Below are 135706 nucleotides of genomic sequence, written 5' to 3'. Positions count from 1 at the left end.
TCACCAAAGGAAAAACGGCCTCCACCAGCACGTCTGTCTGGGAAAAAGCTGCCTCTCCAGCCCTCACCCCAATGCCAAACAACTCAGTTCTTTCCCGTATGTCTCTGGTGCCTTTCAAGCCGCCTCCCCCATGCTGGAGCCTGGAGGAAGCAGGTGTGAGTAAGTCTGTGTGTGGGCCCTTTAAGAAAAACTGCCTGGGACTCTAGAAGCCTCAGCCTCCCTCAGCCTCATTTCCCACTGGTTTTTACAGTCAGAAGTGATGGGGACTTCTCTTCCTGGCACTGGAACCCTGAGCAGGGGGCCTGGTGTGGGATGAAGACCCCTTGCTCCTCAGAGATGATCTTCACAGCCAAGGTAGCCTACTGATTTTAATCTGCCACACACGGGTGTGGGACCAGCCCATCCGCCCCTCTCCCCTCCTACCAATCTCGATGTGGCCTTTTCTTTAATTTCATAGTTGTAGGACTTCCATTCAGCTCCATTTCAGGCGGTTCTGAATGATGGTGGTTCTGTAGTTTCGTTGTAATTTTGATGTGGTTGTGGGAGGACGTGAGACCACATTTACCTGCGCCGCCATCTTGACCGGAAGTCCTGGTTCAATGAGTTTTGATAAATGCATAAGCAGCATAGCCACTACCAAACTCAAGATAGCAAACATTTCCATCACACCAAGAAGTTCCCTCATACTCCTTTATAGGCAACCCCTTCCTCAACCCCTGGCAGCCACTGAGCTGTTTTCTGTGCCTATACACTTGCTTTTTCTGGGGAGTTCATATAAATGAATTAATATGCATGCAGCCTTTTGTATCTGGCTGCTGTCACTCAATATAAAGCATTTGAGACTCATCCACATTGTTGTGTGTGTTGGTTTGTTCCTTTCCATTGCTGAGTGGTATTTTATTATATGGATGTACCACAATTTATTTTCCATTCCATAGTTGAGGGACATTTGGGTTGTTTACAATTTTTTGCTATCATGAATAATGCTGCTATGAACATTTGCATGGCCGTATGCTTTTATCTTTTGGGTGAATATCTAGGAATTGAATTTCAAGGTCGTATGATTAGTATATGGTTAACTTTATATAAGAAGTTGTCAAATGTTTTCCAAAATGGTTGTTTGGTTTTCATTCCCTCCAGCGATGAGAGTTCCAGTTGCTCCATGTCCATGCCAACATTTGGTGTGGTCAATCTTTTTATTTTTTTCTCTAATTTTAGCCATATGAATGGGTGTATCCCATCATTTTGCATTTCCCTGGTGACTGAGGGTGTTGAGAATCTTCTCATGCAATTATTAGCCATTCTTCTTTGGTTAAATGTCTGCCATTGTTTTTTGTTTTTTTTATCCTCACCCGAGGACATTTTTTCATTTTTTTGTTCAGATAGAGTGGGAGGAAGAGAGAGAGAGACAGAAACATCAATGTGAAAGGGACACATCGAGTGGCTGCCACCCACACGACCCAACCAGGGCTGGGGACAAACTGCAACCGAGGTACATGCCCTTAGCGGGAACTGAACCCGGGTCTCTCTGGACCACAGGCCGACGCTCTAACCGCTGAGCCAAACCGGCCGGGGCTCTGCCATTGTTTTTAAGGAGCTCTGAACAAATGCTTTCTATACTTACATCATCATTTCAAGGAGCAAGTCTCCCTGTGCAGAGTGGCAGCATTCGCTGCTCTTCATGGGCTCTCTGTATGAGCTAAAGAAACTGACCTCACTGTGCTAGTCTCTTTTTCCTCATCTGTAAAATGGGCAGAACAATACTTACCTTCTAGAGTAGTGTGAGCATTGCATAAAGTGAGACTTGGAAAGAATTGACGCTAATCCCTGGTACATTGTAAGCACTTAATGAATGTCCAGTAGGAGAATGATGATGATGATTACTAACCCTACATAACTGTTCTCGTCAATCCCATTTCCCTCTCCAGAGCCCTGTGTTTTCATCTGTAAATTGTTGGGGACCATCTCTAAGTCCTTTCCACAGTAACACCCACTGATGTCCTACATGCTCTCTGTTTACTGACACACTCCATACAAGTCTCTTCCTCCACCCTGGGGCACCCCCGACAGACACTAGAAGGGCTGGGGGAGACGGAGGAGATGGAGGAAGGGTTGGGAAGAGCAGGTGACACCGGGCAGAGCCAGGGAGGCTGTGAAAAGTAGTCTGGTCTTGCAGGGACAACACCCCCTGCCCCCCAGAGGCTCAGTACGTTCTACCCCCACCCCAGCTCAGCTCCACAGCTCAGGCCCTCCATCAGCGCCACCCTCACCCCACCTGACCTCTGAAGGAAAGCTGGATCCCCAGGGGAGGCCCTCCCGAGGGGGAGTGAGGCGGGAGGAGGGCAGCAGTGTTGGGAAATCAGTCCACACAGATCTGGGGCCAATGCCAGGGTGCCACAGGGAGTGAGGAGGAGGTGGTGAGAGAAGGGCAGGCCAGCAGGGCCCAGGCCACTGGCAGGACAGGCCAGGGGCGTGGCCAGGGAGCCGAGGGCCGGGGGGCCGGGAGAGCTGAGGGAGTACGGGGGCTGGAAGCCTGGGGGTGCTAGGGGTCCAGGGCAGGGACAGTAGGAAGCACTGATGGGCTGGAATGCAGGGGGAATAGGGAGATCGGAGTAAGGAGCATGGCTGGGTCAGGGGGTGAGGGGATACGGGAGATGAAGCTCTGGCCTCCCCCCTCCCAGCCCTTCACTCCCACTAAGCATGTACTTCACGCTCATTGTCGCCTCCTCAGTGGTGGGCAGCCCTGCCCAGCCTGCCCGGCCATCTGCCCCCGCCAAGGCTCCCTTGGCACCCTGGCTGCCCATGCTCTCTTCTCCGCAGGGGCAGCCACCACCGCAGTGCCACCCTCACCAGCCACCTGCTGCCAGGCCCCAGTCACAGAGCCCCCGGGTCAGTTCCTCTGCTCCTGTGCTCCAGCTAAAGACCACCTGGCCCCAAGGATAGACCCACCGGGAGCCACGTACCTGCTGCCCACCAGCTCCACCGGCCGCGTGCCCCAGACACCGGGGACATTTGCAGGGTCAGTGGAAGCTGAGCAAGGGGACCAACGCCCAGCCAGCAGGGCTGAGGCCAGCGGTGCACCCAGGACTGAGTGGCAGGAGGCAATAGACCCAGAGCCACAGAGGTCCCCTTCCTCACTCCCACTAAGGACGGACTAGCCAAGGAAACTGAGGCATCTGTCCCTTGTAGCAAACACATATGGAGCCTATGATAACTGGAGTTACAATAATGAGCCAAAACAGACAAGGCACTGTCCCCTGTAACTCACAATCAAGTTCAGGAAACAGGTATTAACCTCGAATCCACAAAAAAAAGCTGTTCAGTTACAGAACTGCAGGGGATGGGGTACAAAACGCATTGGGTGAGAACACCCAGGCGATGGGTCAGGGAAGACCTTACCGAAAACAGCGTGTTTGTTGACCTGAGTGGCATTTCCAGGCAAAGGGAAGGCAGGTGGAAGGGTCCTGAGGTGGAAGGGCTGTGGCCCAGCCCACGAGGGGGAACGGCCCACGTGGCTGGACCCAGCCCGGGGAGGCCCAGAAAGCGACCCCGAGGCGCTGCGGAGCTGTTGGAGGGTTTATTGCTGTAGGTCCTTGTTAGTATGTGGACGAGGGGCATGGCTTCTAACTGGGTTTGTGCTTTAGAAAGCTCACACCTCCTGCTCAGAGGGGAGGGTTTGTGGGGACAAGAACGAAGAAGGGGAAACAGGTTGTTGCAGGGACAGACGACGGTGGCTTGGACCAGGACAGGGACGGTGGAGAGTAAGCAAGTCAGGAGCTATGTAGAATACTAACCCGGGAGCCGGGGGCTCCTCTGGTCTCTGGCTAGGACGGTAGGGAAAGAGGCCCCTTCAGGTCACCTTTCCGCTGGCCCTCGGACCTCCTACACCTGCCTCCATGAGCAAGCGGGGTGGACGGTTCAACGGGGCTCCTTCTGTCCCAGAACTAACTGCAGGTCCCACCTCCCCCAATCCTGCCTCCTGCGTCTGCCATGAGCAAGAGGCAGCAGGTCCCCAGGACCTCGCTGGCGATGGGGACGCCGGCCTCTCGTCCTGAGCGTGTAGCTGTAGGAACTGTCCCTGAGCGCAGACCACTCCAAGGCGGTCTCGGCTCACTTTGAACTGTTTCTATCCTCCAGTCAAGACCTTACATGATATAGCCAGCACCTCCCTTGAGGGAGCTTCACCTTCTGCTTGAATTGTTTAAAAAATAAAATAGGGCCCCGCCGGTGGGGCTCAGTGGTTGAGTGCAGACCCATGCACCAAGAGGTTGCTGGTTCCATTCCTGGTCAGGGCACATGCCCAGGTTGTGGGCCAGATCCCCAGTGGGGCAGGTGTGCAGGAGGCAGCCAGTCGATGTTTTCTCTCATCGATGTTTCTAGCTCTCTCCCTCTCCCTTCCTCTCTCTCTAAAATCAATAAAGGAAAAAATATTTTAAAAATACAAACAAGATAGGGGTTGGGGTCAGGGGTCTGAACAGCACTGCTGAGCCACTGCTGAGGACACTGCGGCACCTCGCAGGGCCCAGCACCAGCCACCGGGAAACAGGACCGTTCCTCAAAGTCAAGGGGAGCCCCTGGGGCCCCCGCGCTGCCGCGACTCCAGGTGGCGGTTCCGTGGAGCAAGAGCCGCAGCCCCAGCGGGAGCTGAGCGTCAGCTCGGCCGTCCCCAGAGCGCCCAGCGGGAGCCTCGCTCCATGCTCAGGCCAGCCCGACCCCGGGAAAACACGGCGGCCCCTGCAGTGATCCTCGGTCACCACCAGACTCCTGTTTCTCTCAAGGTAATTTTATTTTAGAAGGCCCTGGCCAAGGCCTTGCTGTGGCCACCCACTCCGCCCCGGTGGTCTCCTTCACTGCACATCTTGTACAAATACGTCTTCTTCCCTCCCAGGCTCTGTTTCTTCTGTAAATGGGTGCACTTCCCCAGAGACCAGCTTCGCTAACAGGGATCTCGGGGAGGGGAAGCCTTGGACCCAGTCTCCGAACAGTTAACTAGCCCCAAGGGGGGGGGGGCTACTCACTCATCCTGTATCTGCTCAACTACGAAAGCATTCAAGTGGCTTCCACTGGGCCCCAGTCATTTCCTTTTAAACTGTACCCGGGCCTGTACCGGTGGACATGGCAGGTGGCTGCCCTGGGCATGTAACACCCCCGCTGGTCCCCAGAGCTGTCAGGAGGCTGATTCGGAGAGCACACCCCCAACGGCACCCTCCCCACCGCAGCGCCGGCTCTGGCCGCAGTGCTTTGCGTGCAGGAAAAGGGACGCTTCCAGGTGGAAATCTTCCAAACGTGTCTTCCCCAATCACCTTGTCACCAGATTGTTCTAAGCAAAAACTTTCTCGTAAATTATCTCTGCCTTTGGCTGTTCACACACAAAGGTCACATAGCTGTCTGCCTCTGATATCGCACACGGAGCTGGGAAATGGTTTCCGAGGCTCCCCCAGCTGGGATCTGCAGAGGAATTCCGACCGCCAAAGAGGAGGTGAGGTCACGAGGAAGGGGGAACGGAAGGGACCGGAGGCCAGGGAAGACAGGGCAATCTCTGGTCCTCTCGCTCTTTTCCCCCCTCCATCTCTACTCGGCAGGGTCTTCGGGGCTCCCCCCCACCACGTCCAAGTAAACATAATAAGAGTGGCCAACGAGAAGCAATAATACACCCATATCAATGAGCACACGCACACCCAAATCGTGGTTTCTAAACACCATCCCATGAAAAGGTGCAAGGACTCCTTGCTGAAATGGCTGATTCATTGCCAAGCAAATTCAAGGTGAGCCCGGGACATCCTGAGCCAGACCACCGGTGAGACGGGGTTCCAAGACTGGTGGAGACACCCCGAGAGGCGCGAGCCGGTTCGAAGGAGCCTGTGAGTAAGTTTAGAAGGAAGGAGGGAGCAGAAAATCACCGACGGATGGAAACTAGCAGGTAGAACTTTAAGGAGGAACATAGCCTCCCCCCCACCCCCCCGCCCCCCGCTACTTCTGAATGACAAAGAGAGAACAGCAGCCTGGAGGCACTGGCACACACCACCCAAACCACGCAGCGGAAGACAACCTCACAAACGGGAGGCGTGCCCCCGATGGGGTACCCCGAGAAACACTTGGCGTCGCCTCCGTAGTCATCTTGCCCGAAATGCGTAACCTGAAAGTAGGTCGAGGAAACAGCACACAGAATTTGGGGGACATCACTGCACAAAGCAGCTGGCCTGGCGCTTCCAGGATGTGACGCTCGAGACACACAGAAAAGCTGGGGAGCTCTTCCAGATTAGGGGAGGCGACGGGGCGTGACCGCCAGGTGCAGAGGGTCACCCGGAACAGGAGGACACAGACTGAAGGACGCGGGAGTGAGGCGACGTGAAATTGGAATGTGGGATTAGGTAACAGTGTTGTATCAATGTTAACTCTCCTGACTCCGGTAATGAGCTACGGTTTTGTAAGAGAATATCCTTGCCCTTACTAATACACACATACGTGTGTTCTGTGAGTACGGACCGTGTGCAGTTCGTATATAACATAGGGTCCAGATATTATACACACAGAGAGAGAATTAGAAAGTATAAATAACTGGTGAATCTGCACAGAGGACATATGGAAACTGCTTCAACTTTTCTATACATTTGAAGTTACATTAAAATAAAATCTACGAAAATAATAATGGCCAAAATGTATGTGGATCTCCCTCTGCGCCGGGCACTGATCAAAAAACTTGACGAGTGTTACGTCTCACAAGGTACGTGGTACTAGCACCCAGGCTGCCGTGCTCACTCTCGGGGGGCGGGGGGGGGGGACACCGGCACAGAGCAGTGAAGAACCTGCCCGCACCCAGCCGGTGAGACGCGGGGCTGGGACTGCTCCCCCCGGCTCCCAGGCCGGCGCCGAGTCCGTGCTCTTAGCCAGCGCTTGGGGCCTCGGGAGCTGTGCCGAGGCTGAGGATGGACCCACAGGTGGGGACACGCACAGAATGAGCACATGCGTTGACCCAAACACACGGATGGACTGCCTGGCACAGAATGGTTGCAGCCTGAGAAGCAAAGCAATCCTGAGACCTGGACGTGGGAGACACCCTCTGAGGAAGCCGAAGGACCTTCCGTTCAGGCCCTTCGGGCTGGGGGCCTGGACAGAGCCCCGTCCTCCCGAGCAGGTTTCCTGCGACTGCGGCCCAGTCCTGTTCGCCCCTCCCCTCCCCTGAGCTCCAAGCCCTGTTGCCTTCCTCTCGCCCTTCTCTGCTTCCCACCCTTTGCCCACAAACTGAAAAATAAGGAGTTTGTGGCCTTGGCCTTCTGGCCAACTGTGGCTCGGGCCTTAGAGAAGAGAGGGGGGCCCAGATGGAGCAGTGGCCCCAAAGCGGGAGTCAAGGGAGCAGGAATGAAAGCTGACAGCCACCAGGACAGGAGGAGAGGAGCCGGGACCAGCTTCGAGGTACACCTAGCCCCAGCACCAGGCAGGGACCAGCCTCAAGGTGCGCCCAGCCCCAGCACCAGGCGGGGACCAGCTTCGAGGTGCGCCCAGCCCCAGCACCAGGCAGGGACCAGCCTCAAGGTGCGCCCAGCCCCAGCACCAGGCGGGGACCAGCCTCGGGGTGCGCCCAGCCCCAGCACCAGGCGGGGACCAGCCTCGGGGTGCGCCCAGCCCCAGCCCCAGGCCGGGACCAGCCTCCGGGTGCGCCCAGCCCCAGCACCAGGCCGGGACCAGCCTCAAGGTGCGCCCAGCCCCAGCACCAGGCGGGGACCAGCCTCGGGGTGCGCCCAGCCCCAGCACCAGGCCGGGACCAGCCTCGGGGTGCGCCCAGCCCCAGCACCAGGCGGGGACCAGCCTCGGGGTGCGCCCAGCCCCAGCACCAGGCGGGGACCAGCCTCAAGGTGCGCCCAGCCCCAGCCCCAGGCGGGGACCAGCCTCGGGGTGCGCCCAGCCCCAGCACCAGGCCGGGACCAGCCTCGGGGTGCGCCCAGCCCCAGCACCAGGCGGGGACCAGCCTCGGGGTGCGCCCAGCCTCAGCACCAGGCCACAAGAGCGACCTTGGCGGGGTGGCCACGCTCCCTGTCTGTTCCCTACGACCCCGGGAGGCAGGAGGGCAGGTGGGATCCTGCCTGGCTGGGCCTGTCCAGTCTGGCAGGGAGAGCGGGGTGGGAGGAAGACGCTGGCGTCTGAATCAGAAGTGGAGTGGACCCCCACCGTCCCCTCCCTGCTGAAGGGCTGTCACAAGGCAGCTGTGTCTCACACCCGCTTATCAGGGCTGGGGTGTGGAGAGGGTGTCGCAGACGGGAGATAGGGCTGGGACAGGGCTGTCTACACGGGCCAGCTCTGCCTCCCTCACTCACACCTTCTCAGAGGCCCCTCAGCCCACTTATCCCCGCGGCCTCCAGCTCCCAGCAGGCTCCCTGCGGCTGCCCTTCTTGAAGACATTCTCCGCCCTGCACACCGCACAGGGAGGGGCCTGGACAGTCCAGCCGACCCTCACTTTTCAGAGAGGGACGCTGCGGGGAAGGAGGGGCCGCTCACCTGAATTCATGTTGCAAGTCACACAGGAGCGGAGTGGGCTCGGACCGGAGCCCAGAGCGTGTAAGGGTCCGAGCCTCAGCCCGGGGCCCCTGAGGCAGGGTCCCAGGGCCACAGTGAAGGGGGAGCGAGGGGCACATTTATCCCTGAGGAGCAGCCTCCTTGGAGAGAGGCACAGAGCCCACCGACCCTGGCGAAGGACCGAGCTCCCCACCCGTCCGAATGGCAGCGGGTGGCAGAGGCTCCTGGGTGGAGGGGGGCAGGGGCGCAGAAAAGTGAGAGGGGCACAAACCACATGAACTGGGAGGCCAGAGCGGCCGTCAGGGGCCCATGCTGGGGTGGCAGGGAACCAACACACTTGTCATGTCTGGTGACAAGGAGCCCATTGGTTCCCAGCCGTACCCACACCTCAGAGATGCTGGGAGGCTTGGCAAACCCAAAGCCCCCGCCTGCCATTGTCCCCAGGCCTGCAGCCTCAGAGGACATGCTGGTGGGAAGGAGCCCACCAGAGGCCGGACAGTTCCTCTCGTGCCTGTGGGTGCTGGGGCGGAGGGAGGGCGGGCATTTGAGTCAGTCCCAGATCCTGGTTGGGGTTGGTGAGGGTGGGGCCGCACCTGCACGCAGCGGACCTAACTCTAGCTCTGCTTCCCCTGGGCCAAGTACACAAGGGCCCCTGCTCAGCTCACCTGACACCCCTCTCGCTCCCATCCCCCCAGGGCGCTGCTCAGACAGGAAGCTTGCACCCCAGGTGTTATCCAAGACACAGGCCCCGCTCCCCTCTGCTGACACCCACCTGCACACAGCCAGTCCCAGCGGGAGACTTCCTGACCACCGTGCGCCTTGGCCTCCCGAGATGCCTCCCCCACCACCCTGCTCACTGTCCTCGCTGGTGTCCACTGGTCCCTGCAGGGTGGCGGACCCACAGCTGAACCAGTCCCTAGCCTTTCCTAATGAGCACAGGGGGACTCAGCCGGATAGGCTCGATGTTTCTGACTTGTTGCTAATTCCAAAACATTTTTTGAGCATGTACTGTTTACAGAACCTTCTGGAGGCCCAGGAAGGAGTCAGCTCCACTATCTGCCTGCAGGGCCTTGTAGGGCTGACGAGTGAAGACATGGATGGCTGAATTGAGAAGCAAATTAACAGTCAAGAACTTACGGCGTGGAGGGCAAACATTAGAGGGACCAGAAAACCTTCCTAAGTCATCCGCTCCTGGAGTTTGTTTCCTCATTTATGAAATGGGAGGAATAACAGCTCTGTGAATGGTGGACTGAAGAAACGGGGTGGAAACATTTTGCAACACATTACACAGACCTAGGACCAGGAAACAGACTTGCTTCCAGCCGGCCCAGGGCTTTCTGCCATGAAAGTCAGGCTCCATCCCCTACTCAGGACACCATGACCTTCATCGGTCCCTCTAGTCCACTCGAGCCGCTATGACGAAACACTATAGACTGGAGCTTGGGAAGTTCAAAATCAAGGTGCGGGCAGGTTTGGTCTCTGGTGAGGACCTGCTTTCTGGCTGGGCTGTCTCCTCACAGGAGGGCAGGGACAAAGGAGCTCTTGGGGCGGGGTCCTCTTATAAAAGCACTAATCCCATTTATGAGGGCAGGGCTAATCACTTCCCAAAGGCCCACCTCCTAATACCATCCCTTTGGGGATTAGGTTTCAACTTGTGAATTTCCGGGGGACACATTGTCTATAGTAGTGACTGATCATTATTCCCAAGAATTCACAATAGCCCTGGCCGGTTTGGCTCAGCGGTTAGAGCTCGGCCTGCGGTCCAGAAAGACCCGGGTTCCATTCCTGCTAAGGGCACGTACCTCGGTTGCCGTTTGTCCCCGGCCCTGGTTGGGTCGTGTGGGTGGCAACCATTCGATGTGTCCCTTTCATGTCGATGTTTCTCTCTCTCTCTCTCTCTCTCTCTCTCTCTCTCTCTCTCTCTTCCCCTCCTCCCTCCCTCCCACTCTATCTGAACAAAATATCAAAAAATGTCCTCAGGTGAGGATAAAAAATAAAAAAAAGAATTCACAATAACTGGCTGCCATTTATCAGAGGGTTCGACAAACTACCATCGTAATGCTCAGCCTGTCCTCAGATAAGGAACTTGATTCAGAAGGATGAAGTCAGTTGCCAAGAGCTGCCCAGCTGGGATGGGGACCCACATGCGCCTCCCTGGGCTCTGAAGGTGACAGGGACCCACGTGCGCCTCCCTGTGCTCTGAAGGTGACAGGGACCCACGTGCGCCTCCCTGGGCTCTGAAGGTGATGGGGACCCACGTGCGCCTCCCTGTGCTCTGAAGGTGACGGGGACCATGGGGACCCACATGCGCCTCCCTGTGCTCTGAAGGTGACGGGGACCCACATGCGCCTCCCTGGGCTCTGAAGGTGATGGGGACCCACGTGCGCCTCCCTGTGCTCTGAAGGTGACGGGGACCCACATGCGCCTCCCTGGGCTCTGAAGGTGATGGGGACCCACGTGCGCCTCCCTGTGCTCTGAAGGTGACGGGGACCATGGGGACCCACATGCGCCTCCCTATGCTCTGAAGGTGACGGGGACCCACGTGCGCCTCCCTGGGCTCTGAAGGTGACGGGGACCCACATGCGCCTCCCTGGGCTCTGAAGGTGATGGGGACCCACGGCACCTCCTTGTGCTCTGAAGGTGACGGGGACCCACGTGCGCCTCCCTGTGCTCTGAAGGTGATGGGGACCCACGGCACCTCCTTGTGCTCTGAAGGTGACGGGGACCCACGTGCGCCTCCCTGTGCTCTGAAGGTGACAGGGACCATGGGGACCCACATGCGCCTCCCTGTGCTCTGAAGGTGACGGGGACCCACATGCGCCTCCCTGGGCTCTGAAGGTGATGGGGACCCACGGCACCTCCTTGTGCTCTGAAGGTGACGGGGACCCACATGCGCCTCCCTGGGCTCTGAAGGTGATGGGGACCCACGTGCGCCTCCCTGTGCTCTGAAGGTGACGGGGACCCACGTGCGCCTCCCTGTGCTCTGAAGTGTCCAAAGCGCTGCCCCAGCCGTGCTGGGTGCACCCCAGGATGGGGCAGGAACTCTCCCTGCCCCAGAGTGACTCTCAGGTAAATTGTGATGGAGACCTAGTTCTACATTGTACAATCAATGGAGTGTTTTTCTTTTTAAAGAAATAAAAGAGAAGTAAACTTAAAGAAAATGTCAGAGCACCTTATCACAAGAAAGTTGCTGGGTGTGGGGAGTGGGCTGCCTTGTAAAGTGAAGTCCTACCGAAGGGGTCTTCCTCGGCTCTTCTCGTCGATGTTTTCGGGGGATACACTGAAGGCTGGTTTGTCCCCTCTGCAGTCTCAAAGCTGGAGGCACAGCTAACACATCAGATGGCCAGCCTGGGATCACGAATGGGAACGTGCTTGACGACGGGTAGAAACCATGATAAAATGGAATCTTAACCGCTGGGCGTACACACAATCCCACATTTGTGATCCAGAGCCTGCATGCGGAGGTGCATGACAGGAAGCGATGTCACCGCAGATCACGTGGAAACCACCGGAGGCCGTCAGTAGGAGCACGTTCTGCACGGACCACGGTTAGTGAGAAGAGTGGCGCGTCCTTCACAAGGGAGGTCGACCCCACTCCGCTCGGCGCTGTCGCCTAGCCTGAATGCTTTGCCCAGCCGTGACGGCCACACCACAGGGGCATGTGAAATCAGGATGGTGGAGGGTCTGAACTCCAGGAGCGCCCGAGCGTGGAGAGAAGGCCTGGTGCCCTGGGAGCCTCCGGTCGCTAAAGGACTGTCAGGGGAAAGCAGGTGCCCTGTGAGCCTGGGACGGCCATGAGGCAGGTCACTGATGGGGAGGAGTTAGGGGGAGGCTTCAGCTTGATGTTAGGAAGCTCTACCCCGGGGGCCAGAAGGGACGGGAGAAAGTTCTTTCTTGGTCCGCACAAACTCAGACGCCCTGCTTGCCACAGGATCCTGTCCAGGGAACGTGTGGGAAAAGGGGGGCAAAGCAGGGCATGGTCTGGTTCCAGATCCTGGCTGGTTGTCAGAACGTCAGGATGACCACTGCTGCCTGGCTAACAATACGGTTCCAGCCTCACATCCTACTCTTCGAGGGTGGGACTGGAGAATCTGTCTTTTTTGAAGCTCACCAGGTAACTGCGAGGTTGAGACTCATAATGACAAAATACAATGTATGAACCTTGATTGATGCCTAGATTGTTTTAAAGTATAAAAATATTTTGGGAACACTGAGGCCAATTTTGAGAGGTTTTTTATTGGATGACGATGAATTCTTGGTAATGCCTTGAATGTGCTCGTGATGGTATTTTGGAAATACAGGGGAATGCCTTTATCTTGAGCGATACCGGCCGAAGTGTGAAAGGGGAAGTGCCGCGTCTGTGTTATAAACTAGGAATTACTTTCAAATGGTTCAAGAAAAAAGATCAAGCAAATGAGACAAAATATTGAGACAGAGAACATTCATTGTACTCTTCCTTCAACTTTTTGCAGGCTTGCAGATTTTCAAAATAAAATTGGGGGCGGAATTAGGCTACCCGGGCCCTGATGCGAGTCTGGCGGGAGGCTGGCTTTGTGCTTAGCGCTGGAGGCTCAGGTGGGGTGGAGTGTGCAGCGGAGGCCGTGGTCTGGAGATCTCTGGTGTGGCCTTAGGCCACGGTGCCCGGTACAGGTACTGTGCACTCAGGGGCCATATTGGCATGTTCAGGAACTCAAGGGAAGCCCATGACCACATCGCTCCCGCCCATTAGGCCCTGTGGCCTAATGCCACAGCAAGACTCCAGACCAGTCTCAGCTGCAGACACCACCCCGACCGAGCCTCCGGCTCTAAGCCACAAAACTAGTCTCACATCAGAGCCCAGGTAGCTTAATTCCATCCCCAGCTCTACTTTGTCAAAACGCACTTCCTCCTGCTGGGCCCTCTCTGATGACCACAGGTGGGTCCCTGGAGATGGGGCTGGAAAAAACAGTGCTGGACCCCATGATCACCTCTATGACGAGGCTGGGCACGGGGCAGGGAGGAGCAGGAGGGCCCTGCTTGTGGGAGGCCTCCCCTGACCAGCTCCCAGAAACAAATTAGAGTGAGCACAGGGAGGACGGCGGAGGGCGCCACAGGGACAGGGGCAGAGGAGTGAGTGTGAGGACAGCAGCAGACCCTGGTGCACGACGGGCGCAGGGACGGCTGCTGGTGGGAAGTCTGGGATTCATGAGGGCGGCGTCCATGAGTTCATGAGTTCATGAGCTCACAGGCTGAGCCTGGGGACGCGGGCGACAGGGCAGCAGGCAGGGTGGTGCCAAGAGGAGGGCTGCAGGTGAGCCCTGAGGGAAGCCCTGCCCCGTTCCTCCTGCTGGGTCTATTTAAAGTCCTAGCGGGGGGACCGAGGCTTTCAGTAGTCTGAAGGTCAAAGCACAGGTGGGAAGTATAAGCAGGTATTTAAGGGGCTAGCACACCCACTCTACTTTTGCCACTTGTGTAAAGTCCACCTGTCACAAATAATATTGGTGTCACAAGAGCAAAGGAAACCATCAAAGAACAACAACAGAGAGACAATCTACTAAATGGGAGAATGTACTCGTCACTAATCCATCTGGTAAGGGGTTAATATCCAAAATTTAAGAAATGCAAATTAAAACAAGGCCTGGCTGGTGTGGCTCAGAGGTTGAGGGTCGACCAGTGCACCAAGAGTTTGCCAGTTTGATCCTGGTCAGGGCACATGCCCGGGTTGAGGACTCAATCACCAGTAAAAGGCGTGCAGGAGGCGGCCAATCAATGTTCCTCCCTCATTGATGTTTCTCCCTCATCAATGTTTCTCTTTCCTTCTCCCTTCCTCCCTCTCTAAACATAAATACTAACATATTTTTAAGAAACAATGAGGTATCACCTCACGCCTGTCAGAATGGTTGTCAGTAAATCCACAAATGACAAGTGCTGGCCAGGCTGTGGGGAAAAGGGACCCTAGTGCACTGCTGGTGGGGATGAGACTGGTGCAGCCACTGTGGGAAACAGGGTGGATGTTCCTCAAAAAATTAAAAATGGACCTGCCTTATGACCTAGTAATTCCACTTTTGGGGATTTACCTGAAGAATCCCAAAGCATTAAGTCCAAAGAACATATGCACCCCTGTGTTCACTGCAGCTTTATTTACAGTAACCAAAATTTGGAAGCAATCCAAGTGCCCATCAACAGATGAGTGGATAAAAAAGCTGTGGCAGCCCTGGCCGGTTTGGCTCAGCGGTTGGAGCGTCAGCCTGCGGTACAGAGAGACCCGGGTTCGGTTCCCGCTAAGGGCATGTACCTCGGTTGCAGTTTGTCCCCGGCCCTGGTTGGTCGTGCGGGTGGCAACCACTCGATGTGTCCCTTCACATCGATGTTTCTCTCTCTCTCTCTCTCCCCCTCCCACTCTGTCTGAACAAAAAAATGCAAAAATGTCCTCGGGTGAGGATAAAAAAAAAAAAAAAGCTGTGGCACATATATACAATGGAATTATTACTCGGCCATAAAAAAAAAGAATGAAATCTTACCATTTGCAACAGCACTGATGGACCTAGAGGGCATTATGCTCAGTGACATGTCAGTCAAAGAAAGACAAGTACCATATGATCTCACTTATATGTGGAATCTAAAGAACAAAACAAACAAAATTGAAACAGACTCATAGACACAGGGAACAGACTGATGGTTGCTAAAGGAGAGTAGGGTTGGGGCACTGGGTGAAATAAGTGAAGGAACTAAAAAGCACAAATTGATAGTTACAAAACAATCATGGGGAAGTTGGTGAAGCATAGGAAGTATGGTCAATAACACTGTGATCACTATGCATGGTGCTGCTGGGGTACTGCAAATACCGAAGGGAACACTATGTAAGTATATGACTGTTAACTACTAAGCTGTACACCTGAAACCAATACATAAAAAATAAATAAATAAAAATAAGATTAAAAAAATGTTAAAAGGGGCCTGTGGGGGAATAAATGATATGCAAACATCTGAAGGTTAGACATGTTGAAAAGGCAATTGTCTGGCTCTAGGTTGTCACAGAGAATTGTGCTAACTGACAGAAAATAAATTATATGCAAATGAATTTTAAACAAATATTTCCATTGAAAGTAGAGGTCATTCCTTTTCTTATATTATCTACCTCCTTTATATAGTAGCTATGGATTATCACTTCACTTCTATGGTCGAAACGGTATTAGTAAAAGGTAAAAATCATACCAATAGTTACATAGGAGTAGCTCATTTCCTTCATACCCCTGTAATGACATTACTTGTATTAATAAACGACTTTTTGTTTTCTGGAAGAAAATGTATATGCTGGTGTCATTCTCAGCCCGGAGACTGAAATGAAGATGTCCCGGGAGCAGACAGTGATTGGGGGTGAGCCCCTCCCCCACAGAGGCCTTCCGGCAGCGGAGCGCGCCTGGCCCGTCCCCCCGCAGACTCCCTGAGCGCCCGCAGAGCAGCCGCAGGTCCCAGGCTCAGCCTGAGAACTGGCAGGACCAGGGAGGGACAGCTGGGTGGTGACTGCTCGGGCTCATGGCGAGGTGCTCCGGATCAGGGGGCACACGTGATGCCACGGAGCCCACCAGTCCCACTGGGGGAGGCTGAAGGGATCTGATCCAGAGAAAATTTCTAAGCTCTGCCCAGTGTTTACTTTTTCAAGTTTGTTTTGATGGACTCTTAATCGAAATGCTGAGACAATTCAAGCATCACTATTGTATACCAACAAAATTCTACATATAAAAATGATAGGGAGACTGCAGTTTTTAAAACTGGTTAGGTTTTTCACAATGATCAGGTAGCATTTCTCAAAGTAACTAAAAACTTAAGATACTATAATTTATTTATTTAAAAATCAAGATTCTCTGCCATCCAGGTGGGGAGAGAAGAGCATGGGAAGAAGTTCCAAGGCTGCTGGAAACTCAGGTCAGAACCGCACAGTGACAGGCTGGGGAGAGATGAGCTCCGCCTCTGCAGACCGGCGGTGGGTGCCCAGGGCTTCTCCCAGGGCCGCCCCCTCAAGCTCCTGGAGAAACTCCAGGACCCCACCATCACCTTGCCAACAAGGAGAGAAAGTAACAGATTTTTTGGTCACAGTGACATTCTGGCTCTTTATCCCCAAGAGAGGCTGCACAGCTCCTGAGGAACGTGATAAAAGAGGATGGCATTAATCAGGCTACTGTGTTCTGACCCCCCAGCTTCTTTCTTTTTTACCTAAATAAGGCAGAACAGGGTTAATCATCATCATCTTACCTTTATCTTAAATCCTTGGCATCCGTTAGAGACAAACACAAAACACCACAAGAATTGTCCTAGTAACGCCACTTAGAAAGACTGCAGTGATGTGACGCGTTTAGCAAGTTCCTAGGTCCTATTTTAAAATACTGCACTGCCTGTACTGAGGACAGCCCACGAAAAGGTTCCATGTAAACCCAAGTCCAGAGATCCAGCCCAGGAAACACCAGCTTCCCCGAGATAACAGTCTTAGGGTCACTGGCTCAGACACCATTGCCTGGTGCTACCCAGGCAGACAAGCAGGCACAAAAGTGAGCAACTCAGGAGCAGGTGAATCGGTGGGCACAGACCCTTCTACGGCTCCTTAATTTTTGGAACAAAAGGCTCACCTAGAAATCAAGGACCGCATCAATTTGGCACCACGGAATCACTTAAAAGAACTGCCTTTCTGCCCTGGCCAGTTTGGCTCAGCGGTTAGAGTGTCGGCCTGCGGTCCGGAGAGACCCGGGTTCGGTTCCCGCTAAGGGCATGTACTTCAGTTGCAGTTTGTCCCCGGCCCTGGTTGGTCGTGCGGGTGGCAGCCACTCGATGTGTCCCTTCACATCGATGTTTCTCTCTCTCTCTCCCTTCCTCTCTCTCCCTCCCATTCTATCTGTACAAAAAATAGAAAAATACCCTCAGGTGAGGATTAAAAAAAAAAAAAAAAGAACTGCCTTTCTGACCCTGCTGGTTTGGCTCAGCAGTTACAACATAGGTCGCAGATCGATGAGTCTGGGTTCAATTCCCAGCCCAGGGTTCAGCAGAAGGCAATCGATCCTGATACATCTCTCTCACATCGATGTTTCTCTCTCCCTCCCACTCTACCTAACAATCAATGAAAAAAATATATATCCTCAGGTGAGGGTTAAAAAAAAAAAAGAACTGCATTTCTGGAGGCAAGTGGGGACTCTGACAATCCCCACACAGCAATGTCCTCTGACTTTCAAATACTGGCAACTGTTTCTTCCCCAAAAGTGTAGTTGTTGAGTGCTTCTCTAGGACCTAAATAGCAGGTCCCATGAGAGGAGGAACAAGAAACAAATACACAGGGTGGGCAAAGGCAGGTTTACAGCTGTGTACACAAAAGTTTATTAATTATCGCAGTGTTTTCCACGCGAACAACTGTACACCTACGCTGCCCCACCCTGTATAACACACGTTGACAGGATAACACAGAGGACATCTAAGAGCTATGTCCGAGACCAACTCAGGCCCCAGGGAAAGACGCACAGTATCAGGCTCTAAGGATACCGAGGGACACGTCCAACACTGCACGACCTGGAGAAGAGAATACGATGCCTCACACACGACGCACTCCGAGGGACCCACAGCGTCATCTCATGCACACAGTCCTCCTGCCAACCTGCACAGGTGTTACAGTTTCCTGAACAGTTAGTTCCCACGTCAAATAAAATACCAACCGAAAAATTTTAGATCTTTCATCTTTTAGGGAGAAGTTTGGTCTTAAATTTAGGATTCCATGATTGTTTTAACAAGCAAAGCTACTACAATGCATGTGCCTGAAGAGGGCACGTCTGCCGCGTCACAGGTGACAGCACACTTCTGGATAAAAGCTAGGATGGCTTTCGCTCCAGGAGTCCTGCTTGCTCCTTCGCTGTGAGTTCTTCTAGCTTCTTCTCATAGCGACTCAGGAAATACTCATCGGGTTCAATCCCTGCGTTCTTCAAGTTCTCCATGACCTTCTGCAGTCTGGGGACCGATCGAGCTCCCTCAATCTTTCTTGTGCTCAGGTACAGAGTGAACTCCCTGAAATCCAGGAGCTTACAGGTGTCCACAGAACAGATATTCCTGATGTCATTATTAGTTCTATCCAAATGAGGAAAAAACACCAGTCCTGACAACTTCTCCAGGTCCTGAAGGCTCACTTGGAATTCACTTAATTGGGGTTGGAAGCCAATAGCTTCATTGGGCACCACGAAGGCCCCTAGTGCCAGCGGTTCAGTAGACACTGGACTTCTGCGAGCCAGGATCACCTTATAAAGGTGCGAGGGGACCGCCACATTGTCCTCACCAATCACCTAAAAACAAAGCACATGTTAGTGATGCTAATCTATGCTAACAGTTCCCTAAGTTTTCCTGTGAAGACTTTAGATACATTTCTAAAACTGCACTTATAAAATGCCCACCCAATGAATTTAAATTCAACTGCCAAAGGTAATAATAAACCAAAATACAGATTCACAAAGAAGATGAGCATTTAACAGGTAGGTTCTGATCATGTCCTTTAAAATAATGCCACCCCCAAGAGCAGGGGTCAATGTCAGCTCTGTCTGCAGGACAAAGGAATGCCGTGAGAGAGTCCTGAATTTTTCATGGACAAGAAAAGCTGTCAATTTTGCTTTGTCTCATAATCGTACCAGGGTACAATTCCTGGTACGTAAACATTTAAAGGTCAAAACTGCCAGCTTGGGAACTCCCAGCTCTAGAAATAAAAATATGGCCTTAGTTTATCAAATTCACTAGGGAGCTAAACAAACAGCCTTTAGAGAAGCAGCCAGGCACACCAAGTGATGTTCCTATCCTGTCTTGCCCAGACTGGGGTTCGCTTTTTAAATTAAGAAAACGTAAATGCTGCGTGCTCAGAGGACTGCTTGCTCTTGGGCCTGCTACCAGACACGGACTCCTGCGTGGGCCATCAAACCAAACCCTTTGCAAAGGTGTCCACACAACAAAGCAGCCAGAGCCAGGGTCAGGCCTGGAAACAACTTGGCTGCCTGTGTACGTAGGCTGTAATAACAAAATAACATCGTTACGAAACCTTTTCAAATTTCCTTCCAGTTGGCTTAAAAGCCTTATCTGTTTTCTGAAAGAAAAAAAAGAAACGGAACCACCATTTCCTTAATGGTCCTCTGTGAAGCGACGCAGTCCAGCAGCACTGTGCCGTGCGCTGCTTCCCCCAGCCCTTCCTCGGTGCGGCGCTCCTGCGCAACCCGCTGCCCGGGAGGCCCCCGAGCCAGACACGGCAGAGGGATGAGAGCACAGGGCTCTGCCCTGCTTCTCCCAAGCTTCTACCTGCATGGCATACAGCCTAAGAACTCCGTGGCCATCTGCTGTCTGGCCCGCGTGGAGGTCCCACTGCCGAGACCAACTGCAGAGCGGCAGGGAAGACCCATCTCAGGAAAGATTTCTATAACTAACTGTCTCTGAAGTTAGTGAAAATGGCTAGCCAGGGAACAATTTAAAGGTTGTGAAATTATACAATCTACAGACACAAAGTCCCCACCCCCTCCAACAAGTCATTTATGCAGCTGGGAGAAAAACATATTCTTCAAGGCAAAAATACACTGAAGGGGAACTCTATGGAGGTCTACGATTAGCCCAGGTCACCGACAGATGTTAATTCAACAGAGCAATTCAGAGGTCCTGTGCCTGGCACTGCTGGAAACATGGAAAGGAATAAGCTTTAAACGAAATACCTGCTCTCAAGGAACTTCCCATCTAGAGGAGTCAACACCCACAGCTTTCACTGCAGGTAGGATGTGGTGAGATGCCTCTCCAGAGCTCAAGCAACAGCACTAAGAGGTTGGGTTCAGAGGAAGTCAAAGGACCAGAACCGAGGGCACAGCTGCAGCTGAACCATAATTCACAGGGGGCAGTTCAAACGGGCTTCAAGTGTTCCAGGTGCTAGCTGGGGAGCCTACAGTTAAGCAAATCCTTGGCGCCACCTGGTGGACATCCTCCATCACTACAGCACAGTTCTCAGACTCCAACTGTAAGGAGCCTTGGAGACCATTTATTTGATTATTTTCTCTCCTTATGGGCTCTTTGTCTACAAACAAATGGCAATTTTCAAAGACAAGTAATTGGTCATGTCCATTCACTGTTCACTGCCAAACAGGGCTTCTAATCCAGTTCATTAAATTCCAGCCAAAAGTAAGTTTGACATTTTAAGATTCACTGTTTTGCGTCAAGGAAATGTACCATTTCTATTAGATTTTCAAAAACTCTCACAATAGCTAGAGTATCTCTATTACTACTTTTGAGAAGCCTCAGAGACCAAGAAATTCCTACTAATCACAAGGTGTGATTCTTCCACACATGACATTCTAACAATATTTCAACAAAGAGGGATAAAATACTATCCCTAGAAACAGAGGAAAATGAACACTTAGCCATTCACTATCCTTTTTGATTCCGTCTGCTTTGTTCTCAGGAAGTAAACATCTTTAAACTGTCTAATATAGGAACCAGTCTTATTTGAAAATTGGGAAAGCCCACTGTTTCTTCCTTGAATTTAAGACCTTAAAAAAAATCCTAAAGTATTTTAGAGCGATCATCTTCTTCCTTTCTTAAAAAAATAAGTTTTTTTATTGATTTTTTAGAGACAGCAGAAGGGAGAGATAGAAAATCAATGTGAGAAATAAACATTGATCGCTGCCTCCTGCACGCCCCCTACTGGGGATCAAGGCCACAACCAGGCATGTGCCCTGACCTAGAATCAGGACCTCTCAGTCCATGGGATGACGCTCAATCCACAAAGCCACACCAGCCAGGCATATCATCGTCTTTGTTGACAACTCAACCTACATAATAAATTTTTTCCACTTTTGGGAAAACTGGAAGATTTCAGAAAATGTTTCTAGAAAATTCTGGGGTACTGAAGCAGAATGGGTTCAGTGGACTCAAATCCCAAAGACCTGGTCAAGTCCTGGCTTTGCCACTAAGCTGTAAGACACATCCACCATTATCTTCTTTATTGACCCATAAAATAGGTAATAACAATCCCAATGCTGCCTATTTCATAGAATAGTTATGAAGATACGAAGATATGTTCATTAAAAAGAAGATTTTAAAATCTGCAAGATTTTCATATAAAAATCTATTATTGTAGTGGATGTCATTCAAAAGGCAGGAATGCAATTGCATTAGGTACAAAAGGTGGTTCTGCCAAGGGCTCGAGGGAAAACATGGGGTCAAGCAGGATTAGACCAGATAAGGGGAGATACTAAGGTTTCAGGAGAAAACAGATTGGATGCAAATGGTACCCTAAACAGAGGACTCGAAGATTTAACATGAACAAGTCTTTAGTACCAGCAAGTCAGCAAAACCCTTTCCATAGAAGATTTAGGTATAAAATACAAAAGAAACTCTTGCGGCTGTTCAAATACCAAAAAGCACTGAACTCTGGTGAAGATGGTAACAAAAACTGGAAATCAACTGGGAGTGACGAGAAAATACAACATAGATAAAGTCATCAGGTTGGCACTCATTCGTGACTTGAAGTTAGTTTCGTACATGCTGGCCTGAGCATGTTTCTTTCCATGCAAGAGACAGAAATGACAATTTGCTGTCCCCAACCCCACACACAAGATCTGGGCCTTCATGCTGACTCAGTGACAAAAGACACTGGCAGCAAACAATCCCCAGTCTAAGCCTGCCGTTCTTCATGTCAACTATGCCTCAAGTGAAATTCTAAGCGGCATCATGAGAAAAGTATATGTACCTGCTAGAACCAGACAGTTATAAGATACTTGGTTTCATTCCCCTGGTAAGACAAAAGAAGAAATTCCAAAAATAAAACTGTTGGACACATCAAGAGACCAAGCTCTTAAAAAGTCATGCCAATCAAGGGACAGAAAGAAACCATGACAGTGTGATAGATCGGGAATCCATACTGAGGACAGAGGAACAAGAAAAGTGGGGGAGTCACAAGGTGTGGGAAGTCACCAGGAAAGTGGGCAGCCCCGGTGCCATCGGCAAAGCCTTAGCAGGTGCCTATGCAGCCGCACAAACCCCAGGAACCGGCTCGGGCAAGGAGCGGGACCTACCGAATCACAGTAAAACAAGCCCATCTTCCCAGATGTCAATTCTACTTAGAAATTTAGGATGGGGGTAAGGAGATACTTACCCAGTAAAATAATTTATTTTTCAATTAAAACAAACAGTTACAGAAATGAAAAGATCTGTCTAAAGATAAAAAAAAAAAGGAAATTTCAAAGAAAATTACTTCCTGATCCCTCCAAGTGATGCCTCAAGATCCCTGGAGGCGTTTTCAATTTCCTCCCCCTCTAGGAGCTGGTGACAGTTCGGTAAGTGATGCTGTGGGAGGAAAACAGACTGCTGAGCACTTCTAATGTTACCACCACCACCGAGATGTACTCTGAGGCTTACTTTCTTGTCAGGTCAATTACAATGTTCAGGCCAGAATCTTCAGGTATGTTTCACTGGTCTGGAATCAATCTCTTCTGGAAACACGCACATCAGAGAAAGCACATGGATGACCTCAGCTATAATAAAGGGGGTGATTCTGATTAGAGCTGTCAGATGACTCACTTCTGATAAAATCACTGCTACTAATATTCCCTTAGGCTCACATTCACTCAAGTCCTATGACGCTGTGATCCTTTCCTACATATTCTAACAGACATTTCTGCCTGGCTATAAGGAATCCTCCTCTTGGCCCATTTTCTGTTCTTATTTTTGCACGCCAGCAAATATCACTCATAACTACTCTCCATCCACACTACCTTCTACCTCCTGGCCTTCAGCTTCCACATATGAAGAGCATAGCAATCCCTTTGTAGACTTTTGAGAGCTTCTAAGAACAACGAATAACTGGCAATTCTCCCACAAGTAGACGGACCCATGCTTGCATCTCCCTTTGACAATTATTAGCTATGTGACTTGGACTTGACCCCTCAAAACCTCAAGTTCCTTGCCTAAAAAAGAAGATAACTACTACGTGTGTGTAAGGGCTGTTTGTGAGGAATGAATGAGATAGCATGTATGAAGCTACTTACACACTGTGTATATATGACCCTCAGTAAATATCAGTTCATTTGCTTCATTTCCTCCAAAGCATACACATGTAAGCTTCATGGCCTACATAGAACCTTAAATAAATACCCTTACTTTTGTTAGCTACATTCTCCTAACATAAGGTTCAGAGTATATTTGTAAATAAGCAGTAAATATTAAACAGCTGGACCTGAGAAAACAAAATGCTTCCCAGGCATTCAGAATTGCCATATATAATTGCAAGACATTTCCTTGGAATTAGGAATTCACAATTCAAATAATTATTCCTTGAGAGGAACAGACCAATGTCTAGGGCTGGGCAATGCTGTGTCCCCTTTATCAGCATCACTAAAAGATATGGTTTTGTCCACAACTGTTTCAGTATGAATTACTAGAAAACAGCTGAACTTTTTATCTGGACATCCAAGGTTTTTACCACCTGGCCCAACCACCTTTCCTTCTATTTTTGTCTCCTTCCTTATACAAACGTTCCAAACCAAATGTCAGAAGCTTACTATGTCTTAGCACAAATCCTATTTTTTCTTCATTCTCCTGTTTTCTTCCCATGTATGTTTCCTTTAACCAAATTCTCCCAAGTTTATATGTGCATGTATGTATCTGCAAACAATCAAAATTTGGGGCCCAACTAAATTCTTAAAATGGCAAGCTCTGAGACAATGAGACAATTTTTCCTATTTCATTTACTTAGTGGTCATATTTTGCTTTATACACATAGATATATTCTAATAGATATGCTAAAGATTCTAAGTTTAAAATTTCACCTGAAATCAAGTTCAATCTGAAAAATAATGCCAAATCTAACAAAAGCTATATTACAGAGAATTGTTAGTGAAAAATAAAATATACAAAAGTAGATTTCACTTTGATATGATTCTAAGAATGAATGAAAAACTATATGCCTCTCCAGAAATATAGATTCCTATTAATATTCAACTTTATATACACATACGTAATACACTCACACGCAGTAATTTGCTTTCTTTATGACCAGGGTCTATAAATCTCATTCTCAAAAATCACAGAAACATTGAAAATGGAGAAACAAGGCTCTCCCAACAGCAAGCCACTAAAGGCAATAGAATTCACATACTTTTTTCTTAGGGCTCTCTCCACCCATTATAAAAGGCTAAAAATAAACGTGGTGAACACACATGACAAGCCAAACAGCAGACCGAGCACTCAAGAATCAACTTGTCATCCAGATCTTGGTTTCCAAATACCAATCTCCATTAAAAGGAATGACGGCCCCTTGGAGAAACGGATAATCCCAGAGTTTGGCCAAAATGAGCCTGGAAAAACGACGTTACGCCAGAAAGTAGGAAGTACTAAAACAATGACGAAGATATGTCAAAAGGACACTGGAGACAGCCTGAAGGGGCTCCCACTGGCTGAATATGGGAACATGTGAGCATCAAAGCGAATACATAGTAAACTGATTAAAACTCAATGAATAAAATAACAATCCATGAGTTCACACTGGTAATAAACATGAAGGAAAAGCTCTTGCTCAGTAGAATGTCAACTAACAAATGGAGAAGGGCCTAGCTGGGTGGCTCAGTTGGTTGGAGCATCATCCTGTGCACCAAACAGGTTGTGGGTTCAATCCCCAGTTAGGGTGCATATGGGAGGCAACCAATCAATGTTTGTCTCACATCAATGTTTCTCTCTCCCTTCCGTCTCTCTAAAATCAATTAAACATATCCTTGGCCCTGGCTGGCTTGGTTCAGTGGTTACAGTGCCAGCCCTCAGACCAAATGGTCATGGGTTTGATTCCCAGTCAAGGGTACGTACCTGGGTTACAGGTTCAATCCTGGGCCCTGATTGGGGTCGTGTGGGAGGTAGCCAATCAATGTGTCTCTCACACAGATGTTTCTATTTCTTTCTTTCTTTCTCTCTCTCTCTCTCCCCCTCCTCCCTCCCTCCATCTAAAAATCAATGGAAAAATATCCTCAGGTGAGGATTAACAACAAAACAACGACGACATATCCTTGGGTGAGGATAAAAAAAATGTAGAAGAAATAAGAATTAGAAAATTGTCATTTGGCAACAGGTGCAGCAGGTAAAGAGAAGAATATTTACATGGTCTCAAAGTATTTCTAGAGATTACTAATTCATTTCAAAGGGGTAAATGGTAACCTAGCAGTGAGTGAATCTGGAGGAGACCACCTGAACCACATGACCAAGCTAACACCATCAGTGGAAGGACAGACTACATCATGTGTGTCCAGACCCGCGCACTGGGGCACACACTCGAGCACCGCTGTGGTGTTCCGCCAGAGACATGACTGAACCTAATCATAAGGCAGCAAGAGACAGACCCAATTTGAGAACATACTACAAAACCGGCCTGCATTCTTCAAAAATGTCAATGTCACTAAAAACAAAAAGGCTGCAGAACTGTTTCAGATTAAAGGAAACTAAAGAGTCATGACAACGAAATGCAAAGTATGATCCTGGACTGCATCCTGAATCAGCTCTCAGCTGTTTTTCTTCACTTCCTTCTGGGATGCCACTCTGCTGATTTTTCTCCTCCCTCAAAGGGTGCTCCTTCTGTCTCCTTTGCTGGATGATCCTCCACCTCTTGACCTCTAAATGTCTGAGTTCTCCATGGTTCTCTCCTATCTATACTCTTTTACACAATCTCATCAGAGCTTTAAATACCATCTGCGTGCTGACCACTCCCAACAGCCTCTCCTCTGAAACCCAAACACATAGCCTGACTACTCAACATCTGCATTTGCACATCAACAATCTCACATTTACACAGCCAACACACAATCCTTGACTTCTTGCCTCTAAATCTACTCCTCTCTGGTCTTCATAATCTCAGACCGAAAACCTAGGTGTTATCCTTGACTCTCCCTCTTATTCTACTACTAATCCATTAGGAAGTCCCATCAGTTCTACCTGCAAGGAACATCAGACATCAGACCATTTCTCACCATTTCTCCCCACCACCCTATTTAAGTCATTCTTATTTCTCATTTAGAATACTCCATTAGCCTCCTAACTGGTCCCCTATTTCCACCTAGTCTTCTGTTCTTCACATAGAGCAGCCAGATTGGGCTTAAACAACCTAAGCGAAATTATGCCACTCTCCAGACCAAAACTTACGAGTGTCCCATTTTATTTAATACAATCCAGACTTCTTCCCATTGCCTCCCTCTGTGATGTGCCCCCTTCTCGGTACACTCTCTGCTCTAGTCACACTGCATTCTTGCAGTTCCTAAACACACTAAATCTCACCTGTCTTTGCACTTGCTTGAAAACTCTTCATATGGACTGCTCCGTCATTTCCCTTAGGTTTCTACTCAGTCTCACTTCCCCTGAGTGGTCTAGCCTTTCTTTCTTTCCCACCCCCACTATAACTCTTTACTATGTCTTATCTTGCTATGTGGCATTTGGTTGACTGTGTATCTTCTCCACTATAATGTAACCTCTATGTAACATACAGCCTTGTTTATTGCTGTACAAGAAGCACACAGAACAGCAGCAGGTATGTCTTGGAAGCTTAATAAATATTTGTTGAATAAAAGAAGGAAGAGAGAGAGGGAGGGAGCCAACAAGTAGTCCAAATTAGAAGTCAGAGGGTTCCAAGAATAATGTCTCAGGAAACCGATTTGCCTTTTTAAAAAACAGTGATAAATTTAATGCTCTGAGTTAAAAAAATAAAAGCATATTATCACATTTTTAAAAACAGTAATTATAATACACTACCACCTTTACTTTCCACTTCTCAGTTTTTTGTTTGTGGCAATACTTATCTCAAGTGGCACAGCCTTAATGATATAGGATTATATCTACTTCTTGACAAGTCCAAACATACTACTTATACATTCATAATACTATAAAGGCTGGTTTTATATTTTCAATAGACCCAGGACAATAGACACAATAACCAGCAAGGGCTAAATGGGAAATGTAAATGGGCGAAATGGGCCGGGAGGACCATAGTGAAGTGAAGAACATGGGCTCAGCCTATGGAGAAGGCTGCTCTCATCTAGTGATGGTGCCTATGGGAATCTATGCCAAGTGTGAGTGAGTCAGCTGATGTGTTTAAGAGAATCTAAAATCTGGATTTATGTGACATCTCCCAATTATTAAACATTACCAACTAGTTCAAAAACAATATACTGTGTGAACCAAATAAAGCCTCAGTTTACAGCCTCTGAAACAGGCAAAGCTTAGACTAAACTATAGCTAGCACCCTTAAATGTAAATGCTACAAGTGATAGATCAATAAGTAATGTGTATTACGTAAAGAAATGGTGTAAAGTTTACTAATAGAATAACTAAAACTAACATGACTGGCAGAGACTGAAGAACTGTGTGAAGTAAAATAAACAAATTTCATATATTTCATAGGAAAAGCATCAACAGAGACTTAAAAACTGATAAATCAAAACTGAGAAAAACAGCTTAGCTCCCATTAGTCTGAGATATAGAAATAACCACTAAAAGAACTAGAAAACTGGACAGTGGGCTTAGGACCAGAAGCAAGAGACTAACTTTTCATCTTATATTCTCTGGTACCATTTGAATTTGATTATGCCATGAACACCTGTTCTAAGGTTTAACATTTTCATTATTATGCACATATAGTTCCATAACAATAAATCTGTAAAGTTTAAATTCAAGGCTCATTAAAACATTGTTTAGCAATTATACCTTTAATGCCATGAGGGAAAAAATGGCATTAAACTTATGTTTAATATAAGTATCTAATTTCACAACTTCTTGCATATTTTTCATGAAAAATACATTCAAAAGTTTTAAAATTAATAGAAAGGCACTTGATCCCTGAGGTTCTATGGATGAGAAAGGAGAAAAAAAAGAGCCTTAGAAATCACAGGTTTGTGGGTACATGTACCAAAAAGCATACAAACCCTGATCTGTATTTCTCACAATCCACATTAGCAAGTCCACGATCAACGCCATGGGCTCAGAACAGAGATAGAAAGATTGGTGTTTGGGCCAACATCTAGTAACACCCAGAAGTTATGAATCAAAGAATGGCTCTGGTTTTTGCAAAACCTGCTGAGTCAGTAGCCAGGTCTGTGACAAGTCTGTCACTATAAATATTCATTCAATAAATGCCTTTTCATGATAATAACAGCAGCTCCAGAAACATGTGGACTTCTTTAGCAAAGAGTTCAATCAGAAGAATTTCCTAACTAGTAGGATTATGATTAGGAAGTCTTTACTTCTCTCAAGATTTTAAAGAAACTGTTGATGAAAAAATAAATATTTTTTTTAAAATAAGATTTTAAAGACACACAGTAAGTGCTTGGGGAGTGAGAAATGAAGTGGTAAATGCATATGAGAGGTATAAAAATACCAAAACCTAACAGAAATCAATGATAATAATGTACCATAAACTGAGTGTGATAGCAACCCTTTGCACCTGAGGTCCATGAAAAAAAATTCCCAAGTTGTCTCATCATCCATGGAATGGTGACAGGTAATGTAACAGGCTGGACCACAGTCCACAGAGCATAAGCGGCATGTTACACTAATATACAGCGAAACTCAGACACAGGTATTACTGTGTACTTAGCACCAGGCTACCTAAGTAGGATCCAAATTCACTAAGTTAATTCAAAGATAGGCTTCTTGCCTATCCTTTTCACCTTATATTCTATGTTAAAGCCTTAGCTCTGGCTACAAACGTCTGTTCTCCAGCCAGGACTATACATTATATGCCAACCTCTCGGTGAATGGGGCCACCAAGAACAGTGTAACTTGGAGGCCCTGGCTCTAGCCACAGACAGCAATACAACAGTATTTCATAAACTATCAGCAAAAGAGCCAAAACCAAGTGGAATATTTTAAACCTGCAAGGGTGCCCTGGCCGGTTTGGCTCAGCGGTTAGAGCCGTCGGCCTGCGGTCCAGAGACACTCAGGTTCGGTTCCCGCTAAGGGCACGTACCTCGGTTGCAGTTTGTCCCCGGCCCTGGTTGAGTTGTGCGGGTGGCAGCCACTCGATGTGTACCTTTCACATCTATGTTTCTCGCTCTCTCTCCCCCCCCCCCACCTCCCTCCCGCTCTATCTGAGCAAAAAGTGAAAAAATGTACTTGGGTGAGGATAAAAAAAAATAAAAAATAAACCTGCAAGGGTAACTTGACATTAAGACTCAATTTGGTGGTTGTGGGAATGTTAAATGGTGCAGCCTCGATGGAAAACAGTATGTCAGTTCCTCAAAGAATTAAAACACAGAACTACCATATGACCCAGGATGTGAAAAAAGGGAGAAAAGTATTCAAGAATGTAGTCTGAGGCATGTCATTTCCATTTCCATAGGCATTTCTCCCACATGAGAGAATAGCCAAATTAGCCCTGGCTGGTTTGGCTCAGCGGTTAGAGCGTCGGCCTGTGGTCCGGAGAGACCCAGGTTCGGTTCCCGCTAAGGGCACGTACTTCGGTTGCAGTTTGTCCCCGGCCCTGGTTGGTCGTGCGGGTGGCAGCCACTTGATGTGTCCCTTCACGTCGATGTTTCTCTCTCTCTCCCTTCCTCTCTCTCCCTCCCACTCTATCTGTACAAAAAATGGAAAAATATCCTCGGGTGAGGATAAAAAAAAAGAATAGCCAAATTAAAGATGTATAAAATTTGGACATAGAAAACTAATAAGGTCAGAGGTCTAGAATCTGGAAGAAAAGATCTAAAACCAATTAGACTTAAAAAAATAAATAAATAAAAACAAGCCTGCTACTCAAAGTATACTCTCCAGGAAGTTAATTCTGACTACTGCCCTGCATGTTTCATCACTACTTAGGGCGAGGAGAGCCAACAGGTCTCTTTTGAAACACTCTTCAAGGCTACTTGAACATGCTTGTCTATTACTCACTGAAACTATTTAGGAGAAGCTAGTTAAGACTTTTTAGTGGTTAGTTTGATATATTCCAGTATAATAAAAATTCTGGTATAGAAAAGATATATTAAAATATATATGGTATACTATGTTTCATTCTGAATTGCAAATTTAGAATTTGTAAGAATAGCACAAAGCTGATTCACCAACTGTTAACAGTTTGCCCAATTTGCTTTATCACTTTCTCTCTCTCGCTCTCTTTTCCCTAAAACTTTTGAAAATAAGTCATAGACACATCCTTCAGGATATATTTCCTAAGAGCAAAGACACTCACATAATTACAGTATAATTATCAAAATCAGGAAATTTAACACTGATAAAATACAATTTTCCAACCTACATATCTCAAATGTTACCAACTGTCCCAATAAAATGTTTTCTAGCAACTTTGTTTTTCTGGTCTAGGAGCTCATCTAAGATCACACAATGGATTTAGTTTCCAAGACTTTTTTAGTCTCCATCAACCCAGAACAATTAGTTTCTCAGCTTTTGTCTTTTATGACACCAAAATTTTTGAAGAGTACAAGTCAGCTGTTGCACAGAACATCCCTCAATTGGGGTTTGACTGAAAGTTCTGCATGATGAGATTCAATGCTATGCTTTTGTTGGCAGAAGTGATACTGTATCCTTCTTAGTGCATCACACCAGGAAATACAATTTTATCAGTATGTCTCATTATGGCGATATTAACCTTGTCACTTGGTCAAGGTTTTCTACTGTAAAGGTATAATTTCTTGCTTTGTTATTATTAATTTGTGGGGAGACAGTTTTAGATATATATCATAGTCATTATATTTATATATAATAGACATATAAATATATAGATATAGATATATATCTCCTATTTACATTGTCCTATTCCTCATAAAATTTTCACTTATTAGGTTTAGCATCCATGATGATTCTTACATGAAACACATTACTATAATGGTTGCAAATGATTTTTCTAACTCTTTCATTCTTACAATTTTTTTTTTTATCATCCTCACCCGAGGACATTTTTCCATTTTTTGTTCAGGTAGAGTGGGAGGGAGAGAGAGGAACAGAGAGAGAGAAACATCGACGTGAAAGGGACACATCGAGTGGTCGCCACCCGCACAACCAACCAGGGCTGGGGACGAGGTACATGCCCTTAGCGGGAACTGAACCCGGGTCTCTCCGGACCGCAGGCCGATGCTCTGACCGCTAAGCCAAACCGGCCAGGGCCATTCTTACAAATTTATTAGTTAACATTCTATGGTAAGCTTTTCCTGATACCCGTGTATTTACTTATTTATTAAAAGTATGGATTTTTATTTAATTCAATAGAATTATAATCCACTTTAATTTTCTATTATATAGTTCCAGACACAGTAAGTTGGAACTCCTTCAAGCTGATTTCTATGTCCTTTCTGACATGTTCTCACCAGTTGTTTGCGTACTTCCTTGATTTCTGGCGGATGTTCCACTTTGTACTTTCCTTGTGCCAGCCCTAGAATCAGCCACTTTTCCAAGTGCTAGGTTCTTTCAGCAGATTTTTTTTTTTCAAACCATGATCTGATCTCAAGGTACATTCATTACTAATAATGTACCACCTGTTTCTAGGCCCTTTTGGCAGATACATAATATGTAATATGTTTTATGTTATTCTTAAAGTTATAGAAAACAATTATTTTCCACTGCAGCATTTGGCCAACACATATTTAGAAACATACACACAGTTTAGTGAAATGTTCTTAAATACTGGTTAGTTTTTCCTTTTAAACTTTGTATAAAATTTTCTTCTACTACACAGTAAATTAGTCATATAAATCTTTTAATTTTATGAAAACAAAGCATATAATATATAAAACTGTGACTTGAACACTTAAGGTTTAGAAGTCAAAAAGGTAAGAGAACCTATTTTCTAATGGTAAGAGTAAAGAAGATTTAGCAAAGAATTGTTAATAATTGAAAAATAGGAGAATACAGGGAACTTTAAGACATTTTTTTCTTCTATTATTACCAAAAATACTAAAATTAAATTAATAAGTTAATCAGGGAGAGAGATTAATCTGTTTAAAATACTAATCCCTTGCCCTGGCCAGTTTGGCTCAGCGGTTAGAGCATCATCCTGCGGACCAGAGTGTTCCAGGTTCAGTTCCCCCAAGGGGCATGTGGCCTGGTTGCAGTTTGTCCCTGGCCCTGGTTGGGGTCCTGTGAGTGGCAGCCACTTGATGAATCTCTCTCACATAGATGTTTCTCTCTCTCCCTCCCACTCTATCTGAAGATAAATGCAAAACAAATAAAATACTAACCCCTTTACCACTCCTTCACTCCCATAAGAACTACTGGAATCTGCCCCGCCAGTGTGGCTCAGTGGACTGCATCATCCCATAGACTGAGAGGTCCTGGTTCAATTCCCAGTCAGGGTATATCCCCAGGTTGTGGGCTCAATCCCCAGTAGGGAGCACACAGGAAGCAGCTGATTGATGTTTTTATCTTACATCAATGTTTTCTATCTCTCACTCTAAAAAATCAATAGAAACATATTTAAAAAAAAAAAAAGAACTACTGGAATCCTCTGAGGGTATGAGCACCTATGTGAACACCCTAGATAATTTCACATCACTGCACACCTGATCCAGACGAATAATAAGCAACTCAATGGGACAGAATATACCCTAAAATTGGTTTTGTTTTCCTAAATCTGTTTCTCAGGTCATTCAATTTTATTACAGACTTCCTAAAGTAATCATTTAACCTAACAGCATTTATTAAATATCTACCTTATTCCCTTTGGACTTTACCCTCCTCCTCAGTCCACCTGGTTCCCTACCTGTGTAGACCTCAGTGTATCAATTCAGCCACCCTCTTGGCAGAACCCTCAATCTTGGACATCAACATTAGATGTCTAAACTCACACACTAATTATACTCTTCTATATCTTTAATCTCTCTTTCCTTCAGTCTGTCAAGTTCTCAAATAGCTTGCATGTAAAAAAGAAACACTTCATCTTTAAAAAAAACTCCAATTGTCTAAAAGAAAAGCTTTTCCTCCCATTTACTGGTCTCACTTCACTCACTGCAATCTGGATGTCATCTGACCTTTTCCTTCTTCCTCAACCCAAAAGTTAATTCATGGGTACCCTATCCCATATTCCCTATTCATCCTCACTCCCAACTGCTTGGGTTCAGTCCGCATCTGTTCTCAAACAGACGACTGCAGTAATGTCCATTTCACCTCCTTGCCTCTATAACCTCTCCTTCAAACACCCCCTTCCTCACCTACTTCTCTACAATGGCGCTAGAATTCTCCTCATAAAACCCAAAAACAGGTCTGGCCAGTGTGGCTCAGTTGGTTGAGTGTTGTCCTATGCACCAAAAGGTCACCAGTTCAATACCCAGGTTGTGGGTCTGATCCCCAGTCAGGGTGCATGTAAGTAAGAGGCAACTGATAGATATTTCTCTCCCTCTCTCCCTCTCCCTTCCTCTCTCTCTAAAAAATCAATTAAAAATATTTTTAAAAAACCCAAAAACACAACTAAAAAAAAAAATAGTATCTCTCATGTTTAAAATAAACATATGACTTCTCAGTGTCTAAAAATTAGAAACTGCCCAGCCAGTGTGAATCAGGGGTTGGGCATCGATCTATGCACCAGGAGGTACCCAGATAGATTCCCAGTCAAGGCACATGCCCAGGTTGCAGGCTCCATCCCCAGTAGGGGACATGTAGGAGGCAGCCAATTGATGTTTCCCTCATTATCGATGTTTCTCTCTCTCTGAAATCAATTTAAAAAATTTCTTTAATTAAAATTCACGTCTTCATGGAATACAAAGCACTCTATACAAAGCCCCTGTTCTACCTATTGTTGCAGAAATCCTCACCCTCCTTGAGCCACCCACACATTTTTGTTCCATAAGCTCCAGTCTTTCCTTCTCAATGATACCTAAACCCCAGAACCATGCTGCTGACCACAAATGCCCTGTGCTCATACTGCTCCATCTTCTGGCATTCCCATGTTCCCCTGACTCAGTTTACACTTACTCATCTGTCTAGATCAAGTTCAAAAATATCTTCCTCTGTTAAGTCTACCTGACCCACAGAAATAGGGTCAGTCAGTCCATTATGACACTATTTCATCTGTGTATTTATCTCTATTACAGCATATGACATTTTAACATAATTGATAACATGTCTGTCTCCCCTTCTAATCTGTGAGCTCCTTGAAGTCAATGGTTGCTTTTAATCCATCATTAAATCCTCTATGCCTATCATTCTAACAGGTTTTCCAATAAATACTGTTGAATAAATGAAATAAGAAACAGAAGACAGGAGATCACCCTGGCTGGTTTGGCTCACCAGTTAGAGCGTTAAACCACGGACCAAAGAGATGCGGGTACGATTTCCAGTCAAGGGCACAAACCTTGGTTGCAGGTTTGATCTATGTGGGAGGCAACCAATCGATGTGCCTCTGTCACATCAATGTCTGTCTGTCTGTCTCTCTCTCTCCCTCCCCCCCTCCCACTCACTCTATCTAAATTTTCGATGAAAAAATATCCTTGGGAGAGGATTTAAAAAACCCAGAAGACAGGAGATTATAATCTCTAACAAATAACCTAAGCCTGAATGTTAAAACATGTCCCTACCTGGTAACTAACTATTTTCTTTCCATCACTTCCAGTCTGAGGTAAGGTCAACGGTCCAGACACGATCCAAACATCTTCAAATCTCTCTGTCAGTTCTCGACAGTACATTTCTATTCTAAAAAACAAAGCAAAAAAAATGTATGATATTCTCACAGGCTTAAATGTAGAAAAGAAGCAAACCATATCAATTCCCTAGGAAAGATGCCAAGGATACTTAACTAGATACATTAATATAAACAAGAGAATATGGCACAAAACATCATAAGGATATAAGCAATGCATTTTCCAGTTTGTTTACTGCACACAAAAAACTTAAAAAGCACACACATTAATACAACTATCTACATTTTACTGTGTGTACATTCCACGCACATTTTAGAACTGAAATTCTGTGTTGTTTCCTCCCTTCTTTTTCTATGCTATAATTTTCAAATTTTTTACAAGAATTAAATATCATTCCAACACAATGGTACCTTTTTATTTAACCACTCCTATTATGGGACAACTGGGTTTATCCTAACATTTCTTATATAATGCAACTTTGTATTAATTTCTTAGGATAAATTTCAAGAGCCATATTAACTTTACTGAATATTTTAATGACACTTGATTATATGTAACACTAGTATTTTTAATGGGATTGTCCAAATTTACTCTATAAATTGCAAAATGACAAGTTTCACAACAATTTTTACCACACTGGGATCTGTCATTTAAAAACTGATTTTTGCCCTGGCCAGTTTGGCTCAGCGGTTAGAGCGTCGGCCTGCGGTCCGGAGAGACCCGGGTTCGGTTCCCGCTAAGGGCACGTGCCTCGGTTGCAGTTTGTCCCCGGCCCTGGTTGGGTTGTGCGGGTGGCAGCCACTCGATGTGTTCCTTTCACGTCGATGTTTCTCTCTCTCTTTCTCTCTCTCTCCCTCCCTCCCTCCCACTCTATCTGAACAAAATATGGAAAAATGTCCTCCGGTGAGGATAAAAAAAATAAAATAAAAACTGATTTTGCGCCCTGGTCGGTTTGGCTCAGCGGTTAGAGTGTCGGCCCGCGGACCGGAGAGCCCCGGGTTCGGTTCCCACTAAGGGCACGTACCTCAGTTACAGTTTGTCCCCAGCCCTGGTTGGAGTTGTGTAGGTGGCAACTAGTTGATGTGTCTCTCTCACATCGATGTTTCTCTCTCTCTTTTCCTCCCTCTCTCCCTCCTCCTTTATCTGAAGATAAATGCAAAAATGTCCTCAGGTGAGAATAAAAAATAAAATTAAAAAAAACTGATTTTGCTCATTTACTGGATAAAACGTTTTAATATACACTTTCTTCTACTGCATTTGAGATTTATGAGAAAAGAATGCATGTCACAATTCCTGTTTCCTTATCTAAAAAGTAAAGTCAGTATCATATCTTATACCACATATGCCCAATAACAAAGCAGAGCTTTCTTCCCCAAAATATACCCCTTAGGAAAGAAAAATGACAGGTATACAGTCAGACAGAATATGAAAAGGAAACTATAAGACAAATATCCTAGATTATTAACAAATAATTTTCAAGGGAAACCTACAGATTAAAAGGGACTCAAGAGCCCGGCCAATGTGGCTCAGTGGATTGAGAATCATCCCATGGACTGAGAGGTCCTGGTTTGATTCCCAGTCAGGGCACATGCCCGGGTTGTGGGTTTGAGCCCCAGTGAGAAGGGTGCAGGAGGCAGTCGATCAATGTTTCTCTCTCACATTGATGTTTCTATCTCTCTCTCCCTTCCTCTCTAAAAAAAAAAAAATCAATAAAAACATATTTAAAAAAATAAAAGGGCTCAGCCAGTGTGGCTCAGTGGTTTAGCAGCAACCCATGCATAAGAGGTCACTGGTTCAGCTCTGGCCAGTTTGGCTCAGCGGTTAGAGCGTTGGCCTGCGGTCGAGAGAGACCCAGGTTCAGTTCCCGCTAATGGCGCGTACCTTGGTTGTGGTTTGTCCCTGGCCCTGGTTGGTCATGCGGGTGACAGCCACTCGATGTGTCTCTTTCACATTGATGTTTCTCTCTCTCTCTCTCTTACTCTCTCTCCCTCCCACTCTATCTGAACAAAAAATGGAAAAATGTCCTTGGGTGAGGATAAAAAAAAAAAAAAGGTCACCAGTTCGATTCCCGGTCAGGGCACATGCTCAGGTAGTGGGCCAAATCCCCAGTGGGGGGCATGCAGGAGGTGGCCAATCGATGTTCTCTCTCATCGATGTTTCTATCTCCCTCTCCCTTCTTCTCTCTCTCAAATCAATAAAGGAAAAATAAAATAAAAGGGACTGAGGAGAAATATCGCCATTATCACCCATATCTACATGTAGACCTTGTTTAAATCCTGATTCAAACCAATCAACAACAACAAAAAATTAAAGACAATCAGGAAAATTTGAACACTGATTGTAAAACTGGTAATAAGGAATTACTATTAAATTTATGAGGGACAATAGTAGTACCATAGTTTTATTTAAAAAGAATCCTTATCTTCTAAAAATACATACTTAAGTAGTATAAGCACATCTGTGACCTGCTCACAACCATCCGAGTTGGGTAGGGAGGGTGTGTAGATGAAATGATGTGGGCCGTGCCTGATAACTGATCGTTACGAAGTCTTTTTTAGTGTCAGGTACTCTCTTCATTCCCGTTTTAAGCCACAAAAGTATGCTTTGGGGAAAACCCAACAGCTTGAAACAACCTTAATCAACAACAGCTTAAACAACCTTAATGCTTGTTTTAAACGCTTAAAGAGATACACTGACCAAACTGATTGAAAAACTGGTGAATGGTTATATTTAATTGTACCAAAAACTTTTTAAGGCTAGCAACTCTTGAAATACAAGTAGTGGAAAATATGGTGTTCTCTGGACATATTCAAAACTATTTTATGCCTCAGTAATAATATTTTTAGTAGTTTCTTCCAGAATTTGACTTCTGACCAGTGGCAAGCATGATCATGTTTTGAAGTCTCGACTCCCAAAGAAAACTGTACTCCTAAAATACAGCAAAGAAAACTAGTCCAAAGTACTTCAGAAAGTACTACCAGTAGTAGTAGCTTCTGAAAACAAAGACAGTTGATAAGCAACTAGTAAATTCTCCTCACATCATTCATCTCTCACAGAATCACATTTTTAAAACTCTCACCCCTCACCTGTTCCAATATCCAGCATTATTATCAAAGTTCTGAGGCACAATATTAGAAAGGTAAAAGGTTTCAGCCATAGCTTTCTGTGAAAAGAAATAACAACAGTAACTTGTACTGAAATGCCTTCCCCTTAAAATATTTTACAAAGCAGACTGAGAAAACCAGTTTCATATTCATGTGTTAGCTCTAGGCAATTACATGACTCCTTGTTTAGATAAATGAAAGCCATATCTATTTCGGGACAAAAAGTTCAATGAGGATTATTCAAAATAAGGACTATAACAAAATAAGTAGATTGGTGTACTAGTTTTTTTTCATAATTTTTAAAATTCAAACCTACAATGTAGACTCTAAGAACTAAAAGTTTCCAATATGAAGCTAAAGGGTTTTGAGCTAAATTCTAATTTTAAGCCTCTGGCAAAGAGTTCTTCAAAGGTCCATTTTCAGGACTTTTACTTAAGTATTACCGTATAAACACAGTTCAAAAGTGGCAGAGAAACATTCTTGTTCTGGCCACTACGTGTTCATTCATTTCACACTTCTACCCATAAACACAAAGCTCTGTGAGTATATTTCCTTTCACTGAGCTACCAAAGCCACCAATTACCTTCTTTTCAAGCAGTGGCTCTCACCCTGGGCTATACACTGGAATAACCTAGGGAGCTTTAAAAATATTGAGGTCTGGCCTGGCCAGAGTGGCTCAGTTAGTTGAGCGTCCATCCTGTACACCAAAAGGTTGGCAATTTGATTCCTGGTAAGAAAACATATCTGGGTTATGGGTTCAATCCCTGGTCAGGGCATGTACCGAGGACAACCAATTGAGGTTTCTCTTTCCCATCGATGTCTGTCTGTCTCTCTCTCCCCCTTCCTCTCTCTAAGCACATGTTTAAGTGAGGATTAAAAATATATATCTATATATCTATATAAATCTATCTATGGCTGGGTTCTACCCTCTAGTTTCGGATTTAACTGCTCTGGGTTACAGGTCTGGGCATCAGGAATTTTTAAAACTTTCCCAGGTGACTATAATGAGTATCCAAAGTTGAGAACCACTATCTTAATTAATGATAATCACCAACAATTCATGCAGTAAATGTCAATGTCATAAAAGACATTTCTCTTCTTTTATGGCAGAGAAATTATCCTAAATTAAAGGAGACTGGAGACATATGTCAACTAAATGTATTATGTGATTCATAATTGGATACTGGATCAAAAAAAAGCTGTAAAAAACAAAATTGGAACAATTTGGCAAATCTGAAATGCGAACTATACATTAGATATTATTGCACAAATAACTAAAACACATTTGCACACATTTTCTGGTATAATGATACTCCTGTCATACCTACATATCCTCATTCTTAAATGGTACAATCTCCTCAGCAATGTGTTTTGGAATGAAGTGTTACGATGTCTGCGATGGTTAAAATTTTATACACACACATGTAAAGTAAATGTATCAAAATGTGTTTGCTGCTCTCTTTTCAACTCTTCTACAGGTCTGAGATTTTTCAAAATAAAAATGGGTAGCTTTAGCTCCTAGTGGCTTTCCAGTTCCCTTTTACATAACATTAGTGTTCCTCATTCAACCTGTTTAAACGTCTCAGCATCTGAGCAAAAAAAATAAAGTCAGAAAAAAAATACAAAAATAGAGTATAGAAATTCTCAAGTTTTAAGGTTTGGCTCCTAGGTTGTTAATCTCCAAGTCCCACAGTACAATACAGCCCCGTATTCCCATTTCTCCCCGAAAATATGCCTACAGATGAAAATTTGTTATTTCCCGCTGGAGCCATGTGTCCTCGTGACCACCCACTTCCAATATAGTCCTTGTTGAAGGCACTGAAGGTTGGAGGGATGTTGGGATCAGGTTTGAATTTACAATCTTTTCTGTCTGCTTCACCTAAAGAAAAACACACAAAATGGGTAAGTTGTCAGTGGACAAATATCTCTCACGATTCTCTATGCAAGGCAAGCTGGTTGCTCTGGCCAGTATCTGTCTGAGCAGCTAGTAGTTAGTGACTGCATGCATGTCCCAAGTTCCTGGGATAGTTCAGATACTTCATCTGAATTTAGCAAGGACTAGTCTAGGAAAGAATGCTTTTCATACAGTGTAGCTATCTCATATACTTTTGTTTCTGGCCTTTCAAGTCAAAGGAGAAAAAAAATCCCCTGGATAGCATGTATTTACATAAAAACAATGGCCAATTAAATAGCTGAGCTGTTTAAATAAAAAGCTTAGCTACCAAATAAATTCTTGCTTTTAAAAAAGACCCCCATATATCGTATTTTGTACAACTGTATTTGACAAGTTTACATGTACTGAAATAATGGATATATATAGACACAAAACAATTTGTTCTGGGCAGGCACAGCCTAGCGGAGGGGGAGAGTGTCTCCGATATCTTACTTACTGCCTCTCAAGCCATGACAAAACAAACATTTAAGTTATGAGCTTAATCCAGAAAATTCCTGAAATAAAATATCTGAGTACCACATGGGAGAGAATAAATCTCAATTTTACTTATATTCTGATACACCTCCAGAATAGTTTGCCACAGTGGACATCAGCAAATCCTAGTACTACATTTTCCACTGTCTTTAAGACAGATCTTATTAAATTACAAAAAATTATGTAGACAAATGGAATATACTCAGGCTGCTACTGAAAAAGAAAGTGTAAAATGGAGATCAGTAAAATTGCTGATTGTGGTGTCTTTCATTCATCCAAGAATAATTTTTAAATTATTAGATTCCCAAGGTTCAGAGTAAATTGCCAAATATCTAGCTTTTTAGAATCTTCATAAAGAAAAAGTAACTGGTAATACAGAAGAATTATTAGTAAATTTCTCCAAGTGTCATTACCATTGAAATCACTTCCTTGTATTCCTGGTTATGTCTGCCTGGTGTTCACTGCCCGTGAAAAATCACTTGTGAGAATTTCTAAAGGCCTAGGATGAAGATGCCTTCCTGGAGAAAAGACATATATTTACTTCTATCAGGTGTCTGGAGTTACCAGCAGTAGAGGACCACATTAAACCAAGCTCAGACTTACACTTCCTTGACCTATTCACACTACATGGCTTCAGGCTACAAGTCTGCACCATCATAATAGCCAGTTTGTGGTCTCAACTTCCCCAGAACTTCTCATTTTTGACAGTTCTCTGCTCAGGGCAAGACAACCTTCCACGTTGTCTCCTATGCTGGGCAGGCAAGTTAGTTCTGATTCACCCTTCCCCAAGGGTGCAGCTCTCTGGGGTTCCAGGTTAATGTTGGGAGGGTCTCCTAGAAGAGAATCTACCTTGGGTGAAACCTAGGTCTTGCATTCAGTCCACCTCATCCTATAAGGTTGCAGAACCAAAGGCAACAAGGCTTTGGTTGGCCAGGACTGACCTTACCTCTCTGGATTCTGGCTTTCCCCCCGAATATTAGTTGAGAACCACTATCTTAATAATGATAATCACCAACAATTCATGCCATAAATGTCAATGTCATAAAAGACATTTCTCTTCTTTTTTGGCAGAGAAATTGTCTTAAATTAAAGGAGACTGTAGACATATGACAATTAAATGTATTATGTGATTCATAATTGGATACTGGATTTTTTAAAAAGCTGTAAAGAACATAACTGGAACAATTTGGCAAATCTGAAATGCAAACTGTATATTAGATATATAGCCCGGCAATTCTCAAACATATTAACTCTTCATTTTCGTTTATGATTTTTTTTTAAATATACTTTTTACATACCGCTAATAACATTCTTGATGTTAGCAGGAGAGTTAGTCAGATTAACTAAAAACAAAATGCTTTACGCTAAAATCAAGTAAATCACAGGTATATTCTTTTCTGTTTTCAAGTATAATTAATTGGCTCTATTTTACCTCCTTAAAACCTTACACAGCTTACAGGGTTTATTGTCTGAAACTCAATGCTTTTCTTATATGCCTCTGAAAGAAATAACTGGATAACAGGATAAAATTAATTCCTTATATCTGGAGAAAATTTTTGCATTTAAAGGAAACTCATTAGGCTTGAGACTAAATCAAATTTAGTCTTGATGCAAATTTACAATCAAGTCTCAACTGCTATGATGAAGCTGACACCTACATCATTTCCCTCTAGCTGCAAGCATATTCCAAGCCTCCTGCTGTTCTGCTGGTTGGTGTATACTCTGTAACAGCATGCATTCATTTTAATATCAGCATTTTCATATGCATAACACTGGCATGCACTGTAAAGCAAAGGAGATATAATCTGTGGGCCATATAGCAAATTAAAAGGCAAATAACAAAGTGAGAATAAAACAAAAGGAAATATCTGTACTATATAACAGAATTACTATAAATCAATTTTTTTTTTAATTTTATTTTTTATCCTCACCTGAGGACATTTTTCCATTTTTTGTACAGATAGAGTGGGAGGGAGAGAGAGGAAGAGAGAGAGAGAGAAACATCGACGTGAAAGGGACACATCGAGTGGCTGCCACCCGCACAACCAACCAGGGCTGGGGACAAACTGCAACCGAAGTACGTGCCCTTAGCGGGAACCGAACCCGGGTCTCTCTGTACCGCAGGCCGACGCTCTAACCGCTGAGCCAAACTGGCCAGGGCCTATAAATCAATTTTAAAAAGAATATTCCAACTGAAAATAGTAAAGGATAATTCACAAAGAATAATTCACAAAATATTAACCCTCACTGGCAACCAATAAATGCAAGTAAAATTAGCTATTAAACTGATAAAGCCTAATAATGCCCATTATGGGTGAGGGTTGGGAGAGATAGGACAAATAGTGACGGCAGAAGTATAAATTGAAATAATCTACCCAAAAATCAATTTGACATTAAATGCCAAGATCTGGTCATCTTAATTACAGGAACCTACCAGGACATAAGGACACATGAACAGACCTGACAAACCTACCTACCTGTCCAGTCTCATTTCTCTGGCCTCCTTTCAGTCCCCCAAAGGAACAATACTCTTCACACTGGGGCCGTGAAAGATGCAGCCGTGCTTTTCTTTCTGCCTGGAATGCTCTCCTCCACATCGAATGGCCCACCAACTCCCCTGCCTAGGTGACTGCCATCCACCCTCAGGTCGCTTTGTCAGAGAAGCCTCGCTAACCAAAATCAGGTTCTCGTTATAATCTCTCATACTCTTTACCAACTCCTGACCTACACAAACCCAACTTGCAATCACGTTTCCTTCAGAAGAGTTATCACCAACTATAATTATATATTCATGATTATTTGTTAGATAGGTCAACCCATACCCATTCCAACTCAAAGTGCCAGGGAGGTAGAGACCATCTGCTCTGGTCACCAAGGTTTAGCAGTGTCAGACACATAGCAGGCACTTAAAAAATATTTGTGGAGAGAACGAATGAATGGGGCTTATTACAGCAATATTTATGACATATTTATGTGTCAGGATACAGATCCTCTCAGCCACTGAGGCAGTTGGGAAGAGTCTGGGGCTCCCTGGCTACCAGGCAGGGTCCATTTACCTACTGAGCCACACAAACATCATTTTCTAAATGTGCTGTAATATGAAAAAGGTTGAGATGATCAATAATGGCTCTTGTTCTAAATTTGGAAACATCTTTCATCAATAACTTCACTTCTAACCACCTACCCATTATCTTGCTTTTGGATATATGTTCAAGAACCCATCTAGGCACCCGCTTTGACTGGTCGTAAGACAAGGCATGATTAGTGTAACACCTAGTCTCTGTTCCAGTTAAAGGAAATCCAAATTGTTCCAAGAGAGCCTTTTCCGCAGAACCTAAAAATGAAAAAAAAAAGAAAAATAACAGTGACTCTTATTAGGAACAAAAATTGTAAGTAAAGGAAGAGAGGTAAGACTTACCAGGGACTGGCTCAAAGTCTAATCAACCAAGAGATCTCATTTTTGCAATGACTTATTAACACAAAGAAAAGAGACAGCAGATAAAATATAGGTTTTGCCTATAATCAGTCATATAGTTATAGCAAGATAAACTGTAGCCTGGCCCGTGTGGCTCACTGATTGAGCACTGACCCATGCACCAAGAGGTCACCAGCTCAATTTTGGGTCAGGGCACATGCCCAGGATGTGGGCCCAATCCCCAGTGGGGGGCATGCAGGAGAAGGTCAATCGACGTTCTCTCTCATTGATGTTTCTATCTCCCTCTCCCTCTCCCTTCCTCTCTCTCTAAAATCGATAAAGAAAAAATAAATAAATAAAAAAGATAAATAATAACTATCTCATTCACTTTTAAATAAGGATCTGATCTGAACTGGTCTTTCACATCAAAATTTCAGATCTCTGCCCACAAAGCACTGTGTACAAAAGCAGCAAAGGAAAAACTCTTGTCATCACTAGTCACTGCTGGACTGAATGGGAAGGGCTGCCCTGCTCAGTGTGTTTTAGGAGTTAGTGCGGGGACTGAAGTAGGCCCTTTTGCCCCGCTGGTGCGGCTCCGTGGTGGAGCGTCCGCCCAGGCACCAAGAGGTCGCTGGTGATTCCCGGTCGGGCCGTGCCCAGGTTGTGGGCCCGATCCCCAGTGGGGGCAGGAGGGGGCGGCCAGTGATGTTCCCTCTCATCCATGTTTCTCTCTCTCCCTCCCTCCCTCTCCCTTTAAAATCAATAAAGAAAAAAAATTTTTTTAATAAATTAATTTTTAAAAAGTTTTTAAGTACGGCCCTTTCCGTTTTGTTTACAAGACGGTCACCGCTGACCTGGGCGGATGCTGCAGCACGTGGCGGGGAAGCCAGGCGCGCACCCAACGCGGTCGGTTCCAAAGACGCCTCTCTGGCCTTTCAACCCCCGGCGCCCCGTTCTCTGCCGGCCGCCAAGCACCAGAGGCGCACGGCAAACGGCGTGCCGGGGCCGTGTGAAAAGGAGCACGAGCCCCCGGACACTTGGGGTGCACGCACTCCGAAGCAGGGCTAGCAGGCATTCTCCGGTCGGCGACGACGAGACCAGTAAGGAACGTGCGGTCACTCAGGCGCCCTGCCCGCTGCACGCCGACCGCGCCCCGGCCGCGACTCCGCGGACACGGACTCGGCCCGGGCGGCCACGGGGCTGACGACCCGGGCGGGCAGCTCCCCGGGGCGGGAGACGAAGATCCCCGGGGGAAGGAAGCCGCTGAAAGAGGCGGGCTAGACCGGACGTGGGCAGAGGAGGCCGAACACGGAGACTAGAAAGGCCCAGAAGCACGGGCGGGGAGAAGGCAGGCAGCCCCGCGCGGAGGAGGAACACGACCCACTGACGCCCGAGGTAGGATTCCGGGCTCGACACCTGGGTCGGGGAAGGGAGAGCAGGCCCACCGACTTACCTTCCGGCTCCCTCGCCGCCGACGCAGCCTCAGCGCCCTTGCTCCGGAGGAACTGCAAGGCCGTGAGCCCCGCTCCCGCGGCGCCCACCACAGCTCCGGCCACGAAGCCACGGAGAAAGCGCCGGGAGCCTCTGAGGCGGGATGCAAAACTTTTGGCAGCCATCTTGCCCGAGGTACCTGCCTTTTGCTACAGCGCGTGCGCACGCTGGCTCTGCCGCCTGCCAGCCAATCACAGCAGCGGGACCGAGACACGCATGCGCAACCTGAGGCTCTCAGGAGAACTCGGGAGGCCGGGACTGCGAACGCACGCCCCCTCCGCCGAGGGCCTCGCGCTCCCCCTGGTGACAAACCTGGAGGCCCAAGCGCATCCCCCTCCATCCCTGGGGCACTTGACCAGGTGATGGGTGGGAGCGTGACGACTTGAAGGCCGAGTAATGTGTATATACAGTCCTGAGGAAACAAAAACAAAAACCTTTAATCTAGTCCCACTTAATAGATAAGTAAACACTTGAGCCTCAGACTCAGAGCCGAGATTCTAACTCAGGTCTGATTCCAAAGCCTGTGCCACATGGGATGTCTTCATGACACCTGGCCTTGAAGTCATATGGTATACAAATCATCACTTCTAAAAAGGCGCTCGGTCCTCCTGAGGCGTTCCTTGGCGAGACAGTGCTCCTCGGTGGCTCAGGATCCGAAATCAGGGCCGGGGTCTTGATCCCCCCTCAACCACTTTCCACGTGGGGTGCTTTGTTTCACCTTTCTAGGCTTCCTTTTCCTCTTTTTAAAATGGGAATGCTAATACTGCATAGACCATAGGGTTCTGTGATAATCAGAAGAGATGAACCATGTTAAAGTGTTCAGGAAAGAACCTGGGGCATGTTGCTCTGTAAATATTAGCAATTTTTACTTAGTTATCTCCACCTTGATAGGAATACAAAATTCAGGCTGCTGACAATGTTTTATGCACTCCCACGCACAAATAAATGGGTCTTATTCATTTTTCAGCACGATCCCCAGCATCCCATGTTCACTAAACAAGACATTTGTAGCCACCAGCGGAAGGAGTGTAGACAGTTTCCATGGCCCCGTGCCCCCTCCTCAGGAATGCCGCCCATGAAGTCATTTGGTGCAATGCCCTGGGCCTCTGACCCTAATTGACTGAAGTAGGTCCACCAGGGGCTTTCCAAGGACTTTGGATCTGGGAGTCTTTCCAGGCAGCAAGCTGTGACATATAAGACTCGGGCACTGCCTACAGCCTTGTTTCCTGCTAAGTAGACAAAGGAGCTGATGCATCTGGTCACATTGAACCAGAGGAAGAAAGGCTGAAACTCAGGTGAAGGCCTGTGATGCTGTGACCCAAGTTTCAAAGGCTCCTTAAACCCAGATACACCCTGCCATTACCCAAGGCTTGGCTGGCCACTTGCCTCAGGATCCCACGGGTGAAACCCACCCCCTTCCACCCCCCATCATTTTCAGCCGAGTCCTGACAAATACAGCCAGGCAATGCTGACTGGTATCTACAGGTTTCAAAGGTACTTTGGCAGCTTCCACTAGACTTTACTAAATACACACATTCACTTCAGAGGCATTTCTGCAGGGCCCGCCAAAGTGCCATGCACTGTGCTAAACACTAGACAGACAAATGGCAGGTGACTCTTCCTCATCCAGATCCCATACTTGGAAACAGTGAACTCCACACTTGGCCCCCAGAAGTCAAGAAATGGTAGGGTACCTCCCTCTGGGCCTGTTTGCCCACCTTTAAAATGAAGGGAGTAAGCCCTGGCCAGTTTGGCTCAGCAGTTGCAGCGTCGGCCGGAGGACCAGAGTCACGGGTTCAGTTCCGGTGAAGGGCTCGTACCTCTGTTGCAGTTCATCCCCGTCCCTGGTTTTCATCGTGTGGGAGGCAACCAATTGATGTGTCTCTTTCACATCAATGTGTCTCTCCCTCTCCCCCGCCCTCCCATTCTACCTGAAGATAAATGGAAAAATATCCGCAGGTGAGGATTAAAAAAAAAATGGAGTTTTTAAACTGTAATCAGGGGACCCCTAGTGTTCCACAGGGGCACTTGAGACCTAAGGGAAGGCAGGTTGAATGGCCGTTAATCCCTCTTCCATTTGCTCACTTGGGCAAGCCTGCTTTTACAAACCACCTTCTGTGTACAATTACTTTTGGGGAAAAAATTTTTTTGCTGAAGGAAAAGTCTGGCCAAATGCCTCCCACAGTCCAACCTTCCAACGTTTCTAGCTTCAAGGTCCCCCATTCAAAAATGTGCCTTCCTCAACTGTGCTCAGCATCAGGGGCCCTCACTGATAAAAGGTGAACTTTCTAAATCTGAAAGAGCAAAATAAACCAAACACTGGCCAACTGCTCCCTAAATAAAGGACTCCTTCATTAGAAATTATTCCCTAAGAATTCCAAACAGGTTATTTCCTTCTAATAAGGGGTAAATAAAAAGGCATCAACCCTCCTGGAAGGATTTAAAGCTGGTATTTCTCTGCTTACCACGTATTCGTCACAGGCCAAAAAGTTCTTTTAATGTTACCGCAGCAAGTAGTCAGGTGATTTATGGGAACTTCCTAGTTTTTGGTGTTTTGTTGTTTTTTTTGTTTGTTTGGTAGTAGAGACTACCATTATTTATTTTATTTTTTAGCAGGGAATCATGTTTCATTTAGTGAGGTAAGTTGGCAACTCCAAAACATGATACCTAGCTTGCTGACTCAGATCTGGGGTGGTGCCCCAGAACTATACTTTTTAATAGCTTGGCAAGTGATCCTGGTCCTCAGCCATGTTTGGGAATGGCCGTGTATATTCTGCAGTAGCCCTGAACATAACCGATTTTCTAGGCTCTTCTGCTCTGCTTATAAAAACATTGTTCAGGGTTGCCTGCAAAGTGTAAGACTGGTATGGGGGGGGAAGGTATATGTGTGTGGGGGATCTGGGAGATTTGGAGAACATACCCCTGCCCTACAGGAACTTAGCCAAAGCCCCAGGGCAGTCCATTTAGAAGCCATGTCTCCATCCCCGTAGGACTATGGTAGACTAGGTACTCAGACATTAACAACCACATGTGTACCAAGCAGGAACTCACAGAGGTGTTCAAGTCAGCCCTGTCAGTGGAAGAACACCCTTTTATTCATTCCTCATTCCCATGAAAAGAAACCTCAACCCCTGCCATGTGATTAAGAGAGACAACAGGATTTTATTATTATTATTATTTTATTTTCATATACAAAAAGATAAAACTTGAAATAGTTCTAGATTTTTTCCTCCTATTCTGTTGGGGTGTGGCTGCTTCTTCACACAGGGAGAAAAAAAACTACATTCACATCGGTTTATTTGAGGACCCAGTGCAGAGTTCAAGCAGCAAAACCCCAACTTAGCAGAGCTAATTTCAAACTTGACACTCATTTCTAAAATTACCACAGTAAAAAGGAACAAAGATCCACTGCAAATGAATGAACTATGATACAACGTTCTTCCCAAAATGTCTTCATTTTGCAACTGTCATTACATGGATGTCTGCTTTAGGCCATTTTAGATGTGTGCATGTATATAATATATCTGTGTGTGTAATATATATATCAGCACACTTTTCAAATCCAGACAGGGTAACAGCAACAAGCTTAACTCTGTGTATATATATATATATATATATAGTTTTTAAAAACATGATACTTTAGTATAACTTTTGTTAATTCAGTAGTACAAGCTATTTCTGTTCTACAAAATTTTTATTGTATAGCTACAAGGGTGAAAGTGACCTATCACATTTACATCTCACATATCCTGGTAGACACACAGTACTTAATTGAATTTGAGCCCCAAACGAGAAGTCTTTCGTTTTAGTATTTGAAGAGCTTCTTCGCTTCTACACCTTAAATCATACACTAGTCACAGTTCCAGAGTTTGCAATTACTCGTTTTACAACGGCAAGAAACAGGTGAATCCAAACTTTTAATTACAATGTTTTATATACAAGTTCGATAACACAGCTCAAGAAGACTTCGCTATCATCCTAACCCCAACACACACATTCTCCACTAAGTTAGACACGTCTTAGGGTTTTCCTTCTTCTCCTTACAAATAATGTACAGATTTAGAAGTCGCTGGTAAAAACTGATATATAAGATGGCAAATGAGAGGTGACACTTTCTGTTGGTTCCGAAATTGGTCCGGCAAATTGTGTACCCTGCTGCTGTGTTCTTTACGTGTCTGTGACATGCAGAAGCTCTTTTCACAAGCATTGACATCAAACTCGATGTCAGTTCAATTTACAGTACTGTAGAGTTATTCAGATTCGAGGACAAATGTGGAAAATATTCACAGGTGAAAAATTCGGCCTTTGACACTACCGTTATTAAGATCATGTCAAATCCAAAGCAGATTCTTTTTGTACAGTTGAAAAATGGCATAGTGTTGATTTGTGGCATGGAATTGAAATCTAGAAGTATGTTTCTAATCTGCGGCAACCCTCGCCCGCAACTCTCAAGTACCACTCAATGTTCTTTGCAGTTTTACAGAATTCTAAAAATAAAAAAAAAATAGGGGGAAAAAGCCGCTGGCGTTCAGATTCCCTCCTCTCGCAGGAGGTCTTAACACTTTCAGATGAGATCTCCTAGGAATCTCTGTATGATCACTGGCTTTCAGGTGGCATTTGACAATGACTTGGATGCTTCCCAAATCAAAGCCCGAATGCTGCCTAATGTTTCCTGCTCTCATCTCTGTCATTGTTGGTAAAATTTGGACGAGCGTGTTTTTCCCTTATGGAGAAAGTATTTGGCTAAGGTACACGGAACTCGCGGAGAAAAACCCCACTTTGGGCTAAAGCACTTGCAGGGACTCAAGTGGACAGTCCGCCGAACAGGGCAGAGACCAAACACCACAAGGGCAGGGTCGGAACCCAAGGGGAACACCCTCGCCTCGGTGACCCCCGGGCAGCAGGTCCACCCAGGCAGGCAGCCCGCAGTCGGATGGCTGAGTTACCGCTTTTGATCTTTGCCTCCCATCTATGCCCCAGAGACGAAAATTCAGATGTGGTGATTGCTGGTTAATTAAAACTTTTTGAACTGGTAAAAAAGACTCTTTAAAAATATATATATATATTTATTTAAAATACATCAAAATGACAAACAGCCATATCCCGCAAGGCCTAATTTCACAGCGGCATGTTACAGATGTCTTCCCCAAGGGCACTGTGCGGAGGGGGACGCCTGCCATCGAAAGGAATGTTCGACGTCTGAGCTTCAGCGACTGGACATGTCACACAGAGCTCATCTTTGGAACTACATGGTGTGCAAAACCAGTCGACTGAGTCGCTTTGCCCATTCAGACACGAGAATACTGAAAATGGCAGAATTCGAAGAGGAACACAGGAAGCACCGTGCGGATGACACTCCAGACCGCCCCCCACCACAGTGCGTGAAGAGCTTGCCAGAAGCCCCCTTCTTCAGTCCTTGGGAAGAGTTGTACTTTACAACAAAGAAGTGCCCACACTTGGCAGGACTCCTGCCTGGGTATGTTACAAGCCTGCAGTACCGAGAGGACCCAGATGGTGGCACTGTTCAACATGAGGTCTGAGGTAACTGGTTCTTAAAATACCTGGAGCACAGCACTGCATCCAGAAATTACAGCTGGGAAAAAGGAAAAAGGTGGGGTTTGGGGCTAGAAAAGACAAGTAGAAAAAAAGCTTACAGCAGTTGCTTTTGGGGGGAGGCAGGTGACAAAAACAAAGGCACAACAGAATTACACTCCCAGACAGGCTGGAGAGCACAGAAATGTTTTTTTATGGGGAACACGGAAAGGAACGGTGGGTGGGTTCCCGGAGAGCTACTGGATCTGCTGAGCCGAAGTTTATTCCAAGTACAAAACAGGTCAAGTGTAAAACTTCACTCTACACCAGACTGAATACAAAGCATGGCTGATTGAAAATGACACGAGGGATTCTCCCTACCAATCTGCCCGATGAGGGCACCTCTGAGTGCAGCGGCCTGAAGCCAGCAGGCAGGTCTGGGGTACAGGCCTCTGGCTGGGCCTCGGCTGGCAATTACAGATACGGAGAATCAGCTTCATCCTTCACTCCCTCTACATCCCCACCAAAAAGGCTCTCCAAATAACCACCCACTTTCTACCCCACTTTCTACAAAAAGGCTGACGCCTGACATGAAGACCGCCTTCCGTTTGATGGCAGTGACGCTGACCCTGGCAGGAGGGGCGGGATACCTGTGTAGACATTAGAAAGATGCCCTCCTGGTGCCGAGTTCCGAGGCTCCCGATGGGTGCCCAGCTGACTCACTGGACTAAAGCAGTGAGTGAACCTACCCTCACCTCCAAACCGTCCTGACCAGACAGGACAAGAGGTGCCCACAGCTCTCCCCTTAACTCAGTCACTGTGTCCACAGACCACCCCTACACCCTACCCCGTTCCAAATAAATACTCAACTGGCAATTCTGTCCTGAAAACTGAATAATTTGGTCCTAGATCATTCAGTTTGGTGAATTACTCCTATCACCAAATCTAGTCCCAACCTGCCCCAATCTGCACCCCCATACAATTTCTGTTCCCCAAAACACCCTCACACAACTGCATCCTAGGGCAGGAGCTTACAAACCGATTCTTAACTGCAGAATCCTTTGTTCGAAAGTCTCAGGAGGAAGCACACATGTAAAGCAGCGCAAGGCTCCTCTGGCCTCTGCCCGGCCCGCTCTCCCGTCTGCAGGGAGCCCAGCTGAGACAGCGCTGTCCTCCGCGGCCACAGCGGAGCTTTGCCAAACACGCCCCATCACTGGACTCCCATCCGCTGTGTACCACGAGGATCCAGATGAGCGCCCAGTCAAAGCTCCACACCACGCACATTCCAGTGTACATTTATTTTGAAAGGTAAAGCTCATTACTCTGGTTACAAAATCATTCTTATTCAAACTCACTAGGCTTTATAAAAATAATCTGGTATAAAACAATCTCCACACTGTGCAGAAGACTCTGTCAGGTGATATAACTAAATAGATATGTAGACCTATAGAATTTTCTTAAAGTAAAATTTCAAGTGTCGTATCTCTATTATAGAACCTATCCTTTTATTTACAACGCTAGCTAACAACATTCCGATGCCGACGCGATCGGGACGGGGAAGGAGCCCCTGCCCAGCCGACAGCAGAAATTCACAGGACTCATCCACTTGCAAAAAACCCACCCTCGCCTGCGTGGAAAGCATGAGCTAATGGGTCATATTTTTCTTAACTCTGAGCTCAAAATGTAAACTTTGAAAACGTGGCACTTTCCCGCAGATGTCCACAAGAGCCCCCATCTGTACGATCTACTGCAAACACACGTCAGTCCATGTGTCTGTTTCTTAGTGTCCTGTGGTTGGCTTGCCGTTCTCAGAACTGCCTAGGCCTGACAACCCAGAGACACTCCAGGGCCATCACCACACACTGGCATTTAGAAAATAGCATTTTAATTCACGAGAAACAACCACTAGTGTTATCTCTACGAGCTGCCATAGGAGCAAATTAAAGTATCACTGGTTTTGGCAATACAGGATACATGGAGTACCACAAACAAAAGTCCTGCTCCACTCATACCTGGAAGATACCCTCACGAAAACCTAACAGCTGAGTAAAAATGTGAATAGTGGTAAATCCTTTAAATTCAAAATCCTGTCAAACCAAGGATTACAGTAGACCCAAAATGAGTATAAAATATTTAAAATATCCCACTAGACCTTCTGGACTTTCATGTGATGATAGTTTGAGTCTCTTGGACCCACTCGTTTTTAAAATGTGGCTGAGTCAACTGAATTTCCGGGGGGTGGGGGCAGGGTGTTGTAAACTTCAGTTTATTTGTCCTACAAAACTAAATCATTATCTTAAAAAACGTGTCCAAGCCTTCTAAGGGTTTGGGATACATTCACAGGTGAACTGCTGGTTACGAGTCAACGACTAGGAATCTTATTTAAAGAACTACGGGTATAACCCTGAATTCATTATACGCTTACAAATCTACACTGAGAAGATGAAAACTTCATCAAACTGAATTACTGGGCCTGCTTCCTTACCAAAAACATTACAGTTCATTGAGACTTAAACGTGTCATTACTTGGTTGAACACATTAGCTGCTGCATGTTTTACGAGTTTAGCTTCTGTAAACAGCCGTGGACCAAGGAGAAGCGATGTCCCCCAAATGAGAAAAGGCCACCGCGCCTTTTCTTCTGGCTGCTCACCCTGGGTGAGGGCAGATGAGTCCGTCCACTGAGCTTCGTGGGAAGGTGTGGGTCAGTGCCTCCGAAATGTGAGCCATGCCTGGCTCTCCCATCAAAGATGAGCCCCCGAAAACCCAACGAACGGGCTATCGAAATAGCTTTGCCTGACAACTAAACTGAGTTAAATCCTGGAAAGTGCTTTCCGAATCAGGTATTTTTCTAGTGAGTTAAGTTCTCAGGAAGAATGCCCGACTATGGGCCTTTTAGTACCAATTCTATGAACTTACATACTTATGCCTACTACACTACTAAGAACCATCAAATCCCCTCATATGACCAACAGGTGCTGGGGATTTTACATGGCGTTCTAAAAAAGGCAAAATTCCATTTGCAAGAGGGCTGTCCAGTCCTCCCACCCTGGAAGGGACAGCTACTTCCCTGCCCTCGGGGCTCAGGGTACAGGGGCCGCGTGACAGGCCTTCTGAGCCACGCACAGCACGTGGTGGACATTCGAATCACGGCTGGGCTTGCCATCAAGGAGACAACACACACGCAGCCCCAGCACGCGGTGCAGAGTGGCAGGGGAGCAGAGAGCAACGGCGCGGCCGACTGGAGGGAAAGGTGACGGAGCGCAGCTGCAGGACCACCCGCTCTGCTTTCTAACATGACACAAGCCACGACAAAAGGGTTAGCGGGCCCCCAGGGGCCATGGAAGATCTCGGTGGCCGGGAGATGGGACACTCTTCCCTTGGCTGAGGACACATGAGTGGGGGGCCTGAGCCTCTCGAAGACGTTCCAGGCTGGACACCCAGGCGCCACATCTGGCCAGGATGCATCCTGAGCCAGAAGCAGCTGGCGCACACAGGGAAGCCCTCCCCGGCCGAGCCCACCCTCTGGGCACCGACCGAAGCACGACAGGAAGGCCATGCCAAACGACAACGGTCGACAGTGCTCCCCACTTTCCCTCAGAGCCAGGTCTCCCTCTCTCCTCAGAATGGTCCTGCAGCCCCTGCCCTGAGTAAGTCACTCAAAGGACCCCTGGTAGGGACCAATGGGCCCCAGAGAAAACCTGGCTCGTGCCGGCCTCGGGATGTCTCATGACTATGTTCGTGGCCTTCCCTGCCCCAACCCCATCACTGAGTCCTCTGCAGGACCCTGACACAGTGGCCTCTGGCCCCACTTGCCACCTCTCTCCTGACCTGGCTGCCCCTCCATCGGGCAGGGAAAATGATGCCAGACTCATTCCCACCAGTCTTCCCGCTGAGCTCCCCGGAAGTGAGTGTCACACAGAACCTGAACGGCAGAGGCCCTACAACCCCATAAACCAACCGGGGACCCCGATGGCGCACTCCTTAAAGAATACACGGCGGCAAACGGACAGACACTTTATCTGAGGCAAAAGGTACAGCAGGCTCCCCGTGGCACGCCCCGGGAAGACATCATCCACCTTCTTCCAGCCGCTGCCAAGGGCACTACCCAACCGGTGCGGTCTACAGCATTTTGGGGAGAGACAGCCTGAAGCCCAAAGAGCTGGCACAGACGCCCCTGGACTCTCCCCAGCCACATCAAGCAGGACCATCTCCTGACACAGCATCCTGGTGCCAAGGCCCAAAGAGATGCCACGGCAGCTGAGCGCAGGGTCAGCGAAGAGGGAGCCCACCCAGCTGGAAGGCCTGCCTGTCTGTACTGCGCCCTGAGCAGCAGGTCCCCACATCAGGCTCCAGCTAGTTCTCGCGAGGATCAAGCCAGCACACAGAAGAAAAGCAGCCCGAGATCTAAAACCTCACGAGAGGCGAGGCTGGGCGAGTGCTCCTCGCGGGGCAGGGAAGGGATCCCGCCGCACCTGCAGTACGGCGCTACGCGTGTTAGTGGTTCCTGTTTCTGAGGGTGAAAGCAGAGATGCCCGGCACTGCCTGAGAAGAAAGCTAAAGAAATTAGATATGGCACTTTTCAATAAACATGTTAAAGCTTCTTAAAGAAATAAGTGAAAAAGAAAAGCAACTGCTGTAAGGCCTGTTTTGCTGTTAAAAATTATGCCAAGGGAAGAAAAATACCACAGCACAAAATAGTTTTTTTTTTTAAGTAAACAACAACATAGCTTACCAAAAACAAAACAAAACCACCTGTCCTTGTAACCACCTTGGCCAGCTCACATTTCGACCCATGAAGCACTCCCCTCCCACACCACCTGCGCCCAGCCAGGCAGGGAAAGGGGACACAGGCCACAGCAGGCCGGGACACGCAGGCAGCATGCTGACAGCTCTCCAGAAGCGCCGAGCCCGCACCCGCCACCAAGTCACAGCGTGGACTCAGCGACACTAAGGACCTCCGGCGACCACTGCTGCTCACGTCCTCGAGAAACTAAAGCTCAAGGAAGATGACCTCGTGCAGGTCTCTAACGGCCACAGTTTTACCCAGTTCCAGTGAGGTTACCTGTCATTCCAGTGGAGGGAAACATCTGAACCTCCACATGACCCAAGAGGAGGTGCCCCTCCCCTCCTCACCCGAGTCAGCCTCTCCCCATCGCCCACCAACTCCCCTCAAGATGAAGAGACCCAGTTTTAAAAGAAAGTGGTCTAAAGAAACCAGAAGGAAAAGCCTTAACAAACAGGCGTGACAAATGCCCAGACCCGGCCCAGACCCGGCCCAGACCCGGCCCAGACCCGGCCCAGACCCGGCCCAGATCCAGCCCAGATCCAGCCCAGACAGCAACCGGCTGCAGCCGATGCCCGCTATTTACAAGGGGCGTTATCAAACAGAAATGGTAGCGCTACCCAGAAGACAAACCTTTTCTCCTCTATTTCTTTTAAACTTTCTTGTCATAAAAGCCAACTTACATTAAAATAGACTTATTACAAGACAACACAACTAATAAAATATATAATAAAACTTACACAAGTAGAAAATTCTGAGGTATTTCTGGTTTGAGGTGGTCTGTGGTCGTGAAGTTTTCTTTTTTTTTTTCAAAATTTAAACTTCGGAAGCCACATAGCAAAGCATGTGTGTAAATGTGTGTGTTTTGTTTTGTGTGTGTTTTTTTAAATTTTGCATGTTTCATAAATTAAAAAAAAAAAGTCAAATGTTGAAACAGCAGCATTAGGAACATTCACTGACTAGAGCGAGGTTATGGCAAATAGAGAAAGGGTTTAGAATATGCACCTCTGAGGGGTCTGGAGAAAGCCAAATCCATGGGCCACATAAAGGAGACAGTGACATCACCATGCAGGGTAGGGCCGGCGCAGCAGGACTCTCGGGTCTCCAGAGAGGCAGGCCTCAGGAGGCCCCCCTGGAATTCCTCTGCCCTGGCGGTGCAGGGCGCCCCCTGTGGGCATTTCCCTGAACTGCTCCAGGAGGAAGCAGTGTTTTTCAACTTTTCCTCCTTTCAAGATATTTACAGCATCATGTCTTATGAAGAATGTACTCACTAACCCGTGATTTCTACCCTTACGTAAGCCTAAAACAGGGCAGAAGAAAATGTTTTGTCCTGTGCCCAAGCCCAAGTTAGAAAAAACTGGCCAGGGCCAGCAGACAGGCCAGAGCCACACCCGCTCTTGACTTTCTCCAAACCCCGCTCTTGCCGCTGGCGCTTGGCCTCCACACGGTCCTTCCCTCCGCTCCTGGATACCTGAGAAGTAGCCGCACAGCAAGGGATGTTGCTCCGAATGTGCCCGAGTCCAGTGTAGCTCTGTTCCAGACCGCACCCCCCACAGCTCCGTCCTCCCCTCCAACTCCAGTCCCAACCATCCTCATCCTCATCCCAGTTCCGCCTCGGTCAGGACGACACCCGTTAATCCGCGAAAGACACATCTGCTGTTTCTTAAACTGTCTAAAAGGGGAGAAAAACACAATACAAGGGAGGGAGGGAAGAGGAGGAGGGCGGAGGGAAACTCCTCTGGAGGAAGGTGTGTTCTGTAACAGTCTTCAAAGGTTCCTCTAGGAAGAGTTTGCAGCATTAAGTTTCCTAAGACAGGAGATGGGTTTCTCTGCGTCACAGATTGAGACGACGAACAAAGAGAAAGCGGGAGAAACGAACCCCAAGGGCAGGCGGCGGCTGCGGCTCCTCAGCTCGGCGCTGGCCCTGCGTCCGCAGCTCAGCACCTCTGCGCCTGCTGACGCGCCCGCTGCTTGCGATACAGTAGAGCGATGTGCTGGTAAAACTGATCCGATCCAAAAATAATATTAATAATAATAATTATAATAATTATAATAATAATAAAAAGTCAAGGTAAAATAGCAGCTGCATTTATGTGTTTGTTGGTGTTATGGGACTTCCAAAACAAAACACAATGTTTGTTTTTTTCCTTTCCTCTTCAGATCCACTGCGTCTGGAGAGCCCTCGTGTCCTGGGCTTAGATGCTTGACTCTTTAGGGGGCAGGTCCACATTGGTGACGGAGGTCACCAGGGAGACCAGACAGTCCGAGGTGATGCCGTTGACCGACCTCCGGATCAGGGACACCCGCTCCTCCACGCAGCCCGCAGACAGGCGAGCCTCTGCGTCGTGGTCCCAGCACTCCTCGATGGTCACGCAGAGCTGGGCCAGGCCCTGCACCACGTCAGGGATAGGAAAACAGCCGTGTTAGTGCCCCTCGGCGAGGACCAGCCTGGGACAGCCAGCTTGATGGTGTTCCCCAGGACCAGCCAGAGCCTGCAGGTGCGCCCCAGCTCCAGCAGTACCCACCAGCAGGGGCCTGGGGACACTGCAGGCATCAGGACGCCGCCCCTCCTGGCAGTCACCGTCCTGAGCCCACTGGCCTCCTGCCACAGCCCCAACGGAAGGTCCACTGAACCTCAATGTAGGAAGAGGGGGAACTAGGACCCTCCTGGGCAGATCCAGTGATATTCAAACAAAATCGACGCAAAGCCAAAGTCATGCAAGGACCCAAAATGCAATGGTCAGAGAGGAGACCGGGAGACAGCACTGTCCCACCCCGAGCCCTCAGTCCCTGGAGCTACTCCCTCGAGTTCAGTGGTACGGCAACCTGTGCTGGAACCAACGGTGTGGAGCTGGGAAAGGCAGAGGATGGACAACGCCCGCATCCAGGAGCTCTCTGGCCTGCTCAGCCACACCGAGACCTCCCTGGCCCTTGGACTCCACAGGGAACTAGACTGGCTACCCCAGCACCTCTGCCTTGGGAGAATGAGGCAGAAGGTAGATTCTGGCCCAGCCTCCACCTGCTCCACTTACAGCCCTGGGTTCTAGGGAGCAACGCGGCAGCTAAACTTGGCCTCAACAGCTTGACCCATGACGGTCCTATGGTAGGTAGAGCGCTAGCCCTCTGTGGTCACCAGGCTGTCCGTCTTCTGAATTAACCCTGGGGTGGGCAGGGGGATGGGGATCAACGGAGCTGAAGGCAAATATCCTTCCAAGACAGGAAATGGTTTACACGGCTGGGGTCTTTAGTACAATATCCACATTAAACATTTACATGACAGGTGTCCTGCCAAGAGATTTATAAGGATAACTCATTGAATCTATTACTATCCTGAGGACACAGAGGCTCAGAGAAATAAAGCAACTCGCCTAAAGTCACCGAGCTACAGATTGGCAGACCCAGGACTCAAGGTGAGTTAGGCTCAGGGCCAGCAGGCTCCACTGTGCAGCTGACCCACATGGGAGCAACCGGGGCCCTGACTGAGCACACCCAGAGCCGCCTCCCTGCAGGGCACTGAACCTCCCTGATCTCCCCTGGTGGGAGGGAGAAAACGCACGAAGTGGCCTCTGGCCTGGTGAGGAAGAGGGGGCTGTCTTGCTGCCTGTGGCATCCTCTGCCCCACACCTCACTGATCTCAGCTTCCTGCCACACATGCGGGGGCTCCCCTCCCTGCTCCCCTGCAGTCACCCGCCACCCGGGCCCCTCACCGGATGCTTCAGCCAGTGATCCTTAATGGCAGGCCGCATCTTCTTGTGCACAACCACCTCCTGCAGCTCCTCCAGTGAGGGGTGCTGGCCGATCTCCTCCTCAAAGGGCAGCATGTACTCGTCCACCGGTCCTGGGGGTGAAAACGAGCCCGGCGGTCACCCCAGGCCCCCCTGCTCGCCACCCACCTGCAGGACGCTGGGGCCTGGCGCACTCACCATCGGCAGCTTTGCAGCGGGACACGAGCTCCCACAGCACCAGCCCCATGGCGTACATGTCGATGCGCAGGAAGGCGTCCCTCTGGAAGTTGATGGCCCCCTCAAGCACCTCAGGGGCCATGTATCGCCGTGTGCCCACCTACACAAGGACGGAGGGTCTAGAGTCACCCACCACGCACGGTGCTCTCACAGCTAAATAGGGAGCTACACTCCTTGTGCACCAGCTGGGCCAGGACGGCAGAATTCAGGACACCGACGAGGACAGCAAGGCTTGAGGCCCCACATTCACAGGAGGGTCACAAGAGGTCATGGCGTCAACTGTACCTCAATGACCACTTAAAATGTCACATACTTGAGACAGCAGTAAGCTAGCCTGGAATGGCTGCCTCTACCCCATCAACACAAGAGCCAAACAGATGTGTGTTTTACTGAGACTAAACCAAAAACAAAAGGGGAGACAATACTTCAAAATATGAACAGGGACTGTTTTAGGATGACTTGTTCAGGCTTTATTTTTATTTACTTTTTCTACGTTTGAGGTTTGGATTCTTAGTATACTTCTCCCTGCTTTATCTTGCTCAATAATTATAATTGAAAAGAAAAAGAGAGAGAGACTGAGGGAACAAGGATGAGCAGCCAACACCCAACCGAGACGCCTGCTCCTCAGCGGGCCGGCCCGCTCACTCCGCTGCCCTCCGGGCCTTGCTGTCCCGCTGGTGGGTGAGCGAGAACACTGTCCTCGGGCAGCTGAGCTCAGCAGCGACCCTTGCCCCTGCACCTTGCCAGCAGAGCATCATAAGGGCAATGCCACCCCTGTGCCAACCCCTTCTTGCACCCCAAGTCTCGTTACCTGCCCATGGGTGTCCCCTGGAGGTTTCCCGGGCTCAAACCGAACAGCCAGGCCAAAGTCAGCCAGCACGGCCGTGAGGTCACTCTTCAGCAGCACATTCTTGCTTTTAAAGTCCCTGTGGAGACAGGGGGACTGAGATGAAGGTGAACATCACAGTCCAGCCTGCTGGAGCCTCTGCCCGAGAGCCGCCAGACCCCAGCGCAGGCCTCCCACCCTCTCTGGGAGCAGGGTCTGCACCAGGGTGGAGTTCCATGAGGCGGCAGGTAGGCAGTTTTAGGATGCCTCCCCCCCAATGCTGGCCTAAGAACCCCTAATTGCACTTCCCTCGGAGCTGGTAGAATACCACCTCCCCGCCCTGGCCGGCTTTCCTCAGTGGTTAGAGCGTCGGCCCATGGACCCGAGAGTCCCAGGTCCGGTTCCCGCTAAGGGCACGTACCTCGGCTGCAGTCTGTCCCTAGCCCCGGTTGGGGTCGTATGGGTGGCAACCACTCGATGTGTCTCTCTCACAAAGATGTTTCTTTCTCTCTCTTCCTCCCTCCCATTCTATCTGAAGATAAATGCAAAAACGTCCTTGGATGAGGATAAAAAAGAAAGAACACCACCTCCCCAACTGGCCGGGCAAACGCCATCTCAGTCCCCACAGTACCCAAGGCCAGCCCGACGTTTGCAGAGGGGTGGGGATAGGCACACCGGCCAGGGGTGCAGGTGTTCTGAGGATTTACAGTACTTAGGATGAGCGAGCAGAGCTGGACTTGCCTGGGTTCCTGTGCGGGCCCAAGGGGCTCGAGCCACCACAAAGGCGGGCGCGGAGCAGGGTGACAGAGAAGGTGCTGGTGTGTGCCCAGCTCCACCCTCCCCAGCAGGTACTCCTGGTCCTCAGCCTCCTCAGTGCCCACCTCGGCTTTGTTGTGAGGACTGAACTCGGGGCCACCCCTAGCACACTAACTGTGCACTACTGTCAGGCTGACCCGCAGGGAAGAGTCACATTCGACTCTTTTTTACCTACAAAAATGGCAATTTCCTACAGTCACCTTGTGTGACATTCCTGGCCGTGCCATCAGGGGCCCTTCAGCTTTGAGCCCTGGAATTGGAGGCTTGTTCCCCTCCCTCGCAGCCACAGCAGCACAGAAGCCCAGTGCGGCTGCAGTCCTCTGTCTCTGTGCCACTGGTCCTTCACCTGCAGGACGAGGCTGAGAAAAACTATCGCACGGGGCGCACCGAGGCTGGCATGAGCTGGCAGTCCACAGGGCCTGCCGCGGGGCCTGCCGTGGGGCAGCACCAGGATGAGGAGTTAACACGGCGGCGGTCAAAGTACAGTCCCGGGGCCCCAGAGGGTCAAAATTATGTTCGTCCATCATTTGCTCTTTTTAAGCTTATTGTCTCAGGAGTACAGCTTTCCAGAGGCTACGTACACATGATGTCATCACTCCAACAGTTCACGCCAGGTGTGCTTTAATACAGCAAATATCAACAGGTGTGAGCCACAGCCACAAAAGTTCTTTTTAACAGTGGAAAGGGATTTGAACCAAAAAGTTTGAGACTGCTGAGCCAACTTGCCCAAGTAATGGAGTCGACATTTCCTCACGTGGCCACTGGAGGGCAACAAAAAACCAGCTTGCAAGGCCAGGCCAGGCCAGGCCCAGAGCAGGGGTAGCAAGCCGGCAGCAGACCGTGGGCCCAGGTTTTGCACCCAGGCACTTCTGACACACCACAGGGTAGCTAGGTATGTTCATGAAATTGAGACTCCCCCACCCCAGGCCCTGTTCTCGCCCTCCAACCTTCTCTGCAGCTCCAGGCCAAGCACAGGGAGGTCACCTGCTAACCCAGGTACCTGTGGGCGATAGACGGCTTGTGGCCCTCACCACGGCACCAGGGCACGTCTTCATGCAGGTACGAGAGACCTCTTGACATTGTCTCTGCCACGTGACACAGTTCATTCCACGTGATGATGTTCCCCTTGAGGTAATCCGTGAGGGAGCCCTAGAAGAACAGCACAGAGTTGGCACGGGTTCTGGGCACAGGACAGGACCAGCCCAGCCCCGGGAGGCGATCTCAGGGAATCGATTGCTGGGCTCCTCTTCCGGGAAACTGGGAATTGATACAGAAGATACATGAGGCCAGTAGAGAGAGGTCAGAGTCGCGGGGACTGAGATGTTAATTACAAAGTCACTGCTCTTATTCATAAGAATTTATCCCCGAGTTACAGGTTCTCACTGTGGATACTCAGGTCCACAGAGCACCTCACAGTGGAAGGCCAGCAGGGGCCGTGGTGGACGTCACCCCACCCTGGGCGCCCACTCCCACGGGGCGTGGCTCACCTTGTCGTGGAAGGCCGTGATGAGCCACAGCTCCACCTCCAGGTTGGAGCCGCGCTTTTCGGCAGCGATGAACTGCAGCAGGTTCTCGTGCTTCATGCCGGGCGTGCTGAAGATCTCCCGCTCACTCTGCCATGACTGCTTGTCCTGGGGCAGGGATGCGGCTGAGCCCCACGGCAGCCCCCCTCCGCAGCAGAGCCACCACCCTCGCCCCAGTCCCCACGCCCCAGCCTCAGCCCCTGCAAGGCAGGCAGGCAGGCAGCAGCCCTGGATTGAACGGGGCCCTGGAGCAGAGGCCAAGAGCGATCCCTGAGATCACTAACAGTCAGCACCTGATTTACAAACGGGCCGCCGAGGGCCAGAGAGGGGAGCAAGTGGCCCAGTGTCACCCAGCAAATGAGAGACACAGCTGGGCCTGGCTTTGCTAAGGGTCTCGGGCAACCGCTTGGGGCAGCCTGCTGTCCAGACTCTCTAAGTGGAACCTGGTGTCAAAAACAAAACGCGCTGGGGGCATGTGCCTCGGTTGCGGTTTGTCCCCAGCCCTGGCTGGTTTGGCTCAGCGGTTAGAGCACCGGCCTACAGTCTGGAGAGACCCGGGTTCGGTTCCCGCTAGGGGCATGTGCCTCGGTTGCGGTTTGTCCCCGGCCCTGGTTGGGTTGTGTGGGTAGCAACCACTCGATGTGTCCCTTTCACATCGATGTTTCTCTCTCTCTCTCTCTCTCTCTCTCTCTCTCTCTCCCCCCTCCCACTCTATCTGAACGAAAAATGAAAAAAGTCCTCGGGTAAGAATAAAAAAAACAAAACCCTGAAAACCAGAGGGGACCAAGGTTTTGCAAATCAAGGATTTGCAAAGCCCAACATAGCTGCACAATAAATTTCACCACCCAAGGGGGATAATTCTCCCTCATCCCACCTACCAGGAGCCAAGACTGCCTGGGGCGGAGAGCTCAGGCCACAGCACAGGTGGCGGGCCTGGCGCCCGCACTCGCTCACCTGGAGCGGGAAGATCTTGACAGCCACAAAGTCATTCATGAGCTGTGCCTTCCAGACGCAGCCGAAGCGCCCCCGAGCCTTGATCTCCAGCAGCTGCAGTGGCTTCAGGCCCACCAGAGGGGATGGGGGTGGAGGTCCAGGGTCCTGGGGGAGATCAGGGCTAAAGAGTCTGTCCTGGCCTCGCCACCTCTACCCCTGCCCTGCCCTGCGCCAGCCGTCTCACCTCGTGGATGTCCACGTGGCCGTAGGGGGCTTTGCGATGCCGGTACATCCAGAAGGCCAGCAGGACGATGAGGGAGAGGCCCCCGAGAGGCAGCAGCGAGTAGGCCAGCACCGTGAGCAGGGTGGGGGCTGTCGGGGGTGGCTCGTACGTGACTGGGGGACACACGGAGCCCTGTGTCACACAGCCCGCCCACCCTGCTCCTCCTCCAGGGCCAGAGAGCCCCGCAGCCGCCCTCCACCCAGCTCGGGAGCCGAGCGCTCCCCCAGGCCCCGGAGGGCCCACGCCTGCTGCCCCCACAGCCCTCACCTTCCGGGCCCCCGGCCTCCGGCAAGTGGGTGAAGCGCTCGTTGCAGAAGTTGCCTTCACAGCAGCAGAAGTACACCTGGGGGTTCTCCTCGGTGGCCACACACTCCTGCCTGGGGGCACAGTTTCCCACAGGCCCCTCAGCTGAGGCAGGCAAGACTCTCCAGGGCCGGCCCTGCCCAACCCCCCCCCCACAGACAGAGAAGCTCATGGGGAGCCACCAGGGGTCAACGTAAACCCACCGCCCTGGAAGTGGGCTCGGAGGTGAGGAGGGCCAGCCAGCCAGGGCGGACAGGCACTGAGAGTCTCTTGGGTCTGGGGCTGGTGAACACAGTTCCAGAAGGGCTGGGACCCTGCGGCACCCCTACTTGTCCGAGCTCTCTGGAGAGCCCTTGTCTGCCCCTCGCCGTGATGCCTGGGCAGGGTTCACAGACTCCGAGACCCGCGTTGCCAGCGGGCAGCATCGGCAGGCGGGCTCCGTGGAACTGAGGGGAGGGCGGCCGGGGGTACCTGTCGTAGCAGTTGAAGTCGTCCAGCCAGCAGCCCTTCTTGACCAGCTCGACGGTGCCCGAGCTGTTGCGCCAGGAGGCGTAGCAGTGCAGCCGCTTGTCCTGCTCGCCCTCGCAGCGCTCCAGGCCGCTCTGGTTGGTGCGCTCCAGCTCCCAGTTGGCGTTGTAGTAGACGCACTCCCGCGTCTCGGCCTCCCCGCGCCCGGAGCCTGTCCCGCCGGGTGAGAGACCTGCTGAGCACCCGCCCTGCTCCCTGGGTGCTGGGGGCAGGCCCCACGCCACCCACCATCGATCCCTCAGCTTAGGTGCCAGCCAGTGCCAGCCCCCACCTCATTCCCCGGCCCCCACACACCTAACAGTGCAGGCTGGAGACAAATATCCAGACTGATGGCCGGGTGCAAAAAAGGGACCCCACCAACACCTGAGGCTCTAGGGTCGCGGCTTCCCTGCTGCAGCAGTTAATACAGGGACCTCAAAACCTCAGTGTGCAGCAGAAGCACTGTGTGTGTGTGTGTGTGTGTGTGTGTGTTATCCAATAGGAATGGGGCAGAATCTACGTTTCTGATCACCCCGTCTGTCTCAGGTGATTCTGATGTAGATCTCAGGGGCCCCAGCTACGGCTGTCTCTGCCTCAACCCACGCTCGCCACCATCCCCCAGGGAGACATTGCTGGTGTACCCCCTCACCCCCAACCAGACTGGACGGGAAGCAAGGACCCCCCAGTGTCCTTCCGACACCCAGCACCGCCCCTGGTGCTCAGGAGGCTGGAGAAGGTCGTCAAGTGTCCAGCCCTCGTGCTCAGGGCCAAGCTCCCAGTCACCACGGGGAGAACGGCCCCAAGCAGAAGGCCCGGCTGGTGGCTGTGCCGTGACAACAGATGGTCCTCCCAGCTGGGCCTGGTCCCTAAAGACCCCTGTGGGTGCGCCCCGTCTCCTGCGACCGCTTCTGCCCCCTGCACGAGGCCATCCCGGTGGCCGAAACTTTGATCCTCAACTGCCCCTTCAAACGTGGCCTCGAGTTCACCAAACCCATCTTTCTCACTGCCCCCTCCAAAACGACCCCAGCCCAGCCCCCAACCCCACGGCCCTGTGACAGGAAGGAGGAAGGCGAGGCCACAGGAAGCTCCCTGGGAACGGGTTCTGACCCCTGACCGGACACCTAGGCTGAAAAGCTCCCGGGCCTCTGGGAGGGAGTGCTCCACTATCACCCCTTTATGGGGTGCCCCTGGCCAAGGGTGACAATGCCAACCCCCCACACACACCCCAAGAGGAAACAGGCACCAAGCTCCCTCCTAGCCTCGCCACACTTCTTAGGCCTACTGTGAGCTGGTGACTGACGCCACCCCTGGCTGGACTCCCCTACAACCATCCCCGCCCCAGAAGAAGGAAGGAGCGGCCGGAGGCACCCCGCGGAAGGACAGCTAGACAGCCACCGGCAGCCAGGAGTCCTGCTTCAGCTGAAAGGCTGGCTAGAGCAGCCAGGACAGAAAGACCCCACCCCGACCCAGGCGGGAGGCAAATGCTCTGAATCCCAGCATGGTCCACGGTCCCATCACCGCCCCCCATCAGAAGCCATCCTGAACAAAGAGCGTGATGTCCCATGGCACGCCCAGGTGGGAGGGGCCCTCCACAGCAGGGTGGCCACCCTCCGGTCAGACCCACCCCTCCTATGTCTCTGCAGCGACAGGAGGCTTCTAGAAGGGCCTGGCCGGAGGAAAGCTGCAAATCTCACCGCCCCGGGCAGGACTCCAAGGATTCAGATGTCACCCAACTAGAAAGCCAGTGTCTAGCTATGGCTCTGGCCATTCAGGACCATGGGGCCTAGACTCAGACACGAGGAAGAAAAAGAGTGGGTTCCCAACCCCCCAGGCAGCTAGGACCCAACCTGGTCCACAAGGTCCATAAAGGGGCTCAGGCAGGGTGCACACTGGCTTCCTGTAGCCAGGCCCTGCAGCCAGGGAGCAGAGTGGACGACGGAAACCACAGGCCCAGCAAGCACACCAGGGCAGGACTCAGGCTGGCTCCCTGATGCACACAGGCCCCTTACCCACCTGCAGCAGCATCTGGGGGCTGGGCCATGCAAAGCACCAGTCCAGAGGGCACAGGCCTCCTCTCCCAGTCTGGGGCCCCCTGCATTCACAGCAGCAACTCCACAGGGGTCCCCGAGACTGTGACTGGGGTGAAGGAGAGCTGGGCACTGCCACCTGCCTTCCCTCACTGCAGTCACACCACATTGCCAGGCCTTGAACATGCTGGGCTCCTGGGCCTAGTTAGCACAAGCAGCTACCTCTGGATGCAAGATGCTCCCCCTTTCTCCTTTAAATGTCAGCTCCTTCCTCTCCCTGGAGACCAGGTCAACTCTACTTCCACATGCCGTTGTCTTTCCTCCAAAATCTAGCTTATCACCCTTGACTAATTTCCTGTTGTTTCAAGGAACATTTCAGACTTTCAAAAAGTGTAAAAATGATGCAACCAAAGATAATCCCCAAGAGAAAATAACATAATGAAGGCTCATATAAGAAATAAAATTTCCCGGCCAGTGTGGCTCAGTGGTGTGCGTCAACCCATGTACCAAGAGGTCGCTGGTTCGATTCCCGGTCAGGGCACGTGCCGAAGTTGTGGGCCCAATCCCCAGTGGGGGACATGCAGGAGGCGGCCAACTGATGTTTCTATCTCTCTCCCTCTCCCTTCCACTCTCTGTAAAAATTAATAAAGAATAAAATTTTTAAAAAAGAAATAAAATATTACCAATGTGCTCGGCAACTGCCTTTTAAAGGCCAGGCTCCCCTCAAGGCTGCAAAGCTAACGAAGGCAGAAGTCTCGACTGCGTCAAGTGCGAGGACCAGTCCTGGACCCATGGCTAACAGACGGAGAGAAGGACCAAGGAGTGGAGAGGACAGGTATCTCCTGGCGAGGGCAGGACGCCAAAGCGGGGGGACAACAACAGGAGGTGTGGCCTCGGCCTGCAGCCCTAGCTCTCCGGTCATCTGGGAGTTTCCACCTCCACTCAAACAACACGCAACAAGCCCCCGTGCAAAGCTAGCAGCCAGAACCAGGGAAGTCCACAGGCTTGGAGAGTGGCCCAGCTCCTCTCCAGGCCACCGATCAGGCAGGGACCGCTCAGGCCACGACCATGGGCAGGACTCATGGGCACAGGCTGGAAACTCCAAATAATTTGCAAGGCTCCAGGGGCAGGACGCGAGGATCCTGAATGTCACCAGATCCTCCTCTGACCAGATCCTCCTACATGTGACCAAGAAACACAGCCATGAGCCATCAGACTTCGGTCAAATCCTGGCTCTGACAATTCCTAGCTGTGTGACCCTGGGCAAATTACCAAGCCAACCCACGCCTCTGTTTCCCGCTTGTGGAAGGGGTAATAACAGCACACACTCCTAGGGCTGTTCCGGGGAGTTAACACACTTTCAGAATGGTTAGAACAATGCCTGGCACCTTGGCTGTCACATTAGCGCCACAGCCCTCCCCTGCTGCCTAGGACAGTTCCAAACGCAGCCCCCTGGAGAGCTCCCAGCCCACCAGTGAGTGTGTGCACACCCAGTATGCAAGAGCGTTGCGTTCAGAGCCCAAGGGGGACCTGAGGAGAGGGCAGGCTCCAGGCTCCTCCCACACCACACCGGCTCTATTGCCAGCTGGAGACCCAGGGGCCTCCCCCTTCTTTCCTTCTCCCTGGCAAACTCTGCTTCTGCACACACTCAGCTATTTATAGCCTCTGGCAACACTCCAGCCACAAGGCCGCCTCTGCCTTTTAATAGACACAGGGCTCCTGCCCACACTCACGAGCCAGGGCACCCATGCACCGGAGGCTCCCCCTGACCTCCAGCTCACTCGCCCATCCTGCAGGAGAGGGAGCTGTGCCTGTGTACCCCTCATAGCCCTGATGGGAGCATGCTCCCCAGTCACCTGGGCAAGGGGCTCACTGTATCCCTGAAGTACAGTCAACCCAACCGCTTGCCAAAGGGACCCGACAGACAAGTGGCAGTGTCCCCAAAGGCAGTCCGTATGTGCCCAGAGACCTACACCTTGGTGAAAAGCCGCCCCACTCTCTCCAAGCCCTCAGTCCAGGCAGAGCAGAGCAAAGCCACTCCTCCAAACACCACCTCCAAAGAGCAAAACAACCAGAACGCATGCAGATCCATCTGAACAGACCTTCTGGGAGCTGGACCTTCATGGACCAGTACTGACGCACGAGGAAAAGCGCTGGGAGTCTGTTTCCCCAGTTCAGTTGGCCCTGGGCACACCCCACCGTGCACAGGGGAGAAAAGGAAGGAATGCTACCAGGGTCCTTCCTGTCTGTGAGGGACTCAAAGTGCAACGGGGACCGGGAAGACTGACGGACAGATGGAGAAGTGAGGGGCAATCAGGGCAGAGCCTTGGTGAGAGGACTTGAAGCTGGAGTGGCCATGTGCCCCTGGGGTCCCCTGGGCTCCGGATTTGGGGTGTGTCAGCCCAGCCAACACCTCCCAAAGGAACTGCAGACCCCAGCAGCCCATGGGCCGCTGTACTCCACCCTTGGCTCCTGGAGGCCCCCACAGGGAGCTGGTGCCCCGCCCCATCCACGCAGGCACTGTGGTGTGGTGAGAAAGGGATGGACCCAGCACCGCACCCAGCCCAGGCCCCTTCCACCAGCGCGCAGAGGAGCACCCTCCCAGAAGCCGCCATGCCTGAGAGGTGGCCAAGCCGGACGACGCAGGCAGCCCCAAGTTCTCCTCATGTCCAGCCCCAGCTGTGCCGGAGAGGACAGGCAGCCAACCCCCCAGACAGCAGCCAGGCTGCCTTCCTGGACGCCTCCTGCCCTGTCGGAAGGCAGCCCTGCAGCGTGCTGAGCACCAGGTGTCCGTGTTCATGACTCGACTCCCCCAATCCGCACTGTGGCATGTTCACCATCTTCCCCACAATCAGAAGGATGGCCGGGGCGTTAGGACTAAGGGAACCCTCAGGCAGTGGGGGCTGGCAGCGAGGGGAAGGCTAAAGCGTGAGACACACACACACACACACACACACGTGTGCACGCACTGTAGAAAGGCACGTATGTGCAATGGGCAGAAAAGAATCCAAAAACGTACCTACAGTTTATCTTTACATTTCTTTACATAAGAGAATTAACTCTTGAGTATCTGTTTCTAGCAGCCAAACACAATCTCGGACACATTTTCTTTTTCCCTCCACACCCACAGATTTGATTCCCGGTCAGGAATCAAATCTGGTGAGCCATCCAAATCAATCCACATGTACTTATCAAACGCAGAGCAGGCACCATACTAAGTTCTTTACAAATAACTTCTTCAATCCTTGTGACAACCCTGTGAGGGCCCCCATTTTCCAGATGAGGTAACTGACGCATAGAGAGGCGAAGTACCCTATCCGAGTTTTTGTTTTTTATTGACTTTTAGAGAGGAAGGGAGAGAAGGAGAGAGAGAGAAACATCAGAGAAAACAATGACTGGCCGCTCCTGCATGCCCCCCACTGGGGATGGGGCCCACAACCTGGGCACGTGCCCTGACCGGGAATCAAAACGGTGACCTCTTGGTGCCTGGGTTGATGCTCAACCACTGTGCCACATTGGCTGGACTTTAGCTTATTTTTAACGTTTGCTGATTTAAGCACCCCTCTTGAGCCCTCATTTCCAAGTTTTTGTAGGGTTTTTTTTTTATCCTCACCCAGCACATTTTTCAGTATTTTGTTCAGATAGAGTGGGAGGGAGGGAGGAAGGGAGGGAGGAAGGGAGGGAGGGGGGGAGGGAGAGAGAGAGAGAGAGGGGGAGAGAGAGAGAGAGAGTGGGAGGGAGGGAGAGAGGGAGGGAGGGAGAGAGAGAGAAACATCGTCATGAAAGGAACACATCGAGTGGCTGCCACCCACACTACCCAACCAGGGCCGGGGACAAACTGCAACCGAGGTACGTGCCCTTAGCGGGAACCGAACCCGGATCTCTCTGGACCGCAGGCCGACGCTCTAACCGCTGAGCCAAACCGGCCAGGGCTCCAAGTTTTCTTATGCTCATGTGCGGGCGTCCTGGGGATACACACCTACAGGTCGGAGATGCAGGGTCACAGGTGTGAGCCTCTCCAGCTCACTGGATACGGCAAACTGTTCTCCAAGGAGCACGCACCAATTTATGTTCCCCACAGACGAAAACCCCACTGAGCCGCACCCTCACCCCTGGTATTTGCTCACCTGGTCAGTGTGAAGTGGGTTTTGATCCCCATTTCCTCTTTACTTGTGACACTGATCATCTTTTTGTGTTTTTCTTCAGCCTCCCCTGAGAACCGTGTGTTCTCACCCTTTCCCATTTTTCCACTAGGTTGCTTTTCCTCTGAGTTGTAAAAACTCTATATATCCTTGATGATAGAACTTTCCTTACTATACACTAACCCTCTTTACTTGTTCATTTGCTCTTCGCCAAAAAACTTGTTTTATATTTGCCAAGTCTATTTTGATGCTAACATAGCTACATGCCATTTCTTGTGGTCAGTATTTTCCCAGTTTATCTTTTTCCAACTTTTATTGTATTTTTAAAAAAAAAATTTTTTTATTGATTTTAGAGCTAGAGGAAGGGAGAGTCTCAGAGAGAGAGAGAGAGAAACATCAATGTGAGAAACACTGATCAGCTGTCTCCTGCACAGCCCCCACTGGGGATCCAGCCCATGCCTGTGCCCTGACCGGGCATCAAACCGGTGACCTTGCAGTGCATGAGATAACCCCCAACCAACTGAGCCACACTGCCAGGGCTCCAACTTTTATTTTAAATGTTCTTGTATCCTTATTTTCCAATTCACTGTAACATGATCTTTGACCTACATTTCAATCCCGTTATAATGTTTACGATTACTTCTGTATTTAAATTTTTTTTTTCTCTACTGCTACCCCCTTTGGATTATTTTTTAATTCCGTATTTCAGCCACTGCTGGTCTGGATGTTGTACAGTCTATTTCTATTCTATTATAGGCTTGCCTTTACGTTTTAATATGTACATTTATGCTAAAAGCCTAAAGTTAATCAACATTGCTACCATCCCTCAGAAGAACTTAATTGTTCTAACTCCATTGACCTCCATCCAACTTACATTTAATTAGTTTAACGTAACACTTGTGTTCAGTATTTAATGTTATTGCTGTTCTTCTTCCCTGCCTCCCAAGGCAGACACACTTGTGTTTCATTTGTCCATCTGTCCATTGGCTTGTCTGCTCACCCATGCCCCTGCGTCTCTGTTCTTCCTTCTGGGACCACTGTCCTTCCTGAAGGACATCCTCCTTCACAAGATCTTTTGGCAGGGAAGCCTTTGTTTGCTTTCCTGAAAATTATATTTTGCCCTTTTTCATAATTGACAGAACATCATCATCTTTTAGGTTGCATTATTTTCAAAATATGATTCCACTGTTCTGGTTTCTGCTGTCACTACTGGGAAGTCACTATTAGTTTAACTTTGTGAATATTCTGTCATTCCCTCTGGCTGCTTTCTCAAGATCTTCTCTTTGCAGTTTCACTACAAGCTATGTGCCTAAGTAAATACATTTAATTTATTTGTTCTGCTCGGAAGAATAGGCTTCTAATCTAATGATTTGTACCTATTATAGCTTCTGAAAAATTCTTGGCACTTACCAATTTGAATATTGCATCTCCTATTTCTGAAATTCCTATCACAGTCTTTAACTCTGCTTTCTTTTTTAATCCTCACCTGAGGATATTTTTCTATTTATCTTCAGATAGAGTAGGAGAGAGAGAGAGAAACCTCACTGAGGGGACACATCTACTGCTTGCCTCCCGCATGACCCCGACCAAGGCCAGGGACGAACCACAGTGGAGGTACATGCCCTTGGCTGGAATTGAACCCGAGACTCATTCGTCCACGGGCCAACACTCTACCGCTGAGCCAAACCAGCCAGGGCAACTCTGCTTGCTTTATAGATAATTCCATACTGTCTAACTTCCAATTCATAAATTCTCTCTTTAGTTGTATCTAATTCATTGTTTAGTTCCTCTACTTAGTTTATAAATTCAATTAGTCTATTTTTTTATTTCAGAAGTCCTATTTAAAAACCTTCTTGATCAATTCTGATATTTCTGTTCCATCATATTTCCAAATCCCTATCTCATATTTCCATAATTTAACTTCTTAAACATCTATTTCTGCCATTAATTACTTTTGATGATTTTCAATCATGCTAGCTTGTTTCTTTGTGTGCCTTGGAATTTTGGGTACTGAGATTATGTTCAACAGGGCCTTTTCCGTGGGAAAACTGTGAGGCCAAATTTGAAGGGGCAACCTTCCAGAGATAATTTATATTTTTGCTTCTGCCAAATTTTCTGTGACATTATGAATCTAGACTCACTTCCATTTCTCAACTTCAAGTTTCCCAGAGAACACAGATGGTATAAACTTCAACTCCAAGCTCACGTAAGCAGACCTTTGGTTATAAATTCTCATGGGAAAGTACCCTACCCCACCCCCACCAACCAATCCAGGACAAAACAATTTCATTATCTACTCCCTTTGTCAGCAAAGGAATGTTTCTCCTACTCCGTCCTTGCACTGAAGGTAGCCTTATCTTGTGACTGCCCAGTCTCAATTCCATACCGTATCTCCTGCGCCTCACACACTGCTACTAAACCCACATCCCCAAATCATGGAATGAGGCAAAGTCCCTCCGTAAGGCCCCAGAAATCAGTAGCTTTAGCTAGTGAAGGTGTAGAGCCCTGACTCCAGCCTGCTCTCGTTTTTCTCTTACTTTTTATACATGCAAGTATGTACATATATTTTAAAAGAATATTTAGTATACTTTTCCTAGCATGTCTAGGTGTCTTTCATAAGATTTTCCAGCTGTTTTGTTCACTATTCTTGCCACAAGGGAAGTCCAGGAGCACTTTCAAGGGGGCTGTATCTGCCCTCAGAAGCCCAGCCTGGGGACAAGGAGTCAAGCTAGGTCACCTCAAGTCACTTCCAACTTGGACTGTACAAACCAGTCCCTGGCACCACCCTCCCAGAGAGCAAGGTGTGGGTCCAGGGCCATTCTCTGGAAGATGTGCATTCTTCAGGCCCCATCATTTCTGAGAATTCTGGAGAGTTTCCAGGCAAAGTCAAGGATTATGCACAAATATTACTTTTGCTCCCTCCTAATATCTCACTAAAGCCACAGTACCAAAAAAAAAAGTTTTTTAAAGGGATAAACCTATAAGGATGACAACAGGAAAGAAACAAGAAAATGAAATTTTGAAGTTGGGAAGCAGATACCACGTGGTCAAGGACCATACACACTCCTAAGATGGCTGTGGAGAAAGCTGACAGCAATACACTTTCCACCACAGAACCCTCCAAAACGGAGGAATTTGTGGCACCAGATGTTTCTGGAAGAGTGGGGTACATGTGAGTACAAATACAGAAGGGTTGGTGGCAAGGGGCAGCCAGATCCTCAGCTCTTACTACCACTAATCAAAACTCCCCCAACCCAGCAAAGAGTAAAAGGTTATAATCTAAAGAAGACACAGTAGAGAGTCTCACCCTGGCCAGTTTGGCTCAGCGGTTAGAGCGTCAGCCGGCGAACCAATGAGTTGCGGGTTCGATTCCAGTCAAGGGCACGTACCTCAGTTGCAGTTCATCCCTAGCCCTGGTCAGGGTCTTGAAGGAGGTAGCCAGTCATTGTGTCCCTCTCACATCGATATCTCTCTCTCTCTCCCTCCTCCCTTCCTCTCTGTAAAAAAGTATCTATATATAATTAAAGAAATAAAAATCAGCAGAAGGATTAGAAAATAATGACGCACCAAAAGGTTTCAGGTTCAATTCCCAGTCAGGGCATGTGCCCAGGTTCTGGGTTTGCTCTCCAGTGTGGGACGTGCAGGAGGCAGCCAATCGATGTTCTCTCCCTCCCCCTCTCCCTTCCTCTCTATCTACAAAAATCAATAAAATATATTTTAAAATAAATAAAATGACCAGCCAGTCATTATATGTACAAAATTGTTTGCAGAAATAATGTGAGGCCTAGAATGATGTCATGTTCCTTGAATGATTCTACATGTGCTTCTGGAAAACAGCCAATGGCGCCATTAATTCCATGATATCATGATCTACCTTTAGAGTTTGTCTTCTTCTGGCTCCCCCTCACCCGTCTCTGGGGTCCCGACCTCGAAGGAGGGGTTCACTACACCCATTCTCAATCCTTGTCCTCCTAGCCCTACGAGGCTGTTAAGTGCCATCCTCAGTCTCTCAGTTGCCTATATGGAAGGACGGAATACAGACTCAAATGTCAAAGTCACCACCCGGGGCCCCTCTTCTTACACAGCTCCTGGCCTGCTAGATCTTCACTAGCTTCTTAGTTCTACAATGCTTTCAACCAGAGGTGTTTTCTTCATGTGTCCAGTTTTTCCAAGTGCCTTCAGAAAGGGAGATTTTCCCGGTTGTCAGAAGAGGAAGTCTCCATATCTACTTTTTACCCAGCTTTTATTCAGGGTCATATTATACCCAAAGAGGATATATCTACACATACGTGGAAACTGTGATCATCAGTGTAGCTAAAATTGCCCGTGGAAACTGTTAAGTACACAGACCCTAGGGCAGAGTCATGAAAAAAAGTAATTTCCATTCCAAACTGTAACTCAAAAAGAAAACAGAATTCACTTTTAACCAACTTGACTGTTTCAGACCATTATGGACTGAAGTACATCCTCCTCCCCTCAAAACTCCTAGGCTGAAGCCCTAGTCTCCAGTGTAAGGTATTGGGAGACAGGGGCCTTTAAACTTAAGGTCAAATAAGGTCATGAGGATGGGGCTGTAGTACAACAGAACTAGCGTCCTTACTCAGAGGAAAGAACTCCAGGAGTGTATGTACGCAGAGAAAGGGCCATGTGAGAACACAGCAAGAAGGCAGCTAGCTGTCTGCAAGCCCAGGAGGAAGCTTCATTGGAAACCAGCCCTGCCAGCATCTTGGTTTTCGACTTGCAGCCTCCAGAGCTGAGAGAAAATTAATGTGTCATTTAAGCCCCCCAGCCTGTGGCATTGTTACGACAGCCTAGCAGACTAACGTGCAGACAGTGCACATCACCCGTATGATGTGAGAAAGCTGACCACTCCACCATCCCAGACACCGCACCACAGATCCAGTCACCTACACCCTCCAGCGGAGCCCGCCCAGTGGGCTGCACGAGGAATCCCAGTCAAACAGTAGTGAGAAGGCAGACACCGCTGCAGGGCAGAGGAAAGCAAGGGCTCTGGGGAACAAGTCCTGCCGAATGGCCTCCCCACTTCCTCAGCCAGCGAGGCAGAAGCTGTGCAAGGAAACAGGGCAGCCATGCTCAGCCAGGACACGAAGCTCACCAGGGCCCCCTCTTTCATGAGAAACTCCTCACCAGACTCTAAGATGACTCTTCCACAGGTTTCTCCCTCCCCACCACCATACCCTTGAAATCAGGACCTTCCCGGGGTACACTAAGGCCGTTGCCCACAGCTCCTCGGCAACCTTCAGCGAGGGGCTCAGTCCCTCGGAAAGGTGGAAGCAGCATGGAGCAAGGCAAATGAGCTCACACAGACACAAAGCACATCACCAACCAGACCGGACACCCGTCCTCGGCTCCCTCCCATCCCCTCCCTCCCCAGGCTCCGGCGGCACAGTCACCAGAGACTCAGACGCAGTCTGAAGCAGTCTCCCCGGCTCTCCTCAGACACTAGCCAGTGGACGTGAACACTCTCTGGGCACCTTTCACGAAGGGGGCTAATTCCAACCTCTGTAATCCAGAGTGTCGGGACGGGAGGAGGTGCTGAGGTTACTACCTGCCATCTCACCCAGCTTCTGCCCCCACTGCCACCATCTGGGCCTCAGAAAAAAAAAAAAAACAAAAACCAAATAACCATTTCTCAGTACCTATTAAAATTTTAAATATGCCTGTCCAACAACCCAGAAATTCTTCTTGTTATCTAGCCTCGAGAAACAATCTGCATTAATTGTATACAATCAGAAAACCCATCAGTAAGAGACAAGATAAAATGTAGTCTATATATTCAAACTTTGAAATTTTACACAGTTCTTAAAAAGACTGAGGTAGCCCTGGCTGGTTTGGCTGAGCGGTTAGAGCGTCGGCCTGCGGTCCAGAGAGACCCGGGTTCGGTTCCCGCTAAGGGCGCGTACCTCAGTTGCAGTTTGTCCCCGGCCCTGATTGGGTCATGCGGGTGGCAGCCACTTGATGTGTCCCTTTCACATCGATGTTTCTCTCTCTCTCTCCCTCTCCCTCTCCCTCTCCCTCCCTCCCACTCTATCTGAACAAAAAATGGGAAAATGCCCTCGGGTGAGGATAAAACAAAAGAGACTGAGGTAGATCTGTATGTATTAGAAAGATTGCTAAAACATATCTTGGAGCTTAAAAAGCCATGACATACAATAACACAGATGTATGTCACAAACATGATAAGCAAAAGATGAACACAAAGAACAAAACAGGCAAAACTAACTTAGGCTGTTAGAAGTCAGGACAGTAGTTACCCTTAGAGGTGAGGGGCAGAGGGGAATTGCAATCAGAGAGGGCTTGGTTGGAGGCTGGTAATTTCTGATCCTTGACCTGGATACTAATTATATGAATGTGTTCAGTTTGTGAAAAATACACAAAGTTGTCACCTATGATAATTACACCTATATATTTCAATTAAACATTTTTGAAAGAGTAATAGCATTTTAGGCAAACAACAACAAAACCCCTCTAGATTTCGCTAAGTGCTTCTTAGGTGCACAGGTGGGATGTGCAGAAGACTATACACCAACCTGAGAAGGCTCACTTCTGGAGGGGGACTCAGATGGGGGGCAGGGGAGACCCTAAGTTTTATCTATAACATCTACATTTTTGCAATTAAATGTATGTATATTATTTGGAAAACAAAAATTAATAAAACTTAACATGGGAAGAGAAGTTATGGCCAAAGTGACCTCTACTTCTCCAACTTACACCTCGGGGTAGCTAAGCTGGAGACCCATGGGTGAGAGGTTTGGGTGCATTTTTCACGGCAGGGAAGACAGGAATGTGCTGCTCTGGCTCTCCTTCCCCCACCCCTAAGTGGCCCTCCAAGACCCAATGGAGGGTTCAGAGGAAGACCCAAGTCAGGTGTGAAAGAAAACCAGAATTCAGCTAACTTTCCTGCTGCTTTATTTTCTAAGCCTCTGAGCAAATGAATCCTGATCCCCTATGTCTTTGGGGTACAGAGAAGCTGGACTTCCTTACAAGACCTGAGCCCCCGGGCTCCTCTCTGACTCGCACCCTGCACAAGCCAGCAAGTCCAAGTGGAGGTCCTGGTCTGCCTGGTCTGTGAACACCTGAAGGGAATGTCAAAACTTGGGTAAGAAAAAAAGTCCCCAAAGGCACATAAGTAAGGGTTTCTTCATCCATGGCTACCAGTCCGGGGCTCTGAGAACTCATGCATGCTTTCTGAAGCAACGGGGGGGGGGCTGTCACTGACGCTTGGACATCATAAAGGCATTGTCCTCATACCTGAAAACACTGTACACCACTACACAAGCCAGAAGGAAAAGTCATCCTAGCATCAACACGCAAGAGGCAGCTTCCAAGTCAGCCTGCTGTTTTCATTAGTTCAGGTCTAGGAGGCAAACAAGTGCCCCTCCCTTTCCTTAGATAGACAGACAACAGCTGGTCTGATCACATCTGAAATGCTTGGCCACAAAACCCGGGAAGCAGCCTCCTCCATCCTCCAGCCAAGGGCTTGGGTTTCCAACCAGCCTTCCTTTTCCTTCCTCAGAACTAATTTTAGCCTCCTTGGTTGTCAGAGTAGAACTGAAATAGTGGGCAAGGGAACGTTTGCAAACAAGAGCATGAGCTCACCTCACAAAACATCTCATCTCCAGCCCGGAAACTGGCCTGAGAGGAGACCCACTGTGTGGCAAGCCAGCTCCCAGAGAAGGTCCCCTTGGGGGGAGGGACACACATTTTGCCCAGTGGGGCGGGCTTCCTTTCCAATACCAGCTCACAGTGATCACGTGTACATGAATGAAAACACCCAGGTAGCACTGCCAGCCCCTGAGACAGTCTGGAAAAGGCACTTGTATGAGCAGAGCGAGACTGGAGTAACCAGGACAAAGCATGTGGCTAAAGGTGAGAAGCCATGATTGATCTTGGGTCAGGAGGAAGCATGGATGACCCCCACCCCCAAACAGTCCCAGCATGAATTATCAGTTGATTTCAAGTACCCACCATTGTCCTAAGCAAAAAAAAAAAATCACTGAGAAACTTAGAAAGCAAAGACTCAGAGGCAGGAGCATCTCCTCTCTCCCCTCCCCATTCCCATCCCCACCTAACAACCCAGAAGCAGCACCACCAGGACCTCAAGGAACAAGCACCTCTCAGGCTGGGATGAGCCTGTGAGTCTGATGGACAAAGACAAACCAAAAAGGAAGCCCTAAACGAGGGGGTGGGTGTCTACGCTGGGGCAAAGAATTGGTGACAGAGAGGGAAGAAATGGAAGATCAAGAATTCTGAGAGGGCAACCAAGTTCCTTTGCAAAGACCCCAAAAGAGATGGAACAAGGAAGTCTCAACCCCAGCAAGCAACCCTTTTAAATAAGCCCTTCAGACCCCAGGGATGCGGAGTACCTGGAAACTGAAGCTTTTAAGACTGCTTCCTCCACGCCAGGAGCCCAGTCGGCAATCAGTTCCCAATGCAGCAAGCTGGGTCTTGCTGAGATCAGAGTGGAGCCCCCCAGAAAGCCCTTCCTAGCAGAGCTAGGAACAGGACAGGAGGAGTGCAGAACAAACACAGGGGCTGCCAGCCTGCCAAGCCCAACAAACAGGCACCCCTAGAGATCAATCCCTAGGGTCAGGGCCTCCAGTCCTGGCACCTGCCAGGGACAATCTATCCACCCCTCCCCAGGTCCAGAGGGGGAAACCTGGCCCTGCCCTCCAACTCCCTGAGGCCAGGGTAGAGACCTGTGCCCATACCTTTGGGGAGAGGCTGCCCCCTTGCCCTGGCGTCCCCGGGCTCGGAGCTCCAGGCCCACAGCTGCTGTGGCTCCTCGGGGCGCCACGCGGCTGGCCCGCTCCGGGGAAAGGGCATGCCCGCGACAGGCTACAACCCCCAGCACTCCTCTGGGACCACACGGACAGCCTCCGCTCCAGCGGTTCCCAGGCCCCGGCAACAGGCCCTTCCTGACATTCTGCGCGTGTGGGAAGGAGAGGCGAGAGTGCAAACCTCAAGGCGGCGGTCAGAGGCGGGTGGGCGGGTGCGGGCGGGCAGGCTGCCCGGCCACCCACAACCGCCGCCTCCCTGAAACCCGAACCACTTCTGGGAAAACTCAAGGACGCCAGGATTCTCCTCGGTGGCCAGCGGTACTCCAGAACCACTAATTTCCAACCAAACTCTCCCACATTGAGCCAGTTTAGCTAGGCATGAATCTCCTTGGCTTGAGGAAAAGCCAACCTCCCACCCTGAATTCGATGGGGTAGGGGTAGGGGCAGCATTAGCCACGAACCCCACCTCCTAAAACTGTCTCTTTAAAAGCATGAGAACATGCTAGATCAGAGGTTCTCCACCTAGGGTGATTTTGCACTCCCTCTGCCCAAACATTTGGTAATGCCTGGAGACATTTTCAGTTGTCACGATTAGAGGTAGAGGCCAGGGATGCTGCTAAACATCCTACAATGCACAAGACAGAGCCCCCTCACACACACACACACACACACACACACCCCAAAGAACTATGGGCTTCAAACTGTCAACAGTGGCAAGATTGAGAAACCTCTTCTAGAATGAGGCCCACCCAGCCATGACCCTGCCTTAGAGCTGTCTATCCAGTGCCATTCTCTTAAGTATTACCCAGAACAGCTTCCGCTCACACCCAGATCTCAGGCTATGGTAACAGGCCAGAAACTACAAGTGGATCCAAACTCTGACCTGATGTCCCAGGGTCCCCAGTTGTACTACCCTGAGCTCCCAGACAGAGAGCCAAACGTATTGGCACTCCAGGGAGGGCTTCCTGGAAGAAGAGGAAGAGAAGAAGAAAGGGACTGGGGCTGGAATCTGAACATTGCACAGAATCTGAACAAAAAGCAGAAGTAAAGGAGAAATCACTTCCAGTGGCTAGGACAGGGTACATCAAAGCAGCAAGGTGGGAACAAGTCCAGCTGTGCCTCAGGACTGGGACAGTGAGTATTTTCAGGGCAGCTAGGACTTCACAGAGTTCAACCCAGGGGGCCCAAGTTTCCTGGCATCAGTGCAAAACAGCAAGCTGCATGTATAATATGTGTGTGCATGCGCACACAAGCACGCATACACACACACACACTTATTTGTCTTTTCCTGGGGAAAGGGTCTCCATCTTTCATTAGATTCTCAGGGGAACCCATGATACAAAGGACCATGGAATAGCTTGGGGGTCTTTTCACTGGTGTCCCTAAAAAGGAGTTGCTTAGGTGAAGTACCAGAGGAAGTCCAGGTGCTAACTGGGATCTCTATGTCCAGAAAGACCCCGAAGGTAGTGCACCACCGAGGCCACGGGTCCCCGCTCTCGTTTTCACCCAGCTATAGGGCCTGGGAAGATGTGCTAGTTTCTCACATCATGTACCTCGAAAGAGCCTCTAACAGCTGAGGAGGGTGCCCACTCCTCCCAAAGGACAGCCTAGCCAGCAAGACCGGGCTGAGTCCGAAGTGTCCAACAGGTACAAGGACAGGAAGGGGACAACACACTTCCCTGTTGAGGGGCACTAATGGCCTACGGCTCTGTGGTCCGTGTCCTTGACAACTGCCAGTTCACTGGGCTTGAGCATCACTTCACACACACATTCTCATATTCTCTCTCTCTCTCTCTCTCTCTCTCTCTCTCTCTCTCCTCTCCCAAGGAAATGGACAACATCTTTGGGTCAGAGAGTAGCCAACCTGAGGGGCAGGCTAGGGCAGAGTCAAGGCCTGTACTTCCTCACCCGAGGATATTTTTCCATTTTTTTGTACAGATAGAGTGGGAGGGAGAGAGAGGAAGGGAGAGAGAGAGAGAAACATCGACGTGAAGGGACACATCGAGTGGCTGCCACCCGCACGACCAACCAGGGCCGGGGACAAACTGCAACCGAAGTACGTGCCCTTAGCGGGAACTGAACCCGGGTCTCTCCGGACCGCAGGCCGACGCTCTAACCGCTGGACCAAACTGGCCAGGGCGGCCTGTACTTCCTGATAGGACAGACAGGAGTCAGACTCCCCTCCCCAGCCAGTGGCTCCTGCCATTCCACTGAGAACACTCTCCATCCAGCCCCACCAGCCCTAATCTGAACCCCAAGTACAGTAAGCACGGAATAGACGTCAGGAGCCCCTGTGGGTGACACAGATATATCCACCTGGGCACAGGGCAGCTCTTCCCATAGGTCCTCAAAGGTCAGAACAGTGACCACCAGAGGGAAGACTGGTTGGTGTGACCACAAGAAAAACTCAGTGACCCCCACCTTCCTCCCAGGAACACAGGCCATGTTTTTCAGTCTAACTCCAGCTGTCCCACCCTTCAGAGTACTGCCCAAGCCAGGTAGGAGTACCAGAGGGAAGAGGAGAGAAATACAGTGTGTGTGTTGGGGGGGGGGGGTAGGATCCACCCTGCCCTGCCTAGTCTGTGAGGAAGGTGAGGACTGGTGAGACCACACTGAGACAAATTAGGAGAGCGCACCCAGGAATGTCCGGGAAGATTCTAGAGACAGCCCAGTGAGCTGTGCATGCCTATTAAGTCAGCTTGCTGCCATCCTCCCCTCTACAGACCAGTACTTTCCTTTACTTTGGGAAAAAAGCATCTCGGAGCAGCACCTAAAAAGGATCAGAGCAGAGAAGGAAACAAGTTCAACACCACCACTTCGCCTCTATCACACGGGAAATGGCTCCAAAAGGGCCAAGAGGCTCCCTTCCAGGGTGCCCAGGTACCATGAGGTCTCTACCCTCCGGTCCCTGAACTCAGGCCGCGAAGCACCAAGCCCCGCAAAGAGAACTCCTTTGCTTCGATATAGACAGCTAAGACGAGAAACATCTGAAAACGAGACGGACAGAACGGAGTGCGAGTGGGACGGAGATCCCGATCCGCAGCGGCGGCGGCGAGGGGATCCCGGCCCCGCCCCTGCACGCGGCCCCGCCTTTCGCGGGTTTCCCAGACTCCGAGAGGCGGCCACCGGGGGCGGCTAGGGACCCGCGCCGCATGTGTAATGGGGGCTGGGAACAAAGGCGTGCAGAGCCCAGCGCTCCGGCTGCCGGCGTCAGCCGCCCGGACGGCCGGGCTTCTCCTTGGGGGTTCAATGCACGACTCCTCACGCTTTCCAGGGCTAACCAGAGCGCGAGCCGGTCCCTGCGCGCACACCGATTTGGGCGAGCCCGGGCAACGCTAAAAAGAGAGAAATCGGGACTCTGCCCTTAAGGGAAAAAGTGCCTCCCCGGTAGAACTCCGCATGTATACACCCGCACACTCTCAACCACGCGCCGCAAGCGAAACCAGCCCCGCGGGCCATCCACCCCCGCCACGTGCTTCCTGGAGGCCAGAAGGAACAAGGACCTGTTGGTTCTCCTTCGCGCCCCACCTCCCCTCCCAGGCGCCCAAAACAAAGCGGTCCCGCGGGGTGGCTGCACCTCGCGCCCTGGGCCAGCCGCAGGGAAAGTGGCCTCGGGGGAGATGGGCCAGCGGCCCGCCTGGCGCGGAACACGACGCCGACTCTGGCGGGATGGGGTGCAGAAGACTCGGAGCTGTGAAAAGCAAACCCCTTCGCTACGTCTAGTGGCTCTGAGGGTCGCGGAGCCCTTCCCACAGCCGCTGCTGCACCTACAATCCCGCCACCCCTGGACTGGATGTGACCCCCGACTGGCCACATTCTCCACGCTCCGGTTTTCCTCTCACTCTCCCTAGGTTCCCCACGCCCGCGGAGCCTGGACCCCGACCAAGGGACTCAGGGTCCCGGCCCCCACGGTAGGGTCGCCTCCGCGAACCACTGCACCAACGACATCGTCCCCCAACATCAGCTAGCGGGGCTCCCTGCGCGTCCCCAGTCCCCGCCCCGGGAGGTGCGAACTGGGTGCAGGTGGCGCGGCAAGGAGGCCGCGGGCCCGCCCTTTGTTGGTAAACACCGTGCGCCGCCCGAGGCCGCCCCGCGCGCCCTCCCTGCACCCCCCATGCCGCGCCCCGTCCTTACCCGCGCACAGCGATCCCCAGAGGAGGGCGAGGGCCGCCCAGGGCGCCGTCATGTTCCGCGGCGCCGCCCCGCGGACACCCGGAGCCCGCGGGCAGGGCCGCGCGGCGCTCCCGGGGCGCGCAGGGCCCGGCGGCGACCGCGCTCTCCTTTCCGCTTCTTCCTTCGGTCTCGTTCCCCGCGCGCTTCCTACGCTTCCGTCCCGGGGCAGCGTGCGGGCTCCAAGGGCCGGGCGGCGGGGCCGGACTCAGGGCCGCTGCGGGCAGCACAGGCTGCGGCCCGGGCTCCGGGACGACGCGGGGGCCAGGGGGCGGCGGCGGGGCGCGGGCCGGGGTGCGCCCGACTCAGGCATAGCGCGGCGGGGCTGGGCCCGGGCCCCGGGCGCAGGGGCCGAGTCCGGAGGGGCCATGAACGGGGGGAGGGGTGGGGGGAGGGGAGCTGAACCGAGTCCAAAATGGCTCCTGAGCCGGGGCCGCGGAGACGAGCCAGCGGGGAAACCCGGATGTTGGATACAAAGAGGCGGTGAGCTGGGCGGGGAGGGGGAGGGGAGGCGGGCCCTCCGGCCGCGTGGTCCGCGCCCCCCTTAGGGGCGGGGCCCCAGAGAAACAACAACAAAGAGGCCCCGCCTCCAGCCTGCACCCTCGGGTAGGAGGCTAAGAAACTACCCTACTGAAGCGCTAGGCAGGGCGCGCTTGCAGAGGTTAGGGGGTTGGGTCCTGGACCACTGTGCCCCGGAACCACGGAACCCCGTGGCCACCGCACCTGGAATTCTTGCTCAGCACGCTGGAGCCCACGCTCCCGAACGCATGCCGCCCTGCGACCCCGGAGTGGGTGGGCAGCCCTCAAACTCTGGTTTGGCTTCCCCTCCAGGCCTGGTTACCCACCTGTGAAACGAGGGTCACAATGAACCATAAGAGAGAGTCGTGCGAACTAATCGGCAGAAAAAGACTGTCTTTGAAATGACAGGTGGGCCCCCACTTCTACACCATAGCCCCCACGCAAGCAAAGGCACAGCTGGGGAATCCTGGAGTTGGACCCATGCAAGTGAGGGAGGGCGCGGAGCCGGGGCCCGCAGAGCAGCAGCAGCCGGAAAAGGGCCTTTGCAACTTGCTTCCCCACCCTTAACTCCCCCACCCCTAACTCCGAACGGTCCTCGGCACTCACCCCAGCGCTTCAGTCTGCATCACTGAAACTGGTCTCAATTGCCTCCAGTCCCTGCAGCTGAAGATCTTGTCTCTACAATCGCTTCGTTGCCTTCTTCACCTCCCCCAGGTTCCTCCTTGGGGGCGGCTGCACTCCATCTCAGATTCCGCCCTCCTTATCACACAACCAGACCTCGAGAGGGTCATGACGTGGCTCCCAGCTAAAGAGGGAAAGGCCGTCACACTCAGGGAAGGGGTGCAGGATCCCTGGATACAGAAATCGTCCTCCCTCTTCTGACTTGTCACAGCCTTTATTAGGGCAGGAGCAGGGCAAGCGCAGCCAGGAGGGAACCGGTGCTTGGAAGTCTGACTTATTTCACTTCTCTGATCCTCAGTTTCCTTATACAAAAAATGAAGAGGTTAGACTCCCGCTGTGCTTTGAAACCTTATTCAGACTAAATCTTATGTAAAAGCCCACTATACAGAACACATTAATTACCTTTTTGAAGTTGAAATGAGGGTCCACCACCTCCAGTTTCCGAAGAACCAGGAACACTTCGGGGACCAAATTTTGGAAAGGTTTCTGGGTCTCTAAAGATCCCTTCCAGTTCTGGAAAATTCTATGTTGAAATGACAGCCTCTTCTTGCCACATCTGCTATATATGCCTTTTATGGCAGAGCTGACTACTACTGTATGCTAAGCAGGGAGCAGTGTGGCATGGGATACCTGGCAGTGCATGGTATTGGGTAATCCCACCAGAGGCTATACTGATAGACACACCACAGCAGGGAAAGCAACTCCACATCTACAGTAAGTCCTCACTGAACATCAAAGATAGGTTCTTGGGCAGGGATTTAAAGCAAAGCAAGGTATAATGAAACCACTTTTACTATAAGCTAATTGATATACACAAGAGTTAAGTTCCTATGGTATATTTCTGGTCACAAACGCATCACCAAATCTTTTAAATAAAGACCCCCAAAACACTTCTAATACTAGACTTTGAAATAATGTGAGCTATACATACATTTCAGAAAGATTAATATTAACAAGTTAGATAATTATTGTCCACCCTGCTTGTTTTGGTTCAGGGTCATGGGTGGCCAGAGCCTATCCCCGCAGCTCAGGGCACAAGGTGGGAACCGGCCTTGGACAGGACACCTTACCATTGCAGGACCACGCACTCCTTACTCACTCAGACTGGGACACTGTAGACATGCCAATTCATGCAAATGTGCACATCTTTGGGGTGTAGGAGAAAACCTGAGTACCCAGAGAAAATCCACAAAAACATGGGGAGAACATGCGAACTTCACACAGACAGTGGCCTGTGCTTGGAATCGATTTTTTTTCTTATCAACATTCTAACAAAATGACATTGAACAAAATGATGTTATGTGAGGACCTGCTGTAAATGTCTTTTCTAAGGAAGATAAATCACTGCCTCCTTCCCTACTGGAAGCTTTCAACTATAATCCATGGGCCAAAGATTAGATTGGCTGGTTCCTCTCTTCTCCACACCAGGTGGGATGTCACAATAAGAGTGGTCCAAGTTGACAACACATCTGTGTGTTCCACTCTGATGTCTCTGGGAACTCCAAATTTGTATATCCAACTGCCTACTTGATATCTCTATTTGGCAGCTTGTCAGTCATCCCAAACTTAACCTAGCCGGAGCAGAATTCTTCATTTTCCCCATAAGTCCACTCCTCCCCATTGTCCCTGTTTAATTCAATGGCATAGCTGACTACCCAGTTTCTCAAATCAAAACTTTACGAGTCATTTATGATTCCTCCCATATTCAGTCCATCAGCAACTTGGCTTCCACAATCCAGCCACATATAACTGTATACCCAACATCTGGCACCCGAACCACTGCAACAGCAGTGAACTGAAAGGGATCATAACCGGTCATCTGTTTCCATTCTTGCCCAGCGATCAGACATCTTCCTTACAGCAACTGAAACGATCTATTAAAAATGGAACTCATGGCCTGGCTGGTAGATCAGTTGGTTAGAGTGTTGTCCCAATACACCAAGGTTTCGAGTTTGGTCCCCAGTCAATCAATGAAGGCACAGATAAGTGGAAAAACAAATAGATGTTTCTCTCTCTTTCTCTCCCTTCCTCTCTCTCTCTCTAAAATCAATAGTAGTAATAATTTAAAAAGTGGGACTTATATCACATTACTCGTTGCTTAAAATCCCCCTGTGGCTTCCTGTTATGATGGCTAACAACGCTGTACAGAATTAGTCCTTTCTCCTTTCTCACCTTAGCATTGTCAATCAGAACACACTGTACTGCTTCCTGTCCTCAGACACAGTAAGGTTGCTTCTGCCTTAAACCCCACAATCCCCACTGCCACTGTGGGAATACTCATCTGCTAGGAATATGGAAGTTACAGTCTTATGTAATATAATTACAGAAGCGACATAGCATCACCTTTGCCATGTTCTATTTATTACACGCAAGTTACAGGTCCTGCTCACACTGAAGAAGGAATTACACGAGGGTGCAAATACCAGGAGGCAGGGATCATTGCAGGACATATTCGAGTCTGTCCACTGAAAGTGTGCTCCATGGCTCTTGGCTTCACCCACCACATCTTTCACTTTGCATTGCCCTCCTTGAACACTGCTAAAGAGGGCATTGGAAAATATGCCCTTTGAGCAATGTTATCCTGCTTCCTGCTCATAGAAAGTTGGGGGCCCAGAGTCTTTTTGCATTTAGTCCCTTTTGTCTAGAGCGATGTCGCTTTTATTAGTATAGCTCTCTAAAATGTTCTGTGGATTTTGTGTCTGATTTGAACCCACTCTATGCACCAAAAGCCATACCCATAATTAGTTTTGAGATCTCCCTGGACTCAGACCCGGATACTTCAGGTACAAAAGGATGCTGTGGATCAAGAATTTATGATTCTTGAAAGTCGTTTTAATCAACTGGGAAGGTTGTAAGACGGTGCCTTGATTCTTTTAGAGGTCTTAGCAAAGTATCTTTCAGCCCTTGCTTTTGTAAAAGCCATATCTTATATTTGACAATATTTTATTGGATTAAAGGGACAAAGATATGAAATTTTTTTTTTCATTCTAGCATCTTTATATTTCCTCTAAAGTCTACTTGAAATCTGTGTTTTTTTTTTCTGAGTAATGTTAGCTAACAATTTCAACATTCTGCCTAGAAATTTCTTTTCTCAAGCCCAGCTGTTCAGTAGGTAAACTTTGTCTTCCAAGTTACCACAGATACTGTCTCCTTGCCTTTTCTCAGCCTCCGATAATGATTTTCTCACCACTTTTCCTGTCTCCATCCATAGCCTAGCTTCAGTGTTGCATGTATTCGTTTTTTGTTTGTTTTGGCACCAAATTCTATCTGTTATCTATTGCTGTGTAATAAATCACTTTAAATCTCCATGCCTTAAAATAATATTTATTCAGCTCATTAATCTGTGGGCTGGTGATTTACATTGGGCCTGACTGGGCAGGTCTTCTGGTCTCATCTGGACCACTCACATGTCTGTGGCAGTGTCACCCTGTGGTTGACCCAGGATGGATTTGGTTAGGCTAGCTTAGGTACAAAATTTTCATGAAAAAGGCAGAGAACAATGTCAGTTGGGTAAGGGCCTTTCTTTTCTTTATCCTCACCTGAGCACATTTTTCCATTTTTTGTTCAGATAGAGTGGGAGGTAGAGAGAGAGAAACATCGATGTGAAAGGGACACATCGAGTGGTTGCCACCCACACGACCCAACCACAGCCAGGGACAAACTGCAACTGAGGTACATGCCCTTAACAGGAACTGAACCCGGGTCTCTCTGGACCGCAGGCTGATGCTCTAACCGCTGAGCCAAACCGGCCAGGGCGCGTAAGGGCCTTTCAAGCTCTGGCTTACAATGTTCGTGAAAATCCCACTGACCAAACTCACAGAGCTGAACCGAGTCAGAGAGGGCGGGTACAACAAAATTCCATGGCAAAATATGTAGAGATAGAGATAAGTGAAGAATTGGAGGCATTTTGCAACCTAGTATATAGATGATCAATATTATATTTGCTTCATAAAAATAATCTAGAAGTGCCCGGCTGGTGTGGTTCAACCCATGCACCAAGAGGTCGCCAGTTCGATTCCCAGTCAGGGCACATGCCCAGGTTGTGGGCCAAATCCCCAGTGGGGGACATGCAGGAGGCGGCCAATCAATGTTCTCTCTCATTGATGTTTCTCTCTCTCCCTCTCTCTCTAAAATCAATAAAGAAAAATATTTAAAAAAATAATAATCTAGAAGTGGTTTCTTTTTTCTTTTCCAGTGTTCTGGGATACATTATGCAGCATAGGGATTAACTGGTCTATGAAGGTTTAGTAGAATTCCCATGAAACCATTTAACCTACTACTTTTTTTTTATAGGGTAGCTCTCTGACAATCTTTTCTATTTCTTTTACAAAAATTTGTCCTTAAAATTAAAGATTTTGTTCAATGTTAATTTTTCACTATTAGTTTTATTTTGCATATTACTGCTTTCTCCTCTCTTTCACCTGTTAAGCTAGTAGTTTACCTATTTTGACTTTTTCAAATACTCAAAATACTATTCATTTATTAATTCTATTTTTCCCCGTTTTCTTCACTGGTTAATGTGTGACCTTCACGACTTCTTATGTCCCCTGTTGTGTGTGTGTGTACACACCTCAGAAGAAAAGCAGCTCTGGGTGAAGCCATTTTATTCCACTGACACCAGAACTTGCCTGTTCTGTTTTTTTTTTTTCTTTTTAAAAATGTTTTTATTGATTTTTAGAGCAAGAGGAAGGGATAGAAACAATGATGCGAGAGAAACATTGAACAGCTGCCTCCTGCACACTCCCTGCTGGGGATCAATCCCGAAACCTGGGCATGTGCCCTGACCAGGAATCAGATTGGTGACCTTTCGGTGTACAGGAGGATGTACAACCAACTGAGCCACGCTAGATGGGCTGTTTCTTTGTCTCGGTTACTTCCTTCAAGCCACTGAATGCCCCTATGTAACTTGTGATATAGTTCCATTGCCTGCACACAGCAGTGTGTGTATTGTAGACTGGTAACTTTTTTTTTTAATCCTCACCTGAGGACTTTTCTTTTTGCATTTATCTTCAGATAGAGAGGGAGAAAGAGAGAAACATTGACATGAGAAAGACACGTCGAGTGGTTGTCACCCACACGACCCCAACCGGGGCTGGCGACAAACTGCAATCGAGGTACATGCACTTAGCAGGAACCGAAGCTGGGACTCTCTGGTCTATGGGCCAACACTCTAACCACTGAGCCAAACAAGCCAGAACAGGACTGGTAACTCTTTATAGATATGCAGTTAGTTGCCTTATGGAAGAATTTTATTTCCTTGCTGTAGTGAACTCAAGCACGACCATGTGACTAACTTTGGTCAGTGAAATGTAAGCGAAACTAAAATATCAGTTATAGCTGAAATTTTAATGCTCTCTGTCCCTTTGCCAAGATGACCAACAATATTCCTGATAAACACTATGTCAATAGATGTAGCTGAAGCAGTCAGTAGACATGTAGCGTGAGGAAGAGAGAGCCTTTGTTGTAAACCACTGAGACTTGGGGTATCCTATGTTGCTGCTGCATAACCCAGCCTATACTAACTGATAGTTTTGTGTATTCTTTTAGCATCTGTGCAGATTAAGTCATTGAGATGTCCCATCTTTTGTTCAGCTATTATTTTGCTTTTCTGGGTTGTATTTTTAATTCATTTAAGTTCTGTTCTTTTATTTTTATCAATGTTACAGTATTTGAAGCTCTATTTTATCTACTACTGCTTTAATTTATCCCATAAATTTCATTATCAACCATTTATTAGAAGTTCTGAAATTTTGGCTTCTAGTTCTCCTTTGCCCCAAGAGTAGTTTCACAGAAAGTCCTTCTCCAGGTGAGAGTTTTCAAAATAAATTTTTAATAAAATTTTAATAAAAAAATAAAATAAAACATCATTTTATTGCATTGTGATTGAAGAGGGTTATATTATTCTTATTTTGTGGAAATTGCAGATGATTTATAGATTCTGTTGCAACCTATATGTGGGAATCAAAGAATATCATTTAAGGTTGACAAATCAAATGATTGAAGCAGTAACATTCATAACTAGTATATCTTCATTGTATATTGTGGCTTTTTTTTTTTTTATCCTCACCCGAGGATATTTTTCCATTTTTTGTACAGATAGAGTGGGAGGGAGAGAGAGGAAGGGAGAGAGAGAGAGAGAAACATCGACGTGAAGGGACACATCGAGTGGCCGTCACCCGCACAACCAACCAGGGCCGGGGACAAACTGCAACCGAGGTACGTGCCCTTAGCGGGAACCGAACCTGGGTCTCTCCGGACCACAGGCTGACGCTCTAACCACTGAGCTAAACTGGCCAGGGCTATATTGTGGCTTTTAAGATAACTTCCTTTGACATGTCTAATTTTTTCCCTGAATTCTACCTTGTCAGACATCAATATTGTTGTAATCTTTGCTGTTTATAATTTGCATTTGCCTGGTATATTGTTGCCAATCCCTTTACGTGTAGCCTCCCTTGATCACTTATTTTGGGTGAGTCTCCTGTAAATAACAGACAATAAGATATTGGTTTGTGAGCCAATCTCAACTTTTTTTTTTAAGTCCTTCCATTTACTAATTTGACTCATATGCTTGTCCTTATTATGTCTGCTGTGTATATGGCGTTACATTTAGTGCATGTTTCTTTAAGTGATCTATCGCATTGATTATTGTTTGGGCATTGAGGGAGATGTGTATTTTTATCCTAGTGAGTACCTCTATACTATACTATTACCTTTATATAATGCTTTGTCTCCCTTTTTCCTTACTGAAGCTTCAACTATTTGGTCTGTCAACTTTAAATGATACTGGTTCACACATATTGCCTTTGCTACAGAGAGCTCTTTGTACTGTCCTCTTCCTCCCTCTTTCATTTATTTAGTGGTGTTACTTCTACCTTGTCAAGCACATACCATTTGTTACTATTCTTCCACCCCTACCCCCACTTCCATTTTGGTCTTAGATCCAAAGTTAAGATATTCAATACTCACTACCAATCACCTCCTAGTTGGATAAAGCTTATCTTTTAGTAGAATCCTATGGGGTTATTTGCTGAACCAAATAACCTTGCATGATTAAAACTTTAAAAAAATTATTCCTGATCTTGGACAGCTTAGTTGGCTACTAAACACTTAGTTCACATTTTTTCTTTGAATTTCTTTCTTTTTTTTAATCCTCACCAGAGAATATTTTTTTCATTTATCTTCAGATAGAATGCGAGGGAGAGAGAGAGAAACATCGATGTGAGAGAGACACATCAACTGGCTGCCTCCTGCACGACTGTGACCAGGGCCAGGGACCAAACCGCAACCGAGGTATGTTCCCTTGACCAGAATTGAACCTGAGCCTCTTTGGTCCTCGGGCTGAAGCTCCAACCACTGAGCCGAATCGGCCAGGGATCTTTGAGTTTCTTAAAAATGTTGCTCAACTGCTACTTAGTTTTTCAGGTTGGGAAACCCTATATTAGACCCAAGCAGCAATTTACAGGAAATATAGAGGATAGAGACCATGGTAAATGACACTGCAGGGGTAGAATCAACAAAATCAAGAGTTTTGGAAATTCTCCTAATGGTACAGTTTTTTCCAGCAGAGAGAGAGAGAGAGAGAGAGAGAGAGAGAGAGAGAGAGACAGAGAATGAACTCCAAGTGCCTTGCTGTGTCTGGGAGTCAGGCAGCCTGTGGGCAGAGCTGAAGCATATTCATCAGGCCCATCAGGTGTCTGGGGTGGGAGATGGTAAGTTACACCAGTGGGCAGAGGAGGGAGGAGAGATCAAGGAGGGAAAGGGGGCAGATGCTGAGTGAAGGATGAGAGCCTGAAGGCGGGGTGAGCACGGGGAGGAGAGGAAGAGAACCCGGGAGGTAGCTGGGAGATGAAATGAGGAGGGAAGCGGCAGCAGGGAGGGTCAGGGTGTGGGAGAGACTAGGCTGAGGGGTCGGGGTTTGGGGAGAGGATGGATGGGGGGTTGGGTGTGGGATGGGGTGGCTGTAGGTTAGGGTTTGAGGGGAAGTGGCCAGAGTCAGGACTGGAAAAGGGGATGGGCTGGGATCAGGGTATGTGAGACAGCTTTGTCTCCCTATTCTGCTGATTTAGGTCCCTGGATTAGCTTTATTTCTTCCCTTGAAAAGGAAAAAGTCACAGTCTTTAATGGAGATATCCCTGGCTCAGTGTTATCCTGCCTCCTGAAATAAAAACAGGGAAAGAGATGCTTTCCTGCCCTGAGCATAAGGACACAGGAGCACACGTAGCCCATTTATGTCCAGGCAGAGGGTCTAAGGCAGATTTCCAGGTGGTCCCGGACAGGACTGGAGCACCTCAGGAGTCAGGTGGCAGGCACCCAGAACAGGGAAGAGGATCCCCGCTGTCCAGGGCCACATCTCCAAGTGGGGTCAGCGAGTCTGGGCAGGCAGGGCCAACGGGGTTCCTGGGGCTGCTGAACTCACTCCAGAAGCCTCCGGGGCTGGGACAGGATTCTTTGCTCAAGCTGCGCGTACCTTGGGAGGAGGGCAGCATAGACCTGGATGGGCAGAAAGAGTAGTTTAGAATGGGGAGCAGGAGGGGGCCTCTTCCACATCTTTGCAATTCACAAATAAAAATTTTACATCTCATTTACTTGCCATTTAATTTTTTTCCTGCGCAAAAGAAAGGAAGCGTCAACTCATGAAGAAAAAAATGCTACTACTGCTCAAACCTGTAGATTAGGTTCTTTAAAAAGGCAAATTATGACAAGAAGCCAATTTTAGTTATCAAATCTACACATACACACACAAAAAAATCTGGTGAAGAGACCTAGACGTGACTCTCATTGCACTGCTGGTGGAAGTCGCTGGTGCAACCCTTTTGGACACCAACTTGACTTTATACCAGTATTAAGGAGCTTGAAAATGCCCATAGCCTTTGACCCAGTGATTCTACTTCTGCAAAGCTCTCCTAGGGAAATAATCCTAAATGTAGGGTGCCAGGCCCACCAAAGGTCTTCTGAGGCACCAAGAACCACTCAGACGCCTAAGACTACCATAGGCCACATTGGCTCTCAAGAGGATACAGTGGAAAACACACCTGTCGGCGGTGGAAGCAGGTGCTTCTCTTCAGTGGGAGACCAAACAGTGGGCCATACAGCAGTCCGCACAAGGGCCCAGAAAAGGGTCTCGTTGCCTCCCTGCCTTCTCCCTTCCTTGACCCTGAGGTTATAGCTCAGGTGCAAGGAGATGAAATGCACCCTGAACAGGTGCAAGAACCCCCCTGGCTTTGAAACCTCATGTCCCACGTGGGTCTCTCTCACAACAACTCCCTAGGCAAGAGACATGCCAGTAGAAGTGACCGCACTCAGGAAAGCCTTAAGTATGACTTCCCAACAGGTATTTATGGTCTTCCCACTCCAGATGCAGTTTTCCAATTAAAGGCTATTTTTATATAAGCAATGTTGCCTAGTAACACTGTAGACATTCCATTTACAAAGGAAACAGAGCTAGAGAGTTAACGGAATAGGAAAAGATTTTGCTAACTCTTTACCCACGTAGAGTTGATAATAATACTTGACAAATTAGAAGCAACTGTTCTAAGACATGAAAAATGCTCAAGTAAATTATGGTTTGTTAGCCAAGGAGAATATTATGCAATCAATACAAATAACATGTATGTGCATAATGTAAATACTTAGAACAAGAAGCCACATAAATAGTTATGACAAGAAGCCACATAAACACTTATGTGGTGATATAGAATTTTTAAAGTGGGCTACAAAATTATATAGTGTGTTGCATAATAAACCCAAACAAAAAACCCTACAAGGAAAAAAGGAACACGAAGAAATACAACCCCACATTCTCACCCTCATTCATCCGTTGTTTCTTTAAGCTGACCTCTGTGTCTCTACAAGCCTTGTCTGAGACACGGCGTGCTCCCGGTGAGCGTACGCTGTCTTACGGACAAGCAACACTCAAGACCCAAGGACCCAGTTTCCTTGGGGCTCACAAGCACCACTTATTCCCACCGATTCCATTCCTTCTTAACTTGGCTTAATTCGCTCCAAAGTCAAGTACTTTAGTAACTGACCATGCAATAAGGACCTCCTCTTGGTGCAGTGAACACAGAAGTGAGGAGGCCTTAGTTTCCTCTCCAAGAAAGAAATTGCAACATTCACTGAGCCCAGAGAAAACAGTTACTGTTTAAATTTCCACCGGAGCACAGCACTGCTGGAGGTGCCATAGGGAAAACCACCCTGCTCTCGAGGAATCCAGTCAGCAAATAGGTCACTCATGCCAACAATCATAGTCTCGTCCTGCTAGCAACCTGGCGTTGAGAAGGATTCTGAGGTTACGCTTGGGTTTAGTGGTAGAGTCGCACGAGCTAATGGTGACGGGCCACGGGCAAGCCAGGGACAGCAGTGGTGCACACGCTGGGCATCTGCTACCTGTAACGAAGCAGGTGCAGCTTTCCCCACCTACCTGCTTCCTTGCTGGCCTCCTTCTAGAGAGGATGAAAGAGCCAAATCCTGCCCCAGCCTTGCTTACAACCAAGGCTGACCATATGACCAAATGGTAGTCTGCTGGGGGAGTTGAGGGAAACAGACCAGTATGTCTTAAGCAGTGTGTGAGGAGAGACTCTGCCCGATGAATGCAGCTGTCGGGGGCCGCGATGTCTGGAGCAGCTGCAGACATCCTGCGACCATCTGGAACACGTCTAGAGCTGCAGGATCCAACACAGTAGCCACAAGCCATATGTGCCTCTGAGCACTTGAGATGTAACTAGCGCTCTAAGTACACAGCAGATTTCAAAAGCTCCAGACAAGAAAGAAGCAAAATATCACATTAGCACTTTTTCTTAATGATTACATGTTGAAATGACAATATTTGGGACATATTGGATTAAACAAAATATTATTAAAAGTTGTCATTTATGCCCAGCCGGTGTGGCTCAGTGGTTGAGTGTCGACCCATGCACCAAGAGGTCACCAGTTGGATTCCCGGTCAGGGCACGTGCCCAGGTTGTAGGTCTGAGCCTCAGTGAGGGGCATGCAGGAGGCGGCCAATCGATGTTCCCTCTCATCTATGTTTCTCTCTCTCTCCCTTCCTCTCTCTAAAATCAATAAAGAAAAAAAAGTTATCATTTTTTTTTTTTAACCTTTTATTAAAAAACATGAGACTACTAGTGCCCTAGTAGTTTGGGCACTACGGTTCAGCGGTTAGAGCACTGGCCCATGGACGAATGAGTCGTGGGTTCAATTCTGGTAAAGGGCACGTACCTCAGCTGTGGTTTGTCCCCAGCCCTGTTGAACCACTGAGCCAACTCTGGCAAGGACCTTCAGACTTCCTGTTATATAATACAGCCACCAGAGTCAAGGATGCTCTTTAAGCCTCACAACTGGCAGGTTGAAAGTTGGCAGGACAGATGTTGTCCCCACTTCACTGATGAAGAAACAGAGGTTCAGAGATGAAGAGTGCTGCTCATGGTAAGGCCAGGCAGTGAGAGAGGCGGAATAATTTAGAACCCATAAGCCCTTTGTGTCAATGTAGAATCTTTCTATTGCACTGAGCTGTCTTTTAAACAGAAGGACACACACAGGAAATAGTAAAATCGTGGGTACACCTGTGTGTGAGCTTCTGCTTCCAAGATATGCTGGGAACAATTCTCTGTGGTGTTTCTATATGTCTGGTGACAGCTTTTGTTCCCCAGTATCCTTCCAAAGATGTTCACATAGCAGCCTTGAAAGACAGAGAATGTTGCCCTCTGGGAAACATTTTTTGCTGACCACAATAATAAAGACGTGTCTCCTTTGGGGGGTCAATGTTGCGCAGTTTGCTTGCTGGTCCTTTATAAGGTTGGAGGTTTCTACACTCGGAGTCCCTCTGTGGTGACAGACAAAGTGCACAGCATCTATCTGGGCCTACTCCACATCACCCAGGGCACACCAGGGCCAAGGAAAACTGAGACAAGTGTGGAGCTCATGCTCCTGGTGGACCACTGGGAATAATAAAGCTCTCTGTCTGCGCCACCCCTGCTCCTGGGCTGCAAGAACCTTCTGCACACAGGACAGCGGTGCCAGGCTGCGTGGCTACCACCCAGACTGCCCTTCAGGAAAGGAGAACTTCTCCCACGCTCAGCCGACAGCCCCCTTTGGAGACTGCTTCAGCATAGAGTTGCCTTACCTTGTCCGGGGATGGCCTGCAGCCTTCATGCAATGACTGACGGATCTGGGTATAAAGGTGGCCCTTGTGCCCTAGCTGGGTAAAACTCTAAAGGGTCACCCCAGCTTCAGAAGTTCCTGTAGGGTGGCTACAGGCTCCACCAGGACTGCCTGCAGCTCGCCTCCTCTCTCTGCCCAGCCCTGCCTCCTCCTTTTCCCTTCCACAGACTAGATCTCAAGAGCACCCCCTCATGAAATCAACATCGTAGAGTCTGCTTTTCTGGGAACCTACCCCGTAACCACGGTGGCTGCCGCCAGGGATTTCCTGGCCTGGGGGACTGCAGTGTCCTGGAGCCAGATTTCGGATCCGCGCACTAGAAACCCAGCATGCCTAGTGCTTAAGTGACAGTCTTTCAGTGGCCTCTGCACCTGGTGAAATGGAAGGGCCTGCCCCCAGGCACACGGAGCAGTGAAGCTGTGCCCAGCGATCTGCCTGAGCCCTGGGGCTATAAGATCAGCAGCACCTGTGAATCTCAGGTGACAACCTGGCTTCTTTTGCTCTGGTTCCTTGACAATTAAAAAAAAATAAGTAGCATTTCCCCTTTCATTGAGCACATCAACTTTAATGTGAGTGACAAAGAAAAACTTACCTTTTGGGGAAAAAAAAGAACCCAGCTGGTTTTCACAGTGCAAATGCTACAAGCAAATTCAGATGGTTTCTCACCTGAGAAGCTCCTGGGCTTGGGGTGGCCGCTAATCTGGGACTTGGGGCTAACTTCACCACCTCTGAGAAGGGCACGCCTGTCTCAGCCGCGAGGCCTAGAGGGAAAGCTCATTTCGCGTTAGTGTATGTAGCAAATCAGGACATTAACCGGAAATAGCATTTTATCTCTGGGGTGATAACATGTTCTAAAATAGGATTATGGTGATGGTTGCACAACTCAGTAAATTTCCTAAAAATCACTGAATCGCACACTTAGAATTGAGTGATTCTTATGTCATACGATCATGCCTCAATAAAACCATTAAAAAAGAGAGAAAAGAAAAATCTCAAGTGCAGACTTCTTCGGCAGGGCCTCGTTTGTCTTGCTGACTGATAGCACCTGTCACAGAGCCTGTGGCTGAGTCCAGGCATCTAACAGAAGGGGAGGGCCGCCTGCCTCTCCTCCCTCACATTCTGTCTCTCCCATCGTCTCCCCATCACTCACTCCATTCAAGCTACCCCAGGGGGCTTTCAGTTCCTCCTGTCTCAAGGCCTTTTCACTGGATGGAATGTTTTTCTGTTTCTCTTCTCCTCGGATAAGCTGCAGCTAAGAACATCACCGGCTCGGGAGGCTCCCTAATCCTCCACCCTTAAGCACCGCCTGCCTCCCTCAGTTTCTGGCCACAGGTTTGGTGACGGTCTCTGCCTTGTTCTGTGAAGCCAGGGACGGGGTCTCCACTAGATCCCCGGGGCCTCACACACTGCCTGCATACAGGAGGCACTCAATCCTCATCAAGCAAATGAGTGACATGGTTGGAAAAGATGGAAGGCTGCTGCAGGTGGACAAGAAACAGGGAAGGATTTCTAGGCGATTTAAGGCCTAGTATCAGACTGACAGGGAAACACAGCACCAGGAGGGAAGGGGGCCACGGAAGAGGTGAGCCCAGTTCCTTATCCTGGTGCCGGAGTGCTCCCAGCTCAAAGTTGTGTGGATGAACAAACAGGATGAATAGTGAGGTGGCCAGTGGTGAGACTAATCAAAAGATCTGGTTCCCTTTCCCCTCAGTCACAGGCTGGCTGCATGTGGAATTCATCCCAAGCCCAGCTGGGGAGAACAGGTCTCTAAATACAGGGGCTGAGATGCCTCGGGGTGGGAACTGGTGTGCTAGAGCTCAGCTCGGGCTCGGGCTCTGGGGGCAGAGTAGCGCAGTACTCAGGTGACCTCTGGCAACTGAAGCAGCACAGGAAGGGAAATGGAAAAGAAATGCAGTGCAGTGAAGCAGAAGTCCCTCCCTACAGAGGAGTCGTTTCCCTGCTTTGGCAGAAGGAGGAGTAGGAAGTGGATCCCACACTTCCCATGGGTAACACTGAAGGCTGGAAGGTTTTGCAAGTGTTTACCACGTTCTGAAGGAAAGTATTCTGAACTTGGAGTCCTCTGCCCAGCCAAGGTCACATTCTTTGGGAGGACAAAACAAAGCTCTTGCTGGGCATGTGAGGCCCCAGAAAATTATCGCCTACTGAAATCCCTCTTAAAAACATGTTTAGATTGTATATCGCAACAAAACCAGCATGGACTTGAAGGAGAAAGAAACTGCAGTGTTAAAAAATAAAAAGAAAGAAAAACTCATAGGTAAGTGCAAGTAAAACTCAATATGATGTAAATTTTAACTAAAAACGTAACAATCTGGAAATAAATTGCCCAATGATCACGCTCTAGGAGGTGGCGTGAAGTGTCGATGGATGGGGTGTGGACGGAGGGGAATAAAAAGAGGTAAATTATTAAGAGAAGGATATGGTCCCAAATTAATTCTCAATGTTGGTACAAAATATATGTTTTAAAAGGTGTATTTAAAAAAGTAAATGTGAAGAACGGAACCTCTAGAGCAGTGGTTTTCAGCCTTCCTAACGCCGCGACCCTTTAATACAGTTCCTCATGTTGTGGTGACCCCCAACCATAAAATTATTTTTGTTGCTACTTCATAACTGTAATTTTGCTACTGTTATGTCTTAGGTGACCCCTGTGAAAGGGTCATTCGACCCCCAAAGGGGTCGCGACCCACAGGTTAGAACCGCTGCTCTAGAGGTTAAAGACAAAGCCCTTAAGTTACACGGGCAGCAGGAAGACGAGCCTGAGCAGGCCAAAGGCAGAGAAAACTGACCAAATAGAAGGAAAAACACCCTCGTGGCCACAGGCGGCTCGGGCCAGAACTTTCCTAAGTGGGGAGATTCCTTTACTACCAGGAGTTCCAGCAAGGCCTTCAGGAGAGCAAAGGGGCCTGTGGCGCTGTCCAGGGTCCTGAAGTGCTTGGCTCTGAAGCCTTCACCCTTGTCTCAACCTCTTGCTCTTGTTGAAAAGGTGGCTCTGGACTTCATCCACCTCTCCTGCCTACTAGCTGTCCACATCCAAGCCTGTGTGTCCTCAGCATGCCCCATGTCCTTCCCCAATGTCCCTGTGCTGAGTGTGACTCTGACCAGGCCTCACTCAGTTGGGACTCTGCCTCTCTTTCCCCATTTTAAGTAGCGAATAAATGAACAGAAAATTGAGGTTGGTTCTTGCCTGTTGGGAGGGAGAAGAGTGAAGCTACAGCCCACAAGACTCCAATGTCCCTAAGGTCTGGGTACATCCCAATCTTCCCTTTCCACCCTCCTCAGCCCAGCCAGTGCCCAACCTCTTCCAGAGGCGTCTTTCCCCATCCATCAACCCACCGTGGAAAGCTCGGTAAGCAGAGCCCACGCAAGCTGAGTTGGCGGTGTCTATGACGTATACGGGGGCACCAAACACATCCGCAAGCACCTGGGAAGGACAGAGGTTCTTACTGTGTGAGCCGTTCCTCAGAGGGAACAGGGACACATCTTCCACTCTCTTTCCTCATACGTCTTCTGATGCCTCCCCTGCCACCTCTATTATCTTAAAGAAAGTATACTTGGCTGTGTGCCCTGGTGACAAAAGGGCCAGGATGACCTGCAGGAAGTCTCTAGTGGAGGACCAAAGTTCTCCAGGTTGTCCCTGCACTGTTTAGCCATTTTATCAAACACAAAGAGGAAGAATTAGGAAGTATGCTTAGCAAATGGTCAAGTGGAGACAGCTGGGTATTAGACTAATATTAACAAGCCCAAACCCAATTAACAATGGCATATTTTATAGAGATAAAGATAAAGTTTTCCATTTAGGCCCCCAAAATAAATTGCATACATTTAGAATGGAGAACATGTGCTAAGAGGAGCTCACCTGGAAAAGAGTTGGGCATCTTAGAGGACCAGAGATATTGTAATAGATGCCAATGATGCCCCATCTGGATTCCCTGACTGGACCACTGTGCATCCTTCCCCAGATGCTATGAGTATTGGCTGCTAATGGCTCACAGCTGCCCCTCCTTAAAAGAACTACTCTCGCCCTGGCCGGTTTGGCTCAGCGGTCAGAACATCGGCCTGCGGTCCAGAGAGACTCGGGTTCGGTTCCCGCTAAGGGCGCGTACCTCGGTTGCAGTTTGTCCCCGGCCCTGGTGGGTCGTGCGGGTGGCAGCCACTCGATGTGTTCCTTTCACGTCGATGTTTCTCTCTCTCTCTGTTCCTCTCTCTCCCTCCCACTCTACCTGAACAAAAAAATGGAAAAATGTCCTCGGGTGAGGATAAAACAAAACAAAACAAAACAAAACAAAACAAAAAAAGAACTACTCTCAACTAAACAGAGGCTGCCTCTCATAGGAGGTTATTTTCACCTCTCCCTGGGTGGCCAATTGGCCCCTCACCCTAAGGTGGAAACATGTCTAGTTGAGTTCATGTTCCAGATCTCCTCACAGGATGAAGCCGAAGCCGACTCCAGCCAAAACCACATCCTTGCTTGCCCTTCCCCTGCCCTGCCTGCAGCTCTCATCCCCCTTCTCCCTGGAGAACCCTCTCAACACATCACTTATAGAAAATGCCCATTTCAGACTCTACTTCTAGAAAATCTTACCTAAGACGGATATACAAGTCAAGAGTTGATGTAGTTATTCGAACAGCCAGGGCAGCCTCAGGCTACATCCCAAAATACTCGGTGTCCAATAAGACCCTGACAGCCCCAAGGTATAACAGCCTGATTGTCAGATTTGCAGGTTGATTCCAATTTTAGTCATGTATTTCTAGCATAATGGAGAATGAGAAAGACAATGACCAAGTCTGGCAACTGTATTACAAGAGGAATGGGTGAGAAATCAGAGATCTTTACATTGGAAGGCAGAAAGTTTTAGGAAGGCAAGAACGCTGGCTTGTGATGTTAGGTTTGACTCTGGGGGCCAGCGCTGACATCAGAGAGTGGATTTCACCTGAGTCTAAGACAACCTGCTCACAGTGTGAGCTGGAAGGCAGACCTGGCTTCCTGGGAGAGAGGCAGTGGGAACAGAGGCAGTCCTACCGCTGAGTGTCTGGCTCTCAGAAGTAACAGACATGGAAGAGGTCCTACCAGCACTTACTTGTAATATGTCTCTGTTGTGAGATGCCCCTCCAGTAGCCAAAATCTTTGTCTTGGGCACTGCAAGAAAAAAGAAGAGAAAGAACGGCTGTGACAATTCTCAAGGCAGAAAATGCTGTTTCTCAGAGTTCTTCAGCCACAAAGGGCCTGTGTTGGCTCACTGCTTCTTGCTTATCACAGAAGGTGGGGGAGACCCAAAGCTGGTTTTGTCCCTGCAGGCTTGTCATACATAATTTGTTTGTGAGGCTGCTACCCCACCCACCTCTTACTGTCTTCATTTTTTAAAAATTATTAATAAGCAAAATCTCTCAACAAAACAGGAATAGAAGGGACCTTAATTAAATGGATGAAGGCCACATATCCAAAATTTACAACACACTTTATTCTTAACAGAAACATTTAGAAGCATTCTCTTTAGGGCTGGTGTACCTGTCAGACCCCCAAAATGGCCTCCAGATGACTCCTGCCTCCTGACAGTCACACTTCATGCAATCCCCTCTCATACTATAGGACTGGCCCATGTGGCCAATAAAGTGCTGTGTAAATGCCGGAGTGTGGATCCCAAGACTAGGGACAGAGGACACTGAGGCGTCCGTCTTGCTGTTGTAGATCACCCTCTCCTGGATCGCTCTCTTTGAGGGCAGCCACCTGCCATGTCTTGAAGACACTCAAGCTATAGAGAGGTCTACATGGAGAGAATCTGAGGTCTCCTGCCAAGAGCCACCTTGGAAGCAGGTCCTGCAGCCTTAGTCAAGCCTTCAGATGACCACAGCCCCAGATGACATCCTGATCTCAACCTCAGGAGAGACCTCAGTCAGAACCACTAAGCTACGCTAACGGTAAATTCTTGACCCATGGAAACTGTGTAAGATAATAAAGCTGCTAAGTTTTGAGATGATTTGTTATACAGCAATAGATAACTAATACTAAAAACAAAACAAGGTTCATACTATCCAATATACTGTTACACAGTACTAGCTATTCTAGGCTATGCTGTAAGAAAAACAAAACATATAAAGAATGAAAAACAGATAAAACTACCAGTATCTACAGGTAATAGGCTATCTAGAAAAATTAAAAATAGGCAAACTATTAAAAGTTTAATAAGGCTGCCAAATACAAAATCAATTTATAATAATCAATGGCATTTCTAGTAATAATTAGCTAGCAAATGGTATAGAAAGTAAATTATCATTCACAATGGTAACCAGAAATGTAATGTAGCCAGGAAATAGCTTAGCAAAGAATTCAAAGGTCTCTGAGAACAAAATTGAAACTGTTATTATAGCACAAAAAAGATCAGCCCTGGCTGGTGTGGCTCGATTGGTTGAGTGTTGTCCCACGCACCAAAAGGTGACCAGTTTGATTCCTGGTCGGGCACATACCCAGGGTTCGATCCCTGGTTGGGGTATGTACGGGAGGCAACCAATCGATATTTCTCTCTCACATCCATGTTTCTCTCTCTAAAGTCAATAAAAACATATTTTACAAAGAATATAAAAATAAACTTTAGCCCTGGCCGGTTTGGCTCAGCGGTTAGAGCGTCCGCCTGCGGTCCAGAGAGACCCGGGTTCGGTTCCCGCTAAGGGCATGTACCTCGGTTGCAGTTTTTCCCCGGCCCTGGTTGGTCGTGCGGGTGGCAGCCACTCGATGTGTCCCTTTCACGTCGATGTTTCCCTCTCTCTCTCTTCCTCTCTCTCCCTCCCACTCTGTCTGTACAAAAAATGGAAAAATGTCCTCGGGTGAGGATAAAAAATAAAAAATAATAAAAAATAATAAAATAAACTTTATTTATTTCTTCTTCAAGGTTTTCTGGCTTTAATTCTTTTCCCTCCATACCATGCATCCTCCTAGTCATAGCAGGTACTCCATCTGCTGTGATAGCTGCTATTTTCTCTGGATTTAGATCAAACAACCTCAGAACATCCATCAGGGCCATTTTTACATCTGTTCTTCTTTGATGCCAACCCCAAAGACTCCCCATCAGGTACAGTCTGCAAGTTGTTGGACTGACAAGTGCTAGTAACCTTGGAATGTCACCCAGACACCTGCTTTCATCCTGAAGGAGGCTAATGAATGTTGCTGCAACCAACTTGGTCTTGAAATAATTTTTCTTTGGATCACCTTTCACAGTTAAAATAGTTTGCTTTCTTATAGTTCACCTTCTTCCTGCCGAGTCAGAGTGGCAGAGAGGATCGAGCCCGAGGACAAGAAAGTCCAGAGCATGAAACTATGATACCTGCTCTTAACACTGCATACCTTGCAACCATCTGGGCAACCAAAATAACTTTTAAAATATTCCATGGTCTTGTTGGGTTTGAATTAACATTTTAAAAGTGTCAGCTTTTTTCAAATTAATTTATAAATTCAGTGCAACCTAAACAAACACCCCAATTGAACTTTTTAAAGGAATTGAACCAGCCCTGGCCGGTTTGGCTCAGCAGTTGGAGAGTCGGCCTGCGGTACAGAGAGACCCGGGTTCGGTTCCTGCTAAGGGCACGTACCTCGGTTGCAGTTTGTCCCCTGCCCTGGTTGGTCGTGCGGGTGGCAGCCACTCGATGTGTCCCTTCACATCGATGTTTCTCTCTCTCTCTCTTCCTCTCTCCCCCTCCCGCTCTATCTGAACAAAAAATGGAAAAATGTCCTCGGGTGAGGATAATAAAAAATAATAATAATAAAGGAATTGAACCAATTTATTGTAAAATATTTATGGAAAAATAAAGACCCAAGGCAATATTGAAAAAGAAGAGCAAGGAGAAGCAAACTGCTATATGAGATCTCTAGGCATTGTGAGGGGCGGAACTGTGTCCCTGAAAATTCACGTTGGAGTCCTAACCCACAGTATTGCAGAATGTGACTAGGAGATAAACATAGATTCCTCTTTAAAGAGGTAATTAACTTAAAATGAGGTCATTAGGCTTGGCTCTAACCCAATAGGGCTGGTGTTAAAAAGTAAATTAGGACACACACAGGGACAAGCAGGTACACACAGGGATGCTGTCGAACCCGCCCAGCCTGCGGTGCTTCGTTACACAGCCCTAACGAACAAATGCAGGCACACTACAAAGCCGTAACGATACAGTCTGTCCAAGAACAGACCAATAAACCAACGGAGTGGAAAGGGGTACCGTGAGAGACCATGTGTATATACAGCAACTTCTTAAATGATAAAGAGGGAACTACAAGTAATAGGGGGAAATAGGACTGGGTCACCACGTGGAAAAAAATTAAAACGGGTCCCAATTTACACCATTCACAAAGGTGGACTCCAGATGAATCAGCCTAAATGTGGAAGTTACCCTGACGGTGGAAAATGTGAAAATGTTTCTGTGAAGCTGGAATAGGGGGATACCTCTTAATATCTCAAAAGCATAAAATCAGTGGATTAAATTTACTCAAATCCTGTTCATTTGTTGACACCAAAAAGAAAAAAAAAAAAAGCATAAAATCAGTGGATTAAATTTACTCAAAATCCTGTTCATTTGTTGACACCATAAATAAGGTTAATGGACAAATGACAGAGGATGCCTGCAACACCAAAAACTGACAAGGATCTAATATTTGAGGTGTACAATAAATTCCTGCAAATCAATAAAAAAGGTAGGAAATTCAATATGGGGAAAAAAGGAAAGGATATAAATAGCCAATTCACACACACACACACAAACTAACATTACAAAGAACTGTGCAAACCATTATTAATGAAAGAAACACACATGAAGCCAACAAAGAGATACCAGTGTACACCCACCAGATTCACAGAAAACTCCGAGGGTAATGGTGAGTATTGGTGGGCATGCGAACACCCTCATGCACTGCTGCTGAGCAAATGAGTGACTTCAGAATTTCAAGAGTCTCAGCCTCATTTCTCCACCTGTTACATGAGCAGCAGCAGCATTTGACCTCAAGCTAAAGAACATCCGTGCCGCAGAAGCGAGCTTCTGCCTGGGGAGGGACTGCGAGACCAGCGGACCTGGAGTAACTGACCCGCCATGGCAGACACAGATGTGGAAGGCAGCTCCACCCATCAGAGGAACAGGCCAGATTCACCTTCCAACCAGAATAAAATCTTGCCAATTTTGGCATTTGGTGAGACTTTGTAGCTCAAAATTGTATATGGTGCTCAGGGGCTTCAAGTGAAATCTGCCTGCTGTCACCCCATCTACTTACGCAGCCTCTCGGGCAGGCCCCTGACAGGCAGGTGGGGAGCAGGCCCCTGCATAAAGAGGAAACCCAGGCTTGCTGGCTACACTATGAGACCCAGTTACCCACTCTGGACTATGAACCCACAGCCAAGATCGTTGAGAGAGACCAACAGCATGAAAGAGAAGGGTCAGTGTAAACAAACAGAATAGTTCAGGAGAAAAAGAACTCTGGGAACAAAAGAGTGAATTTGAAAAAATTCTAAAAGTTATCCTCAGGTGTATCTGAAGGGGTAGAGAACCCATAAAACCACAATTATGAAAAAGAACCAGGACACAAGAAAAAGTTCTAGAAATTAAAAACCAATGTATGATTATATTAAAAAATGTAAATGGAAAGGCTAAACAGTAGAATACACACGGAAAGATCTGATTCAATAACCTGAAACGTACAATCTGGGAACTTCCCTGCAACTTAAAGTGATAAACAAAGAGAATAAAGTTAGGAGACATGGAAATCATTCTCCATTTAGAACATGTATTCTGCAGAGATTTGGGGAAGACCCCAAATCTGGAAGTGGATTAGGCACTGAAAATAGGTGGTTTACCAAGACAGATGAGATACTTGCTCTCAGACAGCTCACACTCTCGTTGGGGAGTGATAGACAGCAAACAAACAGATAAATGAACGAAACAGATGGTGATGGTGACAAGTTCTGATGCAACAGAGCAGAGGGAAATCAGGACCAGAGGACCGACATCTGGTTCAGGGTTTCTCAACCCTGGCACTGCTGACAGTTGAGGCTAGATGATTTCTTGTGGAGGGTTTTCCTATACATTGTGGATGTTGAACAGCAACCCTGGCCTCTACCCACAAGATGCCAGCAGCCCTCCCAAGTAATGACAACAAAACTATTTCCAGATACTGTCAAATACCCTGTGGGGAGCAAAACTGCCCCTGTTGAAAACCACAGTCTAATATAAATTCTAATAAAAATAACAGAAAAATGAAGAAGAAATGATGCAATAAATGTCCCCAATCTACAGAAAGTCAGGTGCATTCTGAGTGCTCAGCACAGTGAATGAATACGGCCTATGCTTAGACACTGACAATCTTCAGAATTCTAAGGGGATAGAGAAAATTGTAGAAGATTCTATTGAGAAAAGAAAAACAAAAAAAAGAAAACTATCCAGACAGGCATCAGGCTTCTGACTTGGCAGCACTAAAAGTCAGAACACAATAGAACGCTATTTCCAAAGTTCTGAAATAATATGACTTTTTGACTCAGAAGTCCACATATTATGAAAGTATCCTTGAAGGGTAAAGGCAAATCTTTCCATGCAGTCAGAGACCAATCCTGCACACGCCCCCTCCTCTACATAAAAGAATCAGGATGTCCTGAAACAAAGATGAAATACAAATCCAAACAAGGTAAGATGTGTGACATAATAAGCAGCAGTGATCAAAGAAACCAGCCAAGAGTACACTTGAAGGAATTACTGATGTATACTGCTCACAAATCAGTAACATTCTGGAGCCAGAAAACACAAGGCAGAGAAAGGACAGGAGAGGAAAAACGTCTTCTCCTAGTGGGAATATAATTACTACATAGTATATAAATTCTAACTGTTGATCAAAAACCACACATTTCAGGATCTGTGTTTAAAATGCAAGGGTAGTTACTAGGAAAAGAAGTAGAGCATTTCGGCTCAGGTACCAGCCATGGAAAAGCCTTCAGGGGCCAGGAGGACAGGGTAACTGCGTTCACTGGGCTAGTGTATAGCAAGGCCCCTGAGTGAGCAGGCCCCACCTAAAGGTATTTGATTTTAAAAGTTAAACATCAGGTTAGCCAAACATGACCAGTTCTAGAAACAGAATCTGTACTCAGGTTGTCAGTTTACTACCAATGCCTGTCAAAAGGAAGAGAGGATATAAAGAAAAGTCAGCCACAGACATTAACAAGGTTGTTCATAGCAACACTGTTCATAATACTGCGCAGGAAAGAGCTCATGTATGTTACAGAAGAATGGATAAGTAAATCGTAGTATAATCATGTGCTGGACCACTATACTGCCATGAGAGTTAACAGTTCACCTGGATGCATTCATAAACATAACACTGAGTTACAGAAGCAAGTCACATAAGAACACATACAGCTGGCAAGACAGGTTTGATTTTGCATCTGAGCTCGCTAAGAGGATAAGTAACTTGATGCTGTTTTGCAGAGGAAATGCTCTGGAGGCTGGGAATGACGACGTGGTCACATTGCCCCTCCTGAGCCCAGGAGGACCTCTCTGCCCTCACTGCCTCGCCCTGCACACTGGGCTGTTGGGGACAGCCTCCAGCCCCCAAACTGCCCCCTCCTGGCAGCTAGAGAACCCTTCATGCCAGGCCCTCCTTGCCCTGCTCACCTGATCTCATTTCTCAGTTCTTTTTACAGCGTGCGTGGAAGGATGGAGAGGAAAGGGTAAGTTTACAATGGTCATTCATTTACAAGCACGCGTGGCTTAACAAGGAGATCTGTTCTGAGAAATGCAATGTTAGGCGATTTCGTTATATAAACAACATAGCGTGTATCTACACCAACCTGGATGTCTAGCCTGCTACACACCTAAGCTGTATGGTATGGCCAACTACCCTTGGCTACAAATCTGTTGTAGAGCATGTTACTCACAGCATAATGTGAGCAACAGTAACAACGGTAAGTATACACGCATCTAAACAGCTCAACAGAGACAGGCACTGTACTTTCGCAACATAGGCAGCACAGGTGTTTACTCCAGCATCACCGCGAACAGGTGAGGAATGGGCTGTGCTACGTTACGATGGCTACGGCGTCACTAGGAATTGTTCAGTTCCACTTTAACCTTATGGGACCACTCTCCTACATGTGGTCTGTCGTGGACCGAAATGGCATTATACGGCACATGACTGTATTATAACATTTTTATTGCCCACACACACATCCTGAAAAATCTACATATACATCATAAGCTGACAGCCTGACAGATTGCACACATGAAACACCCACCCATCCCAGGAAGGGGACATCACCAGCACCCCAGAGGCCCTCTCAAGACCCCACTCCTGAAAGGTGACTGTTAACCATCCCGACTTCCAACCACAGCAGACAGTTTTGTTTGTTTCTGAATCTGACGTGCACGGAATACTGCCACATGCACTTGAAGTCTGGCTTCTTTTGCTCAGAGTTCCATTTGTGAGGTCCATCAATGCTGCTGCACGCGGCTGAGGTTGGTTCATTTTCCTTTCTGCGTACTGTCACGTTGCACGAATACCCACAATGCACTTACCCCCCTGCTATCGATGGGCGCTGGGTTGCTTCCCGTGCGGGGCTATCGAGCACAGAGCTGTGATGAATAGTCTCCTGTGCGCCTTGGAGAACACGTGTGCACACTTCCAATACACCCGCACCAAGAGGCGTGCATGCAGCTTAGCGGGTGCTGCCTAACAGGTTTTCAAAAGGTTTTCCTACTGCTTTTTATATCCTTTTTCTTGGTGGGTTCAAAAACATAACATAACCCAGGCTGGTTTGGCTCAGCGGTTAGGGCATCGACCCGCGGACCAAAGAGTCTCAGGTTCGACTGCGGTCAAGGTTGTGGCTCAGTCCCCAGCCCTGCTTGGGGTCGTGCGGCAGGCAACCAATTGATGTGTCTCTCTTGCATCGATGTTTCTCTCTCTCTCACACTCTATCTAAAGATGAATGGAAAAATATCCTTGGCTGAGGATTTAAAATAAATGAATGAATGAATGAATGGATGAATGAATGAGTGAAACAACATACACTACACAGAATTAGATTACCCACAGAAGTACCATGAGAAAACCATCAAGCAAAGAAGCTTCGGGGGTTTTCTACCCTCTCTAGTGACAACAGCTGCTGCCCAGAGGGACAAAAACATCTTAGAAACCAGGTGTCCGTGCAGAACCCCCAACATACCGACGCCATCAGTACGGGGAACTCACTCACTGCCTAAAGCTGCCCATTCCACAGCTCGAGTGCGTGGAAATCCCCCCACCCCGTGTGCCTCCCCCAGCCCTGGTTCTGCCACTCCACTCCAGACCCCTCAGTTTGGACAGTGGTCTACACCCCCATTCTGCCCTATCCAAACGGAAATGCCCAGCACCGTGCCCCCTGTCCCCCGGAAGATGAGGTCTGGCCAGGCTACACAGAGGTCAGGGTCCAGTCATGGCCCAGCCCAGACCTTTCCCACCGGCGCTGCCCAAGTCCTCAGGATCCAGAGTTTGAGACATTCAGGCTTCAGGTTGGAGCTCAGGGTTACAGAAGGATCCCCAAGTCCCGCAGCTCCTGGCCAGGAGATCGGCCACTGAAGGCAGAGTGGAGAAGCAGGACAACCTTCTCCTAGTGGACGCCTGCCTGCACGTGCCAGTCGGCTCCTCTCCTGCAGGAGGCCCCTGCCACGCAGCCGTAACAGACAGCATCCCACCAGGCCCTGCCTGAACACCGAAAAGGATCTCAAGCACCTCAGTCTGAGCGGGGACCCTGCACCCCCGCCCCAGAACACAGCCCACCGGCAGCTCACTTACTGACTTGATAGCCCAGGCCCTCGGCATGAATCCTCTTGGCCATGAACTGTCCTTCGATCAGTGCCCGGATCTCCACATCCCTGGGGAATGCTGAGACCTGTCCCGGGGGAAAGAGCAGAGTGAAGAACTCCCACTGTCCATTCGTGTGTGTGTTACATTTTCTCTATTTTTTCTTTTTAATCTCCACCTGAGGATAGTTTTCCCTTGATTTTCAGATAAAGTGGGAGGGAGGAAGGTGAGGGAGAGAGAGAGCAAGAGAGAGAAACATTGATGTGAGAGAGACATATCAGTTGGTTGCCTCCTGCACAACCCTGACCAGGGTTGGGGATCAAACCTGCAACCTAGGCACATGCCCTTGACTGGAATCGAACCTGAGACTCTTTGATCTGTGGGCCAGTGCTCTAACCGCTGAGCCAAACTGGCCAGGGCAAGTGTGTATCGTTTTAAACAGTAACACTCAGGTTCAGAACTCATGATTCAGGCCTTCAGTGGAGCTGATGCACAGCTGGGCTCCCGAACCACTAACTGCCCCCCCCCACCCACACACACACACACTCACAGCCTCACGTGAGTATCAGTGAGTCAGCACCAGAGAGCTCAGGCCACCAAGGGTTCAAGTTCTGTCTGTGCAATTCAACTCTGTAACCTTGAGTGAGTTAGAGACCTTGCTGAGCCTCATCTTCTTTCTTAACAAAAGTGAGTTCACAGTGGTGCCTGTGTGATAGGACTGTTCTAATGATCCAGGTAGACAGCAGAGCCTGGTCTACGCAGCTGACAGGCACCAAGTGAGAGCCGGAGCTTATACACTGACCCCTGGCCTCTGGGGCATCCTCAGGCTAATGCTGGTGGGTGCCACCCAGCCAGGCCCATTTCTCTAGTCCCGAGACCAGTGATGGATGCTCCCGCTCTCCCCTCAGGAACCCCAACCTGACACACCTTTGAGTGCCACCAACTCTCCCTGCCTGGACGTCTGCCCACCTCAAGGCCACCTGGTCACCCCATGGAGGAGGGCAACCCCCCAGTGCACCCCCTGCTCTTTCCCATGGCACTGTGTTCTTTCCCCTCCTAACCACGTCACACACCATACATGTGTGTTTGCTCACTTGTTTACTGTCCATCTCCGCCCTGGACAATGGACACCGTGCAGTGGGGACCATGGATACCTCATTGTCCTCTGTGTCCCCAAAGCCTGGCACCAATCATATAGCTGTGGATTGAATGAATGAGGAAAACTACCTTCTCCTTGACAAAACCTAGACAGATTTACACAAAAAAGAACGGGCAGATCTTTTCTCTAGGAACGACAGAAACCAAGCTGACCCATCAGAAGAGGGAGATGAACCCCACACTTCACAAAAACCTTTCCACCCACGATCTGACACATAACGCCACCATCGGCCACATGCTCCAGCACCAGCTTCGGACAGAGCCACTGACTGAAGCCCTCAGACGTTTACTCGGGTCAGAGACAGCGCTCAGGTCCAATCCACAGTGTGGGGATGGCTTGTGACTGTCCCACAGAAAAGTCCATCCAAAGCAGCAAGTAAGGACTGATCTCTCCTGGGAAAGGCCTCATGGTGGAGGGGAACAGAAAACAGTGGCTTCGGGCCTGGAGAGCAGGTTTGAGCCCTCCGCCCCCTCGGCCCTCGTGACCTACGTGTTAGTTTCTCTGGGTCACCATCTCTCCTGGAAAGGAGCTGACAATACCTATCTCACACAGTTGCTTTGAGAGGTTGAGGAAGGTAACGAGAACCACCAAGACAGTGTCTGAGTGCTCAGACCCGCCTCCCAGCGGCTCTTTCAATGGGAAGGAGGTTCGTGATCTTGAGATCTGTGACTTCTTGGCAGGTGTAACAGGCTCTGTGACACTCAGTGATTCTCAGGATGAGCACAGCAGCTCAGCAAGACCCCTCAGGAGTTCTGCACTCCTCTCTGACAGAAAGGATGGCGTCTGCCTTAGATCCTGCAGACTCCCCAGCACCAAGCATGTTTTGGGGCCTGGCCGGTGTGGCTCAGTGGTTGAGCATGGACCCATGCACCAAGAGATCACTGGTTCGATTCCCGGTCAGGACACAAGCCCAGGTTGTGGGCCCGATCCCGTGTGGGGTATGCAGGAGGCAGCCAGTCGATGTTCTCTTGCATCAATGCTTCTATCTCTCTCTCCCTCTCCCTTCCTCTCTTTCTAAAATCAACACAGAAAAAAAAATCCTTAAAAAATAAGTTTTTGGCTCAGTGGGTGTGGCTCAATGAACTGAGCATCATCCCAGGGACTGAGAGGTCCTGGTTCAATTCCTGGTCAGGGCACATGCCCGGGTGGAAGGCTCAGTCCCCAGTAGGGGGCATGCAGGAGGCAGACCACTGATGTTTCTCTCTTTTTTTTAAAACTTTTTTTCCTTTATTGATTTGAGAGAGAGAGGAAGTGAGAGGGAGAGAGAGACAGAAACATAGATGACAGAAAACATCGACTGGCAGCCTCCTGCATGCCCCCCACTGGGGATCGGACCCACAACCTGGGCATGTGTCCTGACTAGGAATTGAACTGGTGACCTCCTGGTGCATGGGTTGACGCTCAACCCCTGAGCCACACCAGCCAGACTAATGTTTCTCTCTTACACTGATGTTTCTATCTCTCTAAAAAATAAAAAAATATATATATTTTTAAATGTTTTTGTTTTTTTAAATTGATTTTAGAGAGAGGGAGGGAGGAAGGGGGGAGAGAGAGAGAGAGGGAGAGAGAGAGAGAGAGAGAAACCTCGATTTGTTGTTCCACTTATTTCTGTATTCCCTGGTTGATTCTTGTCTATGCCCTGACCAGGGTTTGAACTTGCAGCCTTGGCATATAGGAACAATGTCCTAACCAACTGAGCTACCCAGCCAGGGCCTCAAAAATGTTTGTTTTCTTGCCCTGGCCAGTATTTCTCAGTGGTTAAAGCACTGGCCTACGGACCAAGGGGGTCTCGGGTTTGATTCCCAGTCAAGGGCACATACCTGGCCCCAGTCAGGGTCGTGTGGGAGGCAGCCGGTCGATGTGTCTCTCTCACATTGATGTTTCTCTCTCTCTCTCCCTCCTTCCCTTCCACTCTTTCTAAAAATCAATGGAAAAATATCCTGGGGTGAGGATTAACAACAAAAAATGTTTGTTTTTTCAATGGGTGAGTGAATAATTGAAGCCCCTAAAAATAGCATAATCTGATAGGCGACTGTTAAATTTAATACTCAGAAACGGAGCAATCAGTACCAGTAACACACATACCTCACGGTTTTCCGCATTGAACCTATGCCGCCCGATCATCTCTGGGGTGATCTCCTTTACGTCAAAATAAAAACCTGAAGCAGGTCAGGAAGAGATTAGCTGTGAGTAGTCAACAACAAAATGTGGGTTTCTCAAGACTTAGAAAAGGCAGGGTGCAATGACCCCACATCCCTGTCCCGGGGCCCCTCATCCACAGGATGGCATCTGTGAATGCCCCCAGGTCCTTCTCTCCGGACAGAGGGCAATGGGAAGGACGAGGCTAGGTTCCTGAGCCAGATCTTCCTACGCTCACCTGGCGGCCGGGCTCTAACTACCTGCACAGGTTTGACCAAGGGAAGCACGTCCCCTCCCTGCTCAGAGGCCTGTTCCAGACACTGGGCATGTCCCTAAGAGCACCTGGTGTCTGCAGCAGAAGGTATGCACCGGGGAGAGCTGGCACTGTGGCTGCCACTTCTGATGCTGTCACCGGGGCCTTCGACGGGCCAGACGATGCAGCTACGGCCTGATCTTCCCCTCAGAGCATGGAGAAGCCGCCAGCAGCAGCCTCCAGCCCAACTCGCTCAGAACACGAGGTCTCACACCAGCTGTCAGGCCCATGGACAGAATGCAGACGGACGGCGTTCTCCTCGGCTTCTCCCCGGACCTCCTCTTCCCCACTCAAGGGGCATCAGGCCCCTGCCCCTCCCACAGGCAGCTGCCGCCCTTCGGGGGCCTGGGCATCACGGGGCAGCCTACCCAAGTTCCCGCCGTTCCCCATCTGCGTGGACCGCAGCGCCTTGGAGAACTCGCTCCAAGAACAGGAAGCCGACTCGTCGCGGATCTTCTCTCTCATCAGAGAGCCGTTTTTAAAGCTGCAGAAGTGCACACAACCGGGAAAGGGTCAGTGCTTGCTGACCAGACCCACGTGTTGCCAAGTGGAGGGGACGGGTCAGGTTGGACCACAGCCCCCAGCCACCGCATGGCAGGGACCTGAAGTTCCCCCTCAGGCACCAGCCCAACTCACCTTCTGGGAACACACTGCCTTGGGCTGTTTACGGAGGAGGCTGCGCCCCTGGACAACGGGGAGGGGCTGGCTAGACTTACTAGGCCTCCATTCTCCAGAGGTTTCCAGGGCTTAGAGCTCAGCCCCCCCCTCCCCCCGCCCCAGTAGCTCTCAGCAAGTCTCCCAAGGCCTGTCTGTAAGAATGCCAGGAGGCAGGATGTCCTTACTACCGTTTGTCAAAGATTACCTTTGTCATAACAATATAAAGTAAAAGTAAATGCCTTTTTTAAAAATCTTCACCTGAGGATATTTTTCCATTTATCTTCAAATAGAGTGGGAGGGAGAGAGAGAGAGAGACATTGACATGAGAGGGACACGTCGATTGGTTGCCTCTCGCACGACCCCCACCAGGGTCGAGGATGGAATCACAACTGAGGTACGTGCCGGAAATCGAATCCGCAACTCTGGTCTGTGCGCTGATGCTCCAACCGCTGAGCCAAACCGGCCAGGGCTTATTCTCATTTTATGAACAAAGTGAGGCTCAGACATGCTATGGCATCTGCCCGGGCCAACAGGATGTGGGTGTCAGGGCTGGAGTTTGAACCTGGGTTTGGGAGACTCCAGGTCCTGGGTTCCTCTCCACCCAGCTGTGTCTGCAGACCTGAGGAGTCCCGGGGCCCTCAGCTGTCCACAAGAGGCTGCTCAGCGGGACAACCTGGGGTGCTCCAGATGGGGGCAGACCTGCCCACAGCTGTCTTCCCACCCAACCTACCACAGAAGGGCCATGTAGTGCTGGGGGTCGACTGGGCTGCAGAAGATGTGGCCCTCCAGGGCGGGCGTGGGCTCCCGAAGCCAGAGAAACAGGGTGTCGCTGGTGCCCAGGCTGACCTGGGGAGAGACGGGCACAGGTGAGGCACCACCTGATCCCCTCGCTTCGCTCCCGATGTTGCAGACCTCAGATGAAACACCACCTCTGGGGAGAAACCTCTCTTGACCCTCCTACACCAGATGAGTCCAAGGTCAGCTCCCCAGATACAGGCTGTCATGGATCCTATGGGCAGACTTTCTAGAACTTCCCACAACTGAGTCTAACTAATGGTGTGGGTGATGACTGGCTGCCCAAGTGACTGTCCCACTAAACCCAGGGAGCATGGGTGATGTCTTCCTTACTCATCTGGGGAGCGGAGTCCTCTCTCGGGCCCAATGTCTGAACCTTCTGCCACCGTGCCCACAAGACTGGTCACTGTCAAGGCAGGCAGAGGACCCAGCAAAGGCAAATGACCTTCTAAGAGAAAAATGGGGCAGGTCCTGGGGCCTGGGACTCCCTATCCCCCCCCCCCCCAGCTACCTTTTGGGACCAGCAGACCCTCTGATAGACAGCAAAGATGACCCCCGGGGCAGAAAGAGTGGATGTGAGACGTCACCTTACCGCAATGTCACCTTCCTCCAGCCTCATGCCTGCCAGTGATGCTGACAATGGGGGAGGGGCCTCTGGTTAGTACACGGGAGCCTCGGAGCAAACAATGGACCCCCAGATGGGCGCACAGCCCCCCCCCACCCGAACCCATATGCTAAGGGGAGCTGAGGGCTCGGGAGGTCTCCAAAGGAGGTCCCGGGGTCAGGGGGTGGAGGCTCTGTGGTCAGAGCCTTGGATTTGGGCTGGGACCTCTTCCCTAAAGTAGTCAGGCACCCCCAGGAGTGCAGAGAACTGAGGGGCCAGGTCAAGACACGAGGACACACAGACAAAGGCGAGCAGGAGTGGGGGCTGTCCCCGCCCCAGCAGTCTGGAAAGGTTAAGTGGCCCACACAGCCATCTGGATCTGCCCTGTTCACCGGCAGCTGAGGGAAGGCCTGTCGCGTGGTGAACGTCGGGGAATGAATGGAAGGAGTGTGGAAACGGGCACACTCGAGCGTTGCTGGGAGGTGCGACCGGCCGTGTGTCAGAGCCTTGGGTCCAGGAACCCACTCTGAGAACCCACCCCGAAGGGACAAGTCACCACACAGGGTGCGCATCTGGACATCTGCCCTGGAAGCCGCGTCCGCCCCATCGCAGGGGACTGGCTCAATAAATGCTGGGACAGCTGAACCCTGGACAAGCTCAAAATGCTGGACAAAACTGCCCAGCTCTGGCCAGTTTGGCTCAGCGGTTAGAGCGTCAGCTTGTGGTACAGAGAGACCCGGGTTCGGTTCCCGCTAAGGGCACGTATCTGGGTTGCAGTTTGTCCCCGGCCCTGGTTGGTCGTGCGGGTGGCAGCCACTCGATGTGTCCCTTCATGTCGATGTTTCTCTCTCTCTTCCTCTCTCTCCCTCCCGCTCTAGCTGAACAAAAAATGGAAAAATGTCCTCGGGTGAGGATAAAAAATAAAAACAAACAAACAAACAAACAGAACTGCCCAGGTTGGTGGGACATAAAAAGAAGGCTGGAAGGATAGCAGTCACTTTTACTGTGGGACCTCAGTGGTGGGGGGTCTGGACTACTTTAGGAAGAGGTCCTAGCCCAATTTTAACTGGTTATCTCTGGGTTATGGCTGATTTTTACATCCATTGGTTTGTCAGTATTTAAACATTTTTTCTGTAATGAAGAGGTATCCCATGTGAACTGCCCAGCTGGTGTGGCTCAGTGGTTGAGCGTCAACCCAGGCACCAAGAGGTCGCTGGTTCGATCCCCAGTCAGGGCACATGCCCAGGTTGTGGACCCAATCCCCAGTGTGGGGCATGCAGGGGGCAGCCAATCAGTGCTCTCTCTCATTGACATTTCTATCTCTCCCTCTCCCTTCCTCTCTAAAATCAAAGTAAAAACAACAACAAAAGCAAAAAGAAAAAAACAACAAAAGCATAAACCTTTGTCAGTCTGTTTGCTTGTTAATGTTATTTTCAGGATTGTGCAATTAATGTATTATTTAAGGCAACAACAAACTGAAGGTCAGACCCAGGGAGGGCCCAGCTGAGGGTTGGTTACCTGCCTGGTAGCTCCAACAGTCAGCCTGGTACCAAGGTCCAAGAAAAAGGACCGAAAGCTACTGTGTCGTCACTCTAGCTCAAAGGGCCCAGCTCACACCCAGGGAGTAGAAGCAGGCCCAGTAATCTCCCTGACATTCTTCAGTTGCTAGAGTAGGTATAAGAACGAATACATGTTCCTAATGAGACTCAATGAAGTTATTTTCATTCTGAAAGGAAAACAAAGTGTGTGGATGAGGAGTAAGTCCCACCTAAAGATTAATTGACAGGGTAGGGACTCAAAACCATGTCCTAGAGGAAGGGTTAGGGAATTGAGATGTTTTGCTTGCAAGAGAAAGGGCGGGTCAAGGAGCGGTGGGCGGGACTGTCCCTCCTCAGTCACTGGTCAGTTTTCCTGGGGTGGGCAGGACTGTCCCCCTCAGTCACTGGTCAGTTTTCCTGGGGTGGGCGGGACTGTCCCCCTCAGTCACTGGTCAGTTTTCCTGGGGTGGGTGGGACTGTCCCCCCTCAGTCACTGGTCAGTGTTCCTGGGGTGGGCGGGACTGTCCCTCCTCAGTCACTGGTCAGTTTTCCTGGGGTGGGCGGGACTGTCCCTCCTCAGTCACTGGTCAGTGTTCTCTGGGGTGGGCAGGACTGTCCCTCCTCAGTCACTGGTCAGTGTTCCTGGGGTGGGCAGGACTGTCCCCCTCAGTCACTGGTCAGTTTTCCTGGGGTGGGTGGGACTGTCCCCCCTCAGTCACTGGTCAGTGTTCCTGGGGTGGGCGGGACTGTCCCTCCTCAGTCACTGGTCAGTTTTCCTGGGGTGGGCGGGACTGTCCCTCCTCAGTCACTGGTCAGTGTTCTCTGGGGTGGGCAGGACTGTCCCCCTCAGTCACGTGGGCAGGACTGTCCCCCTCAGTCACTGGGGGTGGGCAGGACTGTCCCCCTCAGTCACTGGTCAGTGTTCTCTGGGGTGGGCAGGACTGTCCCCCTCAGTCACTCACTGGTCAGTGTTCTCTGGGGTGGGCGGGACTGTCCTCCTCAGTCACTGGTCAGTTTTCCTGGGGTGGGCAGGACTGTCCCCCTCAGTAACTGGTCAGTTTTCCTGGGGTGGGCGGGACTGTCCCCCCTCAGTCACTGGTCAGTGTTCCTGGGGTGGGCAGGACTGTCCCCCTCAGTCACTGGTCAGTGTTCCTGGGGTGGGCAGGACTGTCCCCCTCAGTCACTGGTCAGTTTTCCTGGGGTGGGCAGGAAGCACTGAGTGGCTCCAGAGGACAGGCAGGGCCAAGGTGGGGCAGGTACAAGGAGTCTGATCTCAGGAATGGAGCCTACAGCCAGGGAGGGAGGGCTCCTACCCCCAGGGAGGGAGGGCTCCTACCCCAGAAGGGCTTCACTGAGAGGCCAGGCCGGACACTCGTGTCCAGCATGGACCAAGTAGGCTACCTGGAGAGCGCTACCCGCCCAGGGACTCACCTGGGTTGTCCCCAGTGAAGGCCATCACTTTGCATCCTGGAGGAAATCCATAGCGCCGGACGTAGTAGGAGGAAATGGCTCCCTGAGGAGGAAGAGCCAGCACACTCTGCTGAGGCAAAGCTCACCTTCTCAGCTCAGCCACCCGCCCTCGGCCACAGGGCTGCCAGGGCCCCGGTCACGGGGCCCAGAGTCACATCCTGTGGCCAACCAGCGCTGTCCCTCCCGTCCACAAAAAGACGAGGTGGCAAGGGCAGGTCTGGAATCACAGTGTGAGGTCATCCCACCGCCTCGAAGACCACTTCATTTTGAGACTCAAGGCTGCAGAGCAAACCAGTCCGCAGCAGGTACTTGACATGCAAGCTCCAGATTCTTGATCTAACATTAAAATTAAACATATAACCGAGGACACTAGTAAGCAAACTCATGGGAGTAGATAAATCCTTACACACGTACTCTATCAGCCAGCAATTGGATTAAGATTAACTGGCCAGCCCTGGCCAGCTAGCTCAGTTGGTTAGAGCACTGTCCCAATAGGTCAAGGTTGCAGGTTCGATCCCCGGTCAGGGCACATACAAGAATAAACCAATAAATGCATAAATAGGTGGAACAACAAATCGATGTTTCACTCTCTCCAAAATTAATTTTGAAAAATAAATAAATAAATAACTGGCCCTGGCCGGTTTGGCTCGGCAGTTGGGGCGTCAGCCCGCAGACCAATGAGGTGCAGGTTCGATTCCAGTCAAGGGCATGTACCTCGGTTTTGGTTTGTTCCCAGCCCTGGTTGGGGTCGTGCAGGAGGCAACCAATCAATGTGTCCCTTTCACGTCGATGTTTCTTTCTCTTCCTCTCTCTCCCTCCCACTCTATCTGAACAAAAATGAGGGAAAAAATGTCCTCGGGTGAGGATATAAAAATAAAAATAACTGGACACACAACTGCAGAGGTCAAGGTTCTAAAGAAAATAAACCCAAAAAGGCAGTGCTGGGGAGGGGACTCCCCCAGAAACCATGGCCCTCAGGCCCCTCCACGTGCTGCTGTGGGACCCAAGGGCAGGGATACCCTCTGGAATCGAGACAGATGTCATCTCTAAAAAAGCATGCTTATGAAAAGAAACCATTTTTTCCCCTTTCCCTGATTTTATCTTAGTTCTGAAAGTTTAAAACAAATGACGAGATTTCCTGGTGTCTGGGAGGAAAAGTTTGCAACCTCAAGCAAAATTCCAAATTTCCATCAGAATAAGCCACCTCCTGGGAGACCAAGTTGCCTCAGCAAAGAGCTGAGTAGGCGGCCTATTTGGGACGGTGACCCCAGGAATCAAGAGGGGACTGGAGAGTGAACCGGGAGAAGGGAAAGTCCATTCCGTGGTGCAATGCTGAGCGAGCTGGGCAATGCTGGGGCAACCGGGTCACGGCAGAAGTGGGCCTGGACTGCCTGCCCGGGGACCAGACAGTGGAGCCGGTCCTCCAGGTCTGCAGAGCCCACTGGACTCACGGGCGCCCTGGAGCAGGAGGAAGAGTGGGAGATGGGGTGCAGCTCAGGCAGGCTGCTGCCAGGGGACGCTGGGTGGCGAACAAGGTCTGACACAACCCGTCACCAAGTATCTTCCTGGACACTACCTTCCAAAAAACAGGACGGAGGTGGAGTTTGCTTGTTTTTCCCATCACCATCACACGGCACGTTTGTGACAACTGAACACCCAGAACCGTTTCGGAATCACTCCTTTCCTGTTCCCCCAGCTGCCCGTGTCCGCACAGCGCCCCTTGGAGGCCTGTGTTCGCGGCACAAGGCAAACAGAGCCCGCTCCACGGACAAGCCCTGCTCTGCATCTCACACAGCACTAAGTCGTGCACGGAATTCCAACCCCACGCGGGTCTGTGTTCTGCTCGCCCCTCCTTTGCCTGGTCCTGAGCCGCCTGCCTCTGTGGGGCAGCTCGCCCTTCCTTAGCTCTGCTGCTGCCTCGTGGCACCCTCCGGAAGGCGATGGGGTGGCTTTGTGGTTCTGCTCGTGCTCCTGAGGGCAAAGGCTCTTTCCAACTTGTGAGTGTTGACCTCAGACAATTGCTTCTGTGGCTGGGACTCCCAACGGGGGTGCTAGGGAGAGCCCTGGTCTCCTCGTGCCCACCCCTCCATTCCACGCCTCTCCCAGGCCTCGAGACCCTCCTCCTGTCCCTCTGTCCCACTCAGGATTTCGACCTGTGTGGCCTGTGGTCCTGGCCAAAGGGCCCCGAGGGCAGGGCCCAGGTCTCTCTCAACTCCATTCTCCCCTCCGAACAGCCAAGAACCGAGCCGGCCCACGAGGGCACACCAGGGCGTTCACAGTGTCTACTCTGAATGGGTGTCACACAGATGCTTCAATGTCTGCGCTGTCACAGTGGACCAGGCACTATCTCAAGCATCTTAAGCACTTTAAAGGAATCAACTCATTTATTCGACACAACAGCCCAATGAGAGGGAATAATAAACGGTTCCAGGCACAGCGGAAATGAGGAGGGACCCGAGGCACAGTATAAGGTCTCAGAGCTGGTTAGTGGCAGAACCAGGATTCCGCCCCAGGCAGCCTGGGGCCAGGGCCTCTGCTCTGCCTGGCTTGTTGGTGCTTCTGCTTATTCCAGACTGTCTGCTTTAGTGGTGGTCTAGTCCAGAATGGTAACATTCTGTGCATTTTCTCCCTAAGGTGTGCAATCATCCAAAACTTACTTTTTGTCCTATTTATTCCAATAAATGTCTAGTGGAATTTTCCAAATCTCCCCCCACCTACCTGCCAGAAGGCAGCGATCTTTTCCATGCCCCTGAGTACCTACTAAGTGCAAGGCATTGACGCAGACATCTTACTTCACCTGCTTACACTGGACTGAAAGTCCCGTGTGCAAATGAATGGGTGTACGAGAGTGTGCGTACTGCACTGCTTCCCAGTAGCTGCGTGCTCTTAAAGGAGCCGCATCACTGGAAAGAGGACCTACCACAACTGAGCATGACGGTACGGGGGAGCCAAGCTTCTCCTCTAAGTGAGGTGCACAGGCATCAAGGCAAGCCTGGGACCAGACTTTGTCCTGGATCTGCAACAAATTCATTCCAGAACCTAAGGAAGGGAGACGAGAATTAGACACATCTTGTAGAAACGCACAGACCTGGCAGACAGCAGATCATGCTCTGGCAGCAGACTGTGCCGACGGGATGTATGCCATGTGCCTGAGACAGGCTGGAACCAGAGGGCCAGAGGCCAGCAAGGCCTTGGAAACGCGTGGCCCCGCCACCTGCCCGAAGTACTTCCTCACCGGCTCAAACACAACCACCAGCCTAGAAAGCTGCTGCTCTAAGACCTGGCCGGGGGAGCGGAACTACCACCCTATGTGACAAAGACACCGCTCTGTGTCCCCGTGGTTCGCGGTGTCTCCTGGGAGGCGGCCTGTTGCCGACGTGGCCTCAGGGGCTTCCGGTCACATCTACCTTCCAGGAGAGCCGACTCCTCACCTCCCTCATGCCATCTCTAAGCTCACCAAGTCTTTCCTGTAATAATCTCTTCCTCCCAAGCTTCCCTCAGGACGGGACGAGGGAGGGAACCCAGAGCACAGGTGGAGGCAGTCAGAGGGGGCTGGGGCTGGGGCAGGGAGGAGTCACCTGCCCCTGTGAGGACGTGGGTAGATGAGGAAGTGGCTCCTCAGGTGAGCGGAGTGGAGGGCCCAGCGAGGCTGGAGAACGAGACCCTCCAGCTGACCCTCCAGCGTGCCTACAGGAGCAGTGGTGTGACCTTCCCCACAGCACCTGGCCCCAGCTGGGTGGAGGCACAACACAGGTGGACACTCAGGCTGGTCCACGCTGCGTTCTATGCAATTAGCTGTAGGAACTTTTCTTCTCCAGACTGTGAATGGAGCTTGGGGACCACTCCTTCGTCATCTCACTTCATCTCCCCGAAGGCTCGAAAAACGCCTGGTACCCAACAGCACTCACAGCCTTCGGGTGAAATCCAGGAGCTCGGAGCACACTCTTTCCCGAGGCCACTCCCCTCCCGTCACTCCTCCTCCTCCTCCTCATTCCAGAAGCTCACAACTCCCGTAAGTTCCCCAAATGTGAACAAAAACTTGACTTCTGTGGGAGCCGGGTTCCAGATGGCCCCTGCTCACCCCCAAGTCCTGGTGTTCACACCTGTGAGGTCCCGCCCCCCACACCTGGGTAAGTCTGTGACCCGTGGGCTGGGGCAGAAGTGACGGGATGTCGCTTCCAAGATCAGGGTGTAAGACTCTGCCGCTTCTGCCTGGCCCCTCTCCTTCTCCCACCCCTTGCTGGGGATCCAGCTGTGTGCACAGGAGGCTCACATGGGGAGGACTGAGGCCTCTGGTCAACGGTCAGGTGTGTGAGCCCGGACATGGATCCTCCAGCCCCAGTCAAGCCTTTAGATGACGGTAGCCCTGGTCACAGCTGGAGGCCCCCTCCTGAGAGATCCTAAGCCAGAACCACCCAGTTAAGCTGCTCTCAGATTCCTGACCTGCAGAAACTCTGGGGTAAGAAACATTTGCGGTCTTCAGCGGCCAGCTGCTCTGGTCATGTTACACAGCAAGATAACAAATACCCTCCCTGCTTGGCAGCAGATAAGAGGCTGAAAGACTGGCACATGCCCAGGTGGCCAAGGCCCACGCTGCCTGCACGCCCACAGCACAGGCACACGCCCAGGACCCGGAAGGCTTACCGTCGCTGTAGTCAACAGGGCAGTAAGACCCAAGGAACAGGGAAGCGGCAAAACTACTGACCAAGGAGATTCTCTGTGGGGGAAGGAAACAGTGAGGCAGGACTCACCTCCATATACCCTCAGCAACTGAATACTCCCCCCCCCACACACACACAGAGTTTAAAATTTCCCCCCCTTTATTAATTTTTAGAGAGAGAGGAGGGAGAGAGAGAGAGAGAGAAACATCAATGAGAGGGAACATCGACTGGCCGCCTCCTACATGCCCCCCACTGGAGATTTGGCCCACAACCTGGGCATGTGCCCTGACCAGGGAATCAAACCAGCGACCTCTTGGTGCCTGGGTCGACGCTCAACCACTGAGCCACAATGGCCAGGCACAAAGAGTTTTAAATTGTGAGCAAGATACCCCAATAATGGCCGTGTCATCTCACCCCCCAGTTTCTGACAGGCCATAAAACTGTCAAGTTCAACAGAGACACAGACCAGGCCCTATGAAAAAGCCACACTTAAGGAAGCGGGTTTTCCATCCGGGGAGCGTGGGTCTCCTTGCTCCACGTCTGTGGTCTCCATATCTAGTCACAAGCGAAGTGGGATGTGTGGCCACAGGACTCAGAGCTGACAAAGACACTCTCGAAGGTTCAGAGCAAGTGTCAGTGCAAGCTGGCCCCTCGGAGCCACACACCCCAGGCATGAGCCGCAGGAACTGAGAACAGATTTCAAACGTCAGCCCGAGGGTCTGTGCCTCCACGCGGGAACCACAGGCCTTGGACCAGGGCAGAGGATACCGCCACCTCCTGTCCCCATCAGGCCAGCTGTCCTGTTTCACACAGAATGTGGAGGGTTCTTCATGGCTGGCCCCACCTACACGGCCAATGCTGCCAAGTGATCTTGAATCATTAATAAGATAAATTGGATGTTAACATCGAAGATTAAAAAGGCCCTTTGGTTTAACACAGCTGATCATTCTCTAATTACTCAGAGATGGGAATCACTACTACCAGGGTGTCAGCCACTTATCAGGCAGCAGTGAGGGCTGGCTTTCAGCAACTGTGGGTCAAGAAGACAATCTGGGTGCCCTGGGACGCAGGTTGAAGGGCCATAGCTGGGGACACATCAGTCCAGTTTTACAAAGGTCCTAGGAGAACAATGAGCCCACAACCATCGGCGCCTGGGAGCCATGCTGCATTAACCACTCAGGAACCAGCGGACGGAGCCCAGAGGGCACCCAGATCCTTCCTGCAGGGGACCAGTCCTCACAGCTCGCCCCTTCTCAACAGGAGAGCCAGCTTCTCTTTCCCACGATTTCATTCTTTCCCTCCTCTTCGGAAACATGCAAATTGTTTCCAAACGAGAAAAAAAGCAAACAATATCTTTTTAATTTTTTTTGGTTAATCATCACCCGAGGATATTTTTTCCACTTATTTTTAGAGAGAGTGGAAGGGAGGGAGGGAAGGAAGGAAGAGAGATAGAGAGACCGATGTGAAACACATGGATTGGTTGCCTCCCGCACGACCCCAACTGGGGCTGGGGATCAAACCTGCAACCGAGGCAGGAGCCCTTGAACCTGAGACCCTTCAGTCCTTGGGCCGATGCTCCAGCCACTGAGCACACCAGGGCGAATCTATCATTTATATTGTCTGCTAATCAATGTTTTTTCACCAATGCACACGAGATGTACTTATGTTAAAGGTAAGTATTATAAAAGGAACTCAACTGTGACTCTCAATCAAGTAGGAACGTTTAACCAACCTCCGTATGTGAGTAGGCCTCGGGGTTCTGCTGGTAAATCTTTGCAATTTGGTTTCCTGTAAATCGCTGGAAAAAGATGACAAATTCTTAAAAACCCAAATCCTACCTGTAAAGATCAACTTCATAAATGAGGGGAGTGTAGCGTGCTCTGGGCATGTTAGTAAAACGAAGGCTTTAAAAAGGCCTTGGAGATGCGGGTATCTGCTGAGCGCCCTCAGGGTAGAAGCCTCGCTGGGGATTCACACAGCTCAGGGGCTGTTCTGCCCAAGCGTGTCTTCCCCACTCATTCTTCTGACTTCAGGTGGCCAAGTGGGGCTGGCCCTCCCCCGAAACCTCGGTGGCAGCCACCCTGTGGGACGGGGTGGACCTGACGCTGAGGCCAGCAGGAAAGAGGCGCTCTATTTTTTTTCCACTTTGCTAGGAACTGTACTGCATCTTACATGCACTGATTCCTTTCAGCTTCAAAACCACCCAAAATGCAAGGGCGACCCTCATTCCCAGGTTAGAGAGGCTGGACCCAGGGCGACATCACCACCTGGCTTGACGTGAAGAGCACAGCCGTGTTCACACCTGCTCTGACCTGGGACAGCCGTGTTCACACCTGTTCTGACCTGGGACTCGCAGGGGGGCCTGCCCCTGCTCGATGGGCAGCACAGGGAGGCAGCACGGCCCTGGGCAGAACCAGGGGCTGAGGGCCTCGTCCTGGCTCCTCTGGGGCGACACCCACGCAGCTCATGAGATCCCCACAGGGACCCAGCCACCAGCTGTCATCCCAGAAACCCCGAGAAAAGAGACTGGAGCCAACAACCAGACCTTCCTCGCGGGACCAGCCCCAGCCCCAGCCCCAGCCCCTGGCAAGTCCCCCACCTCGTAGGCACGGGAGCCGGTGAGGCAGCTGAGAGCCTGGGCCCCGCCCACGGCAGCCTCCAGCTGGCGGCACTGGGCAGCGGTGCTGCAGTCCATCCACACTGGGCAGTCGCTGACGGAGAAGCAGGCCTGGGGGAGAGGCAAGGGCTCAGGCTGGAGCTCCGCCGGCCGACTCTGGGACTGGCGGTCACAATGCCCATCACGGCAGGTATGGGCGCCTCTTCCCCGGATGTGACCATGGAGGGCCCATGAGCAAGCCCTTCCCACCCACACCTCAGCCTGGCCCTTGGGGTCTCTTCCAGAAAGTTCGGGGTTGAAGGTTCCGGTGAGGATGCCAGAGACGGGCAGGAAAGGGCTCCGGCGGCTTTGCCAGGGCACTGGGAGCCGGAGAGAAGACAAAGGGCCCGAGCGGCCTTCCCACATCAGGAGGGAGATTCCTAAGGGGCCTGAGCCAGAGTCAAGCTGGCAGGAGGAGCCCGTGTGAGGAGGGCTGTCAGCACCTGGCCCTTTGTCCAGACACCAGGTGCGCCCACTGCAGAGGGCCAGAGCAGACCATGCTCACAGGACTACCACCCGAGCCACCTTCTTACACCCTGACAATGCACAGTGCCCCCGCAGACTTCAGGGCCTTTCTCCCCCCTCTACAGAAGTTTCTCCGACTCCCGCCCTGGCCAGTTACCTGCAGCTGCTCGTGTACCCAGAGGTCTGGTGACAGGCTCATCAGCACCCGACCGGCCCCAGCTCTCCAGTATACACTTCCATGTTGCTGTGCAGGGCAAACCCAAGTACACGTTCATTAGGCCACACACATAGCCCCCTGGAGACACAGAAAGCACAGAAAGCCCGCAGACCACACGCCAAGAACCGGGCTCCAGGCCCGCCCTGCCCTCCTTAGTCACAGAGCTCATCCTCTTCTCTAGACTCGGTTTTCACGTCTACGAACAGGGAGGAACTCTGCCCTGTCCACCTCACAGCTTGTAGGAAGGCTCCAAGAAGGAATGATCAGTCTGGATATTGGTGCTTTTGTAAAACTGTACTGAAATAATTGCTCACAGTAGTACCTGAAATGCACTCCTTCATTCACTTGTCCATTCATTCAGTCAACAGACACTGAGCACCTAGACCAGGCGCAGAACAGATGAGTAAGATAGTACTGTTCCTACTCCGCAGGGTATTGGAGATGAGTCGGCGAAAAAGACACAAATGTTACGATTACAAATCCTGCAGGTGCAGTGACAGGGCTGTGGGAACAGAGAGGAGGTGCCTCCAGCCAGCTGGGGGCACAGAGAGCCGGGATTGTCAGGAAGGATCCCAGGGCTGAGTGTGGGGGTACTCCACGCAGAGCGGACCAGTGAGAGAACCGGGAGGTGTCGGTGAGGGGCATTCTAAGCAGCGGGCCTGTAGCTGGGGCAGGAGGTGGGTGATGGGGCTGGAGGGGAAGGTAGCAGCGCCAGGGCCTCGATGCCCATGCTTAGCTGGCTGGGTTTATCCCGCAGGTGTGGGAACTCTGGATGAGCAGGACGGGGCCAGGGCCGAATGTGTGAATGGGCCTGTGGGAAACCTGGAGCAGGTAGGCGGGAGGCCTGGAGGCTGTGCAGAGGCCCAGGGACACGTCATGGCCTAGGCCTGGGCAGCAGAAGCAGAGTGAGAGAAGAGGTGGTAGATTCAAGAGTCCTGTACAAAGCAGTGTGGGCACCGTGGATGTGGGGGTGGGGAGTGGACACGTGGGCGGTGGCTCTGGGTGGGTAGGGAGAGCTTCCTGGGAAAGGGAGCCCGAGGAGGAGGAGGTCTGAGGGTAGATGGGTGCTCAGCCTGGGACATGATAAGTCTGAGGTGTTCACAGGACACCCGGCCACAGGGGTGAAGGGGATGCCTAGGTGGGAGAGGGTGTCTAGGGCTGGGTTCACGTGAGACGCAGACCAGATCACCCAGGGAATGTGTTTAGTTTAACAAGGACAGGAGCAGCCTGGCCAGTGTGGGTCAGTGGATTGAGCATCGTCCAGGAACTGACAGGTCCTGGTTCCATTCCCAGTCAGGGTACATGCCGGGCTTGCGGACTCGTTCCCCAGCAGGGGGCGTGCAGGAGGCAGCCAATCAGTGTTTCTCTCTCATCGATATTACTATCTCTCTCCCTTCCTCTCTCTCTCTAAAAAAAAAAAAAAAAAAAAAAATTAATAACAATTTTAAAAAACATTAAAAAACAACAAGGACAGGAGCAATCAATTCCTGTTAGGTCAGGGGGAAGAAGAGGCGTCTTTCAAGGGCAAATCCAGCATGGAGCAAAGTGATTCTGAGAATAAACTGGACTTGGGTCCTGATTTCCCCTCCGAGCAGCTATGTCACCTTGGACAAGTGACATCACCTCTCCGTACCTCAGTTTCCCCATGTAAATGGCAATGATAATAAAAACAGTCGCTAAAACTTAAGGATCATACCTACTAGGCACCATTAAATTTTACACATTAAACACTCATACTGAGCCGATGGCACATGAGGGTAAGGAGGTGACAGACTGCTGGATGACGTGTCCCAGGTCACTGCTGTAAACGGCAGAGTTAGGATAAAACCTAGGCAGCATGCGCAGAACCCCTGTGCTACCCACTCCGTGATGCCACCTCGCAGAAATGTTACCAGTTAGCTCGTTTCCATCAAGGGCTCAGCACTGCACCAGGCACACACTAAGTCAATGTTCGTTGTTCTTATTATTACTAACATCTCTACTACTCACACTGCTATCATTATCAGTATGATTTCTGACTTTGCTTTTTTTTTTTTTTTTATCCTCACCCGAGGACATTTTTCCATTTTTTGTTCAGGTAGAGTGGGAGGGAGAGAGAGAAACATCGACGTGAAAGGGACACATCGAGTGGCTGCCACCCGCACGACCGACCAGGGCCGGGAACAAACTGCAACCGAGGTACGCGCCCCTAGTGGGAACCGAACCCGGGTCTCTCCGGACCGCAGGCCGACGCTCTAACCGCTGAGCCAAACTGGCCAGGGCTGACTTTGCTTTTACTTCCAGGAAATAGAAAAGTGATTTTAGTGCCCCCCATCATAACACATTCATGTCAGCTCCCTCCATCCCCTCAGAGGACCTGTATCGACTTCCTCGTCACCTACTGTCCTATTTCGTGAAATGTTCAACATTAGAACTGTCTCAGATCCTTCTGTGAGGAGCCGAGCCATATACCCTCCAAGGCAAAACAGCTACAGGGATTTTTACTGACAACAAAATGTGTGCCTTGGGTCTCAAGAACCAGCACCTTCCCCCTAGGGGAGCCAGCACCTCGGCTCCAGCTATGCCGCCCACGACAGCCGCCCCCACGTGGTCCACGCAGACTGCTGCGGACAAACCTGGCCGGCCCCAGACAAGGCGAGGACGCGGGAGAAGTCGAAGCCCGAAGCCTTCATCTTCTCCAGGATGATATCCAGAGCCTGTGAAGAAAACAGAACGCACCGTGGTGGTGCCGAACCATGGAGCCATCTCCAACCCGAGATGCCGTCACCGCAGAGGGGACGGAGAAGGAGCTGACTCATCATTAAACGCACAGGCATCCATCAAATAAAAAGGTGAACTATACTAAAAATATTTTAAATAAATGGAAGCACCAACCACTGATCCTTAAATTCTGGTTCTCCAATTTGTGACTTCTAAGTCCTCAGGAAGACTGAAAACCAGGGGACTCCAATTTTGGTTTCTTTTATGTGCATTTTCAACCCACCAGAGCAGTGAGGTGATTTCACTACAAGGGAGAGTGAAGAGCAAAGCAGAAGCTCCCGCCAGAGCGGGCCGCAGGCCCTCCTTCCCCACGTCCAGGGATGCAAGGCTGGAGAGGTGGACAGAGCTGGTGGCCATCCGTCCCAGTCCTCCACCATCCACCATCGGTTGGAATGTTCTTTCTAGCAAGACTCCGTGGAGGGGGTGGATGGCAGTGGCCAGCAGAGCTCGACACTTCCCCTAAGACTTCACAGCAGGAAGTCGAGTTACCCCAGCCTGGGATTTCCTTGTGGGGAGAGAAGCCCCGAGTCTCTGGCTGACCCCACCATCCCCTACCCTGTGCAGGGAGGACTCCCTCCACAGTTCTGGCTGTGGCTATCAACTCTCGCCCTGCTTGCCGAGCCTCATGCAGGGAGCATGGTACAGCTGGGGCAGGGACCGGCAAAACTAGAACAGGTCCAGTCCTGGGGATGGCTCAGAATTAGACACCACCCTGGCCCCACCCCAAGCCTGGCTCTCTACCCACTGCTCACTGCCCAAGTTAAGGACTTGACATTATCAGTGGGACACCAACTCTGGCCCGTCCCCCTCATCACCACTACCACTGCCCCTACGTCTCTCAGTCCCCTGAAGTACATTCTGGCCAGCCTGCCTGGTGGAGATTCATCCTTTACTCCAACCCTCCAGTATGAGCCAGGGTCAGGCTGATAAAAAAGAAACCACACTAGTTATCTCAACAGAAGGAATTTAGTACAGGGAATTGGTTAAACGGGTATTGGAGGACTGGAAAGCATCGGGCAGACACATTAAGTTCCGACTGAGGCTGGCCTCTAGTTTCAGGGCCTCAGGTCCCCGGTGGCATATCAGGCAGCCCCTTGCCCTTCCACGCAGGCCACACCCTCAGTCCTGTGGCCCCTGCCCTAGGAGATGAGGGGTCAGGGTACACGGGTGGCCACAGGGCCTGACTGCAGTATTTGGGAAAGGTCTCCTCTGTGACATCTAAAAGATGGAGACTCGATGGGCTTTGCAGCCACTGTGGCTGTCGAACTCGGAGGCCCTTTGTGAGCCTCAGCTGCAGAGCACTAACCCCAGCCGAGGCTGAGCCTGGCCCTAGGAACCACACAGCTCCCAGTTCCCCGTGAGGGCTTCATCTCAGCGGATGCTCTCATGAGCCGCCTCCTTTGGGCTTCCTAGCAAATCTCTGGATCTGCTGGTCAGACAGGCTGGGGACTGGAGAGGGACAGGAATCCCTGTGCTTACCTGGACCCACATCAGGACTGGAGAAGTCACCGTCAGACCATCCTGGTGAACATGAACTCCACCCTGAGTCCTACACGGAGAACAAGAGAGAATGTGGGACAGAACCCGGGCAGGGGCCCAGCAGTGGCAGATCTTGGACACCTCTGGTGGAAGCAGAAACGCCCCCTCTCCCAACCTCAAGCTAGAACTCTAGATGGGACAGGCACGAAAGCTGAGTGCGACGGAAAGAGAAGGCATGGAAGTTTCCCAGAGTGCCGATTCTCAGGCGAAAACAAGCCTTGGAAGTCAGGCATGGTGTCACTTGTGCAAAATGATAACATACAGGGAGGTGTGGAGAATTACGGTCATTTTTGCAATATACTGCAATGTGCGAAACCCAGATGGTAAGCATATTAAAACACACATGAAGTGCTCAAAAGAAAATTTGAGCAAATGGAAAAACATAGCATGTGCTTAGACAAGAAGACTCGATCTCATCAATTCCCTCGAAGCTAATTTATAAGTATAATTTGATCTCAATGAGAATGTTAACAATCTTGCTTTCTGGAACATTAAATGCTAATTCTAAAGTATGTATTGATAAAGAACGAGAAAGAGTAGCCATGGAGCCCTGGCCAGTTTGGCTCAGCGGTAAGAGCATTGGCCCACGGACCAGAGAGTGTTGGGTTCGGTTCCCACTAAGGGCACGCACCTCGGTTGCAGTTTGTCCCCGGCCCTGGTTGGGGTTGTGTGGGTGGCAACCAGTCGATGTGTCTCTCATGTCGATGTTTCTCTCTCTCTCTCTCTTCCTCCCTCTCTCCCTCCCGCTCTACCTGAGGATGAATGCAAAAATGTCCTCGGGTGAGGATAAAAAAAAAAAGAGTAGCCATGGAAACTGAAAAAGAAGAACAATCAGAGGGGGCCAACAATTCCAGATATCAAATCCTATTCTAAAGCTGGAATAATTAAAATGATGTGTTACTGGCTCATGAACAGACACACCAACCAATAGAGCAAAAGAAAATGCTAGGAATAGACCTAAACATACACAGAAGTGTAGTGTATAATACACTGGTGACTCAAATCAGTGAGGTAAAGATGGGCTTCTAAAAAATTCTGTTAAAACCACTGCAGAGTCATCTGGGAAAAATTAAATTAATATATAAATTATGCCATGTACCTAAATAAACTCCAAATATATATATTTTAATCCTCACTCAAGGACATTTTTGCATTTTATCTTCAGGTAGAGCAGGAGGGAGAGAGAGAAGAAGAGAGAGAGAGAAACATTGATGTGAGAGAGATACATCGACTGGCTGCCATCCACACGACCCCAACCGGGGCTGGGGACAAACTGCAACCGGGGTACATGCCCTTAGAGGAAATCAAACCCGTCCATGGGCCAATGCTCTTACCACTAAGCCAAATCGGCCAGGGCAAAACTCCAAATATTTTTATACAGGAAAACTGAAATCTTATCAGCACTAGATGGAAACTGGTAAATTCCTTCCTAGTCTTGAGTGAGGAAAGCTTTTTAAAGTATGACTCAAATTCTAGATGCAATAGCCCTGGTCAGTTTGGCTCAGTGGTTAGAGCGGCGGCCTGAGGACCAATGAGTCTCGGGTTCGATTCTAGTCAAGGGCACATACCTTGGTTGCAGTTTGTCCCCGGCCCTGGTTGGGGTTGTGCAGAAGGCAGCCAGTTGATGTGTCTCTCTCACATCGATGTTTCTCTCTCTCTCTTCCTCCCTCTCTCCCTCTCTCCCTCTCTCCCTCTCACTCTATCTGAGGATGAATGCAAAAGTGTCCTCAGGTGAGGATTAAAAAAAAAAGAAAGAAAAAGAAAGATCCCCAACCCCCACCCCGCCACACGCACACACAGAAACATGTACACTAGGCACATACCCAAATTCTGGAAGGTCTCTGTCAAAGTGCACACTGTCCTCATAGGAGACATTCAGGTCTGCATCAACAGCAACAACTTTCACCTGGAAGGCATTTGAAAAGATGGTGTATAGAATTTTCCTCTGCCTCTGCACTGGTCCAGGGGACAAACAGCATCAGGTGAAGCCCAGCACCCTAGAAGTGAGTGGTTCAACCTGGAAACCTCCCGGACAGCTGGGGTGCATCATCGTAGCTATGACAACAGAGGCACATCTAGGGACATACCCAAAAGATTTAGTACAATGAAGAACCTGAGACTCAGTTGAAACACCCATGTAGCTCAAAGGATCTCTACCCACCAGACAGCCAAAGTCAAGGCTCCCTAGAAACAGATGTTCGTAGATGAGCCGATTCCTGCACCTGGCAAGGAGGCCTGAGAAAGCCCTAGGGGCGAAGGAATAGCCAGGCTAAAGTTTGGAGATGTCTCTTGAGGACCACGTCTGCAGGGATCTGAGAGACCAGGCAAGGCCCCTGGGCTGTGCCGGTAGGCAATAGCCATGGTCCAGAGACACAGAGCGTCCCAATGCAGCAGACTCCCAAACCCAGGGGTACAATTCCTTTCCTAAGACAGATGGGGAAACTGAGGTCTGGCAAGGCACCCTGACATGTCCAGGGTCCCACAGGACTTTCTGGTCACAGCTGGCCTGCCTCCCCGGTCCAGCTAAGACGGGAGTGACTACAGTTATGCTGACTTGGCAAGTGAACGGAGAGTACCTTGGCACTCCTGCCCAGTTTTAAGGCAAATTTTGCCTGCCTGCCTGTCTTCAGGGTCCTGGGAGCAGCACAGCCCGTCCTCTGGCCAGCAGTGCTGGGCACGGTGAACCCAGCACGCTGCTGCCAACCAAGGATGGTACAAAGTTCAGTGTACACTGTGCCCATTTCACCAAAAACAGTTTCAAGCGGCGATCTGGTTCCAGGTCACTGATGAAGCCTGTGCGTTCATCTACCGGGCTGTGTGTTCCCCGTCTTACAGCAGCTGACGGCCTTGGGGGGGGGGGGTGGCCGAGTCCCGGGCCCCTCGGGGCACGTCCCTGCCACGTGCCCCAGGACCCTGCCGGGGTGGGGTCGGGGGAGGACCCGTTTCCGGGGTGGGGTCGGTCCGATCGCTGTCGCGGCTCACGAGTGGGCGGCACTGGCAAGGCTACGCTGGGCAAGGGTGCAGGGTCCCCGAGAAGTCCGGGAGAGGTGCGCCCGCCCCGAGCGCCCAGCAGCCCGCCCGCACCCGGCCCGGCAGTACCTGCTGCGTGCTGAAGTCCCAGCCGAGGCAGCAGCGAGGAGCGGCCGGCTCGGCCATGGCGGAGGGTCGGCGGCCCGTCCTTCCAGCGGCGTGACCGCCGCGCTCTAACGCCCAGGGACGCAGGGCCCGCCCCTCGCCCCGCCCGCGGGCTCCGACCGAGTCACGGGCCGGCTTGTGCTCTGGCGCCGCCTGCCGGGCGGCGGGGGCACACGCGCTCGTCGGGCCGAGGCCGGGCCCTTCGACCCGAACTGAACCTGTGCAAGGGCGCTGAGCGCTCTGTGCAGCCGGAGCCCTCCCCATCCAACTTCCAGGTAGCCTGTTCCGGCCTGTCCC

General features: G+C 49.6%; 3 protein-coding genes across 3 annotated transcripts; all 3 read right to left on the bottom strand.

Annotated features, from left to right (window-relative positions):
- Window positions 1-17920: 17920 nt before the first annotated feature.
- Window positions 17921-45651, bottom strand: EXOG (exo/endonuclease G). The gene is made up of 6 exons (XM_036267418.1): window positions 45485-45651; window positions 43801-43950; window positions 39928-40067; window positions 38171-38247; window positions 35022-35136; window positions 17921-18803 (listed from the first exon to the last, which is right to left on the bottom strand). The coding sequence occupies exons 1-6, from the start codon at window positions 45645-45647 to the stop codon at window positions 18339-18341; spliced, it is 1110 nt and encodes a 369-aa protein (XP_036123311.1). The 5' UTR covers window positions 45648-45651; the 3' UTR covers window positions 17921-18338.
- Window positions 45652-58017: 12366 nt separating this feature from the next.
- On the bottom strand, window positions 58018-84147 carry ACVR2B (activin A receptor type 2B). Its single transcript, XM_036266984.1, has 11 exons — window positions 84096-84147; window positions 64956-65163; window positions 64449-64558; window positions 64143-64294; window positions 63920-64063; window positions 62930-63073; window positions 62443-62591; window positions 60612-60726; window positions 59762-59900; window positions 59546-59676; window positions 58018-58228 (listed from the first exon to the last, which is right to left on the bottom strand). Exons 1-11 carry the CDS (start codon window positions 84145-84147, stop codon window positions 58034-58036), a joined length of 1539 nt encoding a protein of 512 aa, XP_036122877.1. The 3' UTR covers window positions 58018-58033.
- Window positions 84148-93518: 9371 nt separating this feature from the next.
- On the bottom strand, window positions 93519-135430 carry XYLB (xylulokinase). The gene is made up of 19 exons (XM_036266606.1): window positions 135374-135430; window positions 134098-134180; window positions 132215-132284; window positions 130591-130671; window positions 127916-128002; window positions 127237-127365; window positions 126370-126435; window positions 124621-124693; window positions 122897-123015; window positions 119938-120019; window positions 116957-116997; window positions 116300-116415; window positions 115281-115396; window positions 114546-114619; window positions 111293-111389; window positions 102585-102643; window positions 100840-100927; window positions 98155-98249; window positions 93519-93821 (listed from the first exon to the last, which is right to left on the bottom strand). The coding sequence occupies exons 1-19, from the start codon at window positions 135428-135430 to the stop codon at window positions 93744-93746; spliced, it is 1611 nt and encodes a 536-aa protein (XP_036122499.1). The 3' UTR covers window positions 93519-93743.
- Between the last annotated feature and the right edge of the window lie 276 nt (window positions 135431-135706).

Source organism: Molossus molossus, unplaced genomic scaffold, assembly GCF_014108415.1.
Source record: "Molossus molossus isolate mMolMol1 unplaced genomic scaffold, mMolMol1.p scaffold_m16_p_18, whole genome shotgun sequence".
NCBI classification, from domain to species: domain Eukaryota; kingdom Metazoa; phylum Chordata; class Mammalia; order Chiroptera; family Molossidae; genus Molossus; species Molossus molossus.
This window is presented reverse-complemented; position numbering and strand designations above follow the sequence as displayed.

Bases quoted from the DNA above. Each gene is read 5' to 3' on its own strand.
- EXOG (XM_036267418.1), bottom strand. From the start codon at position 45,647: ATGGCTGCCAAAAGTTTTGCATCCCGCCTCAGAGGCTCCCGGCGCTTT. The intron at 43,951-45,484 runs GTAAGTCGGTGG...TTTCATTTTTAG, and splicing joins GGCGGCGAGGGAGCCGGAAG to GTTCTGCGGAAAAGGCTCTC. The intron at 40,068-43,800 runs GTAGGTGGTTAG...GTTTTTCTTTAG, and splicing joins ATCCAAAAGCAAGATAATGG to GTGAAGCAGACAGAAAAGAT.
- ACVR2B (XM_036266984.1), bottom strand. From the start codon at position 84,147: ATGACGGCGCCCTGGGCGGCCCTCGCCCTCCTCTGGGGATCGCTGTGC. The intron at 64,295-64,448 runs GTGAGGGCTGTG...TGTGTCCCCCAG, and splicing joins GGAGGCCGGGGGCCCGGAAG to TCACGTACGAGCCACCCCCG. The intron at 59,901-60,611 runs GTAACGAGACTT...GTCCTTGTGTAG, and splicing joins CAGGGGACACCCATGGGCAG to GTGGGCACACGGCGATACAT.
- XYLB (XM_036266606.1), bottom strand. From the start codon at position 135,430: ATGGCCGAGCCGGCCGCTCCTCGCTGCTGCCTCGGCTGGGACTTCAGC. The intron at 128,003-130,590 runs GTTTGTCCGCAG...TGCCCTGCACAG, and splicing joins CCTTGTCTGGGGCCGGCCAG to CAACATGGAAGTGTATACTG. The intron at 120,020-122,896 runs GTAGGTCCTCTT...CTTCCTCCTCAG, and splicing joins TACCGTCATGCTCAGTTGTG to GGAGCCATTTCCTCCTACTA.